Source organism: Chelonia mydas, chromosome 21, assembly GCF_015237465.2.
Source record: "Chelonia mydas isolate rCheMyd1 chromosome 21, rCheMyd1.pri.v2, whole genome shotgun sequence".
In the NCBI taxonomy this organism is placed as follows: domain Eukaryota; kingdom Metazoa; phylum Chordata; order Testudines; family Cheloniidae; genus Chelonia; species Chelonia mydas.
The window spans coordinates 9,083,747-9,193,439 of record NC_051261.2 but is presented as its reverse complement, the minus strand read 5'-3'; the positions used below and the strand labels follow the sequence as shown (position 1 = coordinate 9,193,439).

Genomic DNA, 109,693 nt, shown 5'->3' with positions numbered 1-109,693 from the left:
TGTGGGTCTAGCAGAGTTGCTATGGACAGTAGACGCAGCCGTGTCCGGCATTTTAATCATGTCATCTAACCCTGCTCTGAATTGTCACCCCTGGCAAAGCTGGACTCCCTAATCTAGTGGATTGTTTACACATGAAACTATTCTGGAATAAATGAGGGTGTGAATTTGAAGCAGATTATTCCTGATGAACTCCATGCGTAGACAAACCCTGAGCGACAGATTTTCTACCGAGCTCGGCACATAGGGATTGAGGTCTGTTGAAAATCGAGCCTTACACGGTGGGAGTAGTGATGGTAACGCTGAGTGTGCATGTGCCCTTAGTACTAGGGTGACCAGCTGTCCCGATTTTATAGGGACAGTCCCGATTTTTGGGTCTTTTTCTTATATAGGCTCCTATTACCCCCCCATCCCCGTCCCGATTTTTCACATTTGCTGTCTGGTCCCCCTACTTAGTACTCGTCCTGGGCTTTGTGAACGGGCACAAGGGCCAAGGAGCTGGGTGGAAGGAATCGGTGGGAGTTGGGATGAAATGCACTGGCAGAGTCCACCTCCTGCCCCGGTCACACTCACCTGTTCCGTATGTCGGGGAGTAAACAGGGCAGATTTCTCCCCTTTACCACAGTTGCCTCCTTGTGAAATGTTTCAGTAGCACAACAAATAGCTCAAGAATCCCAGGGGTAAATTCAGGGCTTTTCCGGCTGAGATCAAGGGTCAGACGTTTCCCTGGTGAAACCCCGTCGGTCATCGGAATCAATCCGAGAATGAACTCAACCGCCCAGCCAGCGTCAATTCACGTGGCTGATACCTCCTGTCCCGTGGGTTAAAGTAGACTGAACAGCAGGGAAGCAGTTGCTGCATCAGTAATCGAGAGGAAACTGTGGGGCAATACCCAGGCCAGGGAGAGAAGGGGGCATGTGCTGCTTACCCAAGCCAAGTGGGGATGGACATCTCCCGCTCTGTTTTGAGCAGCGATGGGGAAGCTGTGCTCATTCTGGGCTCTCCATTACTTCATCCCTGGCCCCCACACCTGGAGATTGTTTCCTGCCCGGCACTCACTGATCTGACAGGTCTTTGCCATCTCCTGCCTCTACTGTGTGGCAAACAGTGCCAGCCTCAGCTATGATGAAGCAGGGGGTGGAGGGACCTTGTGAAAAAACAAACCAACCAATCTTCAGCCAGCTTGCGCTTTAGAACAGACGCAAGGGGGCATTTCCACGCTGCCAGCCAAGCCCAGAAAGCCTGCTGCATCAAAGAGACGCAAGGACCGAGGGATGGACCCAGAGACCAGGGAGAAGCACAGGGTCTCTGGGATTTCTCTCTCTCCCCTTCCCCCTTCTCCCTTGTATGCGACTGAGCCGCCTGTTCTCCCACCACGGCTGCCAAAATACAGCGAGACAGGGTATAATTACAGACACTTACCATGGCCATTACACCACCGGCGCGGGCTGCGCAAAGTGACACACGACCCGTCAACTCCTTATTCACGCCATTAAGGGGACTCATTAGCATCTTCGCTAAGAAGCAAAATTACCCTCACTGCTCATTTCAAGATGTCATAAATTTTAATTTAGGACCCAAAGATAGCACAATGGGAGCAAGCCGGCTCTCTCCGGCAAAGCCGCACTGGCTGAGGGCGGTGGAGGGGACATGAAAGGGCTGGTTTGATAAAAGATGGTGAGTTTCTAAGGGGCAGAGATGGGGAAGGAGGGAGAGAGAGAGAGAGAGATGCCCATGGGTCTGGCAAGCAATTTCTCGCAGACATATCCAAGCCCAGTGGGAAGCTGCTGAAGGCATCGGTGCTGCCCTCAGGTTCCCCATAGGATGGTCTCTCCAGGCCTCAGTGGTAGGGATTCCCCCTTGAATATCAACAGGCCAACACTGAACCCCCTTTGGAGAGGTTTTGGGTCAGCTTGGGCAGGGTGCCTCTCTCTCCCCTCAGAGTTCGCCAGGGACTGTGCCAAGCTCTGCTCCCCTGAACATGTTGCCGGGGTGCAGGGACATTAGTAGCGGGGGAGATGGAAGCGTGGTAAATAAAGGACAAGTTCCCCCTCCAACATTTCACTGGTAGGACCACAGGGCCTCCGCCAAAGGCAGGAAACCCCGAGTCTGGGCTGTCAAAGCAGCCACTCCTCAAGCAGCTGTCGTTCAGAGGAGAAGGAGAAGGGCAAGGGGGTGAGTTAAGGACGCAGCGCAGGGACATGTCTTTGGACCGATGCGGATTTGGCAGGGTCCTGTGTTGGCTTTCCTTATGCTGCAGTACATACCCAGTCAGTGTACAGCCTACCTTTTAATGATACGCATGCCGGGGTGCAGTCTGTCAGGTCCTTTCATCCTGGGGGCTCTCAAAACACTTCACAAACAGAAAGCAAGGAGCAGGGGAGTGATGTGTGGGCTGGGAGACAGGGGGTCCTGAGTCCTTAACCCAGCTCTGCCCCCAACTTGCTGTGTAACCCTAGGCAAATCACTTCCTCTTACTTGGTGCCCTCAGTTTCCCTATCTGTAAAATGGGGATAATAATAATGACACACACACACCCCCCCCACTGTAGCTGGGCAGTTACCCTGCTCCTGGGGGAAGAGGTAGGCTGGTTGGGGAAGGGGTCACAGCTAGGGCCACACCCAGTCAGGCCACAGCTGGCCCTGATATAAGGGCTCAGGGAGTAGATGGGTCACTCTCACTCCAGCCTTGGAGTGGGAAGGACCTGGCTGCCTGGGAGCACAGGGTGCCTGGGGCAGAGCAGTGCTGGGGAAGGGCAAGAGGAGCTGGGGCACTCCAGCCTGGCAACTCCCCAGGCTGAGGCCTTGTTAAAGGCCTAAGCAGGTACTGGGGCTGCGGAGGTGCAGCCCAGGGATAGGCAGAGGCAGCTGGTCCAACCCCCTTGCCAGTGATGAATGGCCATGACAGACTGCAGTCTGCCCCAGAGAAAGGGGGACTAGATGATGACTGGCAGTAGCCACTGAGGCAAGGTGGGCATAGGGGGAGGGGGTTCCCCTGGAAAGGGAGCCCCAGGGTGTGGGGGCACTGCTGGGGGGCAGCACCCCAAGGTAAGGGGCACTGGGGTCCAGGAGGGACATGGGGCCTGTGGCAGGCGAGACACCGGCCAGCAGAGGGCGCTCTGAGGCTGATGAGCTAATTCCCAAGACAACCAGCAGGAGGCACTGTGCCGGTGAGTCCACACTGCTACACACACAGGGATTTGTGAGGGTTAATTATATGCAGCCACATGGCCAAAAGCAGAAACAATAAATAAATACAAATCAGTAGCCACTAGTGAAAATGCTGCGTTAGATGCTCCCCTGGTGTGAGTTGGTGTAGCTCCATCAATTTCAGTGGAGTGACTCCAGGATGTGGCCCCTAACCTTGAAGGTGTGTCGTGGGCTTCAAATGTATGGCCATGCTGCGTAAGTGCCAAGGTGGGCCAGACGGCATCTAGAGTAGCTCGGGGAGCACTGACGTGCGTAATCAATCTGAGGGCTCACTAAGGTCCCTCCTGGCCTGAGGCTGAACGGGCTGTCTCCATAGCTCTCCAAACTCCTGCCAGCCAGGGGCTGGGCTGGGAAAAATCAAACCTAGGCCTTCCACAGGGCACTGCTCATCGGGATGGCTGAGGAGCCCCCTTCTTACTCTTTAATAGCTTGGCCTTTTTTAACGCCCTTTCCCGCATGACTCCCCCTCAGGGGGCTAATCTCTCAGCTACCACAAAGGTGCCTGTGGGCAAGAGTTTCTCAAGCCTGGTTTTCAAGTGCTCGGCATTCAGATCAGGGGCCTGTTTTTTCCCAAGGTTTCAGCACGTTGATCAAAGCCACTGCTGAGCCCAGCAGCCACAATACTGCAACAGCCCCACTATGGCACCTACTGTCTTGGTTTCTACGCCCACCAGGCCAGGGTATCTAAAAATGATGAAGCCTTCAATTCTGAGGCCTTCATCTGCCACCTTTCAACCCAATGGAACATCTACAAGGTAGTTATGAAGCTCCATAGCCCAGCCAACACCGTGAAATACTGGGGGGAAGGTCCTGGAAGGTACTAAAGACCCACAAATAGCTTTGAGAGGGCCAAGTGGGCTACTAAATTACCTCTTCACTGTGACTTAAAGCTAGTGCAGGAATGGAAGAGAGAAATGGATACATGCAAAGAACCAGATAAGGAAAGGATGGGAGTGGAGAGTGGGCTGGGGAAGGAGCAAAGAGAAATGGAAGGGGATGTGAAAAGAGAACAGCCTGGGGGCAGGGGTGGACACGGAGATGGAAAGGAGGAGAGGGGATGAGGAGGGATAGCGGGAGGTGGGGGTGTTTAATCTATCTATAACTGTGCAGCCATCAAGATCCAAGACTGCAGAACAAAATGCTCCTTCCAGGCCCTGATTGGTTTGGGGGCTTGTCTTCAGGAGGAAATGGACTGCAGGGGCTATTCCAGCTTAGTTCCCTGTGTGGCTACAACGTTCTGGAATAAAGGTGATTTTATTCCAGAATAATGACATCACTTTGCAAGTGCACTCATTTTTCCAGAAGAGTGTCCATACGGGGAGCTATTTTGGAGTATCTCTTGCCGAACAGCTTAGTCCGCAAGGGCTATTCCAGTCCATTTCCCCTGTAGACAAGCTCTTAATAACAGGTTCCAAAAACCAAAAGAACCTCTAAGCATTCTCCCAGCCTATACTTTGAGGTCACACCCACCCAGACACACACAGGCGCACTCCCACACATGACATTCTGCACTTCACCCATGCCAAGAGGAACTGCAGTTTCCCAGAGAGAAGGAAGATTAATTCCCGGCTTCTCCCCCCACACCCCATCCTTCTCACTCTCTTTGGCCCTACACTTGCCAACTTGAATATTCATGACATATAAGACACACCTACCGTTTCTCCCCCATAGACCGACATTGCCAGGACAGAACGCAATTACAGGCCTCTTAAACTTTTTACCAGCTACCAGGATCCGTGATTAAGGAGTTGAAATGTCCACATCTTTTTAAAAAAAAACAAGAGGGAAAGGGTTTAGAAAAAAGCAACTCCAATTACAGGCCGCTGAGGGAATTTGCCCCCCTCCTGCACTATAAGAACATATATCCAGAAAGGTTATGGTAATTTCTAATGGACAAGGCTATAATTAATTTCAGGGGCTGGGTGGATTAACAGAGAGTGTAAATTTCAGCCTCGGCTTGGACTGCAGATAAGCTAACACAGGGGAAGGCTATGGAGCAAGGGGCTCTGGTCTGAAGCTATTGCTGGGCTCCCAGGGGCCAATCGGCGTTAGAGCCAGCGAGAGAGAATAAAAATCTTTTGGGCGTCTGACTGCGGGTTCAAAGCGCTTCACAGCTACAAGTACCATTGTCCCCGCTTGACAGAAGGGGAAACTGAGGCACAGGGGGGCAACACCTTGCCCAAGGTCACATCGTGCAGGACAGAACCCATGCTGCCTCCTCACTAAACATGCTGGGGAGGAGGGATGGCGTTCGAGGTGTTTAGAGAAGTCTTAAAGCACTTTAAAAAGGTAAGTTTCATTAACCCTGATTTACAGATTGGGTGGGGGGGGGGAAACTGAGGCAAGGAGAAGGGAAGAAACTCCCCACAAGGTTGCACAGCATGCCAGTGGCAGCGCCGAGAATCCTGGAGTCCCAATTCCCAGGGTCTATGTCCAGTGAGCCATGTTACCAATTGGGAAGGGCAGGGGGGAGCTGAGCTGGGGGGGGCGGGTGCTTGAAGATGCACCCAAGGCTGATGAGAGTTTATCTAGAGGCCCCCCAGAGAACATCCTAACAGGGACCCGCACACCCTTTGCAATGTCCTGAGCACCGCTTCTACTTGAAGGGCACTTGCGAAGCCGGGGCCACCAACCTCACGGCTGCCTGCACAGTCACCCGCAGCGCGGAGAAATGCTCCCCGCAGCGCGGAGAAATGCTCCCCACAGCGCAGGATGTCCTGGCAGAGGCGCCTGGGCAGGGGTCAGAGAACGAAGCGAGGAGGAATTAGCTGCTCGGGTCCCCCTGCTATACCTGCAAGTCAGGGGCAGGGCAGCCAGAAGGACATCCAGGGCAGATGCCCACGCTGCAGCCTCAAGCAGGGGCATCGCCGTGAGTGGGCCACAGCCCACCCAAGCCCCTGTGAAGTTCCCCCGCTCCTGCCCGCTGCCCAGCTCCACATGCCCACGGCCCGGCAGAGGGGGAGGAGGCCCACCTGGCTCGCTCCCATCTGCAGCCAAAGTCGGGTCATCAGGGCTCCTGTCCCATCCCAACTCCCTCCCCTTGGCAGACACACCTGGCCAGGCGTGGGGCTGGGTGGGGAAGATAGCCTGTCCGACTCCAGGGATCTGGACGAATCGTACAACCAGCTCCCGGGCGGGTCCTGCCCAGGGGCGGAGGGAAAAGTTACAACATCTGCTGAGCAGGCCCTCCGCACACAGCAGCATGTCCCTTCCCCACTGCCTCTCTGCTCCCAATACCCTCTTCCTCCCTCTCCCCCGCCACTGCCTCCCCAAGCTCACCCATGCCTCTGCCCCGGGACAAACACACAGACCCTCCTTCCCACATACAGGAATAGGGAAGTTTGGTCGCTCACCCCCCTGGACTTGCCCCGGGGACAGTTTGTCACCTGTGCGTCGCAAGCTGGGAGTCCACCAAATTTCCACTCCTGGCCATGCCGCTGCTCAAGGCCACGGCAGGGCAGCGTGCAGAGCTTTCAGCACAGCCTATGCTCTCCCTCTAGGTCACGGGCAAGGGCAGTGTTGGGAGATCGCAGCACAGATCCCTGCGCTGTAACCAGGGTGGGAGAGGTGAGCTGGATTACAAGTGGTGCTGATCACAACGGAGATGCCGTGGCAGAGATGGGGGCGAGGGGAGTGGTGCTGGAATAACAGGTCTGATGGAGGTCAGGACAGAGCTGCCAGGGGGTCGGGCAGGATTGGAGGAGTAGTGGGGGCTACTGGTCAAGATTACGGGTGCATTGGTAGAGCTGGAGCTGGTAGGGAGCCAGAACTGGGACAGCTGTGGGAGGGGGCTGCAGGTCAGGCTTGAGGCGCATCCACAGAGCTGGGGCAGGAATGGAGTAGATGGGGGTGTGGCAGGTTAGGATTCAGGTGCAATGGCAGAGCTGGGTTGGGGGGAACAGGACGTGAGTAACAGGATCTTGCAAAGGGCAGGACTGAGCTGCGTGGGGTGGGACGGGGCACATGCATGCCCCCTGCTTCCAGCATGCTTTTCCCTCGCTGCTGCTTTCTCTGCCACTTGCAGAGACATACACACATTTTTATTCTATATAAACCCTCCAAATTCACTTCCTAAAAGATAAAAATAAGGATGGCCTCTACCTTCTATGGCTTTGGTGGGACTATAATGAAAGGGTCTGAGCCCAGCAAGGCAGGAATGTGCGGCCTTGAAATACAGTAAGTTTTGAAAGGAAAGAAAAGGCTTCATTATTCTTGCATTAAACTCTCTCTCCCTCTGTCAGTCTTTCGTTCACTCGCTGCCTTCCCCCAACCTCTCGGAAGACAGATCGTTCCCTTAATCACTCTGGAAAAGAACCCCAAGCCGATATAATATTATAATTAATTAATTCACTAAAAAGGTATTAAATTTCTTTTCCCCCCTGTGGATATTATCTGAATTCATTGACCTTTAGAAAAATCACCCTCTAATTGTAACCAGGTTCAAGTGCATTTCCAGCCTGTCCCTTTTACATTAATAATATCTTCCAGGACTCCGCTATGCTGCTTAAATATTGTATAAATTTCACTGGCCCCTCAAAAAGGAGAAAGGCATGAAATGAAAACTACAGGCTGATTAAACTGGCTCTGGAATGTGGGGGAAGAGAAGGAAAGAATTCCAGTTCAGACTGTGGGATAGACAGACACCCTCCCCCGTGGACCTTAGGCCAAGGAATCCACTGGATCTTATGTCCCAAGCCCCCAATTTCCCAAGAGTTGGTGGGTCAGAGATCCTGGGACCCCAAGACCCATCTTTCCAGTGCAAATTCAAGAACAAGCTTCCTAGAATTCCAGCTTTCCTATGGGCCAAGGATACGGGGGCCAGTGACCCAGCTTGCTAGGGGGACAAATGTCCTGGGACCTCAATGGTTGTCTCTGTTACCTTTGTACAGCACCCAGCACAATGGGGACCCAATCTCAGTAGGAGCCTCTAGGTGCTACCATAATCTAGATACAACTGATTTTGAGACCTTGTTTCCCCAGGAGTCAAGGATCCTGGATCTTGGGATCTCAGCTTGCCCGAGAGCCGAGGATACCAAGTTTCCATTTTCCAAGACTCCAAGCCGAAGTCCAGTGTCTGGATTTTCTGGTTCTGCAGCCAGAAAATGACTGTAAAAACAGCATCATGGGGTCCTCTGTTCATTCTCTCTCAGTAATTCCAGAGCCATTTTGCTCAACTGACAAGCCAGCAAGTGATTTCTCCAGAGGCCAGTGTGGTAAGCCCCAGCCCAGGCTCCGAAAATCCAGCTGGGTTCTTTCTGCCTATCATCAAATATAATCCCTGGGCCAGATCCTCCGTTGGCATTCATCAGCATTGCTCCACTGACCCCAATGGAGCTGTGCCTGTTTTCGCCAGCTGTCAATCTGGCTTTGTGTGTCTCTCTTACTACACCCATCACTGTAGTACCTGAGCCCAGCCTCTTGCAGCATCACCAGCTCTTCAGGAGTCCCCAGTCTGAGTTTAGCACTCAGCTCTGCTCATAATGCATGAGGCAAGGCAGAGCAAGGTTGGCTGAGGTCTGATGGTTTTGGCACTGCAGGGCCCTTTTCTAATTGTCACTAGACTCAGCCCCAGAAGTCACACAGAGGAGCTGATAAATTAAGCAGGATCAGGACATTCTGAATGTTAACACTCTGCAATTCTACAGCCTCTTCCACCTGAGGAGCTCCAGGTGCTAATCAGTCAAATAGCAATTAATTTACCCTCCCTGTCAGTAGTATCATCATAATCCTCATTTTGTGGATGGGGAAACTGAGGCACGGATTGATTAAGGGATTTGCCCAAAATTGCACAGTGAGTCAGTGGCAGAGCTGAGGGCCCGGGGAAGGGAGAGGTCCTGATTCCCAGGCCAGTGTCTTTTCCACCAGGTCACCCTTACTCTCTGTCTTGACGTGTTCTTAACTGCACTGTTAAGCCTGAGCCTTCCTTGGTTTGCATGCTGCTCCCTCTTTTTAGTGCCCTCTGAAGTGTGTATATATAGGCATCTCCGTAAGAGAGCAGCATTAACTGCTTAGCTACTGGCAGACTTTCCAGAGACGTTGCTTGAAGGCAGCTGCTCTGTTTCAGAAGGCATCAGGCATGTGGCAAGGGTTGCAATGGAAGGTACAGGAGTGATTGGTGGACAGCGAGCAGAGCAATGGTTAACAAGAGTCTTGGGGCAGCAGTTGGGGCTCCTTTGGGCTGCTGAACCGGACTGTGGGTGCCAGAATAGGCCCAGAGCTGTCACTGAGCCCCCATGCAGCATTGGCTGTTTTTTGCATCTGCTGCTTTCCTCAGCACTGAAAATCAGGTCTGGTTTGACGTCATGGGGGGGTGGATGGGCCCATTCAAAGTTATCCTCCTGCCCCGGGAGGGAATCCAGAGCATGCACCAGGAGGCAATTCTCTTCACATCTCCACTGGTGTAATTCCAGGCTCCGAGGGAACTGAATCGTCCAGCACCTCAGAACTGATGAGCTTGTCGGCCTGAGATGGGGTTTTTCCTCATGGCCTGCAGAGGGTTGCTAGCCGTCCAGGTTTTCCCAAGACCATCCCTTTTTGGAGGTAGCTATCCTGGGAAACCCATCAGGGTGCTCAGGACACATTGCCAGCCATCCAGTTTTAGGGGCTCAGGATCATCCGGGTATCCTGCTTTTTTTTTTGTACCACAGAGGCGGCATCCCTAGGCCTGCTTGCGCTGCAGTAAGAAACAGACCCAAGCCAGAGAGCTCTGATCTAGGTCTAAACAATTCCTACCAAAAGACAGCTGGCCTCCGTGATGGCAGCCTCAGCAAAGGGGCCAAAGACTGAATGTGCTGTAGACAATATCCCACCTACCCAGAGGAGATGTCTTCAGGTCAAGGTCGAGGTGCATTGGCAGGACCATGGGGGAAAGGGGGAAGCTTGCCCTACCACCAGCCACACTGTACGGCTCTGTGGACGGCCAGATGCCTACACTCTCCAGGGGTGTCAAGCTGGCATCTCACCGGGGCTACATTCCCTGCTCTCTAAGTCTCGGCCAGACGTAGCGCCGGAAGCAGTCTCAGACGGATGCTCGTCCATCTCTGGCTTCATCCGTTTCTGCTCCAGAGAGGTTCACGTGAGCTGCTGTTCCAGTGGGCTAGCAGCCCTGGCCTCCTTACCTGGGCCTCATTTTCTGTCCGTGCCAATTCTACTGCAGCCTTCACGGCCCTTTGCCTGATGAGTCAGAATCCTTTAGTCTCCGGCTCTGTCGGTGTCACAGGCTGGTGACAAGTTGCTAGTGGAACTCTGCTTGCTATTCCTAGCTCTTCAATAATCCTGGCTGTAATTAAGCTGTCTACAAGGGCTCCATGGTCGCTAGCAGAATCCTAATGCCTTAAAAAGCCACATATGGTAAAACACTGGGCCAAATGCCTCTGAAGCGTAACTCCACTGGACTCACCCAGAGAATCAACCTGACTCCTTCTCTTTGGAAGCAAGTCTGGACTGAGATCAGATATTTTCTCGTCTCTCTCCCTCTTTATTACCCACGGAGATTTACAGGCAAAGAGCTACTCTTGTTTCTTCAAAGCCAGGCCGGCTTTGCTGCCTATTCCCCACCTGAAAATGTAATCCCCAGTTTGTGACCTCATTGCAACCGTTTCCACAACAACCCCCAGTGATGTCACCAACGGAGGATTACGACTTCAGGCAGGGAAGGAGCAGCCCTTGCAGATTTACTCGGCAGCTAACGGCACTCATCTTTAGCCAGAAAGAAAGGAGGGTGAAGGGAGCGAAATACAGAAATACCCCAGGACCTAGAAGCAGAATGGCTTCCCGAAGGCATCTCTGGCCCTTCAAACCCAGGTCCTAAGATCTATCAGCTCTCAGCGAGATAGCCCCTTGTAAAACCAGCCCCCAACCATGTCACCAGTGGATTGGCCAACTCCACAGTGACTTTTTCTCAGGATAATATTGGTCTTCCCTAAATACAAGATCATTGCAGAGCCATGCAGCCCACACCTGAGGTCCTGTCTCTCAGTCCTTACTCAGGCATGACTTCAAAGACCTCAGTGTTTGGCCCACAGAATCAGAGATTTGAAGTGCCTCTTAGGTCATGTCCATGTCCCCTGGCTGTGGGATTGCTGCCACCAGGATACTATCCTTTGCTTTGTCCACTCCAGTTTCCTGAGCATGATTTTATTAGATTTTGAGGGGGCTGATTCTAGAGGTAAAGCCCCTAGAGTGACCAGATAGTGTGAAAAATTGGAACAGGGTGGGTAGGCACCTGTATAAGGAAAAGCCTGGAATATCGGGACAGTCCCTATAAAATCAGGACATCTGGTCACGCTACCCTTCTCTTACCCTAGCATAAATCAAGAGTAACTTCACTGAAACTGATGGAGATACACTGATGCAGAGCTGACATCAGTGATCTCAGAATCGGGCCCCTTGTACTACTGTGTAGTGTGAGGCATAAGCAGACCCTGGGATCTCAGAAACAAAAATGAACTTAAACTTTCTAGCCCATCACCCGTTGTCAGTTTACAGAAGCGATCCCATCAAAGCTAGGGAGAGGTCCTAGAGCGTACAAATAGTTGCATGCTTTAGACTCTGTCTTCCCCAGGCTATGAGGCAAGATAGTCAGGGATGCAACTCCGTGCTCTGGGTGTCCCTAGCCTCTGTTTGCCGGAAGCTGGGAGTAGATGACAGGGGTTGGATCACTGGATGATGGTCTGTTCTGTTCATTCCCTCTGGGGCACCTGGCATTGGCCTCTGTCGGAAGACTGGATACTGGGCTAGATGGACCTTTGGTCTGACCCAGTATGGCCGGTCTTATGTTCCTAAAAGCAGATCATAACCCCTTGTGTGCCAGGAGGAAGAGGAGGCTCCCCTTAGGCTAAACATGCCCAAGGGCAAACAGCATAACTCCCTGGCAGAGTAAAGAGTTTAAGGGAGTGATGTGCCATGTGATTTACACACTTGTGCCTTGAAGAAGTGCGGTGGGGAGGGGGAGATAGGGTAGGGATTCAGCCGCCAGAACTCAAGGAGAGGGGAGTGCTTTTGCCGTAGATCCCAGTGCAGGCCTAGCAACCCAAGGATATATCCAGGGATGGCTTTGTACAATCCCCCCTAAAACCCATACTGCTGGACCTTCACTGCTATTCTTTAGCCATGCTAACTAGCTTAAATCTAGTACAGATGTGCCTAGCCAAGCGGCGTATCACTCTGGATTGCAGGAGGAGTGCCGCCTCCTTGGGTTTCCTTCCTGGGCCCCATTTGAGTCGCATCCCAGCCCTGGAGGAGTGACATTGTCATCCAACAATAACGTAGCCCATGGAGCATTTCATTTCCACCCCTCGTTGCAAGGAAGGTCGGCTGAGCTCGTACTCCCAGCTTCTAGGGCTCCTGTCCTCGGCTCCCTTCTGGCCTGTTTCAGAACCAGGTATCTTTCAGGAGCAATGCTTTCCTGCCTAGCTGTGCTGGCAGCTTACGCACGTCAATTTTTAAACTCTCCAAGCCTGATATTTCAGAGGTGCCAAGTACCCACACTCCAAAGGGAGCTGCAGCTGCTCAGCGCCTCTGGGGAAAAAAAATTCAGACTCTTCGTCTTCTGTCGTCTCCAGTCAGGTTTATTTTTAACCCTCCCATCTTTACAATAGATGGCTCCCATCCTAACACCTCCTCTGGCCTTGGGAGGGGAAGGGGCAGCACATAGGAAGCAGCTGCAGAATAGGGGTGTTTGGGACAGTCTCAACAGAAACCGCTCTGCTCTTTCCTGGACCATGTGTCCCTGCCTCTAATACAGTTCCTACCTGTACTTCTCACAGCTCTCTGGGAAAGGGCCTGGCCTGGCACAGAGACCTGGCTTTCCAAATCTCCACCAGCAAGGACCTCAATCTCTCTTCTCACTGCCTGCACCCCACCACTACTGTTCCTTCTCCCCTCCACGGCTCCTGCCTGGGAAGTTAGGGTCGAGCCCTTTGTCTCAAACCCTCAGCAATCCTGTGTCCATTCAAGGTTGAGCTGGCTGTCCGCGACTCGGAGCTAAACTTGGGAGCCGCTCTCCCCGTGTACCAGCCCAGAGCTGAGACATCCTTCTTGAAAGACTTCGACCTCATATTATGACGTCCTCCTCCTCCCCATGACTACCTGTGGTGACCTCAGACTATCTCGGGGACAACAGGCTGACACTGAACTTGGGTGAGTGGCCAAGGAGAAGGGCTTTTGCTGGGGGGTGGTCAGGGAATGTATGTGACGGAAGAGAACTTAAGGATCTCAGTACAGCATGGTTTGAAGTGCTTGCAGGGCTCATGTCAGGGCTGTTCCTTTGACATGCTGCCCCCTGGTGTACCTGGTGGGCATAGCATCCGTGTCATCACCAAACCCACGATCCCTGAAGCAGGGAAAGATGGGGGCAAGCTGCCTTGCACCAAGGAACAAAGAATTTGTCTACGCTACAGAGTTGGATGGGCAAGATGTAGAGACACTGCTAGCTGAACCCTTCAGTGCAAACACCTACCATGGACGTGTTGCACCCGTGCAAGTCATTTTCGATACCAGGGGTTCGTAACCGTGCCGTGATTTCAGTTCAAGAGAATCCAAGTGCAGGAAAGTCCTTTGACAGCGAGCAGGTGTGGTGGCAGGGCCCAGAGAGACGCCCCATCTGGGATGCCCCCCATGGTCCTTGTCCCAGCACTAGGAGGGCTAGCTCAGAATTCAGTGGGCCTAATCCAGCTCCTACCAGGGTAACAGTCCCACCTGCACTAGAGAGGTACTGCACTGTGAGAGATGGGCTAGGCCTAAAGGGAGCAGAGGAATAGGAGATACAGGAGAAAATGTGCCCTTGATCGACCAGGGCTAGGCTGGCCACTAACTGAGAGGTGACTGACCTTATAGATCCAGCCAGGATAATGGGCCAAATCGTAGCTTCTTTTCTCTGGTTTTATTCCACTTCTTCTCAGCACTTATTTGGGGACAGTCATGCACCTTCTTGCCCCCACTGGCTTCCAGTAGGATTTGCGAATTTTTCTCTCTCTCTTTCACACACACACAGAGTGGGATAGCTAAACTAACCTGGTGTAGACCAGGTCTAACGACTCTTGCCGAAGTATGGGCAGATTAGGAACTGCATGGAGGGGCTCTGATGCTGGGCCAGTGTGCATTTCCCTCGGCAAAGTCAATGCACTACGGTCATGCAAACTACCAGGGTCTATCCTGTTTCCCCACTTAAGCATTACCAGTGTTTTGTCCACACACTCTCTCCAAGAAGGGGTGCAAACCAGGTCGGCCCTGAGACACCGGGCAAGTCACTTCCCCTCTCAGTGCCTCTTTCCTCTCCTGGGCTTTGTCTCTCTTCTCTAATTAGACTGCGAGTTTTTCGGGGCAGGGACAATCTCTTACTAAGTGTAGGCACAGCACCTTGCACAGTGGGGCCCTGACCTTGGTTGGGGCCTCCAGGTGCTACCGTCCTAGTGCCAATAATACGCTAGGAGAGTTATGACAAAGCTTGATTTTGTAACATATCATTCATACATCAAGCGCTCTGAGCCCCCAGCGCGGAGCTAGTCCTCGATATCAACAGGACAGTGCTCGCTCCATGGCCTGCTCTCTGCCACCTCCCGTCATTGTGACCCTTCCATTTGGTGGTGGGTGCGATATCGCAGAACGCACGATCCCACCCTGAAAGAGAGCGGCCGAGAATGTCGTTAACAAAAAGTCTCTCAACTACCCTTAAAAAGAAAAGGAGGACTTGTGGCACCTTAGAGACTAACAAATTGATTAGAGCATAAGCTCTCGTGGGCTACAGGCCACTTCATCGATTGCATAGAATGGAACATATAATAAGAAGATATATGCACACACACACAAGTTGGAAGTTGCCATACAAACTGTCAAGTTTCAGAGTAGCAGCCGTGTTAGTCTGTATCCTCAAAAAGAAAAGGAGGACTTGTGGCACCTTAGAGACTAAAAAATTTATTTGAGCATAAGCTTTCGTGAGCTACAGCTCACTTCATCAGATGCATTCCAATGCTCACGAAAGCTTATGCTCAAATAAATTGGTCTAAGGTGCCACAAGTCCTCCTTTTCTTTTTGCAGACACAGACTAACATGGCTGCTACTCTGAAACCTGTCAACTGTCCTTGCAAGACAAGTACTATTAGTCTCATTTTACAGACGGGGAAATTGAGGCACGGAACCATCGAGTAACTTGCCCCAGGTCTCACAGCAAGCCAGTAGCAGAGCTGGGAATAGAAACCAGAAATCTTGACTTTGAGTCCTATTCTCCAACTGCTAGCCTATGCTTCCCCCCCCACCTCCACCCCCACGCCCACCCCCACCCCAGCAGGTAAGTGCTGCATCAGTTTCCCCTCATGTATATCACTCAGAGCATATCAGTCCAAACCTAACACCCCAGCTATTCTAGTCCTGTGCCCCTCCTTAGCTCTGCCAATGCTCCTCAATTCTGTCCTGCATGAGCCAGCTGTGATTCCAGACCTCTCCCACCCAGCTGTGTGTGTGCACCACAGCGGTATCTTTCAGCCGAGCCGATCATTCCAGGTCTGGGATCCCGTAAAATTTTGATGCTGCCCCATCACGCTTACCTGCAGCACCCCTCTGCATTCATTGCAGGGTGTTACTGCGATCTGGAGACACAGCTTCTAGGACAGGGGTTCTCACAATATTTTTTGGTGGCCTCAGAGTACGGCCACCAGCTCTTGCTGGTGGCCACTCTGAGAATTTTTTCTAAAATACTTAATTAACTTTAAGAAAAACAAATAAATGTGCACAGATACACATCCAGATTGTTATGTAGGGTGGTTGTTTTTTTGCAGACTCAATAATAAAAATAATGTACAGTGATCTATTTAGACTGTAAGCTCTTTGGGGGCAGGGATTGTATTACTCTGTATGTATAGACCACATAGCACAATGGGGCCCTAATCTCAGCTGGGATGTGTCATGCGGGGGCGGACAGTCCAGTTTTCCCCACACTGCACCATCAACAAAGGGCTAGAGCAGCCATGGTTTTGGAGGGCGCTAGGAAGTCTGGGATCTGGTTGGTTAAACTCGGTTCTCTGTACCACAGGGCGGACGCTGGTGGGGCCTGGGATCCAAATTTCTTAATGTAAGAACTATATTCACAGATCAGGGTGCTATTTCACAAAGCCCAGACCACCTCCAGTTCAGCTCATCACATCTGGCCTCAGCATGCAGCTGTCGCCGTGCGACACTGCCCAGCACAAGAACAAGGGGCCAAGAAAGCATTACGAGGTGTGTCCTTGCAGTCATTACCCATTCAGTACCCAACAGCTTCCACTGCCCTCAACGGGGATGGAAGGGAGGGGATTCCCCATGGTTCTCAGTGGGAGCTTTGGGATGCTGTTATAGCCCTTTGGAAACTGACCTATTTATTCACATGCCTATGTGGGTTCTTTTGAGACTCTGTCCCTAGTTGTCCAAAGGAGCTGAGTAACTAAGGGAAGTTTATAGCCAGGTGACATGCATCCAGCTCATAGAGATGGCTGGGGGTCCCCAACCCCAGAGTCAGAGCCAAACGTCAGCTTTCGGGTCCCCCTTCTCTTTCTATCGATTACTGGATTGCAGTCCCTCCCTGAGGCCCCAGCCAGGACCATCAAAGAGCTTCAATGAGCTAGGCTCCACCAACAGACAAAATACGGGAAATGGGGCTGACATCATTCAAAAGACATATTGGGTTGATTCTCCCTGGCTGGTGCCTTGCATGGGCATTTACCCCTGTACCCAGTGGGGGTAAAACACCCCCAAATCACAGCACCCACAGGCACACCCACTTTGCACTGGTGCAAGAGACGGCTGGAAATGAACCATCGGGCAGGATCAGGGAGCCCTGCTCCCCATTGCCCCATGCAGTCATACACATCTGTGCAAAAGGGGACCATTGTGATTTGCACACACTTTGCACGGGTGCAAAGAGCTTACACAAGCTACAGGAGCAACTGTGGATCTGGCTTAAAGCCCCACCACCACCACCACCACCACCACCCTCATCCTGTCAGCATTGCTTCCTGGTCCCAGAGTCCCCCCCACCAAGGAAGAGAACAGCAACATGACTCCAACCCAGCACACCAGCCATGTGCTTGCTATCCCTGCAGGGAGTTAATAAGAATTGCAACCCCAACTAGCACGCTCCTGCCTTTTTATATCCTAGCTGGAGCCTTGACACCGATTTTTTTTTCCTTTGGATGGCTCGTATGCTGTAATTAAGAGCCCTTCTCTCCCGCCTGTCCAAGTTCCCCATCTTTGGCAGCTGTTGTTTAACTGAAGGAAACCCCCTTTCGTCCTCTCCCCCCGCCCCCCCCCCCACCACCTTCCTGAACGTAAAGGGATGACAGCGCTCCAAGCCAGGGTCTTTTGCATTTCTGAGTTGGTTCTATTAATTGGAAGGAGGGTTAAGAATCTGCAAGGTCGTTTCAATCTACATGTGACCTTCAGAGTAATCCTCTATGCCAACACCAGAGCATGTCATTAAAATGAGGCCCTCTACCATATCCCGGCATCCCTTTATTCTCTCCTTGTGCACATTAATTGCTCATAAGTTGATTTGATCTCCCTATTCTGCAAGAAGTAAATTGCCCTCTTATTTCGCCATTTTCATCCTGTTTTCTTAATTAGGCCCTTAAAAATCTCTAGGGCCTCAGCCGGGCCGCAGGCCTCATCCTGGGAATAAATTTTGATCTCAGTCTGATAAAGAGTGAGCAAACCCAGAGATTGAACAATGTCATTCACCCCCCCTTCTTCCCTCCCCGCCTCGCTATTCTCTTGACATGAAAAGGCTATCAGTTTTTCTCTGTGTTAATATAGGAAATAATTCACACTTCAGGCGCTGTTCTCTATTTAGTGTTCACACTCCCCAGATAAATCAAATCAGGGTTGTTTTTTTCTTTTTTTTTGGTAAGTGTCTGAAACTACTTTCTCTCTCTCTCTCTCTCCTCTCCTCCCCCCCCCCCCCCCTTTAACAAAGTTTCCAAGATTAGCCTGTGTGATTTTTCCATCCCAGAAGTCTATTTTAAAGTATTCTTTTTTTATTTTATTTTTAAAATTCTGGCGTCTGTGGGGAGCTGACCCACAGCTGGAACTTTTCACGAGTGACAGACAAAAATGCTGCAGCTCCACATGAGCGGAGGGGCCTGGGCCAGTAGCTTTTCCCTAAAATATCTCACTGGCAAGGACGCTTGAAGCTTTAGACATGTGAGGAGTTTTGGTGAGCAGATGCTCAACCCCTGGATTGTATGATGCAGCAGGTTGATATTGAGCGATTTGATTCTGGTTTGATTTGTGGGGTAGTTCATGATTAAACAGAACTTATCTCCCTCGGGTACTTAGTTGCCACCTTTACTGTAGTATCTGAGTGCCTCACGGTCCTTGAATGGATTTATCCTCACAATGCACCTGGGAAAAGCTGTTATCTGCATTTTATAGATGGTGAACAGAGTAGAAGTTGCCCAAGTCACACAAAAAGCCTAGAGCAGAGCAAGGAATTGTACCTAGGTTTTTTGAGTTCCGGACCAGCACCCTAATCCCTGGGCCATCCTCTATCTCCGGCCTCAAAAACCAGGGGATAACATTTTCAAAAGCAAAGTAACGGAGGAGACGAATTCCAGTTTCAAAAGTGATTGAGGAACTCAAATCCCCAGGGAGACTTCGGGCTTGTCTACACGACACCTCACTACAGACTACGCGGGTGCGAGTTGTGCTAACTACCTAACTTAGACCATGCTGGTGCAAACTACGAGGTAGCTCATGCACATTACCATAGTCCTGTTTGAAACAGGACTACATCAGCACCTTTTAGTTCACACCAGCAAGGTCACACCCCTGGAGTCTGCACTGCAGCGCTGCACAGACAAGACCGTTGGCCCTTAAATCACTTAGGCACTTGTGAAAATGTCAACCTGCAGGAATATGGAAAAGGCAGATTACATCAGCAAGCTTGTCTCCCTGCTCTGGCAGCTAATCACCTAACAGAGGGCAAATGAGATATTAAATCAATATTGCACTTGAGATCTGGCCCATTGATTGCAATGGGTATTGGATCAGGCCCTCAGTTTTAACCAAAAAGCCTGGAGAAAAAGATCCAATAAGCTAGTTTCCTCACTTCCCTCTGCCGATAGATGGGCTCAGATCCAACTCTCTTGAACTTTAGAGCACGTGACATCTGCACCCAGATCCAGATGAAAATTTTGTAAAACGGCCCCTCTTGTTGGAACCAAACGCCCGGCTCTGAACCATTCCTGTGAACTTCCAGCTGTTCAGATCACCCGATCAGAACGAGGCAGCTTCATCTCACCTGTGCTCCTAAACTTTGCAGCCTGGTTGGAAGGGCTGGCATGTTCCCCAGCTGTAGACCCGTTCCCCCAGCCATGGAAGCAAAGGGACTACGGCACTCTTGGCAAGAGCCTCACTAAAGGAGGCTGCTGGGTCAACTCAGGGGAGGCCCTTGAATCCATCTCCAGCACATGCAGGAGTTCGAGGAGTTTTAAGGGAACCTGACTGAGGGGAGATGGCTGGGTGGGGAGAGGCAAATTCGAACTCTGTGCCCCTGCATGATAACATAGGAATAAAAAATACCTGCTCCTCAGTGGAAGTCAAAGGCAGCCCTCTCTGCAGGCTCTAACAGGCGCAGCCACCGCTCCTCAGGTAGGATCGGGCTTGTTTGTGAGACATGCACCCACCTTCCCAGAGGGTTTAATTAGCCAGCTGGACTGCTAATCAGAGGCCTGCAGCAGCAAGGTGTCACCATGGTTACCGGGCCCAGGCACACAGCCCCTCAGACACAGGGCAGGACGTCAGAATGGGCCCAATGGGCTGGTTGGTGGGAAGGGGGGTTGGAGGGGCTGGGGAAACTCTGCTTTTCCACCCACGGCAGCCCTGTGGGCCAAGCTGGATTTCTCACAGCCACGGGGGAGCTTCATTTGCACTTAGCACTAAATCGGCCAAATTCTGATCTTCGACCAGTGTCAAGCTGATGAGAGCCATTAGCGCTCAGCACCTCTGAAAACCAGGCCATTTGCTTAGGGGCCGAGCCTTCGCTACCCAGTATGAACATTGTTGGTCTCATTGACTGGTCCAAGACCACACAGCGGCATAGCTGGACAGAGAACCCTGACTGCGAGCTCCTCACTGTAATGGCTAGACCATGCTCCAGCCAGGAGCTGTCTGCAGCACCCAGGAGTCCTGACTCCCAACCCCTCTGCTGCAACCACTAAAAGCTCCACCCAGCTCTTCCATAACACATTCCATCAGTCGACCTCAAAGCCTTTGACAAAGGAGGTCAGCAGCACCCCCACTTTACAGATAGGGGAAACTGAGGCACGCAGCAGAGCCAGGACTAGAACCCAGGGCGCCTAAGGCCAAGGCCAGCTATCCACTAAACCACATTCCCTTCCACAAGCAGCCATAAAAACAGTGTGTTTCAAGCTCTAGTCCCTCCCCAGCGCTCAGAGTGGAGCCCAGGAGTCCTGCCTCCGCAACCTCACCTTTAACCACTACAGAGGCCCCTTTGGGTCATGGCTCTAGGGCATGAGCACCAAGGCTACACTGACCCTACAAGGTATGCCTACGTTAGCTCCCATCAAGCTTGTGTGAGCATAAATAGCAGCACAGTACAGCCGCGGAGAGACAGCTGAGGGTGTGGACATACGCAGGGGAACCGCACCGTTGGTCGTAGTGTCGACATAGCCCAAGAGATTCAAGGGAAATGTTGGCATTGCTGTCTCTCTCCCTTCATCCTTAATTTCTCAGACACCCCCAACGCTCAGGGAAACCTGACCACACTGCGGGAGAACCCCTGAATGTATTCAGAGGCCAGTCCCTGCATCCCACCTGCAGAGCGTAAATGTTCAGATTGAGAGCTGCAACCAGCGAATTACAGCAAGGCTGAAGGTGGGACTCACACCTCCCCCCAAGTGCACTAGAAAGGGTCCCTTGCTCAACAGCTACTTGAAGTGCTTTAGGTAGAGAGAGATGATTATCTTCCATCTCTGGCAGGCTGGCAGTATGCCACTGACTCAGGCCCTACACCACAGCAGGGACAGCGTATGGCATGCGTCCATCACCCAGAGGAGTACATTGCCAGTATGCCGCAGAACAGAGTCCAGCCAGACTTGTCACGTTCATTGTGCCAGAGTCTGGACACACCGTGGATTCAGGGGTCCTTTCTCAGTTAGCACGCCACCCCCACTGCATGTGCGTATCGGAGATCTTCCCAAACTGACCCACTGAGGATGGGTGGCAGCTGATAACACCACAGAGCCAGTGTGCTTTAGAGAGTGGGACACAAACAACTACAGGGGGAGAATGGCTACCTCGCAAGGGCACTGGCCTCAGACACAAGGCCTGGGTCTCTGCTGCAGACTCCCTGACCTGAGGCAAGTCAGAGCCTGCCTCGATTTCCCCATCTGCACACTGTATATAATAGCCCTGCCCTGCTTCCCAGGCGGGTTGAGGGTTTGGTCAGCGTGGCTGGAAAGCTTGTCTCTTTCGCCAGCAAGGTTGGCCCAATACAAAGATATTACTTCACCCACCTTGTCTTTCTACTATCCTGGGACCAGCATGGCTGCAACACCACTGCAAACAAAATTCTACAACATTTAAAAATAAATCAAAATAGTCTGAATTCCCCCCAAAATTTGGGTGTTTTGATGCGTCTTTACAGGGCTTCTGACAGTCACTATTCAGCACCCGTGACAAAGGGAAATAATTATAGTCCAGTTCCTCTCGTTGATTTCTTTGCAGAAGGCTAGCGAGCTCCAGCTGCAAAATCAAAACCTGCAGAGGAATGTAAAGCTCTGGAACAGCTGTGCCAACAGCACCATCTTGTGCTCCTAAGTCACAAGTGCAGTATGTTTCAAATGCAATAATCGTGCACCTGTATAAATAAGGATCCGGTTTTTCTCAGTGACAAGCATCAAGGGGCAAAAATTACATCCTGGAAATGATCCTGAATTATGGATACGGATACAGATTTCTCTACCACCAGGCATATTTGGATGTCAGGGTTACATTCGTGCATAAAGACTGTAGCATCATTTGAGAAAACATGCATGGGAGGAGATGTGTGTAAAAAAGCATCTGACAAATGGAAGGACAAATTGAAGGGGATGATCCTGATCCCACTGAACTCAAAAGTACCTGTGGCTGATGGCAGTCAGGATTCGAACACTAAATCCACCGGTCACATAAAGTGTCCCAGAACTACTGACTCCTGGGACCGGCTTTCAGCAGAGCTCATCTCTCATTCGGGCACCCAATTAAAAAACAGATTTTTAGCCCACAGCAACTCCCCCTTGTGACACTCATGGCCAGATTTTCAAAAACTCAGCACATGCAGAGCTCTTCCAAAAACCTGGCTACATATCTAGGCATCTAAATAGTTTCACAGAATATTATAGAGTTTAAGGCCAAACCATTTAGTCTGACCCTCCTACATATCCCAGGCCATTCAGTTTCCCCTTAATACCCCTATGCTGAGCCCTAAGACTTCAAGTAAACTAAAGCATTTTAGTCCTCAGGCAACTGTACTGTTGGGTGCAACAGGCAGAGACGAGAGACCAAGGTGCCCAAGACCCCTGCAATGTCAGGGAACTGACTAGGTGAAAAATGCCCAGGTGATCCCAGCAGACAAGTCACACCCTGTGCCACAGGGAAAGGTGAAAAAAATCTGATTCCTGCCAATCTGACTTGGGGGGAAAATTCCTTCCTGACTCCAAATCTGGTGACCAGAACTCTCTGGAAAAATCTGTCCCAGATTATGGGATATGAACCCTTCTGAAAATTCTGGCCCATGTGACCTTGGACAAGTCACTTCCCTACTCTGTGCCTCAGTTTCCCCCTCTGTAAAATGAGGATAAGTAATACTGATTTGCTTTCATAAACCACTGAGATCTCTGGGATGACAGCCACTGTGGAAATGCATGGGATCATCATGGTTGCTGTCCTTCGCCCCACACAAATAAACCCCTACACACGGATACACTGTAAATAAATATATTTTAATGATTTTTTTCCCATTCCAGTTCATTCTTTTGTACATTTATTTATAAAACAGTAGTAAAATTTTTGAATCAGAGCACAGTGCATTAAAAAACAAAACACAAAAGATAAAAAAATCCACGACTGTTCTCTCATGGCATGGGGAGCACCCCACTTCTCACGCTGGCTGGAGCAGGGGATAATGGTGAGGCATGTTCTGCATCCCATAGCCATGAGCCGAGCGCAGTATATACTGTATCTGACAGACATTGACCCCATTCTGCATACAGCACACACCGCAACTCACAGTCCATGAAGCATGCCGCACTACGGTATATACTATTGAGGAGGAGCACTTCAAGAAATGTCTGGCTAAGATGTTCCAAAGTGACCAGTGATTCTGGGTACCCAACTCAAGGCATCTTAAAGGGGCCTGATTTTCAGAGGGTGGGGTGCTCAGCACTGTCTGAAAATACAGCACCCAAAGTCACTAGTCGCTTTTGCAAAACATGGCTTCCAAGCTTTGCCCTCCCAAATTCACATGCTTTTCTGAGATGGTTGGGCCCGCATCCTATCAGAAATCTTATGATGTCAGATCTTCCCACACAAATCTTGGCTTCGGTCAGATTGCAGATGCTGCAACAGACCAGGAAAATCTTTCCACTAGATGACATCACTTCCTGTCCCACCCACCAACAGACAGGAAGCGTAAAGGCATGCCACGGTTTCAGACCTCAAGAACAAAAAAGCCAAGTGATTCAAGCTGACATCTTAAGTGAAGGTTACATATATGCCCATCCCTAGTACATACCGTGTCCTGAAGCCACTCAAGCACACGGCATAATGCACACGATATACTGCATCCTGTGTCTGCTGAAGCATGCCGCGAATAGTGCACAGTTATAACACAGAATCAACCTGCTGTGGGTTCAGAAAGAGCTTTGGATTCAAACCAGGCAGTTTTATTTTCCTCTAAGGGACTCTCCTTATGAGAACGTCTGAGCAACAAAGCACACTAGGCCTGTCTAGGTACGTTCCTCTCGGCCCACTGGCTAAGTTCCACCAGGACTTCCAAGAATCTGACTCTCATCCCACTGGGCACAGCTTCCCACCCGCCTTTCCTGGAACCTTACCCTAGCTCACTGGTGAGAACGTCACCAGCTCTTCCTAGACTGGCTCGGACCATGCACCAATTCCAGTATCTGCTGGATTTTTAGCCTACATCCTGCAGGTCTACATGTGTGAGGCTCTGCAGACAAGCCATGTATCCATAGGCACTTAACATGGATCTATAAGGTTCTACAGGTTCTACAAGGATGCATGCTGCCTGCCTGCAGGCACTTAGCAGAAGTCCACAAGACCCTCCGGGTGACTGTTCAAATGTGTACAGGGACACAGTGCGTCCACACAGACACTTGTGTTGCATAACAGAGTCTATAATGGCTGTATTGGAGGATGAATAGCCACAGGCACTTAACACAAGTCTATAGGGCTCCAGGGGCCCTGCTCTGAAGGACTACTCCTGTTCATAGGCACATAATAATGGTCACTTGGAGGCAGCCCACGCCTTGGTTTAACGTGGCAAAACGGACACTCCCATCGCTCATCCTGCAGCCCCCACTCACTGAAAGAGCCACAGAAAATCCTGGCCGCTCACCTCCCCCCCGAGACCCTGCATTTATGCCACTGACATTTGCAAGAGCTCCCCTTGCTGGACGGCTATCTCGGGGCAGTGGTTAGTCGTTCCCTCTCCTGCTACCAAATATACGGGAAAGGGAACATAGGCTAGGGACGTCCCTTTCCCCTGTTCTTCACTGACTCTCCTGACTGCCAGGGGCTGGGGATCGCCCATCTCAAAAGGGGAAAGAGGTGCTGCCCTCTCTCCCCCACTTTCTCTCACTCGCTTTCTTTACCATCACATGCAAATGTCACTTCCTACTGGCACTTCTCATTGTCAGCTGGGGAGCTGCCTACACCCTGGAGATCATCTCACTCCCATCACAGACTCGCGCTTGCCCCAGAGCTGTACCCTATGGTCACGTTCACACTCAGCACCCTACGATCCAATTCACGAGCTCTTTCCTTCTCAGGGAGTTGGCAGGTTGAGTTTTCCCTTATGATTTTAGGTCCTGGCCCAGCACCAGTCCCCAGGGTTTGAAGTTCAAGGGGGTGGTGTGTGTGTGCGCGCAGGGGTCCCACCTGCGCAGCTCTCAGTGCAGAATCAGGGCTGGAGATGGGGCCTGATCTATACAGCCTGGACCTCAGCACTCCTGAACTTTGAGGATTGGGATCCAGACATTACTAATAAAAGAAAGATATTACATCATTCTCCAGTAATGGCCCCAAACACTACCATTTGCCGTAGCCTTCCTGCAATACTTAGGGCAGTTACTGGGGTATAATGTAGTATCATTACTAGAGCTGTCAATTAATTGCCATTAACTCATGCAATTAACTCAAAAAAATTAATCGCACTCTTAAACAATAGAATACTAACTGAAATGTATTAAATATTTTTGGATGTTTTTCTACATTTTCAAATATATCGATTTCAATTACAGTGCAAAATGTAAAATGTACAGTGCTCATTTCATATTATTTGTATTACAAATATTTGCACTGTAAGAATGATAAAAGAAATAATATTTTTCAATTCATCTCATACAAATGCTGTAGTGCAATCTCTATCGTGGAAGTGCAACTTTCAAATGTAGTTTTTTTGATTACATAACTGCACTCAAAAACAGTGTAAAACTTTAGAGCCTACAAATCCACTCACTCCTACTTCTCGTTCAGCCAATCACTAAGCAAAACAAGTTTGTTAACATGTACGGGAGATATTGCTGCCCACAACACTTTCACTGCAAATTTGACAAAATACAAAGAAGATACCAATGTGAAATTTCTAAAGATAGCTACAGCACTTGATCCTAGATTAAAGAATCTGAAGTGCCTTCTAAAATCTGAGAGGGATGGAGGTGTGGAGCATGTTTTCAGAAGTCTTAAAACAGCAACACTCTGATGTGGAAACTACAGAACCCAAAACACCAAAAAAGAAAATCAACCTTCTGCTAGTGGCATCTGACTCAGATGATGAAAATGAACATGCGTCGGTCCGCACTGCTTTGGATCGTTATCAAGCAGAACCCGTCATCAGCATGGATGCATGTCCTCTGGAACGGTGGTTGAAGCATCAAGGGACATGTGAATCTTTAGCACATCTGGCATGTAAATATCTTGCGACGCTGGCTACAACAGTGCCATGCAAATGCGTGTTCTCACTTTCAGGTGACATTGTCAACAAGAAGCAGGCAGCATTATCTTCTGCAAATGTAAACAAACTTGTTTGTCTGAGCCACTGGCTGAACAAGAAATAGGACTGATTGGACTTGTAGGCTCTAAACCAGGGGCGGCAAACTTTTTGGCCTGAGGGCCACATCGGGTTTCCGAAATTGTATGGAGGGCCAGTTAGGGGAGACTGTGCCTCCCCAAACAGCCAGGTGTGGCCCGGCCCCTGCCCCCTATCCAACCCCCCTGTTCCCTGATGGCCCCACTCTGGGACCCCTGCCCCATCCACCCCTCCCTGTCCCCTGACTGCCCTCCACAGCCCCATCCAACCCCTCCTCTCATTCCTGACTGACCCCCCGGGACTCCTGCCCCCGTTCAACCCCACTGTTCCCCACCCTCTGACCGCCCCGACCTCCCCTGCTCTTTATCCAACCCCCTCTGCTCCCTGCCCCCGACCACGCTGCCTGGAGCGCCGATGGCTGGCAGCGCTACAGCCGCACCACCCCGAGCCCCAGGACAAGCAGCTGTGCCACCCGACTGGAGCCAGCCACGCCACCGTGCAGCACAAAACACCAGGTCAGGCCCCAGCTCTGCAGCTGCGCTACCCGGAAAGACCTCGCAGTCCCGCCGCCCTGAGCATTGCACCGGCAGCGCAGTGAGCTGAGGCTGTGGGTGAGGGGGAACAGCAGGGGAGGGGTTGGGGGCCAGCCTCCCGGGCCAGGATCTCAGGGGCCAGGCAGGAGGGTCCCGCGGGCCGGTTGTGGCCCGCGGGCCGTAGTTTGCCCACCTCTGCTCTAAACTAAAGTTTCACATTGTTTTATTTTTGAATGCAGGGTATTTTTTGTGCATAATTATATATTTGTAAGTTCAACTTTCATGATAAAGAGATTGCACTACAGTATTTGTATTAGGTGAATTGAAAAATACTATTTGTTTTTTACAGTGCAAACATCTGTAATCAAAAATAAATATCAAGTGAGCACTGTACACTTTGTATTCTGTGTGGTAATCCAAATCAATATATTTGAAAATGTTGAAAACATCCACAAATATTTAAAGAAACGGTATTCTGTTATTGTTTAACAGTGCAATTAATTGCATGATTAATTATGCTGTTAAATTTTTTTAATCGCTTGACAACCCTAATCATTATTAAAGATTTCCCCATCTTCCCCACGTGCCCCTTAGGCTCTTACTGTAGAATACTGTTGTCTTTTCTTTTAAATACAAGTGATCTTCTCCCCCCCCCACCACCTCCTCCTCTTCCCCACCCCAATTCCCCTTGTGGCTGTGCCGACATCAACAGCACTGAGAAAGCAGAAAACAATTCAGCTACAAAGCTGTGCAAAGAAACTCTTTGGGGGGGGGGGGGGGGCGGCGGGGATGGACTCTTAGAAGCTAAAGAGCCCTGGCTAAGATTCTGGCAATCATTACCAATGTACAATCATCCTCCTGCTTCACACCAGGGTGGCTGCCCTGTTACCCAGTCTCTACGCGTGGGCCCAGATACAGGTTTATATTAAGGATCCAAAAGACACGGTATAAAGATTGATTTGCCTTCTGTCTGAAAAGCCCCAGCTCCGAATTATGACGACACGAATGGGGTCAGGAGCCAGTGCTGGTCATTTTGAAGGAGTTCTCGATTCCATTCTCTTAATGGACCAAACCTTGTTTTGGTCAGGGATGGAAATATCCTCTTCCAATCAGCAAGAACATAGCTTGCGTTGCCAGAAACATGGAAGCAGACATGAAAGCAACTGGGGGCGAGGGGGAAGACGGAGCCACAATGAGGACACAGAACAGCCCTTTGCCGAAACAGTATAACTCCTCGCTGTTTCCTTTTGAGCTCGGCAGCGCTAATTTCCGTGGTTTCTAGGACACCATGCCCAGTAAGAGAGATTCCAACCTGAATATGAAGACACAGGAAGTCGAAAAGGGACTTGTTGGAGGGAAGAAGTTGTTTTTAATGTTCCCTGGCAGTTCCTCGTCAAATGGATATTGGTTCTGGGATCAACCTCAAGACAGGGTGGCATGGGTTGGAGGAGCACCTACACGAGAGATTTAGAACACCAGTTTCCCCATATCACTGAGCTCCTCGGTGCTGCCGGAGAACCCTGTAGAACAGAGACCTTGTTCTCCTCCTCTTCAGAGCCAAGCTCACTGAGCCGTAAACTCAGATTCCCCCTCCATCCCTCCCCCCACACCCCACGTAACTTCTCCCAGCTTCTATCCATGGCTGGGTTTGTGCTCTTTAAAGGGCAGAAAAATTCCCTCCCATGGATGTTTCAGCAGAAAGCGTTTGGATCCAGATCACTTGACCTCGTGTGGCCATCTTCCACACGTTCGTGATGACACTGAACACGCTGAGCCAAACCCAGAGGCCCCTTAACTCAGGCAAAGCCTCCCACTGGCCCCAATGGGTGGCTTGCCTGAGTAAAGACTGAGAAAGAAAACAACTCAGTCAGGTCTTTCACTTATTTCACTGGGAGCAGAGGGCACTCAAAGCCTGCCAGGATTTGGCCCACTGAGTGTTTTAACGGAAGACGGGATCTAAGCTCACCCTGATGATAACTGAATCAGTTATTTAGGGTGCCTTCCATGAGCTTGATTTGCTAGGTTCAGGCACTGGGGATGCTGGGTGTGAGGGTCCCAACTTGGAGGTTTCAGTGTACAGAGGTGCATTCAAACCCCCCTTTCCAGGTGTGGTTCATAGTGGAGGTTCCCACACACACATGCCTCCAGGTCTCAGGTTCAGATTTAGCCCAACGCGATACTCGGTAGTCACAAGTCACTCAGGGCACGTCTAGGGTGCAGATGGGAGTGCGAACATGTGCTCGCTCTGCCCCAGCTAGAGCACTAAAAACCAGTGTAAATGGCACGGTAAAGCAGCAACGAGTACAAGCTCATCTCAACCCCTGGGTGGCGATGCAGCCAGCACACTACTGTTCTCAGCCCCTGCTAGCGTGAGCCCAGCTAGCACGTCGGCCTCGGCTGGGAGGCTCGCTCCGGCGAGGTTGACCCGATGTCCTGATTTTATAGGGACAGTCCTGATATTCGGGGCTCTGTCTTATATAGGCGCCCATTACCCCCCACCCTGATTTTTCACACTCGCTCTCTGGTCACCCTCAGGTGCATTTGAAAAAGCCGCCCAAGTGCTTAATAGTGCAAAGTGGCCAGCACCAAAAAGCGAGGGTGCAAAGCCAGAAGCTGGTGTCCGGAAACACCAGTGTGGGTTTAGTTGCACACTGATGGTTTTGACCAAATATCACTTGGAAGTTTTGGGATTCATCTGAACAGAGTGAGAGGAAGCAGAGACGGGCCCAAAACGGCATCCCAACCCCCTACACGCTTTCGAGGGTTAGGAACCCACTTCTGAAGTTGGAGGCTCGGTCCCATCTCTCACGGGGCGGAAGTTGAATGGGACTCAGTAGCTCCACTCTCAAAGCCGGTGCCTTTACAAACCCCAGTGACAAATAAATGAGGCTGTTGCATCCCACTCCTGCTCCCAGCTTTGAAAGTGTCCCTCTGGTATCACTAAATAATTTGTTCAGATTGCCCTCCTCCTCCTCTTCCCCCCTGCAGCCTTCTTACCCAATGAGCCTTGAGAAACACACCTCCCCTACTCCATGACGACTAGGGACACCACACCCTCCCTTGGGAAAGCTGCACATCCCTGCCCGGAAAGGGAAGGGGAAGCCTAATGCGGGAACATGGTACAAGGCAGCCTCTGCCGACGTCTTCAGAGCAATAGCGCCAGGGCTGGGGAAGACTTTGAGGGAACGTGGGTTCACGTGGTGAAGCTTGGCTGAATGCACATTTGCAGCAAGGCGCTCTGAGCGACAAGCCCCCCGTTAGCCTCCGCTGGGACTTGAAGGCTCCTTCTCATACCTGATGGCCTGGCTTCCAGCCTCCACTCCTGCACTGCGTGCGGCTTGTGGGAAGCTTAGCTGAAAGGCAAGGCAGCTGGGCTGTAAATCTAGGGTCATTCCAAGCCAGGGAGCTCCGCTCAGTTCATGGCAAAGCAAGAAAGTTTGCAGATCAAGTTATAGCAACAAGGGTCTGACTTTCCCAGTGACTGTGACAACGCTTGCATAGAGAAATGTATTTCTATGTAGGCTCAAGTGTGGGTTGGGGTCCTCGTGGGTGGGGGCGGGGGGGGGATGTGTGTCTTCACAGACAAGCCTCACTCCTCGTCCTTTCCCCCAGGCTGCGAACGGCTCGTTGTCACAGCATGTCAGCATCCTCCATGCTGAAGCTGCTCCTGCGACTGCTGGCCTTGGAGGCCTCAGGGGACATGGCGGAGAACAAGGGGTCAGAAGCCAGAGGTAACATGGTGTCCTCCATCAGCATCAAGTCCAGCTCCTTCTTGGATAAAGAGGGGAAAGAGACATTGTGGCTGGGGTCCAGCTGGTCGCGGAACCCTCTGGAGCCATCGTCAAAGCTCAGGCCGTGGGTAAAGTCCAGCTGGTAGGGAGACGGAGGTAGCAACGGCAGCTGTTGCTGCGTCTCCTGGTCTGGAGGTAGCTGGGGCTGCTGAGGCTCCATCGACCCGTCCTCTCCGGTCGCTTCTTGCTTCACGACCTGCTGAACTAGTTCTGCCACGTTCACGCCGGAGGGCGAGGCGGCAGGCAGCCCATGGAGGCGCGCCTGCATCTCCAACTCCTGTAGGACAGAGCACACAAACCAGGAGTCCTTACGAGGGGCACCAACAACACCGTAACAGGGAGCAGGAGGGAGCCAAGATGGTCTCGCCCCACTAACTGCTCTGTGGGGAACCCTCCCCCAGCCTGAAAGCTGAACTGACACAATCCAGCAGCCAGAAACAATGGGTGAAAGGCACCATTGTCATGTTAAGGACCAGAGGGTTGACAAAGTGCAGACGCTACAGGCCAAGACTGTCCGAAGCGACTGGTGATTTTGGGCCCCCAACTTGAGATGCCTTCAAGGGGCCTGATTTTCAGACAGGGCTGAGCACCTGCCCCTCTGAAAATCAGGACTGTTTCAGATGTCTTAAGTCAGGCACTTTTGACCACCTTGGCCCTGGCCGCCACCCACTCCAAGTACAGCAAATAAGACCCACGGCTCCCAGAACCCCTAACAGCATTTTTGTGGTTACTCCCACCTCTCCCCATGACCACTAAGCACGGCTCATTTCAAATCCTCGAGCAGCTCCAGCTTTCGAACATCCTTCTCAAGGGACTGAACTGGTGACAAGGCCAGATGGAAAAGGCAGACAGACAGGGACCTTGGGAGAGGGGTGAAGAGATTCCAAGAGAGACAGCGGAAGAGAAAGATAGCAAACTACACAAAGAGAGGAGATGCCCAGGGAAATAAAGAAGGAGGAAGAGGCAAAGAAGAAAACAGCACTTCAAACTTTAATCCATAAAGTCCCCAGTCCCTGCCAGGTTTTCTATTTCGTAGGCTGAATTCCAGTGATCAGCGACCCAAGGATAAGGTGAGGCGGACATTGCAGGCTCAGTGCTTTAGTGCAAGCAGGCTGCTCGCTAACCTACATGAAATCCCTGGCTAAAGCTGGCGTCAGCATCCCTATCCAGGTAGCACCAGGTACCATAAACCCTAGGTCAATCTTTCCAAACCTGGTGGCCTAGTGAGCCTCCTAAATCCACACTGAGGCTCCTAAAAACCTCTCTTTAGGTGCCCAGAGATGGATTTGGAGCCTGCCATTAGCAAATAGGTTTGAAAGCGTTAGCCCAAGTGCCACAGCCTGGGAAGCACAGGCCTCCCCACAGCAGGGACAGCTACAAACACAGCAAGCCTGGCTCCCACGCGAACGCCAAGAGTTGCAAGTGTTCCTTGTTTTGAATGGAAGCACTCCCAAACTAGCTCGTCCCTGCCACTGGTGGGAACCGGTCAGCTGCAAGCGAAGGGCCTGATCTGCAAAGCAGCACTCACAAGTCAATGGAAATGGCCCAGGTGAGGAAGAGGGTAGGCAGGAGCAGGCCCCTAAAGGACCTGCATGTCTGCAATAAATAAGCTGTGCAAACAGCATTGCTAGGGGCCCGATGCAAAGCCCACTGAAGTCAGTGGGAACCTAGCCAGTGACTCACTAGCTTTGGCTCAGTGTGTGCATGGAGCATCTCAAAGGGGCAGAAACGAATCTCAGGTGATGCCAGGGTGAGTCTGGACGGACTCCATTTAGGTCAATGAAGATGCTCTAATTTCACAGCCTTAAGGGAGAACAGAATCTTGCCCAGACCCCCTGTGAAGGGGCAGGAACAAGATTTGAGCCCCTAAAGGTGTTTTAAGGTACGTCTACACCAAGAAAAAAACCCAAAACCTGTGGCACCTAGTCTCAGAGTCCGGGTCAACGGCATCAGACTCGCGGAGCTAAAGATAGCAGTGTAGGTCAGGCTGGAGCCTGCCCTCCAATGCCCTTTCCTGCACAGGGTTTCAGAGCCCAAGACTGCATGGCTACACTGCAATTTTTAGCATGCAGCTCTAGCCACGTGAGCCCAAGTCAACTGACCCAGGTGACCCACGGCCGTGTCATGGGTCTCTTATTACAGCGTGGATGCATCCTCGGGCTGGGTTAGAATGGAGGGACAGGGGGAAGATGGGAACCCACCTGGATACGGATCAATAACTGCTTATTCGTCATTTCCAGACGCCGAGAGTGATTCTCCAGATCCCGCGACCTCTGCAGGTCCTTCTGCATCCTCCTGATGTAATCAACCGAGGCCTTCAGGATCGTCCCTTTGTTCCAGCGAACATCTCTAGGGTACAACATGGGAGAAGTCATTACAATCTGTGCTGTTAGCTCCTTCTAACCAACTCCAAGGCCCGGACAAGTTCTAACGAGCATTGCTGTACTGAAATGCCTCTCTGCAAATGGAATGCCCTGAATTACCTCCTGGACACACTCATGTAGGGACTGGCACTGGCCTGGGTCAATACACACACGCCATTATCCCAGCCTCTGAAAACACCAAGCACCAGACTCCTAGGGAATCCGATGTGGGACCAGACACTGACACCCGACCGGCCAGTATCAAAGCAGTTGCCCAGCTGGAAGATCAGATGAAGGAATGAGAATTTTCAATGTGTGAAACAGAATCTGGCTCAGCACTGGAACAACCTGTTACTAGGAAACAGCAGACAATCATCTACATCTAGTCCATCCCTGGCCAGAGCAGGCTTGATCTCCACAGTAAATTCTCAGGTCCCTTGTCCAGTCAAGTTTTACAGGTCAAACAACGGGACTCCCACTGTTTCTCTGGGACGAACACTCAACAGTTGCAATTAGGAAGTTTTCTCCTGATCTACAGAATAAGGTTCATCCCCCAGGGCCACACCATTTGGACCATCCTTAACAATTCCTCTGCCACGCACCGTCAAATCCACGTGGGATATCTAAGACAAGGCGACTTGTACCGCTTGCAGAGATACTTACAGATCATTGGCTTTTGGGATCAGCATTCCAAGTTCTTTGATGCGATCGTTGATGTTAAACCTTCGTCTTCTCTCAACTAAAGAGAGGGAAGGGAAAGAGAGAGTTGGAAACTGACCCACGTTTAGGAATTTGGGACCTGCCTCAACTCTCTGAAGCCTGTACCACTCTCAGCCCCCACTGTCCCCAGCCTGGATTATGGAAATCATCGAGTTCCCCAGAGAGATTCTCATCCCTTGTTCTCCTTACCCAGCTTTGGACTGAGGGACTAGGAGAGCCATTCAGAAGCTAGCCTGTCCTTGTCACCCAAACATACATCCTTCAATTCTGGAGGACTGCAGTTTACATGTGATCGACTTCACAGGCCCAGGGCAGTCGGAGGTGGGGTGGCAAAGGTCTAGATGGCGAAACATTCAGTGGGCGAGGGACAGTTTAGAGAGGAGGGTGGGTTGCAAGAGGTGTTGGGAAAGGTGGGATAGTGTAGAGCCACACTGGATGGGAGAGAAGTGGTTGAGGGTAGCTTGCGGTGTCATAGGAGGTAGAGGTACTGGGTATGACAAGGGGGCTCGGAGGTGGGGTGGGAGAGACTTAGGATGCTCTTTAGCATAGGAAGTTATTGAGACCAAGAGCTTAGCACTATTCAAACAAAGGATGAGACATTTTGATGGAGAAAGAGAACATTACAGTTACATTAGACATGGTACCAATATCTACGGGATACAAACCCTCATATTTCAGGCCGCAAGCCAGTGGTGAGGGCCTGACAGTGCTCATGAAGAAACTTCCCCCTGAACAGGTTATCCCATAACTGTCCAGAAGATACTGTCTGATCTTACTTCGATTGTAAGACCTTTGTGGCAAGAACTGTCTCTTTGTTCTGTATGTACAGCCCCTAGCACAATGGGGGCTTGGTCCATGACTAGGGACCTGAGGCACTACTGCAATAAAAATAAAATAATCACAATAATGAGGTTTCTTGTACTTTCCTCTGAAGCATCTGGGACTGGCCATTGTCAGCCAGGATACTGGGTTAGGTGGAGCCCTGCTCGGAGATGCTGCGGGGATCCCTGTATGCCATGCACAAGAGGTGCGAGGTGGAAGGGCTGTTCAGACAGATGAGCAGGACGAAGGCAGAGTGAAAGGGAAACCAGCGATACAGACAGAGGTGCCTCCAGGAAAAGAATGGGGGTTGGGCTGAAGGGAACTAGGGCAGGAGACCCAGCCGTACAGCTAGAATGAAACATCCACTCACTCAGGTTGTGATTGTCCTTCTTCTGACGCTCTTTAGCCAAGGCACGACTCTCGGCATCTACAAGAAAGACCCAAGAGGTCACACCACGCTTGTTACAAAGCTGTGTTTTCTCCCCACCTCTCCCAGCATCACTCAGTACGTAACGTCAAACAGAGCGGGCAGGATTCTGTTTGACCCGCACCCCGCGTAACCCTCGCTACCATCAGTGGCACGAGCATTGACGCAGGATTTGGCCCGACCTGACAGACACGGACACACACATAAGCTGCAGTCAGAACTCACATGCGTTACCTGTCAGGTCTCTCTTCTGAGTGAGGTCGGCAGGGCATGAACTGCTGGTGACAGCCACCAGGGAGGCCGTCAGCTGGGGGTCACCACTATATACATTCATGTGACTGCTGGACATTGGAAGCTGAAAAACAAGGGAGCACATGATTAGTATGGTTCTCATCCAGGAGGAGGAGGAGCGGGAGATGGGATCAGGGAGCTAGAAGCTGGCTCAGGGCTGGCTCTCCGGTAAGATTCCAAATCACAAGGCCTGGCATGAAGGGCACCACAATCTAGGGGCTGAGCATGCAACTGGGAGCTGGAAACTGCTGGTTTCTACTCCCCTGCTCTGCCACTGACTCTCTGTGGGACCTTAGGTGAGTCACTTCACCGCTCTGTGCCTCAGTTTCCCTATGTGCAAAATGAGGACAAGGCTACTGACCTAATTCACGAGGGGCAGGGCAGTGATGGCTTGGACACTGAATCCCTCAAGCTGAAATTTTCTAAGGGAGGAATTGACTTTCACTGGGCGCTAGGCTCTAACTCCCAGCTCTAACTCTAAGCCCCACTGAAAATCCCAGCTATAAACATTGACAAAGCGCTAAGTAGCCTCCTTGCCGCATGATACGTTCTCACGGTGGGACGCTAAGTGATGGAAAGGGAGGAGGGTGTTAAAAATCAATCAATCAATCTTCACCTTGCTATGGTGCCTTCCATCCAATGACAGAATCTCAAAGCACTATCAAGAAAGCCTCACCATGCACCCTGGGAGTTAGATATCCTTAGCCCTATTTTACAGATGGCAACACAGAGGTAAATGGACTTGCTCATGGACGTGCAGTGGCTGAATCAAGAACTGAAACCAAGACTCCCAATTCCCCTGCTCTAACCACCAGATTGCAATCCTCACAGTCAGGCCAAAAGTTCAAGTGATAGCAGCCTGTGCTGGGAGTTCAGGCCTCAAACCCTGCTGAGTTCGCACAATGGGGGACAGTCACGGATCTCTTACGCCCTCCCAGCCCTTTGGGGCTCATTTAAAAGCAGAAGCCTAAGGAAAGGGCTCGTGGAGTCTCATAGCAGTCAGTCGTACTATTGCACTGCTTTCCCCTCCCCCAGCCCACACACAGCAATGCCAACCCGATGTTTACAGTCTCTAGGTCAGGCTGCAGCCAGCTCAGACTAGCACTGGCTGCTGACTTACTAAGCAATAATAATCACTACAACTCTAGGGGCTGGGCAGGGGGAGAGAGGCTCAGCCAGTTTGTACACACCATGACGCATGATTTCCCACTGCCTGCTGGGTGCTGGGCTGACATACGGAGAGCGTGCAGCAAAATCCCAGGTTGCGGCCTTGACAGTCAGTAGCAACAATCAATGCAGGGACACCCCAGTTGCCAGCTTCTCAGTTCCAGCCGAACTCCGCTCAGGGCAGGAATCGAGGGGGCAGGGTGGTAAAGGTGGCTTCATGCCTCCAGTGAGCCTCCCTATATTTTGAGGCCAGCCAAAAGCCTGTCTGACCCCCAGTGTGAGTTAGAGCAGCCTCAGTAGCTGCTCTAGCTTACACTCTGCTCCCCACAGCCCCGAGGCTAGACCGCACTAGCGTACAGCGGTTACCCTGGCTCTCGGCCATCAATGGAAGGGGCGGAGAGCCACGGACAATCCAGCCCAGAGGGTACGGGTAGCACAGTCACCCTCTCCCTGCAGCTACCCTTTGCTGGAAGAGCTCAGTCTCCCCATACCCTCGAGCACATATACTCTAATAGTTCCCTGGCCAGCACATGTCAAATGCAGGCTCCTCCCCGCCCTCCACAGTCAGGATAACAGGCCAGAAGTCAATCAGAGACACTCACGGTGTTGGGCATGTGCATTTCCGGGTTAATATAGCCCAAAACATCATCCAGACGCATGATGTCATCAATGACCTCGTCTATCTGGAAGAGAAAGTTGCATTCTGACAAAGCACATGGCTGGAGATGCAGGGTCACTGGGCAAAAACAAGACAGCTGAGGGTTTCCTCAGTTCCATGGTTTCATTTCTGATGCTATGAGCTGCCTTGTCCATGAAATGCGCTACATCTAGCTAAATATTTATATCCTATGTCCCACCGTGCCTCCTGCTGGGAAATCCCAGCTCTCCGCTCTGCTCCTTATAGCGCCTCCTGCTGAGAGAAGCCAGGACTGGAGAGATCCTGATCACATGCCACTTTTAAATCCTTCACTTCCTCTCCCCTATTCCATCCTGCTGCTCTATAAAGCCAAGCAATTTCCTTACCTCCCTCTCCGGGTTGGAGCTGATGTTGAGCATGGCCATGGGGCTGTTGGGAGCGCTGTTGCCAGCTGAAGAGGACATGACATGGCCGGGCCGGACGCCCGGGGAGGCAGCTGGGGGAGGCTTTGGAGAGTGCAGGACGGGGCTGATGTGAGAAGCAAACTTGTTCCCGTAGGTTTCAGAGATATACTCCTGGACCTTCTTGTCCCGTGACTTCTGCAGATGATACGTGGTGGGGTTCTCCAGGTACGACTGAACCTAAAAATCCACACACACCCCAGGCAGGGAAAAACTATTAGAGCTCTCAACACGACCAAGACTCCCCCTCCATCCCCCCGCACTCCCCAAGGAGAGAAGGAAACAAACTAATCTGCACTGTACCTTTAAGACCTCTCCCGGCACGGACGGCGCAGACTGGAATTGGACTGGAGTGTTGATGGCAGGCGTGGGGGCCAGCGGCATCTGCTGCTGCATGTAATGCATCACCGCCTGCTGCTGCAGCCGCTCCCTCTGCTCCTCCTGCTGCGCTTGCTCCCGCATAAGCTGCATCCGCAGGCCGATGCGCGACGCCATGGCGCTCGTGTGGGGCGGGTCACAGCTTCTCCTGAGAGAAACGGGATGGGTTGGACCATAGCAAAGGCTGCAACAGGATTAAGTCAAGCCCGAGGGCCCCGGCTCTAATGGCAGCACTGTTGGGGCGTGCCCGCCACCTCGCTATCTCAACATGCTTCATGTGGGGAGGGTCAGCAACGTTATCCCCATTTTACAGATGGGGAAACGGAGGCACAGGGTGGCAAAGGGGCTTGCCCGTGGCCACACAGAGTATTTTCTCTGTATGACAGCTGCATCCACAGCCAAGTGACCTCTACCACCAGTGGCCTCCCAGCCAATATCAGGGCCCCAGCATGCCGTGAGGATGGCAAGACCAGTCCTACCAAGGCAGCACCAGCCTGTGATTATTTCCTGGGCGATCACTCTAAAAAGCATGATATAAGGGTGAACTATGAGGCCACTAGGTGCCGTACGTACATGTAATGAAGTCCCTGCCCGGAAGAGCTTACAATCGAAATACAGGAGGCAAAGAAAGGATTATCATCCCTGCTTTATACCTGGGGAACTGCAGCACAGAAAGGCTGAGTGACCTGCAGGCAGCCTGTGGTAGTGCAGAGAACTGAAGGGTGGGAAGTCAGTTCTCTAACCAGTATGTCAAACTGCCTCCCCGAGTCAGGAAAAGACCCTCTGACTCCCAGTCAACACCGAGCAGAACAGGGCTTTGATCTTTGGGCCCCACCACAAAAATAGCCACAGCAATAAACCAACCCCCAGAAGAAGGATACACAAAAAAGCCATCAACTGTTTCCCATGACAGCTTCAAAGACTTCATCTTTCCACCTTCGGCCACTGATCTGGAATGACCCACTGCAGGCACTCGGAAAAAATAATCATCCCTAGCTCTTATCTGGCACTTTTCATTGGGAGAGCTCAAAGCACTTTATAAAGGAGGTCACTGAACAGATGGGAAAACCGAGGCACTGGGCAAGGATGAGACTTTGCCCAAACTCACCCAGCAGGCCAGTGGTAGAGTTGGAAATAGAACCAAGTCTCCTGAGTCCTCGTCCAGTCCTCTAACCACTAGGCCATGCTGCACACTCCCCATTCATTGAGCCAAACCCCTTTCCCAGACATGCTGCCATATCAAGGGACCAAAGGCACAACCCTCTGTTAGGGAAGGGGGGAAGATGAGTTTCCAGTGATTCAGGCCTGATGTTTTCCACCCCACAGACCTCAGTAGACCATCTTCTGCTGAGGGACTGGAAATTCAGCCAAGATTTTCAAAAATAGGGGGTCTAAAATGGGGTGCCCTGGTCGATATTTTGGCACCTAGATAAGCAAGGCCTGATTTTCAGAAATGCCAGGTACCAGAAGGTCCTGTGGGCATAGCAGTTGCACACAGCCATGTATCTAATTGGAGCCAAGGAGCCTCAGTTCAGGCCCCTCCATTTCTTTTCAATCTTCACCTTCGTCTCTCTGGTCCCGTTGTGCCTGGACTAGCTGCTGTCCCTGCTCTGGGAGAGGAAATGATTCAGGTCTGGACCCTGCCTGTACTCGGATGCCAGGCTCTTTCATGACAAACTTGCTCTGCCTTGCTGTCAAACCAGGGCCAGTTGGCAGAAGGAGAGAGAGCTCCTAAATCAGTGCCAGAGCCCGATAAGAGGGAGAGAAAGCAGGTGGGTGAGGAAAACCAGCAATGCATGGAATCCGTGCAGTGAGGCGAATCCAGACCCCAGCGCTCACTGACCTTTATGTGCTGGTTTCTCCTGGAAGCTGGAAATTGATGCCCTGGATTGAGGCACTTCCCAGCTCTGAGACAAGGGACCAGTCAGGGTTCCAGATATTCTGCCACCCACCCAGACCCAAGACTGCCTCTTATTTCCATGGAGAGCTTCCTGGTGATGTCTCTATTGCTACAAGAGAAACCCAAGGGCCAGGAACCCAGCTGTGGACAGAGATGGGAGCACAAAGGGAAAGACAAGAGAATAGGCCAGATAGAGAAGAAAGAGGGTAATAGCCAGTTAGTTATTCCTGGATTTCAAGGGAAATCCCACTGATGTGCTGCTGGTGGGAGCCAAAAGAAAGATCTGTGAAGAGAAAGAACATGTAAAAAAAAAAGAGACAGCCAGAGAGAGAAAGAGGAAGAAAGAAAAGAGCCTTGCACAGGAAGTGGAATGACACGGTTTAACTGTCTCTTAACTTACCTAGCATGACCCACACCCAGTCTCCCTTGTCCCCTAAACCTAGAGGTGTTCCCCATAGCCTGGTGGTGGGGAGACTGTCAGGAGTCATTAAACCCAAAGCCAGAGTGAAACCTTAACTCTCGAACAATGCAAACAATGCCCCTTCTGTCCCACGAGCCTGCACGCAAGAGTCTGGAGGCGAGAGAAGCAGCACGAGGCGACGGAGAGCGACGCAGCCAGACACAGACAGGGCTCTTGTTTGTCCATACAAAGGGGATGGGAGCCCATTCAGGTGCAGTGAAGCAGCGCTAAAGAAGCCTGCAGAGACGAGGGGGCTCCAGAGGGAGCCGCCCTACCTGGGACATACTGTTTCTAAAGTACTGAGTGTTATGGACTCATCCATCCTGCGAGGCAGGTACAGCTCAGTGTCATGATGCCCCTTTTCACAGATGGGGACAGGGAGTCAGTGCGAATAGAACCCAGGAGTCCTGACTTTTGTGACCGTCTGCTCTATCCCCTAGACAAGTGTTGCCCAAATGATGGGTCGCAGGAAGGTTCTAAGTGGGTCACCACATCTAGGGCCGGATTAACCCATCATGGGTCCTTTGCCTAAGCAAACACACATTTCCCCTGGCCCGAGGCAGAAGGGAGTTCCTGCAGGGGTGGGGTGAGCCCATCATGAGCCCAGAGCTGGGCCCAGCCGTGCGGGATAGGAGCTGCTTGGTCAGTGCAGGCAAGGCTCACGGGGGTTAGGGTTGCAGTGCCGGGGCAGAGGGTGCATATACGTAATGGTGGGTCGCAAAAATAAATAAGACAAAATGCAGTTGGCGATTCACCTTAGGAAAAGGTTTGGGAACCACCCGCCCATGCAGGCTGTGGAACTGAACCCGGGGTCTTGACTCCCGGTCCACTACTCTAATTGCTAGCTCACACTGGGATAGCCCATCATCCGTAACTTGGGGAAGATGGCGGGTGGTTCAAAGCAGAATTTTTTCTCCAGACTGCTGTGTCTGAAGACATGTGGGGGGGAAGGAGAGAGATTCAAGATGAAGAAGGCAGGAGGTACACAATTCAGCAGCAGGAACAGTGAATCTGGCAATGCAGGGAAGGGATGTTTCCTTGTATATTTAGGGAACTGAGAGTGATCAGGGGGACCGGGGGACCTTTCCCACTCAGTCAAGACATGCCACTCCCATGAATTGTGACACTACAAAGTGTCCTACAGAGGTCAATCCAGAGCAGAAAAGTGCAGCAGGGGGAGAGGACTTGTCTAACTCCCATCCCGCACAGTCCTGTTAGCGATTCACTTCTGACCCTTGCCTCTCTCTCTTCTCCAAGGTTTGCACACTCAAACACCTGGGAACCCATGATGTTGATAAACAAGGAAGCAAGAGGAAGGATGATCTTGTGTTTAAGGCACAAGCTTCAGAACCAGGACTCCTGAGCTCCATCCGTGGCTTTCGGACCAGGAGCAAGTCCCCTAAGTTCTCTGCGTCTCAGTCTCCCTGTTTGCAAAGCGAGGCTACTGCTACCTATCTGATGTGGAAGGTGTGGGGTACATGGAGACACTGTCTGAACAGGTGTATTGTTTTTAAATACCATATCTTTGCTCCCCAATACATACGCACACGCACACACAGACACAAACCAATCAACAGCTCTGGATAATAATCCAGTCCAGAGGCCCAGACAATGACTTACATTTACTGAGTGTTTTTCCACTCAGAAAGGTCCCAAAGCATTTTAATATTCTAGTGGGTGGAATCACGTCAAAACTGGGCTCAGGATGGAAACTGCCTCATCCCTTTCACTACAGAGTTGCTGCTGTATTAGCAATCAATTCTCACACCACTAAAATGCAGTCACCTCTGAGGCAAGATACAGGGTGCTGTTTAAGCATGCCCAGTAACAGCACTGCATTTGGGAGAAAATGGGTCCAGTGAAAACTGCAAAGAGTATTCGTGGAGGCAGGATGCAATTAGCTCAAAGGGAATTTGTCCTGGAGACCTGCGCTAACATCACAACACTTGCAAAAAGAGCCATACATGCCCAAGGGGCGATAGGGCACTGTACTACAAATCAAGAGACAGTGGGACATTCTCAGCGATGTCAAGGCCCTTCTGTGCTACTCTGCCAGCATAAAGGGGCTTTAAGTGTGTGGAAAGGGCCCCTGAGAAAAGACACTGCACGCCCAAGTGTGAGTTAGTGAAAGGGGCTCCATATGGCGGACACTGCTCCCAGCCCCTGGCATGGGGGTCAGAGGCATGGGCCGAGTGTACTGTGCTATAATTCTTCTTTGCTTCCCGTGGTCTGTATGGGACTGGGCAGGTCCGTGCACGGTTCCAGAATCCAGGCAGCGCAGAAGTGGCTTAAACCCCACTTCCCTCCAGCATGAAAATGGAGTAACTGAGAATCAAGCTCTAGGGCTGGGCCTGGCACAGCCACTGACTTATGGTGTGACCTCAGCCAGGCAAGTCACAGCCCCACTTCGTGCCTCCGTGTCCCCCACTGGTAAAATAGGAACAATGATACTGACCCACTGTTATAAGAAACCCGAGATTTATGGGGGAAGAGAGAGATGCATCATCATCATCTATCCTTGGCTCTTATATGGCCCTCAGCAGGGCAGTATCTGAGCACCTCAGAATCTTTTTTTTAAAGCATTTCTCCTCACAACCCTCCGTGAGGCAGGGCAGCGCAGATGGGTAAACTGAAGCACAGAGATGCTAGCTGACTTGCCCAAACTCTCACAGGAGTTTCCTGTGGCAGAGGAGAAAACAGAACCCAGGTCTCCCAAGTCCCAGTTCAGTACCCTAACCACTGGGCCATCCTCCCTCTCTCATGACCTACAGGTGGGCAGGGCCTAAGTCTTCCATATCAGGCAAAAGACACAGGCCAAGAGTTTCAGAAGCGCAATGGCTCTCAACCTCTCCATACTACTGTAACCATTTCAGAAGTCTGCTTGGTCTTGTGTACCCCAAGTTTCACCCCACTTAAAAATTACTTGCTTACAAAATCAGACATAAAAATACAAAAAGGGTCACAGCACGCTAGTGCTGAAAAATTACTTATTCTTATTTTTACCATGTAGTTATAAAACAAATCGACTGGAATATAAATATTGTACTTACATTGCAGTGTATAGTATACAGAGCAGTATAAACGAGTCATTGTCTGTATGAAATTTTAGCTTGTACTGACTTCGCTAGTGCTTTTTATGTAGCCTGTTGTAAAACTAGGCAAATATCTAGATGAATTGGTGTACCCCCTGGAAGACCTCTGCCTACCTCTGGTTGAGAACCAGCACTAGAGGTTTGGGGGGCCCAACTTGAGACCTCTTAAAGGGGCCTGATTATCAGACAGCGCTGAACCCCCTCTGCCCCTTTACGGTGTCTCTAACTAGGCATCCAAAAGCACAACTCACTTTGAAAAATCGAGGCCAAGGTCCATAGGGAAAAAAAATTGCACCAGCTAGTAGCTTATTTGGTCTTTTTTCCATTCATTCCAGGGCACAACCTGTGCCAGCTTGATAACAATTTTTAAAAAGAGGGTAAAGACCTGATACCAATTTTTAAACAAAGAACAATGAGGGTAAAGACCCTCTTTGTAAGTTAACTCACATCCTCTACCAAAAGGAATGAGGAAATATTTAAAGGGGAAACATAGAAGCCAAACAACCCGGGTTTACTTAGGATTAAATGTAGCCAGACAAATCTGAAGGGTTTTTTCTATTTAAACAAAATACATATCGTTAGACAGAAGAGATGTGGTGGATACAATATATCTGGATTTCAATGAGGCATCTGATACACAGTGCCACGCGATATCCTAAGGGGGAAATTAAATCAAGCTGGCTTGGACAGAAATACGATTACATGGATCAAAAGCTGGCTATTGAACGGCAAGAGGAAGGTAATTAATTATACGTGGTGGCTCATCTCACTGGGAGGGGGAGTGGTGAGAGGTGCCCATGGGGTCCCACTGGGAGGGGTATTAAGTGTCATTTTGGTTAGATGGCTTTTGCAAACTAGCTAGAAGACACAGCAGAGGACACGGTGAAATGTGTAAGATGAGGCGAAGGAGAGTCAAGGGAAGTGCAGAAATAAACGCCACAGGAATGGAGAGATGATAGAGTGGCCTGGAACTAATAAAATGAGGCTGACTGTGGACACGTCCCAGCTAATGCAAGTGACGAGTAATAATCATAAACATCAAGTGTCCAGTGGGAGGAAAAGCCTTATAAAGCAGCAATGACAACAAATCGTATGCGCCCATCTTGGAGGCACCCAAAAGCACTTTGTAAACGGTCTTGAAATTGCTTCTCTATTAAACAGCAGCTGTTTAAAAGCCACTCCGCAACTCTACACAGCCAGGAGACCAAGTGAAAATGAAACCCTGAACTGGAGGAGCACGTTTCATGAATATACCCGGGGCACGCTTTGGCAGTGAAGCAGTTAATAATCCCTTCCACTGAGGACAGGGTGGCTTGGGGAGGCTGAGTGGAGAACAGATGGTCAGATGAGGGATTTCAAATCCAGCCCTTGTGAAGCTGCTTGCTCAACTTTGTGATGAGAGTAGGCCTCGGTCCATCTCCTTGCAGACCGGTATCCACAGCACAGAACCCACCAGCACTCGCTAGCAGCACCCAGGCCAAGGACTGCCTGGACCAGAGAGGCCCAACTCCCTTCTCACGTGCACAGGTGGTCCCCTTGTGTCAGGGAATAGGAGGAGTTAGAGCTGCCATGGGAGGCTCTGAATTTGCATCCCCAGCTCATGTCCAAGGCCAGCAGGGGCTGGAAGTGCCCAAAGAGGGGGAAGCTGTAGGGACAAACCTAGAGATGAGCAGGATGGGAGAAGGAGGAGTAGGAAATGAAAGCACAGAACGGCTCTCAGCCTAGGGCATTGAGTAAGCTCTGCTTCCGCTCCAGGATGAGTCTGCCTCTCTCTGCCGAAACAGAGGCCCGGTCCTACAGGATGCCGGTAGCCCACACTGGGCCCTTCAGAGTCAGAACAGGCTATCTACTGGGGAGGAGGGGGTCATGTGATGTGCGCCGAGCCATGACCACCCATCTCAAATTACAACACAGGCTTGTCCCTGACAGTCACTGTAAACCAGAACCTGCTTCCCTTCCTGCCCCAGGCAGAGGCTGTATGTCGCTGCAGCCCAAAGTCCACACTCCCGCGGGAGCAGATCCAGGCAGTGCAGACAGAATGGCGGCACCCGTCCCCCATGCCCAGCAACGTGGCCATCCAGCCAGTCCAGACCCTGCTTTCAGCGACGCTGACGTAAATGTGGAACAGTTGCGCTGACTTCAGTGGAGTTACTCCAGATTCATGGCATCGCGACAGAGCACAATGCGGCCCCTCTCCATCCAGGGTCTCACATGGCCTCTTCGTCGCCATAGTATCAGAGCCCCCAGCAACGTTTGCCTCCTCACACTGCCACGTGGTGCCCAAGGGAGCCGCTCTTCCTGACTCCAGGTTTCTGGTCAGGTTTGCATTTCTCCCTCCTTGCTGACGCAACCAAGAGATGAAAGAGAGAGAGGACATGGGGGGGGGGCGGGGGGGGAAGATGAACTCTGTCAAGTGCTGAGTGCCTTTACATCCCTTTGCGGGGGCTGAGGGTACTCAGTGCCTTTCAGGATCCAGCTTGGGATTGCCATGAAAGCATCTGAAATATCGGCAGATCAAAGACAACCGGAAGCACTGGGGAGTTTACACAGAAACATGCACCGGCACAGGGGATCAATGCACAGATTAGCAGGTAGCACGGAGGTTACCTCACACCACTGTAAAATATGCTAGGGGACAGGAAAACCATCCATTGCGTATCTTGACTGAGAACCTTATTTACACGTTGGAATAGCCCGGAGTCAGCCATCAATGCCTAGCAGTCGGTGTAGCTGGGCCAGGGCTGACCCCTATGCTTAGGCAAGTCGTGCCTTGAACGTTGTTGATAAGAATGCTGTAGCTTGGCATGACTGGATTGCATATGCCAAGTAAATAAACAGAGTTTAAGCCCAGAAGAGACCACCAGATCCACCAGTCTGACCTCCTGCATATCACAGGCCATCCCTCCTCCCCCGCCCCCAAGTGCAAGCTGGAGTTTGCATCTAGTGAGCTAACCAGGTATCGATCTTGATTAGCTCAGTGGGTGCAAACTCCTGCATATCCGTCTTGACACCTAAGAGGTCGCCATCATTGTTCATTATTTCTATGCCAGTAGCACCTAGAGGCCCTATACTAAGGTCAGAGCCGCACTGTGCTGGGAGCTGTACTTCCGCAGAGCAAAAAGGCAGCGCCTGCCCCAAAGAGCTAATAAAATGAGGCTGAGTGTGGACACTTCAGAGCTTGCACTCTACATACAAGATGAGAGACAACAAGCAAGAGTCAAACAATGATGATTTAGTTGGAGTTGGTCCTGCTTTGAGCAGGGGATTGGACTAGATGACCTACTGAGGTCTCCTCCAACCCTTATCTTCTATGATTCTATGACTGTGATCGCTGGCCACTGGTCTCTCAGTGGAGCTGTCTGTGAGCACAGAGACGGCCTAGGAAAACCAAGAAATCTGCGCCACTCAGTGCCTCCCTCCTTCCCCTAACTGTGAACTTGCTTTACAAGAAACAGGGGGTGGCGGTGAGCAGAGAATTCTGCTATTTCCCCTTAGGAAATTCCTCAGCCAATCACCTGAAGAGAGGGAGAGGTGAGGGTGAGGGGAAAAGGGAAGCCAAAGTGAGGGCAGGCCCCTGATGCGAAATGGGGAGGGGGAAATTAGGCCTGTTTTAAAATAGCCCAGCCGGTTCTGCTTGGCTTCACCCTCGGTAATGCTCAGCAGCTTCTGCTTTCGCTCTGACTCATCCGCAGTGTGGGGGGAGGCTAACAGGTCTGACAGAAGGAGAATGAAAACCACTGGAGTCACAAGGGCCATGAAAACTGAAGGCAGCAAGCTCAGCCTGGAGAACAGCCACCACAGACTGGGCTCTCATGAGCTCTCCTGAACTGAGCGGGGGAAAAAGGGGGTCTTTCCCAGGGTGCTGCAGGATGTGGTGCTGGTGATTCACTAGGGGGCGCTCTTCCCTCCGAGAGTGAACCAAACCACTGGCCCATAGCAGTGCTTTCTTTCAGGCCAGACGCACAAGTGAGGTCCCCGCGAGCTGTGGACCATTAAAGATTCTTGTGATTCTTTGCAAGATGAGAGGCATTAGCCTCAGGGTCATCCAGTAACATCCAGACCAAGTACCGTCTGGCTCCCTACATTCTCATAGAGAGACCTGAAAATCTGGCACAAAACCAGTCTATGTAACCTCTGCTACACGCATCTTGTACCGCCCTCGATCATGAGATCTCAGCCCTTGAGGATCATGAATAAGTGCTAGGGTAATGCAACATGCGGCTAAATGGGAACAGGATCCCAGGGAGATGGAAAAGCAGGCCCCATTAGGGAACCCACTAACTTAGAACAGAAAGTCTCCTGGCAGGGACACCGCGTGCATACAGCACCCAGCACAATGGGGTCCCCATCCTGACTGGGGACTCGGAGGGCTATCGTAATCCAAATGGTATTGGTCAGATCCTCTGATGGAGTCAGTTGGCATAGTCCCATTGGCTTTGCCATTTATGCCAGCTGGGGGCCTGGCCCAGACGGATGCAGGATACCGAGATAAGAGAGAGATTAGATCTAGAGACAAATAGCCATGGACAAACTAGATCGAAGTATAGAGAGACAAGATAGATTACAGCTCAGACCATTCTCAGGTGCCAGCTCTCACCCAGCCACCTTGCCCCATTCACTCCACCACTCCAGCCAAGTTCCCCACTTCTGTAACCCCTTCCCTATCTCTATTAGCTCCACCCCTCCCTGCAGCTACCATGTGATACCGGAGGGCAGAACCCATGCCCATCTCATTGACTGGCTCCTACCCCGGAGCAGGAAACAAGTGACTCGCAGAGGTGCAGGCCCCTGGCAACGGGGAGAGAAAAAGGGCCCTTCCTCGTGCAAGGTCTTACCTGCACTAGTGCAACCGCACCCTAGTCTAAATCCAGATTAAACCTGGACAAGGGCCAGGGGGAGGGCCCATCCCGGTTAGACAGGGCCTGACATGAATCTAAGCCAATGCGCCTCCCAACCAAGCCAAGTCCCCAACAGAAAGGCATCACTTGGCTGCTCTGTCTCGGGCAGCAGCCCCCAGGCCCGTCCTCGGGGCTTGTAAGGTGCATCAGCAGTCAGCCAGCAAGGCAGCCCTGCCAATGGGATTGGGTTTCCTTCCAGCCCTGCGACCGGAGCACCTGTTCCCACTGGCCCCACTTGGAACAGTGCCTCCTGTCAGTCACAGGGAGGTAAGGGCAGAGGACTCGCAAAACAAAAGAGGGGAATGGGCGGGGGGGGGAGGGGAATGCAGGCAGGAAGGAGAGAGTGAGTGTCTAAGCAACGGAGGAGAGAAAGGAATGGAAGAAGAAAATAGAGAGAAGCTAGAGAGGGAAGGGAGGGGACAAAAGAGAACAAATGGGGAGTGGAGAAGGAAAGAAAGGAAGAGAAAAAGGAGGAAGAGAACAGAATTTCTTTGCCCTTTGCCCCAGAATCCAGGACAGGATCATCTGAAACAGAGCTCTGGACACCCACCCCAGAAGCCACCTTCCCTGCTGGAAGCTCAGGGCAGGAGGCTCCAGCAAGCTGGGCAGTTTCTCCACCACCCTGGCAAGGATCATGTTCTCAGATTACACTGGGTCTCAATGACCCTGGGCTGGTGCTGCTGACCTGGGGCTGAGAAACGGAGAGGAAGGAACTCAGAGGGGTCAGCCTCCAGGAGTCCTGTGGCTGCCCCAGGGTGGGAGAGCTGGGGAAGCTCTAAAGGCTGGCTCCAGGGGCAGAGAAGAGAGTGGAGGAGGAGAGGCAGGGACCCACCATGCTTCTGGGAGAGATGCTTTCTCCCTGCAGCAGCATCTGCCACTGCACTGCTGGAGCCTGAATGGCACAAACGGGGAGCTGCAACCAAACCAAACAGCCCAGGTGCCTTCTATAAATCACTCAGCTCATGCTGTGCCCCTGGATGACCCTTCCCTGGGTTCCAGGCTTCTATTTAAGAAGACACTGGATTTCATGTCAACAGTGGGGCGAGGGAGAGACAGCCAGGACTGGAAGGAGGTCATATGAGGGCCCCCAAGAACACTCACCCACACAGTGGTAGAGGTGCCTGGGGCTGGATCAACCAGTACCACTCCCCTCCCCATTATCAGGTACCTCCGGCCCCAGGATGGGAGACCACTTTAAAGGGAGGGGAAGGCTGACAACGCTGCTTACAGGGAAACATTCTTCCTGGTGCCTTTAACTCACCACCAAACACATTCTTGGTTACACGGCAGGCACTAAGGGGTTAACACCCTATTCCTGTCCTGTTAGGGTCACTACCTGTGGGTTGGTCCTTACAGTCACTGATCTGTCCCATACTGGCAGGGCAATTCTATTACCGGACATACACCCACACCCATGCGGTCTGTGAACTTTTCTAGATAGCATGTGTTGCTACGTCTGGTCTGACCCCACGCCAGACACAGGATAACTTCCCCTTTCCCCTAGCTTCACTGCATCTCTTGCACCACGATGAATTATTATTTATTGTGGGTATTATGACAGCACCTAGGAATGGAAGAAGAAAACAGAGAGAAGGGAGAGAGTCAGGGGCCAGGACCCCATCATGCAGGTGTACGGTCTGTGTTTCACAGAAGACCAGATCCTCAGCGGATGTAGATTCACGTCTATCAAGCAATGCCGATTTACACCTGGTGATGAGACAGCACAAGCAGCTTTCAATAGGGGTGGGGGATTTGCATCAGATTCTGCAGATTACCTCACAGCTGTCCCAGCCAGACTGCATTCGAGCTGTTTCACAGGGCTCAGCCTCACAGGCGTCCGGTAGGTAGCCCATGCCTCAGGGAAGCATGGAGTCATGCAGAGGGCAAGCAGTAGGGACGGGGAGACAGAGAGGTCTGGTCAGCTGTGGGGCTGGAATACCTGCACTGGAGTCCTGTTGGGATCTCAAAGCTGGAGTTTTGTTCACTCACCCCTACGGACACTGTACAGCCTGCGAACGGTGACCAGAGGGTGGATCCTAAACTCAGATGGATTAGGGAACAGCAGGGAGGCAGAGGGTCCAGAGCAGCATGGGCAGTGGAGGACGACGGGAAGCAGGCGCAGAGCGGTAAGGGAGACGGAGGAGGAAGAGAGTCCTGACCAGCAGGAGTGGGCCAAATGTGCACTAGGAACTCGACACCCAGGACCTGGTCCCTAACTACGCTGCTGAGGGCTGGTATCTTAACCCCTTGCATCAGGGTGCTAGATGTCCCTGAGCTAAAGGGCTGCTCACTCCCCAACGCAGTCTCCAATGGCATCCATGAATTTGCTCCCTGCCTGGGGGATGGAGTGGCCCACTCAGAAGAAGCGATGCTCTGCAGTCGACGTGCTCTGCGTCCCAACCCCACTGGCTAGAGCTCAGGCTAACAAAGGCACTGTGTGTGCAGCCTTGAGCTACAAACGGGAGCCTCGCAGAGCCACAGCTGGGGGTCAAGCCAGGAATTCGACAGTGCAGAGAGCTGCTCCTCCCCGGCATGCAGGGCCTGTATCGGCCACATCAGGGTGGGGACTGGCTGATTCATACCTCACGCTAACACAGTGCTGATCACCCACTGGGTGCCAGCCAGGGACCAAGAGAGGAAGATTAGTTCCCTGCAGAATCTGGGGTATATTCCTTGCCTGAGCCAAGGTGCAGGGAGGTTGCTGTTATCACCTTTTGGGGAATTTCCACGTTGATAGCATGAGGGCATTTGCGCTTTGGCGGGTGGGACTCTAGGAACAACACGTTGGGCCAACAGAGTTATGGCAGGAGAGAATCTGACTTATTTCTCTGATTCTCCTCACTTACCCCGATACTAATGTGGTTACTCCAGATTTACACAGGGATAATTTAAAGGACAATCAGACTCAGGCCCATTGCATTTAAAATCCATTAATCCAAAAGGATCCCAGTGAGCTTAAGAAGTTGATCTTTAAATTCTACATGGGGATCTCCTCACTTACCACTCAAATGCAGCTGTCTCTGGGGTGGAAGGCTGCAACTCTTAAACAGCGCACACAAGGGAAGGTTTATATAATATCTGTATGGTTCTGAATTTGGATTCAGATCCAAATTTAGCACTTTAGGACCTATTTCCAGAGTAAAGAGAAAAGAAAACACACAAAAAGCAACAGCTTGGATTTATATAGCATGGATCACAGTTGGAGATCAGCTACACTAAGGGTCAGTTTTTCTAAAGAGCTGTGCTCCCATTTAGGTAGCTATAATAAATGACCAAATTTTCCAAAAGAGACAGCATATTTAGGTGCTAAACCCTTTGGAAAACCTGGCCCCAATCCTGGGTGCTGAGCACTTGTAAATCTGGCCTTCAGATCTTTGGAAAATCTAGGGTATACGGACGCTAGAAACACTATAGCAGCACAGCTGCAGCATAGATACTTACTACAGCGATGGAAGGGATTCATCCATGGATGTAGTAAATCCACCTCTCCTAGCAATGTCCACACTGGGTTATATGGCGGCTTAATTATATCGCACAGGGCGTGAAATTTTTCACAGCCCTGAGCAATGTAGCTAAGCCAACCTAACTTTGTAGTGTAGACCAGCTCCTAGTCTTACAAGTTTGCAGGACCATGCCTTAAGTTTGTGAAGTGCTCTGGGATCCTTTGGGGGAAAGTTGCTGTGTAGACATAAACTACTAGACTTAATTCCAATCTCATCCATTTTATACCAGAGCAAATGAGACAATCACGCCCACTATGATTTGTGGGGAGAGGAAGTTTGTAGCATGGGAGCTAACAGCTTGTTTCGGATATCCAAAGTAAGTTAAATTAATGGACTGAAATACAACGGCTGGTGCCAGAATGAAGAATTAATCTTCTTTAAAAGTATCTCACTGTTATTTACTGACACACATTTTGTTGATGGATCTTTTTCATTTTCACTGGGGTCGTAATCTTATTGTTCTCTCATTTGCACCAGTGTCCATCTGGAGTAATTCCACCAAGAACAGAACTGGTGTAACCAAGGACAGAACTGGAACCCGTCTACAATCGGTTTTATCCAGCGCACATCACCATGGGACGAAAGCCCACAGGGTCTGATTCCCCACCTGAGCTGTCACTGGCACCTGTGCAAAGTGAATACAAAGTAGGTACAAAAACGTTACCAGTGGTGAGAGTGGAAGGCTGTGCTTTGGGAGGACTTTGCACTCCTTACGCACAGGTGCAAATGACACTTGTTGTGAAAGCACCAGAGAATCAGACCCCTGGAGTCATTTTTACTGACCGTTCACGTATCTACCAACAGACAGCAACTCCCGGTGCATCGGGGCAGTTGCTTGGCAACAAGTTGTATTTTCCAAAGTTGCACACAGCCATAGCTCAGCGACTGACTGGGTTTGTGGAGCTGCCTGTTACCAGGCACCGCTGCGCTTGCCCAGAAGCTACTTATCGCTCAGTTGGCTCAGTACGCCCCATGCCATTATAAAATATGCCCCGCAGTTATTTTTACAGAAGGAATGGCAGCCTAACACCCAGCGCTACTTATGGCTCACCTTCTCCTTCACACAGCAAGGTGCTGCCGTTTTGATCTACCCATGCCCCCAGTCTCCTACCATCCAGATCTCCCAAGCCACTGGGACCCTCCTTGCCACTGAATGACTCTGAAAAAAGTCTAAGCCACAGTCAGTGGAAGCAAACAAAATAAAAATCAGGGCTAAAAATAAAGCTCGTAACGAGCCAGGTTCCAGATATAGCACATGCAAAGCACACAGGATGGCTCAGGTTACAGGCCGCCACCCTGGCCAAGGGGAACCAACTGCCAGCCTTATCGTGGTACTCACAAGGAGGCTGAAAAGGAGGTATGACAGGCACCCCTGTAGGCCTCATGCAGGGTTCCCCGGCATGGGGGTGAATTTCAAGGCTTATATGAGACTTCAGCAGTTCTTCGTGCTGGCCCCTCTGCTCTGAATTTCACTCTGTGCACACAGCGTGTTCCAGACAGATGGGAGAGAAGGAGGGGATGATGCCTCTCCAAACCCAATCTACGCTTCTGGTGAGTGACTGACAGATGTACACAGGCAGGAACACCGTCCTGCACAGCAGAGGAGAAATTGGGCCTCACCATACAAGACACATTTAATGCACTGTAAATAATATATGCATAGAAGGACCACCAAGAAAAGCTGTAAGGCAGATGGGCCAAGCAGTCACCTGGTGACAGGGCCCCTGGATGCAATATCCTGGGCACGGTTGCCTGTCCCTGCCACGGATAATATACGTCCAGCTGCCAAGGCAGACGCTCAGCACCATTCTTTCAGTGCACAGTCTGAGTGCCCAGGGCAGAGCGGCTGCGCCGTTACAGGGAGGTGAGGCTGTGTGATCTGGTATCACTGATACATCAGCTTTATAAGGTGTCTCTCTGACTTACATCCCTTGGCATCGGGCACTGGATGCTACGCAGAGGCGGACAGGATCCCCTATGGAGTAACCGATTTGCCTGGAGTGTCCCACAGTCCTAGAGCACAGGCGCTGGAACTAGGGGTGCTGTTGCACCCCCTGGCTTGGAGTGGTTTCCATCATAAGCAAGGTTTACAATTTGGTTCAATGGCTCTCAGCCCCCACACTATACAAAACTGTTCCAGCACTACGGAGCACAGGGAGCCAGAGTGCCCGCCCCACAGACTGATCCACAGCGCCATGTACAGCAGGGCAAGCTTCCTACATACTGCCCCACAAACCTGCTCTCAAAGGATCTCTAGGGAGCAGAGGGAAGCCTCTCTGCTCAGACCCCCAACCCAAGGGACTAACTGTGGTGCCTTCGACACCATTCAGCTGAACTACGAGCCACAAAACTCATTCCACACAGGCCCACTAAACAGATATGAACTGGAGGCCAAGAAGGAGGAGGCTCAGTGGCCCATTGCTAATCCCCTGAGCTACCCAGCTGTGACTGATCATGGCATTTCATGAATGGAAAGATCAATTATAATATTGACTCCCCAAGCAGTGGAAAGGTTGTTACCGGGAGCCAATGGAGAGTGGGGAAGGCCCAGTGGGTGGGGGGAGATCGGACCTTTGACACTCAGTTTATGCTGCTTCACTGATAAACACAAGTGTTTAGGAAAGGAAACAGAAAAAGAAAGAAATGAAAATAACTGTTTCTTTATACTACCAAAAAAAAAAAAAAGCAATCTTCCTTCCTTGTTTCTCTTTTCTGAATGCCACTAAGGGAAGGAAAGGGCAGTGCCCACCAAGAGGTGGCCTGGCTCAGCTCAGCACCAAAAGCTTCACACGGTTTTGGCAGAGGCCCAGGAAGCAGACCCAAGAGACATACAGACATGCCTAAAAAACAGGGGCACCCAAACTCAGCCCAACCAAGCAGCTGCTGCTACTGGCTCAGAGCCACACCCTGTTTGCAGGGCCCTAAAAAAAGCACAGGCGATCACCACCGTCCTCGAGTTTAAAACATAGGGATGGCCCATGGAGACTCCGGGGCCCAGTGACACAGGCCCCAGCTCAAGGTTTAAAAGTTGGGGGGGGGGGGTCACGTCACAGGCTGACGGGGTGGGAGAGGCCAATCCGAGCGTCCCTGCTCTAGATCTGTGCCACCAGCGATGGGCGCCTGGGATCCCAGAGCCAGGAGGAGTCAAGGAGGGGGCTCCACTCACAGCTGGCACAGACGCTACTGCACCGCTGCATCTCTCAGCTGGTTATTCCAAACTGAGCTCACTGCCATGCTGCAGAGCTGTCACAAACGGGCCCTGCGCCGCCTCCCAGCTGGCACTCTCCAGCCAGCCCAGACCAAGCGCCGCAGATGGCATGGAGCGTTCTATCCCATGGAGGTGCTCACGCTGAGCTCGTCACACTGCGAAGGCTGCACTGCACAGCAGGTGTAGGCAGGGCTCCCAGCTGCACCCCCACACCGCCCACCGGGTGCCCGGGGGGCACTGCAGTGGTGCTGGGGTGCACCACGGGGATGGACGGGGAGCAGCAACGAGGGAGGCACACAGACGTGGGCGTGACAAAATTGCCCCTATTCCCTTCTGAATCGAATGCCTGCCTGTCCGGTTCAGAACGCAGAGCAGCTAAGAACCAGCAACTGAGACAGGGCGCAGAGCAGAGATGCTTACTCTGTGTTGAGATTTGCTCCGACAGGTGCCAGGCCTTTCCTGTCCTCACCCCTCCGTGACCAGTGGCTTTGGTTTGTTCTTGTTTTCCCCACTATGAAATTGTAATGACAATATATAGCCAAAAGCTCGGACATCCAGCTTCCTCCGGACAGCTCCCCCTGCCCTCTGAACCCCAGTCCCACAATCACAGCGCTCTCTGGGGGCATCACCAAGTTGCAGAGCCTTTTCCCTCCCCACCCAGAGCTGACTACTCTCCTACAAGGCATCCCAGGAACAGAGCCCCCTGGCACTTTAAACACAGCCCAGAAAACCACACCTGCTTCCAGCCCTGCTTCCAGCATGGGAGAACCAACAAGCTCTGTCATCACATAGCCCCATAGCTGCCCTCTTCACCCGCGCCCCCCCCTCCTGTCCTGCAAGGACAGCCACTTGCTTTGCTCTATCTGGGACCCACTGGGCGTGGGGACGGAGGAACGTGCAACACGCCCGCTGCTCACGATTCTCATTACCTGAATGCCGAGCGTGGCTCCCCGTAGCCAGGAATAGTAGAGAGATGAGATCAGATCCTCACTAGGACGGGGACACCCAGCAGCATCCCCCCCTCGCTGTCCGGGTAAATCTGTCTGACTCTTACACCGCTCCTGCATTTCCTCATTTCCCCAGGGCCCCGCTTTTAATGTAGCGCCCGGCAGCAGCGGGGGAGAGGAAGTTGCAAAAAGCCCCCGGGACTGCTTGTCTCATTCCCTTAACGTGACGAAGAAATTACTAAGCCGAGCTAAAATAAATAAATAAATAGCCCCAACGGCCACGAGGCGTCACCACATCTCCAGTCCCCCTACCGCACGATCCGTGACCTCTCCAAGAAGATACACACATTTCCAGCACCTCCCAACTGCTGCCCGCTAGCTGGAGGGGAGGTTAGCAGCCACCTGTGATGTGTAGGAAGGGGCAGAGCTTCTGCAGTCACACTCAGATGACCCTTGCATGGGAACAGGAGTTTGAGGGCGCATGTCTATAGTTCCTCTCTGCCAACACGTAAGGCTTCAGCAGCTCTGTTCAACCCGGGCATAGTCTTATCGTGGCACTCGTAACGGCCAGGAACTATTACACTGTATTATCCAAGGATCTCTCAGTGCTTTGCAGTCATAAAATCAATTAAGCAAGCTTCACAACCCAGCCCACAAGACGGGTCATTATCTTCCTTTTACAGATATGAAAACCAAGCCATGAAGCAAAGCTATAGAAATTGCCCAAGGCCACACAAGAAGTCAGTGGCAGAGCCAAGAATAGACCCAAGGCGTGATGCCCAGTCCTCTGCTCTAACCACTAGGCCCACACACCTCCCCTAGAGGCTAAAAAGCCTTCAGTGAATAATACTCCGCCCTTCCTTTGCAACTTCTGCCCACTAATATCAAAGCACTGCACAGACATTTATTAACCCAGGCATGCAACACCCATGCATGGCAGGAATTATCAGCTACATTTTACTGACAGGGAAACTGAGGCAAAGACACGTGATGTGACTTACCCAAGGCCAGGGGGAGTCTGTGGGATACCGGCCCGTACACCTGTACTTTTGGCACTAGACTTGCCCTTTGTCCAAATGGCACACAAAGCGCTTTATGAATTTGGAGTTCCCACAGCTGAAATGCAGCTGCCTCTGGGGAAGGAGAGACTTGTTTAACAGCTGCATAGCAATTCCGAGCAGCAACAGGAAGAATCGTGGCTCTAACCGAAACTGCAGGGGAGAGGGTGGAATTTTAATAGGAAGGATCCAGTCTCCCAAGTTGGAATTTGCCCAGGACTCTGAGCACTAACACCTTTATTCTTGCGAAAAATGCCATGTGATCCTTATTGACCACGAGGGTCAGGGCCTTGATTTCACAGCTCACCCCAAAGATGGCACTTCTGGCAGCAGAGAAGCCTCTGATATGATGCAATCAAGTGTTGTTACTCTGGGTAGAGTAGGTCAGTGACAGGGTTAATGAAACAGAGGCTGCTGGTTTCAGCTCACATGGCAACAACTGGTAAAAAGCCATGGGACCAACTCCTCTCTCACACAGACCTTGCTTACGCTACCTTCTCCGGTAAAACTCCCCTGATTTCCCCCTAGAACTCCCCCTTGCTATCACCAGCGGGGCCCTATAGTAGACACGGTGAGAGCATTTTAACCCTTGCGTCACCTAGACCTGCTCTGAGCAGGGCTAGACATCCCAATGGCCAGACCCTGAGCTGCCAACCAGAGTCCTGTCTACCCTTGATTGTCCTACCACCAGCAGGAGCAATGATGGGGAAGCATAGGGAAAGACAGCTAATATGCACACAGTCACAGCGATGCTCCCGGCAGACCTGCTGGGAAATTCAAAGGGAAACAAGGTGCATTTCAGAGATGAGTGAGCTCTGCTATTTGCGTCTGCCCTTGCAAATTAATCGCATTCTAGTCCAGTGGCTGGGCATATTTGGTCAGATCCTGAGCAAGTGTAAGTCAGCATAGTTCCACTACTTTCAAGGGAGCGGTGCTTATTTACACCAGCTGAGGATCAGGACATGAGCTGGGTCCCCGGCCAGGTGGTTAGGAGCTAACGTAGAGCTAAGCCAACACCCCGAGCCAAGCCCTGCTTTGCAGCTTTCAGACTCAACGCCACCTGCGCAAAGAGGACATTGACTGTTGCTCCGATATGCTAGAGTTTTACACTCACCTTGCACAGGTGTCAGTGACCACACCAGGGGCCTGATTCTCCCTACACCTTGGGGAGTCATTTCTACCAGGACAGAGCAGGTGTAAACCCTTGCCACTCCCACTCAGCAGTGTTTTACCCTCCCTTTTGCACTGGAGTGACTGAGTGCACAAGGTGCTGGGATCACAGAGAATCAGACCCTAGAATTTACAGTGGCACGGCTGTCGGCTCCCAACCTGACAGGTACAATGTCCGGATTCGGGTCCAAACTGGCCCCCAAGTTCAGGGTGCCGTGACATGGGAGGGCGTTGGCTTGGCCTCATCTCTGCTCCTAACAATCCAAGCCCCTGTCCATTCTGAACACACAAGCCTATAGGTTGTCTCTGATGTTTTGGTCTCCCTGGGCCTAGTGTTCTCCCACCCACCCACCATTTGTGATTTGCAGCATTTCCCCTGCCCCTTGGCACATCCACAGCTGACAGTGACCAGGTAATGGTGCAGGACATTCACAGCTGGCTCCCACACTCAGGAAGAGGGATGATGGCTCTTGCACGCACACAGCCAGCTGTTCCTTCCCCTTTTCTCCCAACCCCCCGCTACACTCTCACTAATATCTGCCACCACCCAGGCTTCAATAGCAGGAGCCTCCCGCTCCCTGTGGCCATCGGTGCCTTCGGAACACTCCAGACACACAACGGTAGCTCAGACAGATGCGGCATTGACTCCAGGAGCCTCTCACTCCGAGCTGGCACCGGCGGGAACCCCCGGAGCGAGAGTCCGATTCAGAGGGGGACAGCGACAAGGACTCTGTGTGAAGGCTCACACAGCTGGCTCCGCTGCCCGGGGCTCCAGTACACACCCTCCCTTGTGGAGAGTCTATTTACCACCTCCCCCCTTTGTGTTTGGGGCCAGAGAGGCCCCTACGGCAGGGTTCCCGCTGCCAGTATTCCCAGGCCAGCTGAACTGAAGGGCCTATCTTTATCTTTTCACTTGTCTTTGGATTTAAATAGCTAGGAGGGACACGGAAGGCCTCTGTTTATTTACCACTTAATGCATACAGACCTTGTCTACACACTGCTGGAGGGGGGTGCGGAGCTGAGCGCCCTTCTCACCAGCACTTCTCCTAGGTCCCGTTCAAACAGATCAGAACTGGGCACGTACAACCACAAGCCAGGGGCTAGCTCTCTCCCCGTGTGTATGGGGCACAGATCTCCCAGGCATCCTATGCCCCCCTTGGCTGGGGGGCCTCCTAGGGTTTAGCTGGGTGATGGCAGCAGCCCCAAAGTCGCCCGCAGGGTCAGGGAAATCAGATACACCTTATTGATTTGAAGTTGGTTTAGTGCTGGTGAAAGGCGCTGGATTGATGGCTCTGGAGAATGGAGTCCCCCGCTGTGCACACACAGCAAGGACAGCACCAGCAGCCTCAAGGCAAGCTTCCCGCACTGGCCCCAGCCTTCCCCTGGTGGGACCCTGTGGGGCAAGAGTGAGGAGTTCAGTGTCAACAGCCCTTGCAGTCCTTGCCCCTCCTGTTAGACTGACGCAAGGGGCGACACTTCCCCCTCCCTGCCCCCAGCCACATGATGGTGACCTATGTGACCTGGGCACCTGTCTGCTACCCAACAGACCAACTCCCACCTTGATCATGTCGAATGGCCAGATGGGAACAACTCCGGTCCCTACTGACCCAGGTGGGATTAGAACCAGTGCCAGGCTCCGTAGCCCACCCCCAAGCCAGTTGGTTTGCCGCAACACACATCTCTCAGTGCACCTGGCAATGAAGGGGCTGGTCCAGCTAATCCTGCCACCTCTTCAAAGGCCTGATCCTGACCGATTCCCAACAGCCATGCCCCACAATTCCCAGGATCAGGCACAAAATGAGCAGAGAGAAGAGACCAAAATCTGCCGAAAGCCTCCTCGCCCAAGCCCTCCGAAACAGAAGGATCAAAGCAGATAGCACCAGAGGTACGTCCCACCCCAGGCAGGCACGAAAGGGGCACTATGAAGAAGAAGCTAGTGTCCCCGAAGGACTGGAAGTCTTGTTTTATGTGGGGGCGCATAGGGCAAACCCGAGGAGACATATCCCATGAGCCCACACTGAGATGATGGCTAGCTGCTGATGCTCGGGTTATTTACAGCCCTTGGCAGGCCTTGGGAGGCTGTATCATCAGAAAGCCATCTCTGTGGTTCAGGCAGCTTCCCGCGAGGCTATGTCTCTTCACACATTGAACACTGAAGGGAGGGCTGGCTGTGAGACACAGGAGGTGAGATTAGATGATCTAACGGTCCCTTCTGGCCTTAAACTCTAGGACTGATCCTTAGTATCTTCTCCATAGCGCCTGCCATCTTTGTGGTGCTTCTCAGTCACGGGAAAGCCCTCCACAACCCCAGAAAGGCCAGTGGCAATAGGGGTTTGCACTTGCACATCGCTGGGGTCCCTCTCGCGAGCTAGTGGCAGGCTGGGGTGCCAGCAGCGTAGTTTGGGCATACTAACAGTGAAAGAGACGACGGCTGGTGCACTGGAGGAGCAGCGGCGGCGTATTTCTGGAATACGGGTTGTGAACTGGCAGGGTAGCCTTAGCATGCTATTTATGTCCCACCGGTTCACTACTGGCACACGAGCTGTGCACCGCGGAGGTACTAGCTGTGTACTGGCATACCAGTTGTGCACGGGTAGTATATTACTGGTGTCCGAGCTCTGCACCACTCGCACACTCACTGTGCATTCCTGGTTCACCACCAACATATTATTATTGTCACACTCGTGACGTTTCATGGCGGGCACTACCGGACGGTTCAATCCAATCCCATCTAGTGCAGGCCCCAAGACTAAGCGATGTGGGCACAGTAGGGGCGACACACCTATGTGGAAACAAGGCCCTGCTGCTCGCCCGTAGATGGAACAGGCACGAAACCTGCCAACCATTCACTTGGCTTTGTGAAGGGGGTGAGACGCAGGGGGACGGAGACCAAGGGGGAGAGCTAATTGACGTCGTCATTTCCAAACATCCTTGGCACCCGGCTGCATAAGCCCGGTGGAAAACTGTGAAATTCTGCCCTCGTTACCTCACAGCTGAAGCAGGCAGGGGCGGACAGATCGATTAGGCAGATGGACGGAAGACAACCACCCACAACCGCATGGACGGCATCCTGGGCTGGGCCCCCTTCATGTCACCGGGGACATGCAGCCTTGAAAGGGAGAAGAGGTCCTTTAATAGGCATGGCAGGCCCCCCCGGAGCCCCCCAGGAGGGGAAACCTTAGCAAATAAGGGCAGGAGGCCAATGAGAGACTGAGTCACGGGGCCTGTTTTTAGCTCTGGCATCTCAGCAACGTGGACCGCTGTGTTGTTAACAGGCACTTGGGCCAGAGGCCAAATGTTTTCCCTTCCTTACCTTAAATACCACAGTCAGAAGCAGCCCAGACATTTAGCACAGTGAAAACATTACCCCTCCAGGCAGGCGGGCAGCAAAACCTGTGCAACAGCAGGACCTGGGCTGAGGGGGACACGCAAGCCCCCCCCTTTATCCCGGGTGCACTTCCACTTGTGTCAGGGTTACCGGAGCATCTGCAACCACCTGAACTGGACTGGTGCTGCCAAGCACACAGTAGGATCTGGTTCTGACCCACGGTGCCAGGTACATCCATCCCCTTGGACAAACCGCCATGCCCCTGGCTGCCGTCTGTGGCAGCAGTAACAGGGTTAATAAAAGCAGCTCTCTAAACCTGCCAGTGCCCTCACCCTCATCAAGCAAACCCCGGGTAGAGAGATCAATGATCAACCACACTTCAAAGCATGGCCCCCAGCCCAGCTGGAGGTCGTGGCCTCTAAGGTACGGGTATGTGGGAGGGGGAAGGAGTATGATCAGCTTGGTCCCAGGCCTGTCCGTGGCATCTGGTCCTCCTCAAACACTGGGTGCCTTTGCACTCAGTCCCCTCACCCCTTGACTTAGAAACCTTGCAACTGCTGCAAAGGATTTTGGGTACACACTCAAGGCAAATCAGACGCAAGTTGCTGGAAGCAGGAAGGGGGTATGGAAAAGACAGACAGGGATCACCGTAGGAGATCAACCCAGCGTTCTGCTCTGCCTGGGGATCCGGCCACCGACAGACGATGCTTCAGAGCAAAGAGAGAACTGCTCCCTAGGGCACCTGGCCAGCGGTGCGCTCACAAGGAGGGGCGGCAATCCCCCACCAGAATTAAACATCACAAGCCAGGCAGCAGGGGAGGGGGAGGGAAGGGGACAAGTGAGCAAAGCTCACTAAAACTCTGTCCTAACCAAGTCACAAGACCACACACCCTGGAGACAGCAAGAGATCAATCCTCCATTTAAGATAAATCAACTCGAGCTCAGTGACCCAGGAAACGAGGCAAAGGGAACCCAGCAACACCCAGGGACTGAGTGTTTAAAAACACTCCCACCCACCCCCATCCTTTTTACCCTTGAGCAAAGGGGCAAAGGGAAAATCAGAATGACCTTGGCCAAACTCTTGGGAAAGGCTCTCCCCACATACATGGGGGAAATGGCAGCTCTTCAGATTAATTTCAGCAAGGGCCACACTTTCTAATGGCTACCCCTGTAGGAATGATCCCCGTACAGATCATGAGAGCTGGGGGGTGGGGGCAGCGGCGGGAGAACTTAAAAAAAAAAAAAGAAGGAGGATCATGGTCCAGTAGTTAGCACAGAAGACCATTACTCAAGCAAAATCTGATTCTGCTCCGACTCAGACAGGTTAAAGGAGATACAGCAATGTAAACTAGGGGTAATGGGGATCAGAATCAGATCAATACACTAGCTCTGAGCTCACATTAGGACTCCTTGCCCTGGGAATTACAGCTCCAGCTCAAAGTGTAGATATACCTGTAAGCTCCTGGTGATCTCAAACGAAAGGGACAAAGCATCCAGTCGTTGAAGGGACCCTGAACCCCTTCCTAAGGGAGGTGGAGCTACATGAAACGTCCATCCATCCCCCTCGTCTCCCCTCACCTTGGCTGTTTTGGAAGATGCACCGCAGTGCTGGGAAGCAGGTAGTATTTATAAACGTGCATCAGTCAGCCCCCACTGGGCCACCGGTGGATTGCATGTAATTGTACCTTGCCTGCGTCGCCCCATGAGTTCTCGGCCTCTCTGGACACAGGAGCTGCAGCTGTTGCTCAGACCCAATAATAAACAAGTCAAAGGGACAGAGTGTGATTTGACTTCCCAAATAGCCCTCACAACTGTCCCTGCTTTCACACCCGGATCTACCTTTGTCCCAGCCCCGAGCCCACTTCTCAGGCGTGTTCATTTCCGAGCTGTAAAAATGTAACTGACAATGGAGAAATCAGCAACACCAGCTTTGCTGCTTCCCCCTCCCCCGAACTCCGTGCGAGCCCCGCATTTTAGAGTTTATTGAAGGTTACGTTTGAGTCTGACCTCAGAGTAATCCCATGGAAAACTATGGAGTGATGCTGGCACAACCAAGATCGGGATCTAGCCCTAACGGGGCACCCCCTCGGCGAGGTTCTCGACGGTGGGGTTGGGAACTACCACAAGGCTCCGACCATCGGGTGCCAACTCAAATCACTAGCAAGCTGAGCGATTCTGGCCCAAGCAGCTGTGTCTGATCGTCAGCAGATTGTGTCGCTTAGCTTCCTCAAGGAGCGTATGGCGAGGAGAGGGTTGGGGCATGAAGGGACGGAGCCAATGAAAGGGACAATCCAGAGGAACAGAAGGCCACAGGTTGGAGTCCTGAAAGACAATGGAGAAGGGCCTTTGCACGGAGGAGATGGATCAGGCCCCTGTGCCCTGAACCTGTTTCAGACGAGGAAAGAGGTGAGGTGACAGGGCTGTATTTCCCACATTAGTGGCTATTAAATACATTTAGTGGCTTGGAGAAATATCTGGCAATTTGACTGACCCAGGGTGGCTCGCACCATTCTTCCCACGTCCCTCTGGCCTGAGCTAGAGCTCTGCAGGGCAATAGCATGGAACACCTCCCTCCGCACTAGGTTACACAACTCTGAGGTCCCGATTCATTGGGCATCTTCTGAGAGCCTCACCCCATGGATAGGGTGTGGGTCTCCTCTCACCGCGCCGCCCCCCCCCCCCCCCCAAGTCACTCCATGCTGACACCAAACCTCACCCATCATACACCCAATCTCTTCCCTCAAAGGACAGGGGAAAGCAGCCTTCATGCTAGGAGGAAATGCTCAAAGCTAGTGCTGTTCTCAGTGACTCAGGAAGCTAGAGGAATCTCTTCCCATTCCCTCCCACTTTTCCGAAAAGTCCTCTCTCTGTTCTCTGGCTGTAAACATGTCCTTCCAGCCACAGGAGGGGAGCATATCAGTTCCTTTTCCCTCCCTCCCACCCCGCCCTTTGGCTTGCCTGTGGTTTTGCATCATCATCTGCTAATATTGCAACACACTGTTTACCTCAGTCTTGTTGCAGCTTTGAGGCCTTTCTGAGAGTTCCCACCAGGCTGCTAGGGAATCTGACAAATCAGTCAGGTGACTGGCTGCTCTGATTCCAGCAGCCACCAACGAGGCACCCTGCTCTCAGAAGTACAAAGGATGAATCAGCAATTCCCTCCCCAAGCGAAAACTCACCCACACTAAACACTTGATTGGCTCACTTTTCACCACCGATGGCACAAGTACTGGCAGTACCATCTATGGAGCTAGCCCCACGTACAATGGTGAAGCCAGCCTGGTCAGTTTCACTTTCCGTTTCTGCTAAGTTTCCCTTCCTGGTTCTCATGCAACAACTGCACCCTTGTTTCAGCTTTCAGTACTCTCGGGGGGCAATTTAAATCCAAAACAGAGCTCCCCACACATCACAGTGATGGGGGAGGATGACTGATAGATTAGATGCATGCAATACAATAAAATCTTTGTCTAGGAATCCTGAAATAGTCTGGGATTCCTTCCTTTAGCATAAATGACTATCTATAACTTCAGTTTCAGGATTCTTTATAACTGAAGCAAATTTTCAATAATAAAAGTGGGGAGACACTTAATCTGCATGAAACATTAGTGACCCTGGGTCTTGGGATTTATCTAGACAAGAAAGTTGCATCAGCTTAATTTAAGGTATGAACTTAAACAGATTAGACTGTAAGATCTTTGGGGCAGGGGCTGTCTTTTTGTTCTGTGTCCGTGCAGTGCCTAGAACAATGGGAGCTGGGTTCCAGACTCAGACTCCCAGCTGCTCCCGCAGTACAAAAAATAATAATTTAGTTCAATTGGTCACACCCCTGTGTGAATACGCTTATTCCAATAAAAAAGTGGCATTTTTCAGTTTCGCTTCCATCAACTGGGAATAGGTTTCAGACAAATCAGGCTCAGCCACTCAAACCAAAACAAGACCATCAACCAGGGCATTCACACCAGTTTAATTATAGTAGTTTAAAAACCAATTTAAGTTAAACCAGTGCAATGTTCCCATGTAGACAAGACCCAAGACGAGGGACATTTGAAAGGCATGGATAGAGAGATGCAGAGAAATGCAATGAAATCCATTTCATGAGCATTTCCATTAGGTTTGAGCCCACCTTTCTTCTTCTATTGGACACGCTACCCTGGCAAAGTCTCTTTAAATCCTGGGCGTCTACATGCAGTTCTCCATTACAACCATGGGACCACAGCAATGTCCGTAGGCATTGCACCAGCACTGCATTTGGCCCTAAATTGTTCGAATTTCTTAAGTATGTATTTTAAATAAAAGCTTTTAAAAAAGGGGAAAACCACCACAAATCACTGAATTACTACACCAGGTGTTTTGCTTCCAAAATTAAAACAAAATAAAATCACTCCAAAGCCTCGTGCCAAGTTTGCTACACCATTAAAGTCCATAAAAGTAAGGCTTTATACTACATAACCTGAGTTAAAGCGTAAGCATATCTAATAACCCCCCAAAACCTGCTGGATTTCGCCCTTGTTAATCATATATATGATGAAAGCTGATAATAAATAATAATACCTCGAGAATAACTTTTAGCCAAGATCCACAAGTCACTTTAAAAATAGTAATGAAATCTCACACGTTCCCTGGGATGCAGTTAAGTATTACCATCCTTATTTAGATGGTATTATTATCCCACTAAAGAAAACCGAGGCACTGACAGAACAGAGAAGGAGGAGCACTATCCTGGAGTTAACCTACCCAGCCTATGAAGGCCTCCCCAAAATATATTTCAAGGCTGGACTATAGTCTAGATTCACAGATTTTTTTTTTTTAAAATCAGAAGGCATTTGTGATCACCTAATCTGACCTCCGGTATAACACAGGCCACAGAATTACACTTCTGTATCACAGGCTCATAGACTTTAAGGTCAGAAGGGACCATCATGATCATCCATCTGACTTCCTGGACATTGCAGGCCACAGAACCTTGCCCACTCACTCCTGTAGTAGACCCATAATCTCTGGCTGGCTTCAAAGAATGTGTGTCTGACTAAAGCATATCTTCCAGAAAAGCATCCGGTCTGGATCTGAAGACACCAAGAAATGGAGACTCACCACTAATTTGTTCCAATTGTGAATCACCACCATCATTAAAAATGCATGCCTTATTTCTAATGGTCTTGTAGTTAGAAACAGAGCAAGTTAATGACAGAATCTGGAAAAGAATTCAGGAGTCAATTCAGCACCTGTGGCCAATGCTAAATTCTCTTAAACTTTTCTGAAGTTACATTCTACTGAACTTCTTGTACGGGCAGTCATCGCCATAATACGAGCACTTAATTAGCATAATTATCAACACCATAATACAAGTGCTTCCCAGACATGCACTAAGCAATATGACTAACATCTATCACATGTGGTTCTTTCTCTCTCTCTTCCTCTATTCACAGGGAAATTGTGTGGCATTTTTCTTTCTTTATAATGTACTATCTATAGGTGCATTACTTGTTTACATCAGCAAAAGCAATGTTGAAATGCAAAAAATTCAAAGAAGTTTGTAAAGAACTTTGGCATTTTTCAAGGAGACGGGCGCTATATAAACTTGAGATATCGTTGCTATGGGGCACTCAGCAGATGGCAATGTAAAACTGTGTAACGTGGTGTGGGGGGTTCTTAGTGTGGGTGCAGTGTCTTTGAAGATATGCTATATTTGTACTAGCTTTTTGAGGCAAATTACCTGGAGGGAGCTGTTGCAAACAGCAAGGAGGATTGGTCTCTGCCTTGATCTCTCTCTTTCTAGAGTTAATTCTCAGTGCAGGGTTACTTCTGGAGAACAGAACATAGGTGTTTGGTCTGAGATTTCTGAAAGAAGGGATTGCCTTTATGCCGTTTGTGACCACCTGGGTTCCCAGACTAGTGTGTGTGTATATGTAAATAAACAAGTCACATTATGAAAATGCCCTGTCTCTGTCTCACTGATTTCTCCTCCAAAAGGAAACCTGCAAGGCCTCAAAATCTGTCAGGAGGCAGAGGCATGACATTATTATAAATCACAGGGGATCTTCCGGGGATCTTGCTGAGGGAGATACATGGAGAAAAAAAGCTAACTCATACTTCCTGTCACTGTGATACATCAGGAAAAAAAAATCCCTTTGTCTTCCAGCACATTAAAGCCCAAACGTCTCTTTCTGCACTTCAGAAAGCATGTCCTGCTATTAAAATAAGAACAGCAAATTTGGAGTCTCTAGCATGGCCCCCTCCAGCTTTCATCTTCCTCTCAGTCACTACATGGCTCACCAGAAACATTTCCTGGGAAACAGCCATCAGCCAACTGGGAAGTGGGACAAGGCAGTGGGAATTGCCTTCTGGTGATTTCCAAAAGTGGGAAGAAGTGCTAACAAGCTTCTCCATGCTGATGCAACACAATCCTAACCTAGAAGGTGCTAATACGGTATGGTTGGGGTACCGTGGTTTTCCATGCTGGCACAGAGCCCTGTAGGCATCTATTGCCTTCCAGAGGCTGGTGCGCCATTCAGAGAGGCCCCAACTGCAACAGAGCCATCTCTTGTTGTCACCATGGGGAAATGCAGTCTCCATATTCATCCAGTCTTGGGCTTCCACTGAAACCATGTTGTTTCCCCCAACATGACACCAGGCTTAAACTATGATCTGAGCGGACTGTCCACAGCTGGCACAAGAGAAATCCAGTTGCTCATGCAAGCCTAGGTTCTCCCCTCCCCGACATAGTGTGCTTTACCAATATCGACCATGAGTACAGGGACAATTGTGTTGTCTAACTACACCATCCACAGCTTCAAGAGCTGGTACCCTGGCACGTCTGCTTGCCTGCTGCATAGCCCAGCAGCGATGCAGTACTATGCTAGATGTGCTCCAATCCTCAAACCATGCACTCTTTTACAATATTGTAAAACACGGAGTATATCAGCTTCTGCAGCTATAAATTTCCTTGTAAATTTCCAAAAGCAAATACAGCGCCATGGCAGGCCCTGACCGAAAACAGTGACCCTGAGCCAGCATGAATCAGACCCAGGAAAACACAATCCCATGCTTTCTCCAGCCAGCCTTGCATTTTTGGGGAGTGCAACAAAGAGAGGTGTCCTGCCATGGAAAAAAAAAAATCACAGTTCCTGACACCTTGCCAGACTTGAAATAATGAAGTAACCAGTATCATTGACAGGCAGCATCGGCTAGTGGCTCAGGCACCGAACTGGGACTGAGGAGAGCGAGGCTCTACCCCCAATTCTGCCAATAACCTGCTGTCTGATCTCCAACAGGTCACTTCCCCTCTGTTTCCTCTCCCACCCTTTTCCCTCTAGGTGCTGCCACAATAAATATGTGTAACAATAACAAACATTACAGTAGATCTCTGCCCTCTGGATACAGCTAGATCACCCCACCCACAGAAAACTTACCCTTGGGGCTCATATACCCATGACAAGGAAGCCTCTGCATTAAGAATAGGCCAGGATACCCTAGAGTCTTCACTCCCACTGACATGACTTCCAATTGCCCACATTCTCTCCAACCAGTATAATCCAGATCCTCCTCAGGATCAATGCCAGCAAGTGCCCTCAACAGACTCTTTCTGCCAACTGGTACTGCCTCCTTTCTCGAATATGAGAAAGCATTATTGGTTAAGTGAGGAAAAAAAGGGATGGATGCTCCAGTCCCTGATGCCTCCTGTCTGGGAAACACACTTATCCAGGACAGGGGGTTTGTTAAAGACTAAGGACTTGGCCCCTCAATATCAAAACTCCCATTGATTTTCAATTTCTGGGGGAGCAGACGTAGGTTCTCGAGGGGCAATTTCTGTGGGAACCCTTTGATGAATTATCAGCAGCATGTTGCAGGGTATCAAAAGCCTGAGAGCTGTTAAGTCTAAGAGGCCAAAAAAATTACTGGTGGAGAACTCCAGCTGGATTGGTCCTGAGTACCTGAGAGGTCGTCTCTTTCTCTCTGGAATCCCCACTGCCCAGAATGGCTACATCCCATCAGAACAATGCAACGATTGACCAACAGGCTCATGAACGCAGGAGACAGAACTTTCACAAGAGATTAACCTAGACTGTGGAACTCACTGCCTCATTCCTTGCACTCCCCCAATCTCTCTGTCTGTCTGTATCCACCTGTCGTCTCTTGCCTTATACTTTACTGTAAGCTCTTTGAGGCAGGGACCATCTTCTTGTTGCATCTGGATTCAGCAATGACTCAGGCTCCTAGGTACTACCACAGTATATAGATAATATAGAACAGTGAGATTAGACACACAGGCCTCACCGTGCTCAGAACTAAATGCAAAACTCGGCTCCAAGACTCAGCTTCCTCTTAGCAATCATCTCATGCACACATCTCACACACACCCAAAGACAGCCACAACACAACCACATGAACATGCCACACACCCACTTTCAGACACACAATTAATCAGGCTATTTCTCCCACAGGCCAGGAGGGAAGAAGGAAGATTTTCAGTGCTATTTCTAAACACACTTGGGGAGCACTCAGATGCTATCCAAACGTTGGCCATATAAGCACCAAGATAGACCAAAATCTGGATTGTCAGCGTTGCTGAAGGAAATCTATATGAAGAAAGTCAGACTCACCCTAGTTTTCTGTGTTTAATGGAGGCCTTTGCCCCTCAGCTAATCTCGGGGGGTGAGGGAGAGGGTTTACAAATAAGCCGTATCTCTGGACGGAAACAAGGAGAAAGTGACCAAGAGCTAGCAACACAGACATTGATGGAAAGGGGGAGTTGGATGGCCCTGAGAGGGAATGAGTTTGGTGGTGTCAGTCCAGTGCCTTGCGGGCCCCCTCCCAATTCTATTCCAAACAGGTTCCTTTATTGCCCTCCTCACGGCAGTGTGTGGGCGCCTTCCAGCAGGGCATTAAATGACACGACTAACAGGTGTGGTTCGCTCACTCTCTCATCCTTACCCAATGGGGAGAACTGTGCCTAGAGTGGAGAGTTTTGTTTTGGGGAAGGATTAGCTTTTTTAAACCTGTGCCCTGCTTTGTGTTCACATCAGAGAAAGCAGGCTGAAGAAACGCGTCTTGCAGTGGAAGGGGAAGATGGTGAGGTCTGTGACCGTCCTTTGTTCTTGTGGGAGTTTGTTCCACCCCTGTACCTGGCCTCGTCAGCAGGGAAAACAACAAAATAGGCCATGCTCTCTAGGGGCCCCCTTAAAAGCCAGTTGATGCATCATGATGGAGAAGCTTGCCCTGCCACGGCCCGGGCCATACTCTGAACTAGAAGTGGTTGTTCTCCAGGTCTGTCATTCCTGCAACTTTCACTAGGACTGAATTAGCTTACAAGAAATAAGAGATCACATCAGTCTGCAGTTCACCACCTAGGCTCCTCTCCAGAGCCCCCCTGTCAGGTGCTGAGAGACGCTATAAACCTCAGCTAATCATGTCATTAAAGCAATAACCAAACCCCTGGGAAAGCCATGCTGAGCCAGCGCTCCAGAGATCCGCAAAGAGCTGAATGCATCTTAACTCTCAGGGCACCCCCAGCACCACGCACAGCCCAGGGCTGGCATCACACCACATGACTCAACGAGCCAGGCCAAGGCACCACAACGCTGCACAGAGCTTCCCAGCACATCACACACGGTCATGCCACGAGATAAGAGGTCAACCAACACATGCCACAGCCAAAGCCATGACAGGAGAGCACCGGGTTTCCCAGGCTGAGCCCCAGCAGGGTACTTCTCGGCAGGTGGGGAAAGGTTGCAGGGGAAGCAGAAGGGCCCTTACAGGAGTGGCCCTTCAACCCGCTGGGGAAGTCCCACAGCCTCTCGGTCTTAAATTATACAATAGGTTTTGCTGCCGGTGCAGGTCAGGCTTTACCATTACATCCTCCAAGCCCTGTGGCTGACCTCCACCCCCAAACACACACACTATGACTAATCACTTCAGTTCCTAGGAAATGCAGGGCTCTCTCTTCCCTTTCCAGACAGCGTTTCAGAGAGTTTGCTGTCTCCCCTGGCCAGCTTTGCAAAGCTCATCGCAGGGTAGGAGACGGAGCCTGATTTCAATCGCTGGGACACGTGCGCAGTGGACCTGCTGCTCTGGATCGAAAAACGGAGGCTTCAAACAAAGCGCCCGGAAACTGGACTCACGCTGTCCCACGAGCCACACCTTGGCGCAATTTCCTACTGATAAGGGCAAACCCTGGAATCAGGCAAGCTCCGTGTCCCTTTGAAAACATCCCTGACCTCCTCTGCAAATACCCCTGATGTTAGAGTGTTCACTTTGCAGTTGTGTGTCTATAGACACACAAGCTGACCTGCTGCCCTTTTGCTCACCCTCTCACAAGGTGACTGGCCCACAGCACACACACTGATCCCTAATACAGCAGGAGCCTCTACAGAAAGAGCTCAAGCAGCAGTGACAATGTTCAGATACCACAGCAATCATCATGGGATGATTGGAGAGGAGGAACTCTCTGGGGCAGAGAATGTCTTTTCTGTACTACAATTAAATAATAATAATAGAGTAGAAAGATCCACACATACATTTCTGCGTGAGAATACAGAGAGAGGTATAAATGCAACAAGTTCCTTGAGTACATGCACTAGAGATGGGCAAGCCATTTGTAGTGAACAATCAGGCGCATGAATGAACGCAATATGTTGGGGAAGAGTCAACACGGCTTTTGTAAAGGGAAATCATGCCTCAGTCAAGCTTATGCTCAAATAAATTGGTTAGTCTCTAAGGTGCCACAAGTACTCCTTTTCTTCATGCCTCACCAATTTATCAGAATTCTTTGAGGTGGTCAACAACCATGTGGAGGAGGGTGATTAAGTGGATATAGTGTACTTTGGCTTTCCGAAAGCCTTTGACAAAGTCCCTCACCAAAGGCTCTTAAGCTAAGAGAGCAGTCATGGGATAAGAGGGAAGGTCCTTACAGACAGGAAACAAAGGGTAGGAATAAATGGTCAGTTTTCACAGTGGAGTGAGGTAAATAGCAGGGTCCCCAAAGGATCTGTACTGGGACCAGTGCTGTTCAACATAATCATAAAATGATCCGGAAAAAGTGGTGAACAGTGAGATGACAAAGTGTGCAGATAATACAAAATTACCCAGGATAAGTTCAAAAAGCTGACTGTGAAGAGTGACAAAGGGATCTCACAAAAGAGGAGGACTGGGCAACAAAATGGCAGATAAAATTCAATGTTGATAAATGCAAAGTGATGCACTTTGGAAAACACAATCCCAGCTATCCATACAAAATGATGGGGTGTAAATTAGCTGTTATCACTCAAGAAAGATTTTGGAATCAACGTGGATAGTTCTCTGAAAACATTCGCTCAATGTGCAGCAGAACTCAAAAATGCTAACAGAATATTAGGAACCATTAGGAAAGGGAGAGATAATAAAACAGAAAATATCATAATGCCTCTATATAAACCCATGGCATGCCCACAGTTTGAATACAGCATGCAGATATGGGGACCCCATCTCAAAAAAAGATATGTTAGAATTGGAAAAAGCACAGAAAAGGGCAACAAAAGCGATTAGGTCTATGGGCCAACTTCCATACGATGAGAGATTAAAAAGGACTGGGACTCTCCATCTTACAAAAGAGATAACTAAGGGGGAACGGGACAGAGATCTATAAAACCATGAATGGCATGGAGTGTTATTTACCCCTTCACGTAACACGAGAACTAGGGGTCACTCAGTGAAATTAATAGGCAGCAGATTTAAAACAAACAAAGAAATAGTTATTCACACAGCACACAACCTGTGGAACTCATTGCCAGAGGATGTTGTGAAAGCTAAAAGTATAACCGGGTTCAAAAAAGAATTAGATAAGTTTATGGAGGATAGGTCTATCAATGGCTATTAGCCAAGATGGTCAGGGGTGCAACCCCATGCTCTGGTTGTCTCTGCTCCGACTGCGTGAAGCTGGAACTGGACGATGGGATGGATCACTCGACAAATTGTCCTGTTCTGTTCATTCCCTCTACGCATCTGGCACTGGCCACTGTCAGAAGACAGACTATGGGCTTGATGGACCATTGGTCTGACCCAGTCTCATCGTTCTTATGTTTTTAACAATTCATTGCAAGAGCTCAGCCCCTTTTTGCATTTGCAGATTATTCACCACTAAACACGTCACTGAACCGCTTGCTAAGGATTGCGCCCTGACTACTGCTTCAAGCACTTGGGATTCATCGTTTGCTTTTGGTCCTGCACGATTGGTCACCTAAGTCACATGGTTTCTGCTGTCCAATTGGATTATTCCCAAAACCTAAAGCGCTTTCAACAATGGTCACTCCATAGCCCTACAAGTATAGGGCTTTCCCCTGCTGCCTGCTCTGTGGTTAGCCTGCAGGGCTGTCAATCCAGCCCCTTTCACCGACATGAACTCTACATACGTACAAGTAATCAGTTGACCAGTAAGTCCCTGATCCTGCAGTTGGATCCACTCAGCCAGAGCCCTAAGCATGGAAGTCCAGCCCACACGGATCTGATTGCAGGATCCGGGCCTTAGTGGTCCTGTTCTAATTGTCTTTGAATCTGAGAGGCAAATGCTCTGGAAATAAAGCAAGCCACTACTGCTATTTCCTAGATCCACCCACCTGAGAGAGAGAGAGCGCGCGCGCGCGCACACGCATCATGTTTAGGTGTAGATCCAGCAACCATAAACAAGAAGTGCAAAGAGAAGCACTGAGCAGGGATCTTTCCATGCATCCCCATTCCAAGCCCCCAAGAACAGGAGCCTTGTGGCATGAAGTCAAACAAACAAGGCAGAGGAAATTAAAAGGCAAAAAAGCTAATCATCTACCATCTGTTCAACTCTCTTCAATAAAGTCTCCAGGCCCTCAGAAAGGCAAGAAGCAACCCAAAATCATTGCAAACAATTCAAGGAGAAGCCCCCTGGTCACATGAAGAATCTGTTGCATTTTAAAAGAAACAATAATAAAAAACCACATTTTTTTAAAGGGAAATTTCCCCATCATCTGACTTGCCGAGGTTCAGTGGAATCAGGAAACATGCCGGAGGGTTGTTGCAATCCTTCCTGCTTTACAATGAATTAATCAGAGGCTGTAGTTGCACCCAATCTGAATTTGGCACAGTGCATTCTCACCGCTAAGAGCGCAAGACTGGAAGCCAGGCATCCCTGCGTTTTATCCCTGACACTAACACAATGAATTGCTTATCGAGTGACCTGGGCCCAACTCACGGCTGACCTGTAATTTGTGGAGTCATTTACACCAGCGCATCATGGATATGAAAACCACACCAAATCAAAAGGGCAGCATTTTACATCCACTCTACACTGTTGTAAATGGCAAGATGCAGAGCAACAGCAAGTATGGATTCCCTGCCTCAGTTTCCCCACCAATAAAATGGGGATTAACAACCCTTGAAGTCAATGACAATCAGTACAAGCAAAGGTTTCAGAGTAGCAGCCATGTTAGTCTGTATTCTCAAAAAGAAAAGGAGGACTTGTGGCACCTTAGAGACGAACAAATTTATTTGAGCATAAACTTTCGCAAGCTACAGCTCACTTCATCGGATGCATCGGAAGCTTATAAATTTGTTAAGTCTCTAAGGTGCCACAAGTACTCCTTTTCTTAGTACAAGCAAAGGGGCTCACACTAATGGATCCCAAAGCAGGACTGGGGCCTTCTACTTCAGAAGGGGTTGGTGAGTACTAGCTAGTTAAGGTTTGCAACATGTTTTGAAAACATGTTAAAACTGCAGGCAGATTAAGGCTGACAGTGTATCTTCCTTTGTGCCCGGAAAGTGCCTGCAGCTACCACAGTCTGAATAAAACAGTAGTGTAATAGCAGTGCTAAATTAGGATTAGGAATGCTATTAATAATGAACTCACAGGTTTAAAAAACAGCTCTAATACAGCCCCTTGGCTCTGGTTTGCGGCGTGTGTTAAAGGTTCTAATCTTGAAACGGGATCTGCACGGGCACCGCTCACCTCCTCCCAGATACAAGGGCAGGATCAGGGCCTCGGATTAGAAAGATCTGATGTCGAGCCTGCAGCACCAAACGCCCGCGCTCGGTCCTTAGATAGTAAATAACAAAGCACAGGCCGTGGCTGCAGAGTGCGTTCAAGGCACACCGTGCTGCACCCATCCTGCGCCCGCTGCCAGCCGGGCTCTCCGATGCGCGCTCAGTATGGAGTCATGATTCAGTCTAAACGCCCCACTTGCCATCACACGCCAACCCCCCCCCCGAGGGAGCTGGCCACCCAATATGTCCCAAACACTGGCCAGGATCAATCACAGCTGGAAGCTCCTCCCTGCAGGACTTCGCGAGCTGGTTTCAAGCACCGGGCAGGACTTTCCAAAGTTGAGTCTTTCTTTAAAGAAAGCCCCGGGGAGTTATTTCCAGAGGGCGAAAGGAACAAGCACAAAGCTCGGCTGGCCCGGCCCGGCCCGGCCCGGCGCGCGCGCACCAGCGCTGGCTTCCCACCGTAACCAGTTACATAAGATGCAGGAGACTCACTTTTAATCGGCTTTGTGCGCGGCTGCGAAAGCAGACACCCCCCCCACACACACACATACACACCCCTCCTGCTTTCCCCGCTCCCACAGCCATGGGGTGTGCTGGGGAAAAGGGGTAACGCCCCCCCCCCGGCTGCGCTCAGCTCCCAGCCCCTGGTTCTGGTACCGGGTCCAGTGTGCGCGCCCCCCCCCATCTGCCCATTCGTGCCTGGGGCTGGTCCCGGAGTGCAGCCTGCCCCCGCTCCCCCTGAGCGGCTCCAGACCCATGCGCCCCCCCGCACCCGGGAACCCCCCCCCCCACCGGCTGCGCCCCCTCCCCGAGCAGGGAGCCCCCCTGCCGGCTGTGGGTCCGCCACTAGCTCCAGGGCCGCTCTCCAGCCCCACTCGGGGGGGGGGGGCAGCGTCCCCCCCGCCCCAGCTGCGTTCGCCCCCCCCCGCCCCCACCCGGGCTGTGTTGCTCCCGCAGCCGCCCCCCCCCCCCCAGCCGCACTTACCCTCCCGTGAAGGTCAGCGCCCGCCGCAGACTTTCCCCAACTTGCTCCAAGTCCCGGCGGCCCCGCGCGCCTGGCCGGGCACCCGGCCGCTCCCCCGGGGGGGGCCGCTCCAGCCGCTGCCGCCCGCCCCGCGCCGCCCGCGCTGCGCCTCCGGCCGGGCTCGTCACCCCTGGGACCCCGGGCGGGCAGCGCTCCCCCCTCCCGCTGTCAGGCACCTTCTCGCCCGCTTCCTCGCGGCACCCAAAAGAGGGCAGCACTCCGCCGCCGCGGGGCATGCCGGGGCGTGTAGTTTTCCCCCCACCCCGCGGCCGCGGGGCATGCCGGGGCGTGTAGTTCTCCCCCGCGGGGCCGGCTGGGGTGGGGGTTGCCCTCCCAGAGCAAACCCCCCGCGCCCGTTGCATGCTGGGACTTGTAGTTTTGTCCTTGTCCCCTGGCATTTTTTTCTTCCCTCCCACCACGCAGCATAGAGGCCTGACTTGTTAATTATTTATTTCATTCCACACACACACACGCGCACACACACACACACACCACTTTTCTTTTAAATGTTTCATTGTTACTATATTCCCCCCCCCACCCCAGATTGATTTATACGGGGAAAGTTTAAAGAGGTATTTAGGCCTCTCGTTGTTCGGGGTTCGTACAGCACCGAGCACAGTCCGGGGGAGGGGGGGGCTGGATCTGAGACCGGGGCTCCTAGGTGCGACCGCAGTATGAAATAAAATAATAATAATAATACTTAATAACAACAATGAGGAGTCTGGTGGCAACTTAAAGTCTGTTTTATTTGTTAGCCTTTCAGGTGCCACCAGACTCCTCGTTGTTTTTGTGGCTACAGACTAACACAGCTACCCCTCTGACACTAAATAGTAATCAATAGAGATGAGACAAACAGGGAAATATTTCTGGGACATTTCTTCATACTGGAGTCTGGTCTCCACTACAGCCCTGCTTTGTTATAACTACGTCTCTTAGGGGCGTGAAAAATCCACACCTCTGAGCGACGTAGTTATCCCGACCTAAGCTCCGTGTAGATAGCGCTATGTCAGCAGGAGAGCTTCTCCTGTCACCAGAGGCAGATTAAGATTTATTGGGGCCCTGGGAACATTTGGGCCCCCTCACACCCTGGGGGTCAGGGGGGCCAGAACCAGGGAGGCCGGTAGGCTATGGCTCCCCACACTTTTAAAAGCGGGAGGGCCATGCCCGTCCACTTTTTAACATGGGTGGAGTAGCCTCAGGCAGGCACGGAGCAGTGGCGGCATGGGCATAGTTTGGGGTGGGGCGAGGCGTTGCCCCCCCAAAGCTGCAAGCCTCAGGCCAGAGGCAACAGGAGGAGTGGTGCTGTACATGGTTGCTTCCTCGGGGACAAAGCCCAGGCGGCAGCGAGGGTAGCCTGTCACCCAGAGCAGGAGGGACCTGGTGTGGGGGCAGCCTGGCTGTGGTCGGCCAGGAGCCGGGTGCACACACTGAGCAAGCCTGGGCAGAGCACGGTGGCCGCTAAGGCTGGGACAGTAGCAGTGGGAACTGTGCTGGAAAAGCCCTCCCTGTCCGGCTCCTTGCTGCCTGTGACCTTCCTGGGGCTCCCCACTGCCTCCCAGCCAGGGCAGGGCCTCCTCTCCCCGCAGAGCGTGTCTGCAGGCCCCGGGAAGGCGTCAGGAGGCCGGACCGGAGCCCCCGCTCCTGGGTCCCACCAGCAGCGGCGTGCCTTGGGGGGCAGAGACACAGGCTGGCGGCTGCTCTTATATTGATATAGGTCTGTAGTGTAGCCCTGGCCTGAGTATTTTATTAGGTGTCTAAGTGGGTGCTGAGCTCTTTCAAATCGTTTCCCTGCCGTTGCAGAGCCTCGGACACAGGCGCACCTCAGTCCCCCCTGTTCCCTACCTGCAGCACGTGTGGTCTAATTTCAGTGGGTGGGTGGTGTTGGTGGCCTGGCACAGGGGTTCTCAAACTGTGGGTCAGGACCCCATTTTAATGGGATCGCCAAGGCTGGTGTTGGCCCTGGGCCCCAGCAAGTCTCGAGCCCAAGTTCCAATGCCCAGGGCTAAGGTTACGTGCCCCCTTGGGCTTCAGTTTTGCCCCCCCTCCATGCCCGGAGTGGTGGGGCTCGGGCGGACTCGGTCTTTGGTCCCCGCTCCTGGGGGTCGTGTAGTAATCTTATTGTCAGAAGGGGGTGGGGTCACGATGCAATGAAGTTTGAGAACCGCTAGCCTAGGGTGACCAGCTTGCAAGTGTGAAAAATTGGGCAGAGGGTAACAGGGTCCTATATAAGACAAAGCACCTAATAGCAGGGCATCTGGTCACCCTATGGTGGTCTGTGCTATATAGGAGGTCAGACAACATGAACTGATGGTTCCTTCCCAGACTTTTGATTCTTTGACTATGAAATCTGGTCTATAGTGTGTAGTTGGCCTCTGGAACTCCATGCCATAGGAGGTAATAGAGTCAAATACCAGTGGTTAGATTTTTTTTTAAAGGCTGGGCTACTTTTATGACCAATATTAATGTGTATCATTATGCAGATAAGATCTCATTTTAAACTGATCACTGCAGGGCGCTGGAAGGACGTTCCTCCTTCCACGTGTAACCCTGGCCGAGAGCAGTGTGGAAGAGTTCCCCATCATGTGAAGCATCAGGTGTTGGATTTCTGGTCACCTGATTCAGTTTGTGTCATACCCCAGTGAAATTAAAGGAATTTTTGTCTTATCTTTCCCCTAAATATTGCTATGATTATAGGGCCAGATCTCACTGCAACTGTCTGCAGCTTCCCCAGGTTGGTATTGCAGTCTTTGCTGTCCGGATCACTTCTCGTCAGCCACTAGGTTGTATGCGGTGTTGTTGCAGCCTTGTTGGTCCCAGGATATTACAATGACAAGGAGCGGGGGGATATTTTTTACTCTCTCATCAACAGAAGTTGGTCCAATAAAAAGATAATTCCTCACCCACCTTGTCTCTCTTACTGCTAGAGTATCAGTTAGACCGCTAGATGGCAATATAGCAGCACTGATGTCACCTTACATAAGGCATTGCCTACAACTACCACCTTCTCCATTTGTTCTATAGGACAAAATCTGGACATTGCAACATCTAGATGTGGGGTTGCAGGTTGGGATAGATTCCAATACCTCCAAACCTTGGGGAACGTTCGAATCCAGAGTCAAGTCATGAAGCTCTGCCCCGCTCTGCTCTCCAATTTATTTGCAAATATACACGAATGATTCATGAAAACATTCATGCGTGCACTCGAATATTTGGGCACAGTTAGTGAAATGTTCAGGAACAGCTCGTGATTATTCCTGTGTATTTGTGAAAAATCAACAGACACTCCCGTAGGCTAGTGAACAATCAGCGACTGCTCAGGTGTTCGAGGAGGCTGTGCAAGCTGTTTGCAGCTCAATTCTGCATTGAGGTCCCAATTCTGCTATGTATTTAAGCCCAGGCGTGAACATGGACCTCAGTGGGACTTTAGCATGGGCTTAAACACTTTGCTGTTTGCAGGGGGTCTTAAAGCAATTCTGTGCGTCACACTGCTGCCTCAGCGAAGTGATCACTGATCTGTGATAGCAAAGCAAAGGTTTCTGTACTCTTCACTGGCCTCCTGATAAGACCCTGGCAGCAGAGTCTCCTTCCTCCAGACAACAGGGTGGCAAAGAGCCACGGGGTGGGGAGAAGATGGTACATTGAGGCAGAGCATGAAAGGGAAAGGAAGGGGAGCTTGCATCATGGAGAGACTGAAGCTATAGAGACCCCAATAACCTCCCCCAAACTCTTTGTGGCAGGTGCTGGGTGTCAGCTTGGTTGCTGTTATCTGACCTTGCAGGACCATTACAGGTAGACCCTGAGCATTGGAGCAATAGGTGTTGCTCTCTCGCACCCCCTGGGCAGGAACATCAAGACAGACTTCGAGGTATACATTGATTTTAACAATTTATTGCAGCAAAGGTTATTATTACTGATTGAAAGAAAGAAAAAGAGAGCCCAGAGGAAGGTTAGTTCAGAAGAATCCGTCCACAGGAACTGAAAGGAACAGAAGCATGTGGAAAAAACAGACAAGCTGCCCAGCCCAGCTCAAGTGATGGTCAGGATGTCTAAGCAACGGTGGCAAAACCGATCCTGTTGTTGCCCATGTCGTAGACGGAGTAGTACCGCCTGAGGAAGACGTCTCCCAGGATCCAGAGGGGCTGCCCGTTCTGGGAGGGCAGGTATGTGGGCATAACCCCAACGGAGCAGTAGCCATTGTTCTGTGAACCAAGGAGGTAGGACATGATGAGTGAGACTCAGAAGGGTTGGGGCATCATGAGCACAAGGTGGATGGGAAACTGAACAAATTACATCCAACCCGTGTAAACACCCCCCTACTTCAGCGCCCTCTGTGGGGATTATGAGAATGCAAGTGACAGGCTGGGCCGTTACACAATGGGTAAGGAGAAGAAAAACGGGACTGCAGCGTCCCCAGGCCCATACAGCTCTGCTGACACCCCCTTCGTTGCAGGAGCCAGCTCAAAGCTGCCCCCCTCATCTGTAAAATGCGCCACAGGCTTGTTGCTGCCAGCCTGACAAGTTATTTATTTATTATATTGCCACAGCGCCTACAAGGGGCTTCACATACTCCAAACACACAAGGAGAGAAGATCTCAAACTTCTGCCTTCTTTATACCCACTGTTTGCGTAGCATCAGCCTCCTCTCTAGCTATTCATACAACCTGGCCACTCGTATCCATCCTTGCAGCCATCTAGCACTGTAACTAACTAACTCTCTCAATATGGGTGGGGGATTTTAAAGCCCCAGCTGCTGGAATCTGGAGAAAGCATGAGAGTCTAAGCTTTTTTTTTTCTAAAGTACATTTCTAGTTCTCTTGATTGCAAAGAAAAGCTTGAAAAAGTGAAGCAAATGTGACTTAAAGGCTCAGAATTCAAAGGCAAATAAAAAGCACCCAATATGTATTGGTTTAAAGATCTCAGGATTTGTAAGTGCATTTCATTATATTTACAGCCTCACACATGATCTTTATATGCTTGCGGTTGGCAAAAGTGCAAGTATCTCTCAATCTAGGTATTTATACCACACTCACCATTGCTTTATCTGAACTGTCCACAAATGTCTATTTTATATAAACAAGGAGTCAGCGTCTCTATTGCAGTCCATGCAGCTATACCAGTTTACACCAGCGGAGGATCGGGTGCAAAGAAATCTGTTATTCTTACTCTTCTGTTCCACCTGTCATGATTCTTTGCAGCCCCGAGTCCTGTAGTCTGGAACTATCTCTTTGTGTCTGCTCTTCACTGACTCTCCATCTCAAGCCCAGTCTCAGCTGGAAACATCCCTTTTCTCTTTTGCCTGTGTCTGCTAATTTTTCTCCCTCTCCTAGTGATTAGCTATGTGGCACTGCAGTGCACTGCACTGTATGATATCATATCATCAGAAATATTTCCACACAGTCCCACTACTGGCTAAGAATCCTGGCTCTCCTCTCTGCCGATCAGATTATAAAGAGACGTCAGAGGAGCTCATCCCTTCCAAACCCATAATACGTACGCTGAGGATGTAGGCCGAGGGAGGCAGAGGAAATGAAACTCCATTGATGGTGAAGGAAATGGTGGGCAAGCTCTGGACACGGCTGCAGTCAACCACATACTGTGAAAGGAAAGGCAGGGTCACATGAACTTCCTGTACCAGCAGAGAGCTGGGACTCTGGGAGGGATGCTGTAGCACTGACCATGAGGAGGTTCCCCGGCCTCCGCAGTCCACTCGGCACTTTCAGCAGATAGAAAAGCTGATTATCAGCCTCATTCCTTCCTCCACCCAGGCTCTCATAAGCCCTAGGGGGCCGTACTCAGCCTCACCAGGCCCACTGTGCCGTGCTTCTCAATTCCTGGCATTCCATGAGCATAGAGCAGTGGTTCTCAACCTCTTTACCATTGTGGGCCGCATACACAGCTCTCTGTGTGCTATGTAGGTATCATCCACACAATATATATGCTACCTCTATGACCCTGAGGACGTCACAAGGGCCACAGTTGTGTGCTGATTGAGCTGCCAGCAGCCCGTGGACCATGGGTTGAGAACCACTGGCATAGAGATATCATCAGCGACTCTGGAGTGCAGCTGCTTCACCTACCTCGCCGTACTCATTCTCCTGAGCACCGACACCCTGCAGGAAGTAGTTCATGAACTGCTGTGGGATGGTGAGGAGGGAGGTTCCGGTGTCCACGATGGCCTGACAGCCCTGGCTGCACCAGCCCGTTGCCTGTCCACCGATAACGAACCTAAGGAGGAGATAAATGCAGCAGGGCTCACGGTGAAAACGTGGTATGCACTCTCTTTGCTGTACATTGAGCCAAGTGTGCGAGGCTCCCCGTATAAACGAATGGCTTAAGGATCCTTACTCAGCATTGCCTACCTGCGAGGAAGCCAGGCTCCAGGGCTAGCTCTTGGGCCAAGTTATGCCTTGTGTTGCACCCCTGCAATCCCACTGAGCTCTCTGGGGGAAGTATGAGTCAAAATAAGGGCAGAATTCAGGTCCTTATTTTGAACCCCTAGAGCCATGAGTTTTCCTTGCTCATGGGGGCATCAATGCATTTTATAGTGAGGATGATAAAGCCCCCTCCTGAGCTGCGTGCAAGGGTCAGACCCAGCGATATGGCCCCACATGTTCAATTGCAGAAGCCCACTACAGACAATGAATGATTTCAAAATCAGGGATCGAAAACTCAACTCACTCATCAATGCCGATCTGCCAGTACAGCTCTTGAGTGACAGGAGCCCAGTGGATCTGTCCGGAATAAAATCTGCTGTCTACTCCTCCAAAAACGACCTCCCCACCGTACTGAGAGCTTGGCTGGCTGTGAGCACAAAGGGAAAGTATCAGCTACACACAGTAATCTCTAAATGATCTACCAAAGACACTGTATATCCGGCAGGATTAGAGACTTTCAGTAGCTCTCCAGACTTAAAAAGACAAGAACATCATTCCCTGCCTTGTGATGAGGATTTGTCAGCATACAGAAAAGCCCCTTCTTGATTGTCTTTGGTTTCTCAACAAAGCACATGGGTCTGAGACAGATCGACAGTTAACACAGGGTGAGGGTTGGGGTTTTAACTCAAGGTAAATTAAATGTAAACACGCAAACAAAGGAAGTGTGTCCCTCTGGCTCTTGACATTACCTACATTCACAACACAATACAGCCAAGACCAGTGGAGTGCAAGGAAGGGAGCACCACACGGGCCACGCAACCGACAGTGGTTACATCAAAAGTGATTTTCCACTGAATGCATCCGATGAAGTGAGCTGTAGCTCACGAAAGCTTATGCTCAAATAAATTTGTTAGTCTCTAAGGTGCCACAAGTACTCCTTTTCTTTTTGCAAATAGAGACTAACATGGCTGCTACTCTGAAACCTATCAAAAGTGATGGCGTCCTCGGCTAGAATTTCTACAGCTGATTATGTTACCAGTGAGAAGAGAAAGGAGACACACAGAGAGCGTGGATAGCTGAGGCAGAGAGAAATAGAGGGGGAAAGAAAGATAAAGAAAAGCAAAGATAAAGCCGGGAGAGAGACGTGAGAAAACACAGAGAGAGGAGCCAGTGTGAGCTCTTTGGGGCCTGGACTGCCTTTATTTCGTGGCACTGAAATAAATAATAGGATCGATGGATGGATCCATTGCTCCATTACCTGCTCAGATAGAAACTGAAGATTGGCTGAGAAAGCAGGTTTTTCTGCAGCATCCCTTGCAAAGCCGTGGTAGCGCCTCCTACCGCCAGGCTAGGGTAAGCCATACCCAGAATGCCATCAAAATGAGCATAAATGAAGTTGGTGCCAGGCTCGTTTTCACTCAGACCGAACTCCTGGTTGGTGACGGCGATGTTCTGGAGCTAAGGAGAGGGCGGGAAAGTGTCACTAAGCCTGTTTGCAGCGGTGGTGTAGCCATGTCAGTCCCAGAATATGAGAGAGACCTGGTAGGGGAGGGAATAGCTTTTACTGGACCAACTTCTGTTGGTGAGAGAGACATGCTTCCGAGCTACACAAGAGCCTTGGGTAGGCTGAAAGCTTGTCTCTCTCACCAACAGAAGTTGATCTAATACCAGATCTCACCTCACCCACCTTGTCCCACTGATACAACCTCTGAGGTATGGAGAGGTAGAATGCTTCATGGCTGTCATATGGCCGAGTGGCATCACTGATGCCATTCAAGGGTCTCCTTGTCACCCTTTCCACGAGTGGGGGGTGGGGGCACAGGGAGCTGAGCAGCTACCACAGCCCTAAAGGTGAAGGGAAGCTTCCTCAGCGGTGACTCACACCAGTACTAAGGGACCGCGAAAGGCCTTGGATTAGTAGCCACAATCTGCCCCAGGGCCTGGTTCTCCTCTCACTCAGAACAACTCCATTGTGAGAGGGGAGGCAGGCCCTAGGGATTTGTGGCAGAGTGTCACCCCAGGGCTCTGTGTCGGTAGGTTTTGGCCAGAAAGATCCGAATGATTGTTAGTTATCACTAGACTGACAACACTTACTGTCATGGTGTCATAGCCGAAAAACCCCGTGAGACTGCCACTGCCATACTGCAAGGAGAAGGTCTGCCCGTTGGATGAGTAGGTGGAGGAATGGCTGGGGTTGAATCTTGCATGGTTGCCTAGAAATACAATGCAATTTTACCACTAGTTGTCCCCCCATCTTGCTTTCCATATAAATATGTATTCACATATTCTGTGGTCTCAGAGTTAGCGGATGGGAGTGGGAAACCAGAGTCCTGGGTTTGAGTCCCAGCTCTGAAGGGCCGAAGTTAGGGTTGCCAACTTTCTAATCGCACAAAACCAAACAGCCTAGCCCCGCCCCTGCTCAGAGGCCCCGCCCCTGCTCAGAGGCCCCGCCCCCCTTCACTACATTCCCCTTCCCTTGATGGCTCGCTCTCCTCCACCCTCACTCACTTTCACTGGGCTGGGGCAGAGGGTTGGGGTGCAGGAGGGGGTGAGGGCTCTAACTGGGGGTGCAGGCTCTGGGGTGGGGCCAGAAATGAGGGGTTCAGGGTGTGGGAGGGGGCTCTGGGCTGGGGCAGGGAGTTAGGGTGCAGGAGGGGATGAGGGCTCCGGCTGGGGTGTGGGCTCTAGGAATGAGGGTTTGGGATGCAGGAGGGGGCTCCAGGCTGGGGGGTGGGGCCGAGGGATTTTGTCATGCAGGAGGGGGCTGCAGGTTGAGGCAGGGGGTTGGGGTGTGTGGCGGGGAGGGCTTTGGGATGAGGGGTGCAGTCTCTGTGATGGGGCCAGGGATGAGGGGTTTGGGGTACAGGAGGGGGTTCCGGGTTTGGGGGGAGGGCTTAGGGCTGGGACAGGGGGTTAGGGCAGAGGTTGGGGCTCGGGGTTGGGGCACAGGCTTACCTCGGGGGGCTCCCAGTCAGCAACACAGCAGGGCTAAGGCAGGCTCCCTGCCTGTCCTGGCTCTGTGCTGCACCCTGGAAGCAGCCAGCAGGTCCAGCTCCTAGGCGGGGGAGCCAGGAGGCTCCGACTGCTGCTCTCGCCCACAGGCACTGCCTCCCCCAGCTCCCATTGTCCGTGGTTCCCAGCCAATGGGCGTGTGGAGCCAGTGCTCGGGGCGGGGCGCAGTGGGTGCCAGGACACATAGGGACAAGCCTGCCTTAGACCCACAGCACCGCCAACCAGACTTTTAATGGCCCGGTTGGCGGTGCTGACTGGAGCCACAAGGGTCCCTTTTCAAGTGAAAACCAGACACCTGGCAACTCTAGCTGAAGTCGGGGAGCTAGGATCCCGGACTCCTGGGTTCTATTTCTGGCTCCATCCTTCCGGTTACCCATCTGTAAATTGGAGGCAGTAACACTTCCTGAATAACCATGGAGTTTGTGAGGCCTAAATGATGCCTGGAAAGTGAGTTGCAATCATCTGGTGAAAGGCTCAACAGAAGGGCCAGGTATTCATGATTCATTATAGGGGCTATTATATATGTAGATTGGCCTTCAGAATCCAGTTGGCTGTGGCTTCTTGACTGATGAAAATTCAGTATGAATTCAGTTTCTTAGGAATCGAGCTGTCCTTAGGACGTATCTCTGTGCATTAACTGCAGGCTCTAATCACCTAGAAGTAAAATTCTTTAACAGCCAGCCGGGATGGAATACTCACTGCAGGCCTGGCTCTGGCAGTACGTAGAGGGCACCCACAGGTTGGATGAGCCGGTGTCGAAGAGAACCAGGAAGTTCTGGGGCGGGGTTCCAATACTGATCTCCCCATAGTAAGATGCCTAGAAAGGGCATATTGCAATATGAATTCCAACAGAGGTTCTGACAGTGAGCCAGTCTGAGCTGTGGTGTAACTCCCCATGCAGCTTGAGAGTTACACCAGGAATAACGCTGGTCCCTTGTACACTCTGGAGAACAGACAGTAATCCCCAAATCAGATCAATTTCCTGTTTCTTCAGGATGGTCACTGATGGCTGGGCGCTCACAAAGGGAACGGGACATTTGAGTTCCAGACGCACCCCTTGGCCAAATGAACATGAAATGTGATTGTAGGATTCATGCAGGGTTCATGCACTTGGCAACATTCAGGGCACACCCTGAGTGTTGTGTAGGAGCAGTGCACACACGGCTCCTCTCAAGGGCATGAACCTTGGAAACTCGCCCAGAGGACATGAACCGTGGGAAGCCTCCCAGGACTGGGCTCAAGGCCCGAGAGCAAGGAATGCGGTAGATAGAAATTGGTAAATAAGAATATTAAACAAAGCCAGTGTATTCCTTTTATCTGTTGGAGTATGTAATGCGCAGGAGGAGAAAAAGAATAAAAGAGAGGGTGGAAAGCTGACAAGGCAGACCAGCCTGCTTGCTTGCTTAAAGCCTTGTTCTGTCTTGTATTTGGACCGCAACATGTGATGAGAAGCCCGTCAAAGATCTTGCAAGTTGGGGGCATTTCCTTTGGCACATGGGACAAGCCATGTCCCTTAAATATAATGTATCCTGTGGTGACAGGATCCATGGAAGAGAGATGAACAGAGAGTGATTTGTGTTGGTAGAAAGAAAGAAAGAAAGAGAGAAAGAAAGAAAGAAAGAAAGAAAGAAAGAAAGAAAGAAAGAAAGAAAGAAAGAAAGAAAGAAAGAAAGAAAGACCATTACTCACATCCATATACGCCATTGGTTCAAAAGCAACATTGTACTCATTGAAATGGTACTTGCTGGCTGGATCGGGTTTGTGGTGCTTCAGATAGTCCACCAGCACTCCTTTCTCCTTCATTACCTCTCGGATAGTCTTGCCTTTCTTGAGAGTCAGTCTGCACAGAATGAAGAGAAGAAGCCAGGGACTCAGCAGGGAAATTGCTCATCCTTCAAGCATTTGCTCATCTAAGGACCCAACCATGATGCTGTTCCCTAAACTTGGATCCCCCCACAGCTAATTATGTTGCCACTCACTGGGCTTGAGAAGCTGTGGCAATTAAAGGTTAGCCCTGGACTAGCACTCACTATAGACAGGGACTGTTGTGTTTAGCAGCATGTCAGCTGCTGATGGTTAATTGTAGAGTTTGCCCTAGGGTTAAGCATGACTAGCTGTTGCAATGTCCTTGACTCCACTGAGCATTTAACATAGTATTAGTTACCGCGGCTCTTCGAGGGTGAGTTCTAACACGACCTACTCTGCTAGTGATAAAGCCAGGTATGGCCTTGCCACATACTTGTGCATTGCTCCAGCTATCTAGCTGGCTAGTGAGCTACTCTGACCACAATCACCACCGTAGCCTCTAAGCTGAGATACTCACCTCACCAGCCCCTCTGAGAGCTGGAGGAAAACCAGGGCCAGGATGAGCCACTTCATAGTGCCTGGTTTCTCCACCAACCAGCTCCTATACACGTTGGGCACTGCAGAAGAAGTGAGTTGAAGTCTAGCATCCCTACTTTTATACCCGGGGCACTGCCCCATGGTGCCCTATCTGTTTATACTTCAGTTTCCCATATCACTGCACTCACCCAAGGTCAAAACTTTCTGTGTGTTTTCTTGCCTTAAGTATGCTAAGAAAGTCCTTACAGCTCCACTGACCTTTCAGTAAAAGCAAGTATAGCCAGTTACAGTAGCATGAGGTGATTAGGATCTGATAAGGAGGAACAAACTTGTCGATAGATTAGGAAGAAAATTGAGGTGATCAAGAAGTCAAAAGACTCAGTTATTTTTGTCACCTCAGTCTAATGTTTCTTTCAGAAAATAAAACGTCCATTAGATGGTGAGTGTGTTTATAAAATTAAGCAAAATGGATTTCATTTATGAGACACTTCACCAGAGTTTAAATATATCAGTCCTTGTCCATGCTGTGAGGTGAATTCTGTTCTGATTTAAACAAAATGAGTCTGGACTAACGCCACTGAAGTCAACGGCATTACAGCCAGATTTACACCCGCAATCAGAGCATTCAGCTCCTGTGGCTTTTAAACCACGTAAATGAAAATAACATGTTTTTTAACGTGTTAATGTAAAATTTTTGTAAAGTATGGGTTATGCCCTCTTCTAGTGGCTGGTTTATGTATAGGATAACAGCCTACTTCTGTCATTTGCTCACAAAGTTACTCCTTTAGCTCAAGTAGTGGTGGGGGTATGTACTTTGGTGCTGAAGTTTCCAGATTCTAAATACTGTTAAAGAAACATCTCTGACCTCTGCTGGTCTTGATCTTGATTTGACTGAACAAGGTTAAAATAGGGTTAGAAACAACATGGTCTAGGCTTTACAGGACTGTCTTAGTCAGTCCTCCAAGGCAATCCCACAATGCCATACAGAGCATGCGTTTCTAAACTAGAAAGTCAACCCAACGCCTGTCATCTGATTTCACATACAAATAAGGTGACAGACATATTCATTTGAATGTCCAATGCTTTACATGTATATATGGTTTTGTAATTTGAATGCACAAGCATTCAATTCAATTGTATTTGGGTACATTGCTGTATCCAGGCCGACATACCAGGGTCCACGCATTGTTAATCCCATCTGGGCCGGTATAGTTGAGTTTGCATGCTCTCAGCATGGAGAAGGGTTATCCTAATGTAACCCGCACACCTTCTGGGTGTGGTGTTCTGTCTGACCTAGTGGCACCAAGACCACTTAAGAGAGAGCAGTAAAATGAGTCTACTCTACAACCTTAGCTAACAGACTTTAGCTTATGCTGTAGACTCATGCAATAAGCTCCAGAGGCCCCAGGTTCAATCCTGCCCGCTGATGACCAGGGTTTGTCAGCATTCTACTAACACATTTTAATCCACACTAAGTTTTTAAAGGCAGTTTTGGAAATTGTGCTTATCAGTCCCCTGCTATTCAGTGGGAGCGGACAGATAAGATTTGTCCTCTTACTCACTCCAAGGAAAGTTATCAGTCACAAATTGAATAAACAGTTGCAAAGGTTCACCTCGATTTACCAGGTATGTTTTGCTTAAGAAAAATCCAAGAAGGCTTTTTAAGAGCTCATAAAACAGAAAACAGCAGGTATGGAGTCTACAGGGCCCAACAAACCCCTGCGTCCTGAGGCACAGAAAAGTGGTAACTTGCTATTTGCATTTCAACCTCCCCTCTTGTTTCTTCATGTCCCCTTTCATTCACCCTCTCAGCCTGCCTGTCTACCTGCATTACTGCTTACATGGTCAGATTTTTAAGGCTAGAAGGGATCACGATGAGCATCTAGTTTGACCTCCGCCATAACCCAAGCCATAGATTGTACGTCTTTTAGAAAGACATCCAGGCTTGATTTAAAGCCTTCAAGCAATGGAGCGCCCACCACGTCCCTAGATAAATTAGCCCAGTGGTTCATTTAACACTCATTTAAACAAGTGCACCTTATTGCTAATCTAAATTCATCTAGTTCCAGTCCACCAATTGAATTTCATTATGTTTATGTTAAAGAGCTGGCTTGCATCTCTTTCCCCAACATGGTCTCCGACACTATAGTACCTCCCCAAATATTGAGAAATAGAAATGTCTTAAGTTATTTCCATGGGCCTATGATGATTGCCAAGGCAGGTGCTCCAGGGACAGACTGAGGACTTGCAGGTTCCCCTGCCCAGTGTTGGTGACAAGTGATAGATTAAATCACCTGAAGTGAATTCAGTCTTCAGGCTTCCCACTTCTAACGCACTTCTTCAGTATAAAAGTTTGGTCAAGAGAAGAGAAGGTGAGAGAAGAGAAAGAAGTACAATGTTTGCTCACCTGAGCAGTTCATGAACCAGCTCCATTCCTGAAACAGGTTTGCCCTATTGGCTGCAACTGGGTCCTGCTCAGACCTCAAAAGCATCTCTTAAACCATCTTTCCCTGATACCCCAGCTACCTCCATTGATTAGGCATGGGAACCAGTTCAAAGGATTCTGGGAACACATCCAGAAAGGGTTGGCGAGTGGCTGAATGTGGAAGGGGTCAGGGGAATGAGAAATACTGAATTTGTCTGTAATTGCGTCACATGGGAAACCCCACTATAGTAATGTGAGATGAAACCTTCCAGTACATGGTAATAACAATCACAAGTTATGCATAATAAACAGTTAGGCTGTTCCTGGTGCCTTGAGCACGATATGTCTCTCGAAGGAGCGTGCTCAGTGAGCCAAAGCCAGCTTTCAGTTACACTCACGTAACACGCTGAAGTAGCAGAAGGGATAGGAGGACACCTGGGTGCTGTTCCACATTTTGTCACTGATTCACAGTGTAATCTCAGGCAAGTCAATTCCACGTTCCGTGCCATGGTTTTGCCCACTATAAAATATTTACCTGCTTGCAGGGAAGAGGGCAATTATCTCGCTGTTGAGATCCAAAGATGAAAGGCCTCTGTACATGAAAAGTATTCATAGAAACTTCACTTTCCCCCATGGATCTTTAGAGTTAACTTTTTAGAGTTAGTATTTGAAGACAGAACTCATTTTTCTTATCCTGCTGGATCCTGAGCAATCTTTACCCCAGTTTAGGTGAATACAGCCAGCTGCTGAGGCTGGAATTTTCAAAGGCGTGTAATGGAATTAGGAGCCCAGATCTTACTGGCTTTCACTGGGGTTTGGACATCTAGACCCTTTAGACTCCTTGGAAAATCCCACCCTGAACGCATAGGACCAGACGTTTATGTGCTGAAAAGCACTGAGGTCTTAAGACGATAAAGGGATGGTCATGTCACTGCTCTGGCTGCACACCCAACACCTCCTAAGTTAGGCATCTTTCCATGTGGACAGGTTGCTGAGAATTCCCATGATAATGCTAAATGGTGTATAAGAAGGCTCATTCTGTTTCCTTTCTGCTGTAGTACCTAGCCAAATTAGCCTGCAGCTCCTTATGGTTGATGTGCCAGGTCGGACAGGGATTGTAAAGCCCTGCACCCCACCCTGTGATTCTATGTTAGTAATAAAGAGATAGAATATGAGGACTGAAGATGAGTCACGGAGTGAGGCTAGCAGTTCAGAACCAAAGCCAACTTGTCCCAAAGTCTGGGTGGGTTAGAACTTTCCACTCCACACCCCTTCCCCCAATTCAGGCTCATCTCAAACTGAGAGCAACTGTTCAGGATGAAGTTTTTCAAAAGACCTTCAGACAAACCCTAAAATTGTATCCGTACATTTTCACCTCTACGTTTTTGTGTGTGTGCATGCAAACACCTGGACTTGTGTGTGCAGACTGCATTTACACATGAAAATCAAACAGTTCTGTATGTTGCCCCCTGATCGGAGCAGTCACATCATAACAGCTGACATTTTTTCAGCCGCCTTCCAGCTGATCATCTCAATGCACTCTACAAACATTAACTCATTTAAGTCTCTCAGTCCCCCCATGAGGTCAGTCAGTGTTATCCCTGTTTTACAGTAAGGAAAATGAAGCCCTGATAAGTAATGGGTCAAATCCTGAAAGGTGCTGAGCACCTGCAACTCCCATTGAATTCAATGTGAATTCAAGGTATTCGACAGGTTTAAGATGTGATCTCAAGTGGCTTCCTAAAGGTCACACAGGGAGTCTTCAGCAGATCAGGGAACTACAGCCCAATTGTCCTGAGCCCCAGTCTTGTGCCTCAACCACAAGGTTTCCCCTTCCCCAATCCAGTTTGTGTGCAAAGATGCAAGGGCCAGATCCTCAGCTGATGTAAAGTGGCACAGCTCCACTGAAGTCAATGCAGTTAGGTTGATTTACACTAGCTGAAGCTCCAACCCGATATCTGTGCATGTAGAAACATAGACCTGGAAATCTGTCAGTGCCATTTCAGAGGCTGCTTTGGCAAGTGTGGCCCTTAAGTAAAAGTCGACTAGGAAGGACCATATTTTCCATAAAGCTCAGTTCCCATTTAAGCATTTAAATGAAATGGCAGGAGTTTTGCAAGTGCTCAGCACAGCGTAGTACCCATTATTCCCAACAGGAATATAGTGGAGATTTTCCATTGTTCTCTCTGGGAAGCTACTGAGGTCTCTGCTATTTTGAAAGCCTGTCCAGAAACGTATGACAGAGGGATTAACTTGCTGCTTTATACCCACTTACTAGTTTGTATGTGACAAGAAGGCTGCGAGACCCACAAAATAAATAGCTGTGCTAAATCTTTACTCAACAAATGCCAAAGAAGACAAGAGACAATTTGACTCATTGCTGTTTTCTTGCAACGATAGATGTAGAGAGCACTGATAAATATACAAAAGCAGAAGGCAGGTTCACACAGTGCCCATGGTACATTTAGAACGATAGAGTCTGTCCATATAAACTTAGTTTGATTCCATCAGCATCCAGGAGAGAAGATTTAGACAGGAGAGGGAATGGCGTGGTTTTGTCCAGCTGACTCCTTGTTTGTCTAGGCTGATGGGGCAAAGCCCGTCCTGTTGATGGCCATGTCATAGACAGAATAGTATTCCTTGAGGAGGACATCACCCAGGATCCAAAGAGGTCGTCTGTTCTGAAAAGGCAAGTAAGTGATCTCAACCTCAGCCATGTTTCTGTAAGAGAGAAAACAGACAGAGGCAGCTTCAATGCTATTGTTTGACTACATAGCCTAAATCCTGAAGCACAGGGAGATTTCAGTGGCTTTGATGGGAGCAGGAGCAGGTACCTAGAAAGTCACATTGCTAGAAGACTAACCCCATCATTTAGAGTGCTGTTAGAAAGGACAGTCTAGCAGAGCTGCAGTGTTGGGGAAAGGTCTCTGAATCTGCAGAGAAACTCTGACACCCATGCTTGGTTCACTGTCTCAGTAAGATAAAAGTTGGTTATGTCATTCAGATAAGTCAAAAATTAAAGACATAGGCACAGAGGGGCAGAGGGAACTGGGATCCATTAATGATGAAGGTGATGGTCGGCACATTTTGGACATTGCTGCAGTCAGCCATGTTCTCTGGAAGCAAAGAAACAGAGAGGTTAAGTCTGTAACAAACGAGAGCAGAGGATGCCCTTGCAGTGCCTACCAACAGAGGAGAATGGCACTGCCAGGTATCGACACTTCTGTCCAACAGAGGGGAGAAACCACCCTGCTGCACTCTGCCATCACACGGGCAGCAGCTTCTTCAGTCTCACACCTGCTCCCCTGTCCCCTGCCTTGCATGGGAACAGCAGCAAGGTTACATTCACCACGCCTGCTTCAGATCTCCTGCTGATTTTACACTGGGCCAGCTGAGGTTAGTCAACATAACTCCTCTGACTTCAGCAGAGCTATGTCGATGTATACCAGTCAGTGATAGGGCCCCCTGGCTTCAGCAGATTTATTTTTGATTTACAGTGATGTAAGGGAGGTCAGGATCTCTCTCTCCAAAGTTAAACTCAGGGAAGGACTTGCTGTACTTACTTGCAAATGTAGTTAATGCTGTCACCAGCTTTAAGCCTCCAGCCCCTGAGCTCCTCTAGGAATCTTTGTCTGAACACACCACAGCCCACTTTATGGTCTTGGAGTCCTTGTATTATGCATTGCAAAAATCCTCACAGGATATCTTCAGCATCTGTGCAAAGCACTCGTAGCACCTACTTCCTGGTTGTTCTGCTGAGCACCCACAGCCTCCAGGAAGTCCCCCATGTACAGCTCTGGGACGGTGAGCAGAAACGTCCCAGTGTCCACAATGCCCTGGCAGCCTTTGCTGCTGTCCAATAGCAAACCTAAGGAGGGAGGCCCAAGAGACTTCACTGTGCACGACTGTCAGCCACGAGAATGCCTCTGATGCAGGCTGAGCCAAGAGCACAAGGCTTCTGATACTCGATAACCTGCAGTTCAGAGACCCTTATTCTATAGAGCCAAGCACTGTCACTGGCCCCGATTCAGCAAAGGACAGAAGCACTCACTTAACTTGCAATGCATGCTCAGCTCCCTCTCTGTTCATCAAAGCATGCAGCTAACTTTAAGGGCTTTCATGTATCTAAAGTCTAGGGCATGCTGAAGAACTTTGTTGAACTGGGGCCTAGGATAGAAGCCTTTATCATTACTTGAATGAAAACCCTGGCTCCAAGCGCCTTTTGAGAGTGTCTGAAATCCAGATCCGGATGCCAAGCTCACCTGGGCCAAGTTCAGACCTCTCTTTAAGCAGTAATCCCTCCATTATATCTTGAGGACAGCACAGAGGTTTCTTCCTTTGTTCTGCCTCCTGCCTAGAGAAGATGAGTTAAACAGGGCAGCTGACTCCACTGATGACATCTGGAGAGGCTCCCTACGGACAATAAAAAGGAAAAGTTCATGCCCACATTGATAACAGGGGTTTGCCAACAGGACTTACTCCTCAATACTGAACTGCCAGTAATGGATGTCCATGTAATCTGACCAGGGAACAGCTGAGGGTCAACACCTCCAAACATGATGTCCCTTCCATAATTATATGTTGGCTGGCAGGAAACACGAATGGTAACAGATATCAGACAAGGATCAGACAGATTCATAGATATAAAGGTAAGACGGGACCATCACGATCATCTAGTCTGACCTCCTGCACAACGCAGGCCACAGAATCTCACCCACCCACTCCTGTAATAAACCTCTCACCTATATCTGAGCTATTGAAGTCCTCAAATCATGGTTTAAAGACTTCAATGTGCAGAGAATCCTCCAGCAAGTGACCCCAGGCCCCATGCTACAGAGGAAGGCGAAAAACCTCCGGGGCCTCTTCCAATCTGCCCTGAAGGAAAATTCCTTCCCAACCCAGCTACCCTCCTGTGAGGCAGGGAGCATAAAATACATGGGGATGGAGGGTTAGTTGATGGATGTGTATGAGGAATGGACAGACACAGAGAAGACAGGCAAACAACATTTGGTGATATAGAGAATTATAGAAAGAGAGACAGAGATCTTACTGGGAGAAATGGAATCTCTAGATGGGTTCAGTAAGCTGGCCCTGCTTTGTACCATCTCCTGCAGAACTGTGTTGTGTCCTGTCATCACTAAACCAGGATAAACCATTCCCCAAATCCCACTGAAATAAGAATAGCAGAAGGGGCTGGTAGGCTCTTCCTCATTCAGGCCAAATGCCTGGTGTTTGGGGACAATGTTCTGGATCTAGAGGGGAAGAAAATAATTGCTCCACACTCAAATTTTACACAAAATTATGGTAATTTAATCAAATGACTGTATCATTATTAAGGGTAAGCAATGCTCAAAAAATTGAGATAAAGCACCTCACAAAGGTTAGATGCTGATCTGATGCCTTTCTTAATAGCGGCATATACTTGATCTGGGGCTGGAGTTAGTGGAGAAACCACTGCCTCAGAGAAGAAAATCCACTATATAGATGAAAAATAGCAAATAAATATCTATTATCTATCTATCTATATAGCCGTGGAACTTATGCCTAGTAATGGTCAGTGTAGCTAACATTATTCCTAACCGACCCACACCCTGGTTAATTCAGAGCTTGTCTACATGAAAAAGTTGCATTAGTTTAACTTATAAAGCTTTTAAAACTCATTTAATTAAACCACTGCAAACCCCTCTGTGAATGCTCTTGTTTTGATTTACAGTGAGTTTTATTTCAATGTAGTTTAAGCAAATTAAGACAGGCTTATGGTTCTAAGATAGCGAGGTCAAATGATTACGGTACAAACTGCTGCTTACAACAAAGCAAGCTGCTATCAAAAAGTCAGACCACTGGAGTGTTATCTCTTTGCTTCAGAGGGGCTAAATTGCTGCTCTGTACCTTATATATCTATACAGCACCTAGCACAATAAGCCTCAGTTTCAATTCAGGCCTCTAAGTGCTTCTGTAAAATCAATATTAAGTAACGATAATGTCAACAAGGTCTCTAGGACAAATCCTTCACCTTATGAAAGTTCCCTGGAATCAAACCACCCTGATTTTTGGGTCTCTTCCAAAGGACATTGAGTGGAACAGAATACCAGAAAAGCCACATTGCACCTTCTAGGAATTTCTTTTCTATAGAGGTTCTTATCCCATGTTCATCGTTATAGTGTCTGAACACCTTCTAGTAGTGCAATAAGTGATGACAGGCTTTGGACACAGACTGAACCATGTTGTATACTGTGGCATCTAATCTCTCTCACGTTCTCCAGCCCAGATGCCCCTTTTCACTGGTGCTCAAAGGCCAGTTAACTAATGCAGCATTCATGGCTGATGGAGTTTTTTTGCCCATCCACTGGTTTTAGTAGCCAGCTCCCCCCCACCAGCTTCATCACATAACGGAACCCTCCTCTGTCCTGAATCCTCAGCCACCGGAGCTGTCTGCTTCTGTCTGTCTGCGCTGCACCCCCAAATCCCGAGTGCATTGAAGTCAATGGCGGAACTCACACAGATTTCAGTGGGCACAGGGTTTGCACAGCTGCTGCTCATGAGTTCTTCTAATCCAGGGGTGGGCAAACTTTTTGGCCCGAGGGCCACACCGGGGTTCCAAAACTGTATGGAGGGCCGGGTAGGGAAGGCTGTGCCTCCCCCGAACAGCCTGGCCCCACACCCCCTATCTGCCCCCTCCCACTGACTGCCCCCCTCAGAACTCCTGACCCATCCAACTGCCCCCCCCCACTCCTTGTCCCCTGACTGCCACCTCCCGGGACCCCCCGCCCCTAACCAACCCCCCCCGTCCCATGACTGCCCAGACACCTATCCACACCCCCACTGCCTGACAGGCCCCCCAGGACTCCCACACCTATCCAAACCCCCCGGTCCCCATTCCCTGAGTGCTCCCTCTAGAACCCTCGACCCATCCAACCCCCCCTGTTCCCTGACTGCCTTGACCCCTATCCACAACCCTGCCTCCTGAGAGGCCCCCCCGGGACTCCCACACCTATCCAACCGATCCCTGTCCCCTGACTGCTCCCCAGGACTCCCTGCCCCTTATCCAACCCCCCCTCCACCCTCTTACCATGCTGCTCAGAGCACTAGGACTGGCAGCAGGGCTAGACTACCCAATAGGCAGACGAAGCACGTGCTTAGGGCACTAGCAAAGCAGGGGGCACCAAAAAAAAAATGAGATTTTTTTAAAAAAAAAATTTATATTTGATATTTCAAAAAAAGCATCGAAGTAGTCATCATGGAAAAATCTTTTCGCAGCTGAAAAGAATAAAAAACCCTCAGAGAACAACGTGTCAGGACAGACTTGATTCACTTTCCCTATTGTGAATGGAAGCGGACATGCTTCGTCGAGTCAGCTTCGATGAACTTAACCAGAATTTTGCACTCAGAAAATCTAGAAAGCAGCTATTTTAATTTCAGTATACATGTAAATTGTGTCATTTCAAAAAATAACATTTTATTTTAAGGTATAGTATTGTTTTTATTTTGAATTACCTATGGGGGCGCACCATAATCTTCTCAGTGCTTAGGGTCTCTAAAGGTCTTAATCTGGCCCTGGGCGTAAGTAAGTAGCACATTCCTAAAGGGAGCAATTTAATACACTACACCGGGGCTCTTGCAGCCACTCTGCCCAGCAGGGGCTCGCAGCCCCGCTGCCCAGAGCGCTGGTGGCATTGCGGCTGCAGGGGAGAGGCCGGGGGCTTGCCTCCCTGGCCGGGAGCTCAAGGGCCAGGCAGGACAGTCCTGAGGGCCAAATGTGGCCCACGGGCTGTAGTTTGCCCACCTCTGTTCCAGTCCATCACCTCTAATGGCTGAACATGTGTTTCCATATTAGGTTCTGCACTGGCAATGTGTGAAACAGTAATGAGTCTCAGTCCCACGCTATGGGAAGGCAGGGGCACCACATACCACTCCACTGGTTTGGCTAGTCTTGGCTAGGAACAGAACCGGAGCCTTAGGAGGTCCATGCAGTGTCACAGCACGTAAATATTGTACACAGGTAAGGGGGTAAGGAACATAGTGGGTCCTTCCCTCCTTCACCGCAACCACATTTTGTCCTGTTACGCCCTCTCCCATCTGAGAATCTCAAAACATATCACAAATATCAGTGAATGAAGCTTCCCCAGCCCCCTGTGTAAGCGAGGTAACTATCAGCCTCTCCATCACAGCTGTGCTAAGAAAGAGAATTCGGAAATTTGGTTTCCAGTAGGAATATAGGAAGAATTCTCCATTGTTCTCAATGGGAGCCACTAAAGGTCTGTCTACACTGCAATGTAAGCCCAAGGCTAGTGGACCTCAAGTCAGCTCACCTTGGCTTAAAAACTCCAGGTCTTGAGCATCTACACTGATGGTTAACCCTACGTTAAGAATTTTCTAATCTGGGTGCAAACCTGGGGCTCTGGTGCCCACGCTGCAGCACGCAGATGTGAGTCAAATCAACCATTCCCCGGACCCTTCAGCACCCTGCTGAAATGTGCCTGCTCTAGCCCTTTGACCCTGGTGTAGAGTGGGAAATCTTGCCTGTCTGCCCAGCATGGTACAGGAAGTTTGAACAGCCCACCAAGACAGCCTGCTGAGCCACCATTTTGCTCTGTGCGGTGCCAGCAACATGGAGGAGGTGCCTTTTTCAAGAGCTTTTGTGGCTTGCGCTTTCACTCCTGTGTTGGGAAATAGGCAGAGCTTCCATGACTCACCTGTGGACATTTTGACTGCGTTTCCTGACCCACCAAAGGCACCTGGCAAACTTTATGGATGGATCAGGAGGAGGAGGACACAGACACAGCAGACCTGAACTGGCTGATGCTGCTCAATACAGCCACTATAGCCGCTGACGCCCCTATGTAGACCGGTGCTTCTGGAGCAGGGCCACAAGCACAGTGCGGGGGGAATCACATTGTCATGCTGACCTAAGATGACCAGCAGTGGGTCCAGAACTTGCATATGAAGAAATCTACATTTCTGGAACTTTGTGAGCAGCTTGGCCTAACCCTCCAGTGTAACAATACATGCAAGGGGGCAGCCTTGCCAGTCCAGAAGCAGGTTGCTATAACTGTCTGGAAGCAGGCCCTCATAGTCCACACAGGTTGATTTATAATAGGAAAGTTGATGATAGGACCCTAGGTCCAGGCCCGAGTTTGAGGGATTTGTGTGTAGACAGAAAGGGGTTTGGGCTCAAGTCTGGGTCTGAGCCCAGGCTTGCATTGCAGTGTAGACATACCCTAAGTGCCCAGCTCTTTCAAAAGTCTGGCCCAGGGTGGATAACAGAGGCTGGAGCCCAGACTCTGAGACTGTATGAGTGGGGAGGGTCTCAGAGCTCAAGCCTGAACCTCGACACTGTGATTTGTAGCCCTGCAGCCCCAGCCCAAGTCAGCGGAGCCGGGCTCTGAAACTCGGTGCTGCAGGGTTTTTACGGCAGTGTAGATGGACCCAAAGAGGTTAATGTGCTGCTTTGTGCCCCAGTGAGTAGTTTGTGTGCCATCATAAGGTTGTGGGACCCACAAACAAACAGCTGGGCTCAATCTTCACTCCACAAACTCCAAAGACGACACAAGACAATTTGATTCACTGCAGTTTATTTGTAACGATACATTTGGAGAGCACTGCTTGGTGCAAGCAAGCCAAAGAAGAGCTGCGGAAGGCAAATTAAGAAGGATGCAATCTGTCCATATGAACGTCGTCTGATTCCACCAGTGTCCAGCGGAAAAGAGGAATGGGAAAGGCTTTGTCTGGTTCAAGTCGGTGAACTGCTTGTCTAGGCTGATGGGGCAAAGCCCACTCTGTTATTGGACATGTCAAAGACAGAATAATATTCCCTGAGGAAGACGTCTCCCAGGATCCAGAGCGGCTGCCCATTCTGGGAGGGCAGGTACGTGGGCTCAATCCCCACTGTGCAGTAGCCATTATTCTATCAGAGGGAAAAACAGAGAGAGGTCGCATCAGGGCTGTTGTTTGACGAGGCAGAGGGCTATGTAGGCTAGCCACGGGAACCCCAGCAGAATTAGTGGCAGCTTTGCAATGACTGATGGGAGCAGGAGCAGGCTCTACAACAGGGGTGGGCAAATGTTTTGGCCCGAGGGCCACATCGGAGTGCAAAACTGTATGGAGGGCCGGGTAGGGAAGGCTGTGCCTCCCCAAATAGCCTGGCCCCCGCCCCTATCTGCCCCCTCCCACTTCCCGCCCCCTGACTGCCCCCCTCATAACCCCCAACCCATCCAACCCCCTCCCCGCTCCTTGTCCTCTGACCGCCCCTTACCGGGACCCCATGCCCCAAACCGCCCCCCCGGACCCCACCCACTATCCAAACCCCCTGCTCCCCGCCCCCTTACCATGCTGCTCAGAGCGGCAGGAGCTCACAGCCACGCCACCAGTGGGCCAGAGTGCCGGGGGCGCAGCGAGGTGAGGCTGCGGGGAAGGGGGGACAGCAGGGGAGGGGCCGGGGGCTAGCCTCCCCGGCCAGGAACTCAGGGGCCAGGCAGGACGGTCTCACAGGCTGGATGTGGCCGTAGTTTGCCCACCTCTGCCCTACAAGCTCACACTGTTGGAATGCAAACACCCCACCATTTACAGTGATGGTAGGAACGACAGGAAAACAGGGGCAGTGCAGGAGAAAGGTCTCGGCATTTGCACAGAAACTCTGACTCCCTGCTGGGCCACTGTCTCGGTGAGATAAAGGTGTTTTATGCTGTTAAAATAATACATACGTTGAAGACGTAGGCAGAGGGGGACAGCGGGAACTGGGATCCGCTGATGATGAAGGTGATGGTCGGCATGTTCTGGACATTGTTGCAGTTCACTACGTACTGTGGAAACGAAAGACAAATGAGGGTTACGACTGTGACAATTGAGAGCAGAAGCTGCCCTTACAGGGCCTTCAATAGAGGTGAGTAGCATTGCCAGGTATTGACCCTTCTATCCAACAGAGGGGAGAAACGACCCCGCTGCACTCCGCCCTCACTTGGGCAGCAGCTTCACCAGCCCCACACACGCTCCCCTGCCTTGCATGGGAACAGCAACAAGGTTACGTTCACCAAGCCTGCTTCAGATCTCCTGCTGATTTTACACTGGGCCAGCTCCTCAATTGGTGTAAATCAGCGTAACTCCAGAGCTGTGCTGATTTACACCAGCCGGATCTGGCCCACAGACATCGGTAGAGTTACTTCTGATTTACACTGGGGAAAGGGAGATCGGAAGCTCTGCCCCCAAACTCAGGAGAGACTTTCTGTTCCCCAGATGGAGTTAGTGTTTAGCTTTAAGACTCCAGCCCCTGAGCTCCTCTCAGAACCCTTGTCTGATCACCCAAAAGCCCATCATTCTCATCTTAAATTCCTCGTGTCAGGCATTGCAAAATCCCTCACAGACCTCCTCGGCAGCATGGCAAGGCACCTGTTGCTCCTACCTCTCCATTGGATTCCTGAGCACCCACAGCCTGCAGGAAGTACTCCATGTACTGCTGTGGGACGGTGAGCAGAAACGTCCCGGTGTCCACAATAGCCTGGCAGCCTTGGCTGCACCAGCCAGTCGCCTGCTGTCCGATAGCAAACCTGAGGAAGGAAATACAAGAAACATCATTATAGCAACTTGTCTGCAAAAGGAACTGCCTCTGATGCAGGATGAGACAAGGTTTTGGATACACGATAACCTGCAGCCCAGGGACTCTTATTCTATACAGTCAAGCATTGTCACTGACCCCGATTCAGCAAAGCACAGACGCACATGCTTAACTCTTAGTACAAGCTTAAGCCCATCTCTTTCATCAAAGCACTTAAGCATACGCCTCACTTTAAGTAAACGCTTAAGTCCCATTAACATGAATGGGATTTCCTCATGTGTTTAAAGTTCAAATTGGTTTGCAGAATAGAGGCCTAGGTTAGGAGCTTTTATTATTACTAGAACCAAAAACCTGGATCCAAACTCCTTTTGAGGGTGCCTGAAATCCAGATCCGATCCAAATTCATCCTCCTCCACAGAGAGCTTGAGTTGACACAGGACAACTGAATCCACTCATTCTAGCCAGAAAGGCTCCCTACAGACCGTAAGGAGAAAAGGAAAGGGCGGGAGGAGGGGTTGCAAACGAAACTTACTCCTGAATACCAATCTGCCAGTAAACCTCTTGCGTCACGGGTGCCCATGTAATCTGGCCAGAGAACAGCTGGGTGTCAACGCCTCCAAAGATGATTTCTCCTCCATAACTATATGTTGGTTGGCTGGAAACATGCATGGTTAAACATGTCAGACATATGTTACACAGAAACTACCCTCCTATGGAGCAGGAGCTGTGACATATATGTGGATGGGGAGTGGGATGGTATGTGTGGTGTGGGGGGGGGGGGTCAATGGTTAGACAGAGAGAAAATAAACAGAGGGGTACTTATGGTAGTAGACAGACAGACAGATAGGACATAAGAATGGCCATACTGGGTCATACCAAATGTCCATCTAGCCCAGTATCCTGTCTCCCAACAGTGGCCAATGCCAGATACTTCAGAGAGAATGAACAGAACAGGTAATCATCAAGGGATCCATCCCCAGTCACCCAGTGAGTGAAGAGACATAGCGGTGGGTGGGTGGATGTGCGAGCAGATGTATAGATAAATAGAGTCAGATAAAGAGTGGGTGGATAAGCTGGTATATGATATAGAGCGAGACAGACAGACAGACCGATACAATGTGAAAGAGAAATGGAAAAATAGAGTGCTATATATGGCAATAGACACAGAGAGATGGGTTTTGAGAGAGAGAGATCTTACCTGGAGAAATAGAAACTGAAGATGGGTTCAGTAAGCAGGCCCTGCTTCAACATCTCCTGCATAGGTGTATAGGACCCCCCTACTGCCATGGCAGGATAAGCCATTCCCAAAATCCCATCGAAATGAGCATAGTAGAAGGGGCTGGTAGGTTCATCTTCACTCAGACCAAATTCCTGATTGGTGATGGCAATGTTCTGGACCTAGCCGGGAAGAAAATAATTGTTGTCACCTGGAATCTCACACAAAATTATGGTAACGAAATCAGATGACTGTGCCATCTAATGTTTCTGATCAATTCAGCTACACCCAAATAAGCCACTCTTAAACAGACATAGGATGGTCGACTCTGGGGTTTGCACGGATTTAACTAAATCGGTTTAAATTCACACCTTAAGTAAAAACTGGTGCAAGTTTCTCATGTACACAAGCCCTTCTTATGTCCTGTATTAACAGGGCCCAATCAACAACTTAAAAATCAAATGTACAGGACCAATTTCATCCCTGGCGTCACAACACTGAAACCAATGGAATCCAATCATGGATTCATTTAGCTCATAAAGTGTCCTCAGATAAATGTCCCATGCAGTAAGACTAGAGCAATGTGTCACATATTCTAGAGAAAAGTTTTATCAATGACCTCTGCTGTTTTTAATACTAATGCAGTCTGATGATTTTAGAGATGCAGCTCAAATAGATTAGAAAACATGCCTTATAGCAATAGACTCAAAGAGATCCATCTGTTTAGCTTAACAAGGAGAAAGTTAAGGGGTGCCTTGATTACACCCTAAAAGTATCTCCACGGGAACAAATATTTAACGATGGACTCTTCAGGCTAACAGAGGAAGGTCTAACACGATCGAATGGCTGGAAATTGAAGATAGACAAATTCAGACTGGAAATAAGACATACATTTTTAACCAGGAGGGTAATTAACCATTGTAACACGTTACCAAGGGTTGTGGTGGATTCTCCATCACTGGCAATTTTGAAATCAAGACAGAACGTTTTTCTAAAAGATCTGCTCTGAGAAATATTTTGGGGACATGCTATGGGCTATGTTATATAGGAAGTCAGACTCCATGATCGCGATGGTGCCTTCTGGTCTTGGACTGTGTGAATGACGACGCAGGATAGGGCAGTGCGTATTTCACTTACTGTCACTGTGTCATAACCCAAACACACAGTCAGGCTGCCACTCCCGTAGCTCAGGGTGTAGGTCTGTCCGTTGTTGGAAAAGGTGGATGACTGGTTGGGGTTGAACCTGGCATGATTGGCTAGATTAAAAACAAGATCATGGTGACTCTCTTGGATTTGGCTGCCTCCCATCCAGCTGGTGACTGAGTAGCCTGACAGGGCAGCACCTCCCAACAGCTGACTTCCCGTGGGGTGGAAGCACAGATCCAAGAGTTAGCCCAGGAGGTTTTGCACAACAGAGAAGAGCACTAATGCAAATTGCATCACCGCATTTTTTAAGGTCCGTCTTCTGTACCTACCTATCTGTCAGGAGCCAGGGCCTGTAGCAGAGCCAGCCTGCAGAGTGCAGCTGGCCTATGGTAGGTGGCCTGATTGCTGTAAAGAGGCAGCAAACTAGCTCCTAAGGCAGCTAGCTCCTAAGAAGAGGCAGTAAACTAGCTCTTAAGGCAGCAGACTAGCTCCTTGGTTCTTTCATGGGGCCTCTAACTCCGGTTCAGACCCTGAGCTCCAATTCCTGACTACCACCTCCTCCTCTAACCTTTAGGCCTGACCCCCTGCGCTCGCGTCACCGACATTATCTATCTTATTCTCTCTATTGCACCCATCACCAGAGTAGCTAAGAAATTTGGACAAGATCCTCTGTTGTTGTAAATCAGAGTAGCTCTTTTGAAATCAACCCACCTATGTCAATTTACATCTGCTGAAGGTTGGCCAATAGTTATGCCATTCAAAGCAGTTGTTGTCTCCCAGTGTGACTCCTTGAACTTCAGAATACACTGCAGCCTCGCCGCTGACATTGTCGACCACGTCTTTAGAATGCCATAATACCTGTTCATAAGGAAAGGGCGATCCATATTGTCGCCATAGCTTAGTGAAGAGCTCTAGAAAGGGACTAGCGGATGTGGGTGGATGACATTCCCAAGCCTGTTTGAGAGGACCAGTAGTTCTTGCCTGGTTGGAATTTGACTATACTTCTCAGGAACAATGCACCCAGGACATGCACCCACCGAACGCTGAGGAACTAAGCAGTACTCACTGCAGGCCTGGCTCTGGCAGTACGTAGAGGGCACCCACAGGTTGGAGGAGCCGGTGTCGAAGAGAACCAGGAAGTTCTGGGGCGGAGTTCCAATGCTGATCTCTCCAAAATAGAAGGACTGCAAAAGAGAAAAGACATGTGGCCAGGTGGATTCCTTTGCACTATTAATCATTTTTAAATAACATTTTGCACTTCTCTAACTACTTCCAGCTGAGGATCCGAAAGGTTTTTAGCGCCATTAATGAGCTAAGCTTCACAAGGGGTGAGAGAAGACGTTTACCATTATTCTCCTGTTGCATACTGGACAAAGGAGTCATGGAGAGGGGAAGTCACTTGCCCAAGCTCACCCAGAATTCAGTAGCACAGCCAGGAACAGACCCCAGATTTCTTGACTCCCAGCCCTGTACTACAATCCTAACACCGTTCTCTGGAAACGTCCCAGAGAACATACAGCAAATACTTGAGAGTAACAAAGCAGAAAATAAACAGCAGAAGCCAAGCGCCGCTTTTTCTACAAATACTTACAGTTTTCCAAGGTCCGAGAAGAGGGATCAAAACCTTCTATTGACTTATCACCATAAAGAAGAAGAAATAGGTACTACTCCAATGGGACCAGACGAGTACATAGATTTATTAGGTACCTATGTGGGTAGGTAGGTAATAAGGAAGGAATAGCTAGTTAGAGCTATAGAATAGTGAAGGAAGAGAGATTTCAGAGTAGCAGCTGTGTTAGTCTGTATTCGCAAAAAGAAAAGGAGTACTTGTGGCACCTTAGAGACTAACCAATTTATTTGAGCATAAGCTTTCGTGAGCTACAGCTCACTTCATCGGATGCATTCAGTGGAAAATACAGTGAGGAGATTTATATACACACAGAACATGAAAAAATGGGTGTTATCATACACACTGTGAGGAGAGTGATCACTTCAGGTGAGCTATTACCAGCAGGAGGGCTGGGGGGGGGGGGGGGGAGAAAACCTTTTGTAGTGATAATCAAGGTGGGCCATTTCCAGCAGTTAACAGAAACGTCCGAGGAGCAGTGGGCGGGGGAATAAACACGGGGAAATAGTTTTACTTTGTGTAATGACCCATCCATTCCCAGTCTCTATTCAAGCCTAAATTAATTGTATCCAGTTTGCAAATTAATTCCAATTCAGCAGTCTCTCGTTGGAGTCTGTTTTTGAAGTGTTTTTGTTTTAATATTGTGACCTTTAGGTCTGAGATCAAGTGACCAGAGAGATTGAAGTGTTCTCCGACTGGTTTATGAATGTTATAATTCTTGACATCTGATTTGTGTCCATTTATTCTTTTACGTAGAGACTGTCCAGTTTGGCCAATGTACATGGCAGAGGGGCATTGCTGGCACATGATGGCATATATCACATTGGTAGATGTGCAGGGGAACGAGCCTCTGATAGGAAGAGAAGAGAGAGCGAGCCTTAATACTCACATCCAGGTAGTTAGCTATTGGTTCATCAGCAACATTGTAATTATTGAAGTGGTACTTTCTGGCTAGATCAACTTTGTGGTTCTTCAGGAAGTCCTCCAGTACTCCCTTCTCCTTCATCACCTCTCGAGCAGACTTGCCTTTCCTCAGTGTGACTCTGCACAGAGTGAAGAAGAGAACTCAGAAATCAGCAAGGAAAGCATTCATCTTTCCGTCACCTGTCATGTTGTCCCTGCCATGATGCTGTTCCCTCGTCTTGGTCAATGTTTTACCACGCAAAGTGAGGAAGCCCTTGCAGAGGCATAAGTATATTTGCCCATATCACAGAAATAGTAGAAGGTTTAAAGAAAGATAAGGGCATGGCTTAACTGAATACAGAAATGCAGATGTCTGTCTATTACCTATCTAGGTAATTCTATGTCCTCATCACGCCAGTGCCGGCACTGGGATACTCACCTCACCAGCCCCTCTGAGAGATGGAGGCAAACCAAGGCCAGGATGAACCACTTCATGGTGCTTGATTTCTCCACCAGCTGGCTCCTGTACAGAATGTGTCAGTCTCCGGAGCAGAAGTGGGCTGAAATCCGTGATACGGAGTCGCTACTTTAATACCGTGGGCATTGTACCCAGGATACCGCCCCGTGTACAATTAATTACTGACACCCAATTTCCTATAGCACCGCACTAATCCAATGTCAACACCTTCTGTGTATTTAAAAATTCATTTCTTTTCTTGGGTGCTGAAATTATAAAGCAAGTAATGCCTTCGATAACAAGATCAAATGACTGAGGTCCAATAAGAAGGAAACTTCTGCTTCTGACAAAGGAATGTCTTATCAAAAAATCAATACACTGGAATATTATCTGTTTGCTTCCAAAACTGGCTCATTCTTTTCAAAAACAAAGGAAAACGTTCTTTAGAATGAATGGAAATTGATAATACTAATGAAGGGGCAGTTATATAAAGTTATGTATACATTTATATAAAATTTATTTTTTCCTACAAAAAATGTTAATGAAAGGGAAAAATTTTAATTTGCATCAAAATTTCTTGAACTTCCATCAAAAAACAAAAACATAAACTAAAAACAGTGTAAAGTGTTTGCTTTTCTTTTCTTAAAAATTTTTTTTTTAAATTAAAAAAATCAGACTTTTATTTGGAGCAAGCTTCAATTTTTGTGAAAAAACCATTTGCTCGTTAAAAAAAAAAAAACTTAAGACAAAAACTTTTCAACCAGCTCTAATCTGAAGTCACTCCAACCCACTTACCGCTGGAAGGCCTTGTCGCCACTAGGGAAAAGGTGTGTTCTTACCTCAGAAAAGCTGACACGTGGGATTAAGGGCTTGTGTACATGGCAAATTACTGAGCAGCCAGCCAGGGTATGATGCTACAGGGCCCCAACTTGCTATGCACTAACATCCCACGTGGATGCTGCTCCAGCACACTGAAAGTGCGAGAGTGTGGCGTGGCGTTGCACTATTTGAAAGCATAGTACACCAAGCCTAACCCCAAGACTTTCTGTGCACTGTAGCAGTGGCCATTACTGCGTGACAGAAAGATTCACTGCAGATCAACACCCTCGCTTGCTATGCAGTAATTTACCACGTAGATAAGCCCTAAATTCAGGTAAAATCTAGCAAAGAAAAGGTGGTGTGATTTTAACACATGACCAGGAAAAGGTAAACCATAGGCTCCACCCAAAAACCATAGTCTTAATCTTAAAAGGAGTACTTGTGGCACCTTAGAGACTAACCAATTTATTTGAGCATAAGCTTTCGTGAGCTACAGCTCACTTCATCGGATGAAGCTGTAGCTCACGAAAGCTTATGCTCAAATAAATTGGTTAGTCTCTAAGGTGCCACAAGTCCTCCTTTTCTTTTTGCAAAAACAGTCTAACACGGCTGTTACTCTGAAACCAGTCTTAATCTTGAGCTGCTCCAACACGTGAAAACTCCTAACTGTCTTGTCATTGTCAGGATTTTACCACCTGTCAGCAAACATGAGGCAGGAAAACTCGGGCTTAGAATTCTGTGGAACTGTTTTCCCAGGACAGGATATGAGCTACTCCCACTGATTGCAGCTGAGGGCACCATGCCTGACAGCACAATCTGGCCCCAACTTCCTCAGGAGTTACTTCAACACAGGTACGTGCCATTGATACCAACTCACCTTCTGTAACATGAACTCAGGGGCCAAGAAGTCCCACAGTCCTAGATCTGCACAGGATCTCAAGACAAAGCTCATTGTGAGAACGTAAGAACGGCCATACTGGGTCAGACCAAAGGTCCATCTAGCCCAGTATCCTGTCTTCTGATAGTGGCCAATGCCAGGTGCCCCAGAAGGAATGAACAGAACAGGTTAATCATCAAGGGATCCATCCCCTGTTGCCCATTCCCAGCTTCTGGAAAACAGAGGCTAGAGTTACCAGTCCTGTCCATCCTGGCTAATA

The 109,693-nt window shown here is 50.2% G+C and overlaps 4 protein-coding genes across 6 annotated transcripts; all 4 read right to left on the bottom strand.

Annotated features, from left to right (window-relative positions):
• Positions 1-23,157: 23,157 nt before the first annotated feature.
• On the bottom strand, positions 23,158-76,857 carry TFEB (transcription factor EB). Of its 3 annotated transcripts, none has more exons than XM_037885027.2 (9): positions 76,628-76,857; positions 38,021-38,243; positions 37,643-37,897; positions 37,222-37,302; positions 35,387-35,516; positions 35,105-35,161; positions 33,856-33,931; positions 33,031-33,178; positions 23,158-31,106 (listed from the first exon to the last, which is right to left on the bottom strand). In XM_037885027.2, the coding sequence occupies exons 2-9, from the start codon at positions 38,210-38,212 to the stop codon at positions 30,669-30,671; spliced, it is 1,377 nt and encodes a 458-aa protein (XP_037740955.1). In that variant the 5' UTR covers positions 38,213-38,243; positions 76,628-76,857; the 3' UTR covers positions 23,158-30,668. The 3 variants fall into 3 exon arrangements, with proteins under 3 accessions (XP_037740955.1, XP_037740954.1, XP_037740956.1); XM_037885026.2 differs by lacking the exon at positions 76,628-76,857 and adding an exon at positions 56,086-56,414; XM_037885028.2 differs by lacking the exon at positions 76,628-76,857 and having other exon boundaries at positions 35,396-35,516.
• Positions 76,858-80,656: 3,799 nt separating this feature from the next.
• On the bottom strand, positions 80,657-88,431 carry LOC102941576 (gastricsin). Its single transcript, XM_007065141.3, has 9 exons — positions 88,376-88,431; positions 87,742-87,892; positions 86,752-86,869; positions 85,135-85,253; positions 84,299-84,498; positions 83,345-83,467; positions 82,744-82,891; positions 82,161-82,259; positions 80,657-80,865 (listed from the first exon to the last, which is right to left on the bottom strand). The coding sequence occupies exons 1-9, from the start codon at positions 88,429-88,431 to the stop codon at positions 80,713-80,715; spliced, it is 1,167 nt and encodes a 388-aa protein (XP_007065203.2). The 3' UTR covers positions 80,657-80,712.
• A 4,729-nt stretch (positions 88,432-93,160) lies between these two features.
• Positions 93,161-99,523, bottom strand: LOC119564439 (pepsin B-like). Its single transcript, XM_037885340.2, has 4 exons — positions 99,514-99,523; positions 94,561-94,688; positions 93,831-93,934; positions 93,161-93,538 (listed from the first exon to the last, which is right to left on the bottom strand). The coding sequence occupies exons 1-4, from the start codon at positions 99,521-99,523 to the stop codon at positions 93,400-93,402; spliced, it is 381 nt and encodes a 126-aa protein (XP_037741268.1). The 3' UTR covers positions 93,161-93,399.
• Positions 99,524-100,462: 939 nt separating this feature from the next.
• Positions 100,463-107,755, bottom strand: LOC119564418 (pepsin B-like). The gene is made up of 9 exons (XM_037884905.2): positions 107,700-107,755; positions 107,247-107,400; positions 105,797-105,914; positions 104,722-104,840; positions 103,567-103,766; positions 102,901-103,023; positions 102,216-102,360; positions 101,521-101,619; positions 100,463-100,724 (listed from the first exon to the last, which is right to left on the bottom strand). The coding sequence occupies exons 1-9, from the start codon at positions 107,753-107,755 to the stop codon at positions 100,572-100,574; spliced, it is 1,167 nt and encodes a 388-aa protein (XP_037740833.1). The 3' UTR covers positions 100,463-100,571.
• Positions 107,756-109,693: the final 1,938 nt, after the last annotated feature.

Coding starts and splice junctions, on each gene's coding strand:
- LOC119564418 (XM_037884905.2), bottom strand. CDS start 107,755: ATGAAGTGGTTCATCCTGGCCTTGGTTTGCCTCCATCTCTCAGAGGGG. Junction 107,401..107,699: donor CTCTCAGAGGGGCTGGTGAG/GTGAGTATCCCA, acceptor CACTCTGTGCAG/AGTCACACTGAGGAAAGGCA. Junction 105,915..107,246: donor CAATAGCTAACTACCTGGAT/GTGAGTATTAAG, acceptor TCTCTTTTGCAG/TCCTTCTATTTTGGAGAGAT.
- LOC119564439 (XM_037885340.2), bottom strand. Junction 93,935..94,560: donor CTCAGCAGAACAACCAGGAA/GTAGGTGCTACG, acceptor TTGCTTCCAGAG/AACATGGCTGACTGCAGCAA. Junction 93,539..93,830: donor GCCTATGTCTTTAATTTTTG/ACTTATCTGAAT, acceptor CTCTTACAGAAA/CATGGCTGAGGTTGAGATCA.
- TFEB (XM_037885027.2), bottom strand. CDS start 38,212: ATGGCGTCGCGCATCGGCCTGCGGATGCAGCTTATGCGGGAGCAAGCG. Junction 37,303..37,642: donor GCTCCAACCCGGAGAGGGAG/GTAAGGAAATTG, acceptor TTTCTCTTCCAG/ATAGACGAGGTCATTGATGA. Junction 35,517..37,221: donor AAATGCACATGCCCAACACC/GTGAGTGTCTCT, acceptor CTTGTTTTTCAG/CTTCCAATGTCCAGCAGTCA.
- LOC102941576 (XM_007065141.3), bottom strand. CDS start 88,431: ATGAAGTGGCTCATCCTGGCCCTGGTTTTCCTCCAGCTCTCAGAGGGG. Junction 85,254..86,751: donor CTGCCAGAGCCAGGCCTGCA/GTGAGTATTCCA, acceptor TTGTATTTCTAG/GCAACCATGCAAGATTCAAC. Junction 82,892..83,344: donor TGGCAGATCGGCATTGATGA/GTGAGTTGAGTT, acceptor TCTCCTCCTTAG/GTTCGTTATCGGTGGACAGG.